Source organism: Beta vulgaris, chromosome 3, assembly GCF_026745355.1.
Source record: "Beta vulgaris subsp. vulgaris cultivar EL10 chromosome 3, EL10.2, whole genome shotgun sequence".
Lineage (NCBI taxonomy): Eukaryota > Viridiplantae > Streptophyta > Magnoliopsida > Caryophyllales > Amaranthaceae > Beta > Beta vulgaris.
Window position 1 is genome coordinate 2935060 of NC_079204.1, and position 136023 is coordinate 3071082.

General features: G+C 35.1%; 17 protein-coding genes and 1 long non-coding RNA gene across 25 annotated transcripts in view; 11 read left to right on the top strand and 7 right to left on the bottom strand.

Annotated features, from left to right (window-relative positions):
• Positions 1-7902: 7902 nt before the first annotated feature.
• On the top strand, positions 7903-19979 carry LOC104888136 (hypothetical protein). 2 transcript variants are annotated; one of them, XM_057393479.1, is made up of 6 exons: positions 7903-8215; positions 14227-15134; positions 16342-17900; positions 18097-18216; positions 18415-18586; positions 18667-19979. In XM_057393479.1, the coding sequence occupies exons 2-6, from the start codon at positions 14288-14290 to the stop codon at positions 19830-19832; spliced, it is 3864 nt and encodes a 1287-aa protein (XP_057249462.1). In that variant the 5' UTR covers positions 7903-8215; positions 14227-14287; the 3' UTR covers positions 19833-19979. The 2 variants fall into 2 exon arrangements, with proteins under 2 accessions (XP_057249462.1, XP_010671313.2); XM_010673011.4 differs by lacking the exon at positions 7903-8215 and adding an exon at positions 13555-13716.
• A 2439-nt stretch (positions 19980-22418) lies between these two features.
• Positions 22419-24128, top strand: LOC104888139 (peroxidase 5). The gene is made up of 4 exons (XM_010673013.3): positions 22419-22592; positions 22713-22904; positions 23444-23606; positions 23710-24128. Exons 1-4 carry the CDS (start codon positions 22419-22421, stop codon positions 24126-24128), a joined length of 948 nt encoding a protein of 315 aa, XP_010671315.2.
• A 1169-nt stretch (positions 24129-25297) lies between these two features.
• LOC104888137 (peroxidase 5) lies at positions 25298-27019 on the top strand. The gene is given in 5 exon segments (XM_010673012.3): positions 25298-25581; positions 25804-25932; positions 25934-25999; positions 26094-26256; positions 26515-27019. Coding segments are annotated over 5 exon segments (987 nt in total). The 5' UTR covers positions 25298-25371; the 3' UTR covers positions 26934-27019.
• A 5496-nt stretch (positions 27020-32515) lies between these two features.
• Positions 32516-33151, bottom strand: LOC125496070 (uncharacterized). Its single transcript, XM_057393225.1, has one exon. The coding sequence runs from the start codon at positions 33149-33151 to the stop codon at positions 32516-32518; it is 636 nt and encodes a 211-aa protein (XP_057249208.1).
• A 4139-nt stretch (positions 33152-37290) lies between these two features.
• LOC104888140 (peroxidase 5-like) lies at positions 37291-41919 on the top strand. The gene is made up of 4 exons (XM_010673014.4): positions 37291-37654; positions 39923-40114; positions 40219-40384; positions 41343-41919. Exons 1-4 carry the CDS (start codon positions 37418-37420, stop codon positions 41750-41752), a joined length of 1005 nt encoding a protein of 334 aa, XP_010671316.2. The 5' UTR covers positions 37291-37417; the 3' UTR covers positions 41753-41919.
• Positions 41920-47302: 5383 nt separating this feature from the next.
• On the top strand, positions 47303-55869 carry LOC104888141 (peroxidase 5-like). The gene is made up of 5 exons (XM_010673015.4): positions 47303-47574; positions 48308-48399; positions 54152-54251; positions 54352-54517; positions 55278-55869. Exons 1-5 carry the CDS (start codon positions 47347-47349, stop codon positions 55685-55687), a joined length of 996 nt encoding a protein of 331 aa, XP_010671317.2. The 5' UTR covers positions 47303-47346; the 3' UTR covers positions 55688-55869.
• A 3307-nt stretch (positions 55870-59176) lies between these two features.
• Positions 59177-61681, top strand: LOC104888143 (peroxidase 5). The gene is made up of 4 exons (XM_010673019.4): positions 59177-59535; positions 59831-60022; positions 60134-60299; positions 61041-61681. The coding sequence occupies exons 1-4, from the start codon at positions 59317-59319 to the stop codon at positions 61445-61447; spliced, it is 984 nt and encodes a 327-aa protein (XP_010671321.2). The 5' UTR covers positions 59177-59316; the 3' UTR covers positions 61448-61681.
• An 85-nt stretch (positions 61682-61766) lies between these two features.
• Positions 61767-65154, bottom strand: LOC104888142 (nascent polypeptide-associated complex subunit alpha-like protein 2). Its single transcript, XM_010673018.4, has 4 exons — positions 64958-65154; positions 64790-64880; positions 62383-62501; positions 61767-62287 (listed from the first exon to the last, which is right to left on the bottom strand). The coding sequence occupies exons 1-4, from the start codon at positions 65009-65011 to the stop codon at positions 61943-61945; spliced, it is 609 nt and encodes a 202-aa protein (XP_010671320.2). The 5' UTR covers positions 65012-65154; the 3' UTR covers positions 61767-61942.
• A 1827-nt stretch (positions 65155-66981) lies between these two features.
• On the top strand, positions 66982-77635 carry LOC104888144 (uncharacterized). Of its 3 annotated transcripts, XM_057393480.1 has the most exons (7): positions 66982-67175; positions 68303-70186; positions 70874-71358; positions 72137-72683; positions 74882-75345; positions 76228-76807; positions 77346-77635. In XM_057393480.1, the coding sequence occupies exons 2-7, from the start codon at positions 69628-69630 to the stop codon at positions 77378-77380; spliced, it is 2670 nt and encodes an 889-aa protein (XP_057249463.1). In that variant the 5' UTR covers positions 66982-67175; positions 68303-69627; the 3' UTR covers positions 77381-77635. The 3 variants fall into 3 exon arrangements, with proteins under 3 accessions (XP_057249463.1, XP_010671322.2, XP_010671323.2); XM_010673020.4 differs by lacking the exon at positions 66982-67175 and having other exon boundaries at positions 67232-70186; XM_010673021.4 differs by lacking the exon at positions 66982-67175 and having other exon boundaries at positions 67233-70186; positions 74888-75345.
• Positions 77636-80419: 2784 nt separating this feature from the next.
• LOC104888145 (RPM1 interacting protein 13) lies at positions 80420-82252 on the bottom strand. Its single transcript, XM_010673023.4, has 3 exons — positions 81452-82252; positions 80904-80990; positions 80420-80804 (listed from the first exon to the last, which is right to left on the bottom strand). The coding sequence occupies exons 1-3, from the start codon at positions 81725-81727 to the stop codon at positions 80676-80678; spliced, it is 492 nt and encodes a 163-aa protein (XP_010671325.2). The 5' UTR covers positions 81728-82252; the 3' UTR covers positions 80420-80675.
• A 4085-nt stretch (positions 82253-86337) lies between these two features.
• On the bottom strand, positions 86338-87812 carry LOC125496072 (uncharacterized). The gene is made up of 2 exons (XM_048641521.1): positions 87579-87812; positions 86338-86493 (listed from the first exon to the last, which is right to left on the bottom strand). The coding sequence occupies exons 1-2, from the start codon at positions 87810-87812 to the stop codon at positions 86338-86340; spliced, it is 390 nt and encodes a 129-aa protein (XP_048497478.1).
• A 1983-nt stretch (positions 87813-89795) lies between these two features.
• Positions 89796-91058, top strand: LOC130590679 (uncharacterized). Its single transcript, XM_057393226.1, has one exon. It carries the CDS (start codon positions 89796-89798, stop codon positions 91056-91058), a length of 1263 nt encoding a protein of 420 aa, XP_057249209.1.
• Positions 91059-91494: 436 nt separating this feature from the next.
• On the bottom strand, positions 91495-93338 carry LOC109134540 (RPM1 interacting protein 13-like). The gene is made up of 3 exons (XM_019248303.2): positions 93105-93338; positions 92144-92230; positions 91495-91701 (listed from the first exon to the last, which is right to left on the bottom strand). Exons 1-3 carry the CDS (start codon positions 93336-93338, stop codon positions 91495-91497), a joined length of 528 nt encoding a protein of 175 aa, XP_019103848.2.
• Positions 93339-95741: 2403 nt separating this feature from the next.
• Positions 95742-104776, bottom strand: LOC104888146 (uncharacterized). Of its 5 annotated transcripts, XM_048640846.2 has the most exons (9): positions 104447-104776; positions 103775-103861; positions 102353-103633; positions 101997-102236; positions 101181-101401; positions 99722-100764; positions 98913-98999; positions 98638-98809; positions 95742-96199 (listed from the first exon to the last, which is right to left on the bottom strand). In XM_048640846.2, exons 6-9 carry the CDS (start codon positions 100187-100189, stop codon positions 96192-96194), a joined length of 735 nt encoding a protein of 244 aa, XP_048496803.1. In that variant the 5' UTR covers positions 100190-100764; positions 101181-101401; positions 101997-102236; positions 102353-103633; positions 103775-103861; positions 104447-104776; the 3' UTR covers positions 95742-96191. The 5 variants fall into 5 exon arrangements, 2 of the variants coding, with proteins under 2 accessions (XP_048496803.1, XP_048496802.1); XR_007272385.2 differs by having other exon boundaries at positions 98616-98809; positions 98913-100764; XM_048640845.2 differs by lacking the exon at positions 95742-96199 and having other exon boundaries at positions 98348-98809.
• Positions 104777-108259: 3483 nt separating this feature from the next.
• Positions 108260-109441, bottom strand: LOC104888148 (hypothetical protein). Its single transcript, XM_010673029.3, has 3 exons — positions 109046-109441; positions 108743-108829; positions 108260-108623 (listed from the first exon to the last, which is right to left on the bottom strand). Exons 1-3 carry the CDS (start codon positions 109289-109291, stop codon positions 108495-108497), a joined length of 462 nt encoding a protein of 153 aa, XP_010671331.2. The 5' UTR covers positions 109292-109441; the 3' UTR covers positions 108260-108494.
• Positions 109442-112869: 3428 nt separating this feature from the next.
• Positions 112870-114681, top strand: LOC130590689 (uncharacterized). The gene is made up of 3 exons (XR_008968537.1): positions 112870-113067; positions 113169-113239; positions 114654-114681. It is a non-coding gene; the product is annotated as an uncharacterized LOC130590689 (long non-coding RNA).
• An 8756-nt stretch (positions 114682-123437) lies between these two features.
• LOC104888149 (caffeic acid 3-O-methyltransferase) lies at positions 123438-127626 on the top strand. Its single transcript, XM_010673030.4, has 4 exons — positions 123438-123999; positions 126191-126501; positions 126656-126720; positions 127197-127626. The coding sequence occupies exons 1-4, from the start codon at positions 123590-123592 to the stop codon at positions 127506-127508; spliced, it is 1098 nt and encodes a 365-aa protein (XP_010671332.2). The 5' UTR covers positions 123438-123589; the 3' UTR covers positions 127509-127626.
• A 5962-nt stretch (positions 127627-133588) lies between these two features.
• The window catches only part of LOC104888150 (caffeic acid 3-O-methyltransferase 2), a 3569-nt gene continuing 1134 nt past the window's right edge, over positions 133589-136023 (top strand). Inside the window, exons 1-2 of the mRNA XM_010673031.4 lie at positions 133589-134224; positions 134802-135112. Coding sequence (XP_010671333.2) covers positions 133782-134224; positions 134802-135112 — 754 coding nt within the window. The 5' untranslated portion in view covers positions 133589-133781. The remainder of the gene's footprint in view (positions 134225-134801; positions 135113-136023) is intronic.

A 136023-nucleotide genomic window follows, 5' to 3' on the forward strand; every position in this document is an offset into this window, starting at 1 on the left:
ATTTTAAATTGTTACATTGTTTAAACTTTGCTCTACTAAAAATAATAAATATTTTTATGATGTTTCACTTTTTCTTCCCAAAAATACTAGTTGTCCACTTTCCCTCTTATATTATTATATTAAATGGGTAAAGTACCCCTCAAAAAGCTTGAAATGATCTAAAATCTTGTGCAAAACACGATATAGCAATTAAAAAGATGAATGGAGTAGATTAATGAGATATTGAATTACTATACCTATTACCAATTGGTTTTAAGACACCAACCTTTTATGTGGTCAAGTAGCTCATATGTGAGTGGGAGTCATAAGAGTATAACACACACATGTGAGTTGAAAATAATTGTTCCATATTAAATCAAGATAAAATGACTAACATATAATTAAGTGTGAGTTATAATAAATACAATTTCAATTAAGAAAATGATAATTGCTTTAATTTTGTAGAGGGAAGAAAAATTTATTAAAAGGGAGGAAAGCCTGATGTGGTACTAGGCATGAGGTTATGAAATATGAACCCCATACCTCAATAGATCTGACAGCTGTATATTATAACTTAATAACCAACAAGCCAAGTTCTTCTTCTTATCTAAATCTGAAAATTTGGATTTTATGGGGTTAAATTATCAGTTTTTCCCCCCAAATATGCATCGCATAGATTGAGTACTTGTCATACATTTCTTAATCTAAATTCTCTAAATGCTATTGAATAAAGTTATTGATATTTAGGCTCCATTTGGTAGGGTGTAAAACGTTTTTCCGGAAAACTGTTTTCCTTTATTTTTAGTTTTACATTGTTTGGTTGGCAAAAGAGTGTAAATCCATTTTTCCTTGGGGTAAAATTACTCTCCCAATAATGGAAAACCATTTTCCTTTCAAAATGAAGGGAAAACTATTTTCCTTATCTCTCTTGTACACTTCTCTCACTACCTCCTTACTTTCCCTTTCATTTTCCTTTCATTTCATCATTTCTCTTACATCAAACCAAACAATGAAAAGATAATTTTGGAATTGTGTTTTCCATTGTAAATTGTTTTCCATGCAAATCATTTTACACTGAAAATGTTTTACGTCCTACCAAACAGAGCCTTAATCTGGTGGGCGACAAGCACTTGCTAAGGTAAGCTGAGTTCATCATCATTATTGATTCTCACTTCTCAGCACCATGAACAATAGCGTCATAACTCATAAGGCTTGCAAAGACTTTAGCGCGGATCAGAAGATGAGAAACGGAACAACAGTCAGCAACCAGCAGCCAGCAACCAATAGTTAATAGCTGAGTCCTAAGATATGAAAATAGATATCAAATAGAGGACAGTGGGGATCTACACGCGTCTTCTCCGAAACAAGCAGAAGCATGTGAACTGCTTAATGGACTATTCCTTCATCTTTTTTTAGTTTTTACATTTACTTTTATTCAGAGATAAATATCATTTCTATTTTATTTACTTGTTTTGCCTAGTCACCTATGTGAGCGGTCATGTAATAAGATATTTTTTTGAGTGCTTTTGTCACTTAGTGGCATCTATATCTAGGCTGTAATTCCTCTCTTCCATTGGGAGAAACCAGTATAAAGGACTGAGATCCTCCTGCTCCATTCTTCCTCTTTCTCAAATTCCTCTTATATTTTTGTGCGTTGCATCTGAAAGTTCTTGAAATAATTTAGTCATCATGGTATCAGAGCCACGCAACATCACCTGAAATCAGAGATTATCCTTTCTCTTCCACTCTTTTACACATGGGCTTCATTCAATCCAAATCTGACTACAGTTTGTTTCTTAAGCACTCTCCACCACCATAACTGTAGCCTTAATTTATGTTGATGACCTACTAATTTGTGGTAACAACATGCCTCACATTGATAAGCTTAAACACATGCTAGCTCAAGTCTTCCATATGAATGATCTAGGGGCCCTCATACTTACTTGAACTGGAGATAGATCGATCTGTTAATGGTATTTTTTTTATCTCAGAAAAAATACATTACTGATATCCTCACTAAATACAACATGCTCCATGTGAAGCCTTTGCAACTTCCTATGGATACCGACCTCAAGCTCACCCCTGACAAAGGTGACCTTCTCCCTGATCCTTCTGTCTATCAAAGACTCCTTGGGAGGTTGATCTATCTTACAATCACAAGACCAGACATATCGTTCACAATACGAATTCTCTTTCAGTACATGCATCAACCCACTACCAGTCACCTTCAAGATGCCAAACGACTCCTTAGATACCTCACTGGTACAATCTCTCAAGGCATCTTGCTAACTAGCACCTCAGCTGCCCAACTCACGTACTGCCTAATGTGACAGTGATTGGGCTACCTGCCTTGTCTCTAGAAGGTCTACCACCGGTTATTGTATATTTCTGAGTACCTCTCCCATCTCATGGAAGACAAAAAAAACAACATGTTATTGCAAGATCCTCTACTGAAGCAGAGTATAGAGTCATGACTCTCACTACATGTGAAGTCACTTGGATGGTCCTCTCTTCTCAAAGACCTTGATCTCACCAAGCTTCCTCCCGGCCCACACTCCTCAAATGTGACAACAAGGTTGCCCTGACTATTGCTGCAAATCCAGTTCTACATGAAAAAACCAAACATGTAGAAATTGATTGCCACTATGTAAAGGATCAGCTCAAGGTTGGCACAATCACGACTGAACATGTCTCTTCTCAAACTTAAGTGGTTGACATTCTTACCAAGGTTCTTCCATTCAAACTGCATCAAGCTCATGTTCAAAAGCTGGGAGCCTCTCCAAGCTCACTCTCTCCAGCTTGAGGGGGGGGGGTATTAAGAGATAAATAACATTTCTATTTTATTTACTTGTTTTGCCTAGTCACCTATGTGAGCTGTCATATAATAAGATATTTTGTTGAGTACTTTTGTCACTTAGTGGCATTTATATCTAGGCTGTAATTCCTCTTTCTTCCACTGAGAGAAATCAGTAAAAAGGATTTAGATCCTCCTGCTCCATTCTTCGTTCTCTCTCTGAAATTCCTCTTATATTTATGTGTGTTCCATCTGAAAGTTCTTGAAATAATTTAGTCATCAACTTTTGCACAATTGCCAAGGAAACATGTAGCCATGTGAGAATCATTGAAAAGTAGAGCAACAAAACATAAAGTAGTTGTCTTTTTGTGTAATGAAGACAAAAATAATGGTATAAAGGTAAATAATATGTGGGTATCACATACTAAAAAAAGAAATATTTAGCAAATGTATCAAGTAAATTGAGACATTTCGAAAATGAAAAAACGTAACAACTAAAAAAAGACGTAGGAAACAAAAGGGCATTGCTTATTTAATTTAATTTGAACTTAATGAAAATTCAAATCTAGTCCGATTTGAGCGCCCTAATTCAAATACACCTAGACCTTTCAATGAAGCCAAGCATCTAATTCGAGTGTTCTTATATATGGCATGAACCTCCTAAGAGATAAAGATAAGGGCGAAGTTAGGCTTGGTTGTGGAGCGGGCCAATTTAACAAAGAATCTTAAATATGGTATGGTTGTGGAGGGTGTCAGTTTACCAATAAAACAAGATAGAACCATTAATTTTCTTCCGGGAATTGAACTCTTATTTCATAGATTGGCGAATGTGAAAGCTATGTTGAGGCATGTAGCTAGGGGTCGTGGCTCTGTTCGGCCCGAACATAGCCTCACCACTAGATCAACACATTTGCCAACTTCATAGTAGATGGAATAAACAGTATACTCCATAGTTCACATAAGAAATGCACACCCTGTTATCTAATTAAAATATCATATTTCAATGCGGTAGTACTATACTCATTCCGTTCTTATCTAATTATTAGTTTTTCTATTTTGACTCTTCACTATTCACATAATTCATTTTGATCTTATTTTTCTATAATATGAAATAAATATTATCAAAATATAATCGAATATGTCTTAATGTACGTTTTTGTAATATTAACTTTTTATAATTTAAATTTATTAATTCTAAAATTATTTATAGCTGAAGTTGTTTATTGACAATGTGAAACAAGTGAACCACGAAATAAGAACCCGGAAAGTAATAATCTTTATTATATAAGGGAAGAGGAGGGGGACATCGAATATGGTAAATCCTTTTATACTCTTCAGTAATAAAATGCAAATTCACCATCTTTTACCATTACACCCTCAATTAACAAAATATTTACATCATCCTTGATTACTTATTTTCAAAAAACAGAAGAAATGTATATAATAAATTTTACAAAAAAAATTTCATATATTATTATGCAATTGATCTTTATTTTTTTCGCATGTATTGCGTACATAGAGGAATTTAACTAATTAAAGCGATAACCAGTGAGTCTAGTAGCATTCATGACTCACATAAAATCCAAAATCAAATGGTGCACAGATGTAAGAATTTGACGTTTTTACAAGTGTGAAGTGTGTAAAGATATTAGATAAGTACCAATGTATCATGGACGAAAGATAAGATCATCATAATAAGCTCAGACTTTTGTGAAAGGAAAACGTGAAAAATTTGACAATGACAAGTAACGCGTAAGTCGTAACTGCGTAAGTAACTCATAACTTTCGACCGACTCTTTACGAATTAATAGACATAGTCAATGATGTTTTTATCCTTTTAAATCCCTACATCTTATGACGTATCAACCGTGTCGACGGCAAAATTTTCCAAAGTCAATCACATTTGGCTTCATATTAATCCATCAACGACATGATTATGCATTTAAAAAAGGTGTCTATCTTGGAGTATGATAATCTACTTAATTATCATTTCATATTAATGAATATATAATCTAACTAAGTGTCGTCATCAAATATTGCACATACTCCATATTACTAGTAAAAGGTTCATAAAATGACCTATAAGTCCTTGTCAGATAAATGTTCTTATTAAATGTAGTAATTGAGAGTAAATTATTTAAATACTTGCAATGAGGGTGAGTAATCAATAAGAATAATTTTTGATAGATAAGAAGTGGCATAAAAAGTCAACTCTATTCATTTGAAAATGAATTTATTTTTCGGTTTTTTCACCATATATCCCTGACAAATTATTTTTTTGCACCGTATACCCTTTCAACTTTCCAAATTCATCATATACCCCTCACATTTCGAAAAAAACATCAACTTACCCTTTTGACTAACGGTGTTAGACTTCCGTTATTCATTAATCCCTAATCTCTCCTTAAATCCTAATTAATTATCCTAAACCTAACTAATCAAAAATCCTAACCCTAAAAGCCCATTAGCCCCTACCCACCCCCAGCCCACTATCCCATCCCCATCCCCAGCCCCAACCCAAAGCCCACCCACCCCCTAATCCACCCTAACCCTAATCAGCACCACCACCTTACCCACCACCACCTGACCGAATTTTCGCACCCACCACCTGACCCACTGACCACCTGACCAGATTTTCGCACAGCCTCAACCCACAGCTCACCCACCCCTCCCCTTTCCTCGCAACTCCCCCTCCCCCCTTCCGCCACCCGCAACACATCTCCCCCTCCCCCCTTCCGCCACCCGCAAAGCATCTCCCCCTCTCCTTATCCCAATTTCAGCCGGCACTCCCACGCACCCCAACCCAGCCGGATTGCGATGCTGCGGGTTTTGAGATGCTGCGGGTTTTGCGATAGGGGGGAAGGGGATGGGGGATGCGCGACGACTGGGGAAGGGGGAGGGGGGCTGCGACGACGGGGAAAGGGAGAGGGGGTGCGCGACGACAAGGGAAGGGGAGGGGGTGATGCGCGACGACGAGAGAAAAGGAAGGGGGCTGCGGGGACGGTGGAGGGGGGGTTGCAGGGGAATGGGGAAGGGGTTACTGGGGAGTGGTGAAGGGGTGGTGGTGAGGGGGTGATGTGGCAGTGGGGGTAAGGTGAGGGGGTGATGTGGCAGTGGGGGTAAGGTGATGGGGTGATGTGGCAGTGGGGGTAAGGGGTAGGGTGATGTGGCAGTGGGGGTTAGGGTTAGAGTTTAATTTAGGTTAATTAATTAGGATTTAAGGGGAGATTAGGGGTTAATGACTAACGGAAGTCTAACACCATTAGTCAAAAGGGTAAATTGATGTATTTTTCGAAATGTGAGGGGTATATGATGAATTTGGAAAGTTGAAAGGATATACGGCGCAAAAAAAATAATTGTCAGGGGTATATGGTGAAAAAACCGTTTATTTTTTTAATAAGAGAGTAAGAAATTTCATTGATTGAAGGTCAAACGTCATCTAATAAAGAAAAATAAGATATAATCAAACAATAAAAAATTCCATATTCTATGGGAGAAATGCGTTAAAAAGGGACAAATTTTTTCAAATCAAATTGGTCTTCGAAGAAACAACGTATACAATGAAACAAATCGAGCAGTGCAATGTAACCCCTTGTATTTGTTGAATCACGCAGCTATTAGTAGGAAAATCTATCATTCTGACATAGTTCAGGGAAGAAATTATTGATTTAGCTATGTTAACCACATCCAAATTTCCAATACTTCGATGTTGATGGTCTTGGACTTCAACCAATATGAATAATTTTTTATAACAATTTTTAAACTTCTATGTAGGAAGAGAATAAAACTAAATTCAAAACTCCCATAAAAGAGGAGAAATAACCCAGAAATTGGATAGAAAACTCTCAAAAAGAAAGAGAATAGAAAATTATTAATAATAAAAATAATGAAAACTAGAAGAATAAATAAATACTACTTTTAAAAATGTTAAATTATTAATAAGAAAATTTGATTGTACGATATATGATTTATAACACTCGCACGAACGAAGTCATATTAGAACCTAATAGGATCATGACCCCTACACACCCCAACACAACTTTAAAAAAACAATATAATAATGTTCTATAATTATATCTTATGTTATTGGTAACTAACCCTTCTTCACAATTATATTTAGAATTATTTGTTAAATCGAACCTTCTCCAGCATCAAGCTTGACTTCTCCCTGAACACTCAAGATATAATCTCAGATCACAAAGTTACATAAGCAAATTTTCCAATACTAACAATGAAAGAAATCGCAAATAATCAGGGGTGGATCTAGGAAGTGGCCTACCCGGGTCTCGGCCCATCTCATGATCCAAAATAATTATAAATAATCTATCTGAGATGGTAGTGGAAATAGGTATGGTGGAACACGTTTGATTTTCAAAGAAATTAATTACTCCCTCCGTCCCAATTTATTTGCTACATTTTGCCATTTAGGGGTGTCTCAATTTATTTGCTACATTTGCAAATATTTCCATATATAGTACATAGGTCCCACACTTTATTTACAAATTTGTCATCACTCCCTCCTTAATTTTGTAAATGTTTCCATATAATAATCATAGGTCCCACAATTTACCTATTTGCTTTTTTGTTAATTCCATTTATGTCAATGGTCCCCACTCCCTCCTTGGTCTTTGTGAAAAAGTGCTTGTAGCAAATAAATTGGGACGGAGGGAGTAATAAATTCGGCCCATCCTATATGAAAATTTTAGATTCGCCACTGCAAACAATAACTTTTACATGAGCTTAGAGGTGATCATGGGCCGGGCCGGGCCGCGGCCAAAAAAATTTGCCCATTGGCCGGGCCGGGCCAAAATTCGGGCCGAATTTTTGTGTCCAAAGCCCGCTATTTCGGGCCGGGCTTAGCGGGCTTTTGCGGGCCAAAACGGGCCGGGCCAAAAAATAGACTAAAAAGTCGTTTTTAGCTTGCCCAAACCAAAAAACAAAAAAAAAAGGGGCCCCGGCCCGCCAGAGCCGAAAAATTCTGCCCAAAAACGGGCCGGGCCGGGCCAAAATGATCACCTCTACATGAGCTTATTATGCGTGTCAACAATGTATACAAAATAAAAATTATTATATGTTTGACAATGAAAGGTCGTACATAGACTATAGTCTATATAAATCCATATACTTGGTGTATGAGTATGACATTGCGCCACAAAAAACTAAAGCCCCACAAACTGCTCCACAACCAAACACACATTGAATAGGCTAGAACTTAGCTATTGCTTATTGCTTAGAGGAGAGAGAAAATAGAACAGGAGATAAATTTCAAAGTAAAGATGATGAAGTTGGGTGTTGTAGTTGAGTTGTTGGAACAATACAAGGCTGTTCTTACAAGAATGAGGCTTGAGTTGGTTGCTACAAGGAGATTGTTACCTTCATCATCATCTTCATCTTCATCTTCATCTTCGTCTTCTACTAGTGTTTGGTCTCCTATTTCTGAAGGTTCTCCTTCTTTCATTGTTTATTTTTAAACAAGAAGATTAATAATTTCTTGAAGAATGGTTTGATCATTCAAGGTTTTGAATTTTTTGATTTTTGTTTCTTTTTTCATATAATATATATTCATTCATTGGTTTGTGATACAATAATTGTAGCACTTGATCCAATCCTTTTTTGGATGGAATGAAATATAAAATTTGTTGATGTGATGGTTTTCTGTTTTTCATGCTAGTTTTACTTACTGTTTTTTTTTTTTACTCCTTTTTGTATTCAGGTTTCTAGTATTTCACTTTGACAAGTTGGTTCATTGGGAGAATTGTGTGTGTAAATGACTGATTATAGAGTGATGTAAACTAGATTTAATTTCAAGTGTCGTCGTGTCGGGTATATTTTTATAAGAGTTTACCAATTAAGTTAGATGATATAAAAGAATTAGATAACTATACGAGTGTTAATGTGACAGCTAAAAATAATTAGATAAATTTTTTTATGCTTATAAGTTGAGCTCGTGCATCACATAAATATACAATAGCATAATCCACTTCGCCCTCTACCACTTTCAAGTAGACGGGATAATAATTTTATATATCTAATGGATAATCTACTTATTAGAGTAGAGATGGTCAATAGTGCTGGTCAATTCAACCCATCTAGTCCGGTTAATTTTTTTAGGTTGTGTGGATCGAGCCCACGAAAAGCCTGATCCAGCTCGCCTCAAACTGTGAAATTAGTGGGTGAGCTGTTGGCCAATTTTTTCGAGCTCAACCCGCAAAACCCCGCTACTAATATCGCTCAACTCGGTTTGTGAAACCGGTGCAACCCGATCCATGAACCGTATCAACCCAACCTAAGTAATTTCTCTACCAAATTGTGTATATTTTATTCAAATTATATATATTTTAATCAAATTGTATATATTATAATTCAATCAAATTCAAAAATAATGAAATTATTCATTAATATTAGTAACTGTATAATTTTCATTAGTTTTAAAGGTTTTATGTAACAATAATGAATGATTCCAATGATTAAATAATTTTGAAAAAATATTCTTATGCCGGCCCGCCAGCCAGGTCGAGCTTGCTAGGACAGGGCCACAATCACGAGCACCGATTATCGAATAGTGAAAATTGGTAACAGGCCGGTGTGGGCCAAGATTTTTCACCCTATGGACCAACCTGCCCAAATTATAAATTTGACGATCTGATCTTGTGTCGTAAAAATCTCAGTCCGGCTCGCCGGAGTCTGCGGACCAGCCGGTCCAATCCACACCAATGGTCATCTCTACATTAGAGATACACATTAATATTTAATAGAATGTAATACACTAAAATAGATTTTCAATTATCAATCTATCTCTAATTCATATGCAATATTTTTTTGGGACTCCTTTCGGGGTCGTGGTAAGATAAATTATCCACCAGGTAAATGAAGCTTTCTCCTTATACGTGAATTCATGTCCACCTATAGTACACTGTACACGAAACTTGTTAATGAGTTGGGATACATTGACACAATATAGCGGGTCAACCTAACAGGCGAGCGAGATAGAAGTCAACGTATTGAAAATAAATTAATTTAAATTTGTCATTTATCATCTTAAATTTCTTTTAAAATTTATATTTATATCATTTCGCCTTTACTTTTTTTTTAAGAGTCCTACTCCTTCCTCGAAAATCCATGTTAAGAAGAATTTCTTCTGGCTGCCATCAAGGCCAAACAAGCCCCAACCCTCTCTCTCCAACATTGAAATTTGCTTCCACCAAAATTTGAACCTTGGTATCACATATAACTAGGAGATAGAATCATGAGAAGCCATACTATTAGATTCAACGATTCTTGATATTTCGACTTTAAATGGAGTCTTGTACTCTTGTGTATTTAAATAATAAATACGTTATTTTCATTGGGCTTTTCAGTTTTGCTACAATGAGTGGTAAGAAAGCTTCCATGTGACATAATTAAGTTGTGGCAAGACATCAACTATAGCTCTACATTAATGTTGCATGACATCTAACGCTTATCGGGGACGACAATTGACAAGGCAGACCCAAGCGTTGTTTGCTATTGTCCCCATAATCGGCTTATCAGATCATTATCATCTGTGTGCTCATATGCATTTGCTCCGAAATCTTCAACAGATGCAGATGCACTAGTAGTAGACTAGCTAGTAGTAGTCAGTCAATCATCTCGTGCATATACTGCTGCTTGAAGTCTGAAGACCTACATAGATTCATCTCCTAAATCCTCATAATTGAATACTTTGATGACATTATTAGCGATTAGCATAATTGATATTTCTTTCATATTAATAATTTCACCAACCACAATGGAACTAATAAAATTGGCTAAAACACAACCCTACCTTTTCATTTATTTAGTTTTAAGATTTAACAATTACATATATATATTTTTAGAACAATATGATAAGATGAAGGGAAATTAACTCAATCTGGGTTTAGGTGACAAAACACTTTGAGAGTGGGGAGATGGTAAGGTTGACAAATCTTTCGATGGGCTTAGCACAAGCCCACACAAGAGAAGAGTATGATCACACACAAGCCCAATGGGGTTCCATCCTAAAACCATATGGTGATAGGTGGAGTAATCCATTAACTTATATATTAGTCATATACTTTCAATAATTATTCCAATGTGGGACACATGTGGATTACACTCTCAACACTCCCCCTCACTTAAACTTGCAATTGGATAGGTTGCATACACCTCGTTGGCCCTACTTGGGATTCCAACATGAGGTCAACAACAAGCCCCTACTTGGGGCGCCCCTACTTGGGGCGCCCCTACTTGGGACACAATTATGTTGGAACACGTGCTCCAAATAGATCAAACCTTCCATCTTGCATTCAATGGGCCACATACCCTGGGTCGGGATCGTCTGCTCTGATACCATGACAAATCTCGGTGGGCTCAGCACAAGCCCACACAAGAGAAGAGTATGACCACACACAAGCCCAATGGGGTTCCATCCTAAAACCATATGGTGATAGGTGGAGTAACCCATTAGCTTATATATTAGTCGTATACTTTCAATTCTTCCAATGTGGGACACATGTGGATTACACTCTCAACAAAGGTTTCATTGAAAGTGCCTCTAATGCGGATTGAACCCCCAACTTTGAAGTTGGAAGGTTTGTACCTTAGCACTAGACCAAGCTTAGCTTGGTAGATTTAACAATCATATGATATAAGAATTTAAATCATAATATACGAAATGAATCAGAGTTCACACCTTTTGAAGATCAATGTAGCTACAACTTTGAATAAAACGTCAAACTCTTGTTGTACTAAAGGACTAAAGGTAAAGCTCGAACATGGGATTCAGTCTGGATAGGCTTGCGACCAACTCTTGTTCCAACATTACGGTTCATTTTTTTCAACCACCTCTCTTTGGATTTGTACAATTAGTATTATAACCGTGACCTAAAGTTGCGAACCAATGTTAGTATTCATGAATTCACGTTATTAACTGAAAGTTACCTAGCTGATTCGACTTCAGTATTCATACATCCACACATGAGAATCTTCTGAATGGCTTGTCATACCCCTCTTAAAATTATATAATTTTTATTCATACATCCACGCAATTTCTTCAACTTATTTTCAGCACCAAGCTCGAAAATAATTCAACAATACTACTTAGAGTAATCAGGGCAATGTTTAACCATGCTCTTTAAACATGTAATATGTTTTGGAGCAGAAATGTACACAATTTTATAGGTGATTAATTAGACTACAAACTAGAGTTAAACAACATTGGCCTCACCTGAAATACACGAGATCATGCAGATTTTTTTTGCCCAAATTTCAAGTTTCACCCAATCTTTGGCAAAAAAGGGATTTTGGCCCGGTCCGGCCCGACCCGATTTTTTTGGCCCGAAAAACCCGGCAATGTTGGCACGAAATAGCGGACTTTGGACACACGATCACCTCAAGATTTTGGAAATCCCAAAACTGAAAGTGTAGCTAAAATTCGTCCTAACTAAAAATGACTCGAAAAAAAGGTCTTTTTTGACCTAAATTAGCGGGTTTCGGCACAAAACATTGCTCGATTACAAGCTTGGCCAAAGACTTTGGTCGAAAACGGCTTACTTTTTAGCTATACATTCATCCTGACCCATAATGACCTCTACTACCAACCTCTTGTGTAGTTATGTGTATTTTTTTCCCCATTGGGAACCCTATAGTAAGATGAAGGGTTATATCAGACTAAAACCTCTCGCAAGTTAACCCGACCTGGATTTGCGGGCATACACTTTGAAATTGGGGGATGGTAAGGGGAAACCCTCTCCCAAAGTTCCCCTAGTAGGGATCGAACTCCTAATCTTGAAGTTGGAAGGTTATTTCCTTACGACTAGACCAAACTTAAATTGGTAAATAAGAAATTGCATAGTACTCCCTCCGTCCCATAATATAGTGCCTATTTCATTTTTGGTGGTCAAATTTTTAAATCTTTGACCGAATATTCTCATTTGTATATATAAAAAAACATATTCATGTAGGATCTTGTTAGATTTGTCTCAATGTGTAGTTTCATAATATCAACTTTTTATATTTTTTATCAATAAGGAATTGAAGATATTAAAGGTCAAAGTTACGTTTTGGAGACCGTGAAAAAAGAAACAAGCACTATATTATGGGACGGAGGGAGTATATGTTGATCCCAAAACCTCAAGTTCATATACTAAAGTTTTAACCACTAAATCAAATTGTATTTACGGCCCGTTTGGTAGTCGTTAATAAATTGTGGTAATGGGAATAAATTTTAAGTGTAATTTTATTAGGAAAAGACCCTTAAAATCTCCATGGGGAGACATTTTTTCTCCATGGGCAAGCAATCTCACCCCTAAACTTGTGTTTTTGTCTCCAAGGGGAACCAATTTTCATTACCACTCATTACCACCCTACAAGGTGGTATTGGATGGGAATGAAAATTCAAGAAGGAAAGTGGACACTTTAGGATAAATTAACATTACCATGGGAATGGACAATGATATTTTTCACAAATTTACACACAAATTCATTCTCATTACCACCATTTATGACCAACTACCAAACGAGCCGTTAGTGTATTCATTTTTTTCCAGGCTGGATTAATCTACGAGATGTACCTCAGTACCGGTCCACCAGGAGCCTTTATTTTACCATCCCATTATATAGAGACACATATAGTCAATACTCAAATAGTGTGTGTATCTCATGTTTCCAAGTTAAAAAAAAATCAGAAAAAGTAGAACAAGCTAATAAATGAATTAGGGGATACCAAAATAGAAGCAAACAGTTAACACGTGGGTGAAATGACCAAAAGAGGTCCCTTAGACTCTGGCGTGACACAACAGAAAAAAAAAATTCATCTTCGATTAAATTAAACCCAAACAAACATAGCAATTGCCAAAACAGTGTGACTGGGTTGAGAGAGGGCGAAAAATAGGAGAGAGAGAGAGCATCAAATTTATGCTTTTGTGTTCGACGATCATCTTCAGGTAACCCCAATTTCTAATTTCGATATGAATTTATTAGATTATGTGAAAATTTGCAGTTTTTCCTGTGTTTTTTCATTAGAAAAGAGAGAATTTTTTACACTTCGACTATTTTATTATTAATAATAATATTCACTATGTAAATTTACTGTTTTGATATCTTCTAATACTCATATGTAATGCTTATGAAATCATATGGTTTTTTTTTTTCAATTTCAATTTTTAGGTAACATAATTAATTATCAGGTAAACCCTAATTAATAGAGGAAAGGGGGTTGATGATTAGATAAATTAGATGATGGATTTTCTGGGAATGTCCTCAAATTTATCAGTCTTATAGTAAATTATGTTCGTGCTTTTTTTTTTTAATGAAAAATTGCCCATGTTTAATAGTTTTTCTATAAAGATTTTGGGTGTAGTAATTTAGGACTAGATACTGTTTGTTCTTGTTTCCTGATTTTCAATTGCCTAATTCTGGGTTATTTTATTTTATTTTTCTGGGAATTTGATTAGCTGAAGGAATATATGCTGGAAGACTAAGAAAAAGTGTGGGATTTTGAAGGATTAATAAGAAATGATGACTTCTTCTGGGTCAGGATCATATAGGGTTGGAGGGTCATTATCATCATCCAATTTATCACCTTTAGCTCCACCCTTTAAGGTTGAAAAATCCCTTCCGAAGCCGAATTCGACGAACCCATCAATGAATTTTTCTGATGTGCCTGTGTATGGTGCTTGTTTTGACCCCACCCCTGGCCACTTTTGGAACTCTTCCTCTTCATCTACTTCTAAACCCAACTGCGCAGCAACTGAGTCAGTAGTTACTCTTACCAATTGCAAACCTTCCCCTAGTATGTATGGGTACGGGGATTCCCAATCAAACACTTCGCCTCCTAGCGTTTACTATGGTAGCACTAAGGTTGGGTCTGGATATGATCCTTTTTCGTATGATCCATTCCCAAGCAGGATGGCCTCGAATACTGATGAGGCAGGAAAAGCTTATTATCCTCCATATGTTTCCCCTCCACCCCAGAAAGATGGATACTCGGGATTGGGGGCTGGTAATGGGTCAGGTTATGACTTGCTGTCATACTCTGGGTCTGCCCATTTGAGTGGACCTGGATCTGCTCAAGTTGATCACCCGCAGCATATGTCTAGTGACAGTGGTTATAAATCGAAGTGGGGTTTTGTTTGGAGTGGGTTGAATGATAGAGAACATGGCAATTGGATGGACTACGGTCAGGGGTTTGTTTCCAAGGACTTGAACACCTCAAATTTATCTAACAACAGGAGTTCTCTTTTTGTTGATGGGAGCAGTCAGAGTCGACCTTTTGTTGACATCAATACTTATCCTTTTGTTGATGGGACCAACAAAAATCATCTTTTTGGTGATGTAAGCAACAAGAGTCATCTAAAACAAGGTATTTCACTCCCTTCAACTTTATATATTCTTGTTTGCTGAGTATTCCTTCATGCCGTGATATTCTGCTCTGGTATTCTCTTTAATGCCACATAGAGTGGGGTTCCACTTTCATTGGTTTGTATTGTGTGTCTTGTGTTTTATTGATTGTTGTTTGCACAGTTGATCGAATAAATAAAGAATTGAAAGTTCATAATTATGAACATCTACTGGGCACTCCGTGGGTATGTGGCCTTCAGTGTTTCAGCTGACATGATTGGATAGGATTCAATACCTCTTTGGTTGCTTAAGACTTATATGTCATCTAATATTATGTTAATGTTGCTCTATGCTCTGATGCTTTGGCGACTATGTAATGGGACTTCTTACCAAACTTGACGTTGAGTTGTACACTTTTCTCTTCTCCTCCTCTTGCTCTCCCTCTCCCTCTCCCTCTCTATAGTTGTTTCTAATTTGTCGGATATGTAGTGCTATTGGCGAGCAATTTTATGAGAGTATAGCACTTCATTTGACGCAGTGTAGGAATCTTGCTAACATCCTAGTATCCTGTGGCTGGCAGGGTTTCTGCATTATAGTTCTGAAAATCACATCATCCGAGCTATTGTTTTCTCCAAGACATTCTTTAGTGTTGACAGTATTTATTTTCTTTCTCTTTGTGGTTAATATTGTATGGGTCCTCCAATTGACATCTGTTTTAGTCTTTTTGAGCTTTGTTGTATGTGTTAAATTATTTTTGCTGGACTGATTCAAGATATCTTAATTCCATCTAATGGAGTTACGGGATTATGAATTTATGATGGACTAAATATTAATGCTTGCTGATGATGATGTTCCTGATTCAAGATATTTCCATAAATTATCGATCTTATGATCACTGAGGTGGACGAAGTTAGTCCTGTTTGACTATCAAGGGTTTTCGTTCCCTTGTTGGAGATCATTAGAACATGTTGTCCAATCCCTGCAAACATCGTTTCCTTGGTATCTATCAGATCATTGGGAATTATCTTTCTCAGATACATATGAATTTTTTTAGTCTTTATCCAATACGCAAAGACTTATTATTTCTGTATGTTTGGCCCTGAGATAAATGTAACCAGTCAGCCATGATTAATCCTTTGAAATTTTTTTCAGCAAAATATGTTCTTTGGATAGAATGCTGAGACCTTGACTGCTTGGTTATCAGTGATCTTGGTTGTTATTGTATTCAGGGGCTTGTGTAACTCAGGACTTAGATTTACATGGGCAATTTTCCAGTGCTAAAGACAGCTGCTTTGATATTTTTGGTGGAGCATATAGCCTGGGCAGCCTTGGCGTAGAACAGCAAGATTGCAAGCCGTCTTCTGAATGCTCAAGAACGCGAACTTCTGCATCTGTATTTGTCTCCAAAGAAATCCCTCATCTTCAGGAACCAGTCCTAGAATCAGTTACAAGTTTCTGTGGCTCTCAAAAGGCAAATGGTTCTTTACCTGAGGACCACTTCAGCCAAGCAGGTTTTTATAGGTTTAATTGTGCATCAACCACCAGTACATTCCCCGTGACAATTACCAAATTACCTTATGGTGGGAGCAGCTCTTTAGTGGAAAGTACACCATCAGCTGTTAAGCTGAACTCTGTGGGCATTGATGTAGCAAACCAATGTAACACTGCTGCAGGGTACACCTCTTCTAATGAAATGGAGCCTCAGATGCCTCTTGGTTTGAAACGTCCGTCCAGCATTAGAATCCGAAGACCTGCCCCATCCTCCACGGCAGCATCCTCTTGCCAAATCGGAGAAACTGCAAATTGTAGGTTTGATGAGAAGGATGCCTTTGAGAAAACGAACATTCCACCTGAACTACCATATCACTTAAGCTCACATGGTGTAAACATGGAAGCTAGTCACGCTGAAGCTGTATATACCGTTGATAAATATTCTGGGGGATCTGATGTCCATAACCCTGCTGAGGATTCACCATGCTGGAAAGGAGCATCATCTAACAACTTTTCTCCTTTCGAATGTTCAGAAAGTGTGGTGTCTGATGTTCTTGTAAAAGAGATAGATAGATGCAGAAGTTTGAGTTCTCAGGATCTTCAGAATAAGAGCCTTCTTTTCAAGGCTTCTGATTCTAAAAATTTGTCCTTTGGGAAAGTGAACGAGGCAACTTACTTGGAGAGGCTTGCAGTTTCTGATTACACATCAAATGATGACGAATATTGTGGTCCAGTGAATACATTCTGTCGCTTTGATCTTAATACTGCAGATGGCCTTCAGTTTGCTGATAATTCTCATGCATTGGGGGCGGAATGCAATATGATAAACAAACCAAAAGCTTGCCTGAACTCAAAAAATTCTCTTGCTGCAGATTTTATGTTTAAAGGAGAATCTTCATCTGCAGAAATTACACTTGAAGCACCACCTTCTGAAAATATTGGCAAGGCCAGTCCTGTTGCTGCAGAGAGTCTTTCTGGTTCACCATCAATTATTGGCAATAATCTCTCAAATCCGCTTGCCGGAAACAAAGCTAGTTTAGAGTCAGTCAATGAAGTCTCAGATTCAAGGATTAGTGCTAATGTGCTGCTGAGAACAATGATGAATCTATCGGAAATATTTCGATGCTACTGCTTCAGTAATAGAACTGAAGTTGCAGAGAAACAATCAGTAGCCATCAAGCAGATCATTAACAATCTTAATGCATCCATGGTAATGATGACGGAACAGACAATTCCGACTTCGGTGCTTTCAACACCAGACAATCTTCTGTGGAAAGATTTTCCTGCTGTTCAGATGGTATGATGTTTCACATTCTGTTTTAGTTATGCAGGCCTTGATCTCTGGAAATAGTTTGTGTCTCTTTCTCTCTGCTTGGCACCTAAGTTGCTCCGATTATGATTTCTCCCTTGGTTAGATATTAATACCCCGAGTTTCAACAATGGGGTTCATTATTCTATATTCGAGCTACTTATGCTGCTTAGTGTGGGTCCAGGTGAATGATGCTGAAGCGCTTGCTACTTCTGTGAAGCTTGGCAGGACAACAGAGGACTCTTTCGATTATGTTTCTTTTGAGGATGATAGAAACCCTTGTGGGGATGCTAATATGACGGAGGTATGTTTCTCTAGTTGGAGTGAAGTGAAAGTTCTTTTGTTATAATAGATATCGTGATTCCATGGATTATATCTATTTGCACAAATACTGGAGGATTTTTACTCCGCATGCCAGCTTACCCATAAAGAGCCAAAGAGTTCTTTTTAAAGTGAGGTATTTATAAATTTGTTAATCTTGAACAAACAACAATTGCTGTAGGCTGTAAAGAAGCTTCTTTCTGAGAATCTTCAAGAAGAGGAAATGGACCAGCAGAGACATTTGTACAAAAACCTATGGCTTGAAGCAGAAGCTTCACTATGTCTGATGACTGCTAAAGCTCGGTTTCTTCGTATGGAGTCTGAGATGAAGAGGACATATGATGGGACAAAAGGTAAGGTTTTATCTGAGTCAATTGTGCTTGGTATTCTAGTTCAAATTTGTTGCTTGTTAGTGATTGAAAGAATGTTGCAGGGGATAACCCAACCAGCTCCAATGTTTCTGTGCATTTACATGGAACTGTTGAATCAGCAACTGAGGATAAAGATTGTTCATCACTGGGCAAATATCTAAAGCCTACTACAACTGGCCAGCATAATCATATTGAACTATTTTGTGTTCCAAATTCACAGGTGGAAAGCTCATACATTTCGGATTCTGAAAAGGCAAGATTAACCAAAAAGGAAACCTGTTTCCCGTCTTTCTTTGCCTCTAGCCCAAGTGCCTTTGGCAATGACTTTAAATTAGCAACTGAGAATATAGGTTCACATAGAGTAGTTGAATTAGCAACTGAGGATAAAGAGTCATCATCTCTGGGTGAATGTCCAAATCCTGCTACAGCCAGTCAGCATGACAATATCGAGGTATCCCATCTTCCAAATTCGCATACAATGAGCTTCCCTTTGCCAGAAGCTGAAAGGTCTAAACCAACCAATGATGTTGAGACCTGTGTTATGGCCAGGTATCAAATCCTTAAGAATCGCGTAGGTTGCTCTGACACACTACAATTTGCTGGTGAACACAAATGTCCTGCGAGTTTGTATGATTCTGGTAATGAGTCCCATGCTTCAAGCACTATGACCAAATTAAATGATCTTGAGAGTGGGTCCGTTTTTGGTGGATACCAAATGCTGAAGTGTCGAGATGACAGCTTCAGACACCTGAATTCAGAAGACCAACAGTTACCAGGAGATGAAAATTATCTGCCAGATAATGGTTCCTCAATCCCAGGTAAAGCTTTCCAGGATTCACAGATGTCTAATTCTTTAGGTGTTACTGATGAACGGGAGGCTTCTGTCATGTCTAGGTTCCGAATCATACAAAGTCGTATGGATCAGTCAAACACACTGATCAATGATTCAGTACTAGGACAAGCAAGTGTCGTGGTGGTTGAGGACAATGATATAAAACTGGGCGGTTCCCAGCAGAAACCGTACATCAAGAAAACCACATTTGGGCCATATCCAGAATTGATCGAGGATGAAGATGTGCATATCTTTGATGTTGGGGTGAATAAGCAAGCATTTGCTCCAATTGTTAAGAGCAGTGTGATATTTGAAGGCTGGTACGACAATAATGACTGCTCTTCATCAGCAGACTGGGAACATATCTCTAGTCGCGATGTTTTAAATCAGAATTGATGCCTTCTGTATATGAGAAGATGTCATCCCTTGCGCATTCTAAACCCGCTTGTACATAATATATTACCTCCTAAACCTTTTTTTTTCAGTGCAAGTTTGTAATAAGCAATGACACCTTTTGAATTATGAAGCTTTCTATTGAGTGGATTACGCTTGTTTGGAATTGTTTACTCCTAGTCTGAAGAATATCATTAGGGTAAAATTTATGCTGTTGCAACTTTGTGAAGAGATTATTGTGGACATTGTATGGGGGAATTCTAAATACATTCAGGGGCAAATTGTGCATGTATAATTTATCACTTGGTCTAGAGGTTAGGTTTACAAGGTATTGCCCTAGTGGTGTTTTCAGTTATAACTTTTTGTTTCTCCTTCGATTTTTTGTTTGCCTCATTTTTTGTCCCATACACAGTTGTTTTGGTGTCCTACTTATTGTATTGATTTTTCCCTTCTTATCTGTAAGGATGTTTTAGGTTGGCATTCCCATTAGGGAGGGTAGCTTAAGGTTTTTCTTTCCGTATCAAAAAACAAACAAAAAAAAACACCCTTGCATACTAAGGTGTATATGCCATGTCAACAATAATTAGTCAAGTAGAAAAGGCTCCCAACAAGTTTTCAGATACAACCTAAAACCCGCATCTGAGCTGCATCTTCTATTACCGCCCTGCAATCGACATGATATATTTGCTCACATTCCGGGCGAAGGTCATAAAGCGCCAAGAGAAGTTCTGAAGCAGCTGACTACTTCAATCAGTTGAAAGTGCAAGAACGAATTTATATAATCCCATAGTTATTATGTATAAAATACTCCAATTACTGATAATGTGTTCATTCACTTTCATAGGTCAAGTAATTAATTTAACCTACCTCATCTGTGGTTTATTGACTTATTTCTCTTGGTCATTAATGCATTGCAAGATAGGTGCGTTGAGCTTCTGTCATAAATTAAAGGTCGATTATCAAACTGACTAAAATGATGGAATCTCCTTCCAACTAAACTTACCTTATGTGGGTTTGCCTCATAAGACAGGTAAATTCTTAAGTCGCAATCATATGTTGCAATTTGATGTATATATTTCTTAATTACTAGAGTTATTACTTTTAGGTGTAAACATGGTAGGGCTACAATTTAACTGTGGACCTAAAGTACTTGGAAGTCTAATGAATGAACAACTAACCATGTAAATTAAGGAACCAAGGATGTCTTGGTCACAGGTTCGAATCCCCCTTCTCCTTCTTTGTAATTTGTACTGCTTTCGTGATTCATATGGATAAAAAACACATGTAAACGGTTAAAAGTTTATCAAAAGGTAGATTCTAAGTATAGTTTTACCCAGATGTTTTTAGAACTGGTTTTGGTAAAGGCAACTACCATCGCCCCATAAGGATAGGAGTTAGCTCAAGTGGGTAGAACACTCTTCTTTGGTCCCTGCGGTTAGGGGTTCGATCCTTACCCCCAGCACTATGCTGGGGTATTTCCTTAGTATAGCATGCCTTACCAACCAATGTGTTGGTGTTTCCTACAGGCTAGTAGCCTTGTAGGGGTTAGCCATTGGGCTGACTTAATTTCCTAATCAAAAAAAAAAAAAAAAACTACTATTGCCTCATGTGGTATTTTTTCCAAACTTGATATATATATTTTTTCATTTGCATTAAAATATAATAAAGCAAGCTCAACGTTTAATAGGTATAAATATAATAATTGAACATCTAAAGCATGATTAAAAGTTAGTTGATATGTTAATTGTACTATAATAGCAAGATGTCACAAGTTTAAATCTTGTACATTGTCAAACACGTTTTTTAATATATTAGTATAGATATAAAGGTGATAAAACTATACATAAGGGAATTATTAAGTGGCCCATTATATTGAGATGGACCAAATTAGATGTGTTACTTGTTATTTTGAGAAAGAGGTGATATTGATTTAGAAATTGCTTTATAGTAATTGATGATTAATGCTATAACTAATCTAACAAAAATTATTAAAAGATGCTGTCTAATTTTAATATAAAAGTAGACCTAGTCACTAAATGGATTAAATTAGTCACGGAAAGAAATTAACCTAGTCGCTATTGGGCTAATTATGTAGTAGATATTGGGCTTACCATATCTAATTTTAATTTAAAAATAGACGGTTTCTTACAAGACAAACTCCTAATCTAAAAGGGGTGGTGGAAGGGGTTCAATAATTTAGAAAAAAAAAATACTAATCACTCACTCAATCCAGAAATAGTTGCCACATTACTACTTACTAATTCAAATGACTAATCCAAATAAGAAAAAGTCCTTAGCCATAATAATAGGTAATAAATAAATTGGCTTTAGCATGAGAATACTTTGTTTACTGTTAGAGACAACTAATTTACGTTAAAAATAGTTAGTCGAAAACAATTATGGGGGCTAGTCTAATTAGCCAATTTAATTAACCCATTTGTGCATATCTTTTTCTACTATAAATTCCTGTGAATTTGTTAAGCAACAAACACAAACTTGTTAACAATTCTAGAGATATTATTGCATCAAAACATTAGAAAACAGAGAGCTAACTTTCTCATAATGATGAAGCTAACTTTAGTAATTATAATGGTATGTTTCTTAAGCTATCACAATGAAGCAACACTACAAGTAGGATTCTATCGTGACAAGTGTCCGTTCGCCGAAGCTATAATCAAAGACGAGGTTACAAAATCCTTCCTTAAAGATCAAGGGATTGCTCCTGGCATCACTAGGCTGCAATTCCATGATTGTTTCGTCAGGGTAACATACATACATACATACGTACATACATATATAAGTTGTTTATTCATGCATATGAGAGTAACTTCTTGAATAAAATCATACGCATATATGTATTATGTTGTTGAACTTTTTTGGCAGGGTTGTGATGGATCAATCCTTATAGATTCAACCCCAACAAATCAAGCTGAGAAGGATGGTCCTCCCAACGGAATCACAGTACGAGGTTTTAACGTGCTCGACAATGCTAAGGCTAGAATTGAAGCAGTGTGTAACGGAGTTGTGTCGTGTGCTGATATTCTTGCATATGCTACAAGGGACTCTGTTGTACTTGTAAAGACATCCATGATCCACCTTAAGTTCTTTAAATTATATTTCCTCCGTTTCATAATACTCGCTACATTTTCCATTGTGGAAAGTTTCACATTACTTGGTACACTTTTTTTTGGGCAATAAACTCTCTCTATCTCTCTATATCTCTCTCCTCTCACATGGGTCCCTTTTCTTTTTACTCTTTATCTCTCTCTTCTCCAAAAATTACCTAGTAGTCCATGAATTGAGAAGTGTAGCGAGTAATATGGAACGCAGGAAGTATTTACTGTTAATTACGCACTTTGGCAGGTTTTAGCATCTTATGAAAAAAAAAAGACATTTATCATGTAGGACATTTTCAAATTTGTGTCAATGAATATTTAATAAGATCAACTTTTCATATTTTTTGCTAACACATTGTTAAGATATTAATGGTAAAAAATGTGCGATGAAAACTGTAAGAGTAAAAACGTTGCATATCTTAAAAAACAGAGGGGTGTACTATGTCTAAACTCTAGATCAGTATTCTTGTGCATAACTATTGCTTTGCGGATGTACAGACAAAAGGACTGTACTGGGATGTACCAGCAGGAAGAAGAGATGGAAGGATTTCAAGAGCATCAGAAACTTCAGATATCCCTACTGCTTTTTTCAACCTTGATCAAATCACTCAATCTTTTGCAAAGAAAGGTTTAACACAGTCTGACATGGTTGCTCTGTCTGGTTAGTCTATGATCCTTTTTTCGTATAAAATCGCGCCTAGTAAATATTCCCATTGTCCCAGTTCAGATTTAATCAGCTAACTTTCGTACATTCTATAATGCAGGAGCACATACAATTGGTCGGTCACACTGTTTTTCATTCACTGACAGACTTTACAGATTTGACACAAAGATGATGCAGGACCCTAATTTGAACCCATATTATGCACAGTTTCTGAAGCTAAAATGTCCTAGAGATGTGCACGGAGTACTGAACCAAACATTGGTTGTTTTCATGAACCAAAGTCCTCTTCTTATGGACCAGAGCTACTATGGAAATCTTCTCAAACATGCTGGTTTATTTATGTCAGATCAGGTGCTCCTAGACAGCCAGAAGACTGCACAACAGGCGGCAATTTACGCAGCAAATGGTTTGATTTGGCAGGCGGATTTTGTTAAAGCTATGATTAAGATGAGCCAGATTCAAGTTCTGACTGGAGAACAAGGCGAGATTCGAGCTAATTGTAGGGTGATCAACCCATAAAAGGGCGGCCTACTTTGGTTAATTAGCAAAATTTGCTGCATTTTCTATTGTCACTGTAATTTAATCCTGCTTTTACTACCGCGGATTCTGAATATAAGTAACCAGATATATTTCCTAACAATGAGTTCCTAAACTAGTCCAGCTAAACAATAAACGTTTTTATTATCTGAGAAGAATGAAAATGTGATTACATCATTACTGAAAATAAGCTAAGAGACAGTTTATAAAGTACTGTCATTATATGAGAGGAATCTAGAATATGTCTAGAGTTAGTTACAGCAGACAGGGAGTTAGTTACAACAAACTGCTGAGCTCGCGAAGTAAGAAATAATCAGCTGCTTCTCCCATCAGCAGGAGGGTCATGATCAGCATTGATCCATACATCAACAAGGAACAAATATAACTTTCTGATTATTAGGTAGAAGACCTCTTTTCTCGGCGAATCATGCGCAAATGTTAAACTAAAACCAAAAACAATGAATTTTACACATCTCAAAATAAACATGATCAATGACATACATAATATTGATGATATTGCTTTTATGTCAACTTATAATGCATGTGTCTTTCAAGTTTCAAAGATCTTGTTTAGCTACAATTCAATTATTTGTTCCATACTGCAAATCAGAAACTCTTGTAACTTGTAATTGGCTATCAACTGTCGTACTTGTAGAATGCATATTGGGACGAATCCATTAGCATCTTACTTAATATCATAGAAAGTTTATATACAGTCAAAGTTAATAGATGAATAATGCGAAAGTAAGCAGTTGCAAGTATTGCAAACCGCAAGAAGTATATAGCACGAAGTCGATCATGTAACAAATGGGAATCTATTGCCTTCATATAAAGAACAAATTACCCTGAAAACTAGTACTATTAACATATTCATGTCATTTTGTAATAAGCCGCGACTATAATGAAGTTGTGATCCTATATAATGATATAATAGGAGTACAAGTAATTCTTATACTAATGGATTTTTCCTTGGCCATTCATTTAAAGTATACTATTCATCCATCAGCATCAGCAGACGACACAAATTGGAACAGCATGGGAATGACTTACGGTTACAGTTGAAGACAAACACAATTATTTGCTGCATAGCAAGTTGAAAAAATAAGGGTGGCAAGTCCAATTGCCTAATACATACGTTTTTCTGCTATAAATTCTCAAGAATTCGTTGATCAAAAAACCCAAATCGATTGCTAACAATTTTAACTGTTGCACTCTTTCACTTCTTATGTACATAAAAATGATGCTAACTTTGTTTATTGCAGTGGCATTTTTCTTAAGCTCTCCCATTGAAGCAGCTCTACAAGTTGGATTTTATCGCGATAAATGTCCCTCTGCTGAAGCTATTATAAAAGAAGAGGTTTCAAAGTCTTTTGATCAAAACAAAGGAATTGCTCCTGGCCTTATTAGGCTGCATTTCCATGACTGCTTTGTCAGGGTACGTAAAGTAAAAATACACAACTACTAATGTAGTTCTCGCTTGTATCTAAATTCATGTTTTCTCTGTTTCAAAATACTTGCAACAACTATTTTATTCAGAAATATGGTTACAATTTGTGCGCCAAACTACTTGGTGACAAATCTGACAATAAAAAGAAACAGAAAGTATATGACAATATTCACGATCATAAATGTTTAAATTTTATGTTTGTTTTGATAGGGTTGTGATGGATCGATCCTCATAGATTCAACCCCGACAAATCAAGCTGAGATCGAGGGTCCACCCAATGGAATCACAATACGAGGTCATGAAGTGATTGACAATGCTAAGGCTAGAATTGAATTAAGCTACATGTAAAGGGGTTGTTTCGTGTGCTGATATTCTTTCATATGCTGCAAGGGATTCCGTAGTAATTGTAAGAACATCTTTCCTTACGTTTTTACTAAAATTTGGACAATCAACTATGTACATTAGTCTTCTTATGCAGAAATTATTGTTTGGGCATGCAGACTGGAGGACTATACTGGGATGTACCAGCAGGAAGAAGAGATGGCAGGATTTCAAGAGCGTCAGAAACTCTAGACATCCCTGCTCCATCTTTCAACCTCGATCAACTCACTCAATCTTTCGCGAACAAGGGCTTAACACAGGATGATATGGTTGCTCTTTCTGGTATGTCTCCGTCATTGCTTTAATTTTTGCTCTAGATTTGTTTATATTGTTTAGTTGCTGCCACACTTCCGCACAAGTCCTAACACATCCTGCTGCAGAGTTGTGTGCCTAGTTCCTCAGACCTTACTCATTGTTTAGATACATTTTCCCCTGATAAAACTACCACATCATGACTCATGTAGCCCAAAAATGACAGGAAGCAATAGCATACCAAATTATCTTGATCACAACTAATTTTCGTACATTATATGCATACAGGAGCACATACAATTGGGCGCTCACACTGTACCTCATTCACCAACAGACTCTATAACTTCAGCTCCACGACAATGCAGGACCCGAAACTAAGCCCAATCTATGCACAATTCTTGAAGCAACAATGCCCCAGAGATTCTCAAGGAAATGTCAACCAAGACTTGGTTGTTTTCATGAACCAAACCCCATATGTTTTCGAATCTAGCTACTATCGAAATCTTTTCCAACACACCGGTCTATTTACCTCTGATCAGGCGCTTCTAGACCGCCAGGAAACTACTCGAGAGGTTGCATTATATGCAGTAAATAATTTAGCTTGGCAGAGGGACTTTGTGCAAGCTATGATAAAAATGAGCCAGATTGAAGTTCTGACTGGAAATCAAGGAGAGATTCGAGCTAATTGTAGGGTCATTAACCCATAACAAAGAATAGACTACTTGGTTACATGGCAAAACTTGTCACATTTCCTGCTGCTATTGTATTTAATCCTGTATTACTAATATCAATCTTAATATGTGGATGTTTAAGCAGATATGTTTCCTTAACCAAGAAGTTCCTGAACTGTCAAACTGGAGAAGTAGGAAAGAGTTTAGGCCATATTCGCTTCAACTAATAATAGTACATATTCAATAAAAACAAGGTGTAATCAGCAAGTATCAGTGTTAATCAGCAGTGCAGTTTCGCTCAGCAAGAAATTAGTTTTAATTAGTAAAAATTGGTGAACTGTACTAGGCAACACACTAAAGAATCGGTACAAAAATAAATTTTTTCATTAGCAAAATCAGTTTAAGAAATTAAATTATTCATTAAGAATCAGGTGATGAGATAAATATGGTCTTGTACACAAGTTATTTTAACTAAATAAACCCAATAATAACTCGAACAATCCTGTCTATAATAAAAATTAAAAAAACCTTTTCTATTTCAACCTTGAACCTAATCGAATATGGTCCAAGACACAAAGACGAATCTAAGACACACCTTTGACAGTTCATATCTTTAATTATGTACTACTAAAAATTACAAAAAGTTGATACTTTTTTGTGCAAAAAAGTCTATACTTTTAAATGTACATATTAAGACGATTCTAACAAGATACACATATGTATAGCTATAGTATCAAATATTGATAATTTATGGTTAAAGTTTAAGAAGTTTGACTTTTAGAATTATACTTCATGTCATTAAGCCACACAATCGTTCTTTTAAAAGAGATGGAAAAAACTAGAAAATATGTTGTTAAGCGATCGAGAACCTACATAAAGCCTCTCTCGCCGCCAGTAAGGCAACTCGGCTTTTTTTTTGTATTATCGACTTTCATTCTCTAGTATATGACTAGATCCACCACTGATATGGCGTACAATGAGTTGTGGTGAAGTTGAAGTCTTCAAATTAAAGCCCACAAATTCAAGTATGATGAAATACCTATTCTCTATAGAACGAGGTAAATATCATGACTTTGTGTTAAAGTTGATACCTTGAAACTTCGTCAAAATCGGTTTCCGCAGGCCTGCCCGCCCCGATTGGGCGGGTACGCCAGATTGGGTGTCCGTCGCAAATTACGATCGGACGGACGTCGCCTGATTAGGCCCGCGATGTCAGTGGCTTGAGGAATTTGCTCGCTCGATCGGGCAACTTAGCTTTTACACAGTTTCGATTTTTTCCGTTTTGAGTTATCTTTTAGGGTATTGTACGGTGTTTCTTATGTTTTTTTTGAAGGGTTTCCTGGTGTTCATTATGAAACATACAACTTTTGAAACACTTTTAGTCTCTAGTAATTTTAGGACTCCTTGTATTATTTTCTCTAATTTTCTCCATTATGGGAGAAGCTCTAATCCCCCACCGGTAGACATAGGTCTATTTTGACTGAACCACGTAAATCTTTGTATTCTTTTTGTTTATCTTCTTTATTGTTTTTCTCATTCTTATTATTTCATTAACTTATTCCGCATTAGTCAAACTACAACACCCCATTTTCTAACACTTTGTTTAACAATTAGAAGATCACTAATCAAATAGCTCATAAGTCACAACAGATTGTTACAATTCATAAGCTGAATTGTATAAAACTCAGAAAAACTCAATGAAGAACACAGGAGATTTTCTTCCTTCACTGCTCTACATTGGGAGCTCAGGACTTAGAACTAATTTCATTGATGGAAGAGTTTCTTACAGTATATTTACAATCTATATTTCTGAATGAATAAAATGTAGTAAACTCTTAACTATTTATACAGAGAATAGAAGAAAGAAAGAAAAGAATAAAAGGGAAAAGAAACAAACTGAAAACATAACAGAATAGCTAACTACTTTGTAACAAACTAACTGAATGTAAGATGAGGTGGTTTGTGTAGTGCTGAGCTGGCTTGTACTAGCAGCTTCAGTAACATTATATTTACACCCCCCCTCAAACTTGGCAAGGTGACAACCATGCCTAGTTTGGAAAGCAGATGAGTGAACTGCTGAGAAGGGAGGATCTTGGTGAAAACATCAGCAAGTTGGGAGGTAGTAGGCAAGTAAGTCAATTGAAGAAGACCTCCAATACTTTGTCTCTGGTAAAATGCACATCAATCTCAATGTGCTTTGTCCTTTCATGATGAACAGGATTTTTAGCAATATGAATTGAGCTTTGATTGTCACAATGAAGAGTGACAGGTTTAAGGTTAGTAACTCCAAGTTCTTCAAGTAACCTGACCAACCAAGTAACCTCTGCAGCAGCAGCAGACATAGCTCTATACTCAGCTTCTGAAGAGCTTTTAGAAACAATGCCTTGTTTCTTAGACTTCCAACTCACTGGAGAGTTGCCAAGTAATAAGACATAACCAGATATGGACCTTCTGGAGTCAATGCAAGCCCCCAATCTGAATCAGAATAAGCTTGCAAGACTAGATGATCAGAAGCATGTAAAAGAATACCTTGACCCATAGTAGAAGCAACATACTTGAGGACATGAATTAAAGCATCATAATGAGGTATTCTTGGTTCTTGTAAAAACTGACTCAGATGTTGAACTGTGTATGCCAAGTCTGGTCTGGTGTGAGTAAGGAAATTCAGTTTTCCTACCAAACACCTGTAGTGACTAGGATCACATAGAGAACACCTTCAGTGGCAGAGAGTTTAAGATTGATAGGCAGTGGAGTGGCAACAGCTCTAGTAGGAGTGATGCCAGTAGTGGAGATTAACTCTTTGGTAAACTTCTTCTGGGTTAAGCAAATACCAGAAGGTAGATAGCCAATTTCAATACCTAAAAAATAACTCAGCTTGCCAAGATCTTTGATACTAAAAACATTGTGTAGATAGCTTTGATGTCTTCAATCACAGAGAGATCATTACCAGTGATGATAATATCATCCACATAAACAGCTAGGATAGTGATGTTGCCAAAGAGTGCTTAAGGAATAGAGTAGTCATTTTTAGACTGAGTAAAACCCTTCAAGAGAAGCTCTCCCACAAGTTTATCAAACCATTGTCTACTGGCTTTTTCAAGCCATATAGTGATTTAACAAGTTTACAGACCTTGTTATTAGGATTAGGAACACCTTCTGGCACCTTCATATAAACTTCTTCTTTGAGATCACCATGCAAGAATGCATTGTTAACATCCAATTGAAATAAATCCCAACTTCTACTAGCTGCCAAAGCAATCAAGCATCTCACAGTGGTCATTTTAATGACTGGAGAGAAAGTTTCTTCAAAATCAATTCCCCACTGTTGATTATAACCCTTAGCAACCAATCTGGCTTTGAAACGTTCAATGCTACCATCTGACTTATGTTTGATTTTGTTATACCCACTTGGAGCCTATGGTTTCTTGGAAGGAGTAAATCTACCAGAAGCCAAGTGTGATTTTCTCCAAGGCTAAGATTCTGCATCATAGCAGCTACCCATCTTGGTCAGTAATCTTCTTTATAGAAACTGTCAGTAAGAGTTTCAGTGAGAGAAATAGAGCAATGTGAGAAGGAGAAGATATGAGCAAAGAGCACACCAAGAAGGTGTAACAGTTGCTGTAGACATACATAGTCAGATAAATGGAGGAATATGAGTCTAGAGCTCTTTCTGAGAGGTAAAGATAAACTGAGATCAACTAAAGTATCATTAGAAGATTCAAAAATGTAGGAGATCAACAAAAAATCATTAGGAGATTCAGAAGCTGTAGAAGGAGAAGGTATAGGGAAGTAGAAAGAAGTGGAAAAATTGGAAGACATCAGTATACTTCAAAAGAGAATGAGTGTAATCAGTAGTGTGTAGAAGAACTGGAAAGATGAAAGGAATTAGGAAGTAGAATAGTGAAAAGGAAAGTGTTGCTCTTTAAAAACAACATCTCTAGATACTGTAATTTTAAAAGTATCTAGATTAAGACTTTGTAAGCCTTTTGGCCAGTAGGATAGCCAATGAAAACATGTGGAGAAGCTTTAGGTTGAAACTTAGAACGATTGTGTTTAGGAGTAGAAACAAAACATAGGCAACCAAAAGTTCTCAAATAGTCTATATGAGGACTATGACCCAAAAGTTTTTCATAAGGACTAGCATTTTGCAGAACTGGAAGAGCATCCTATTTATAGATGAACAGCACATAGATACATTCTCCCCAAAATTTGGAAGGTAGTTTAGCTTGAAAGAAGAGAGCTCTAGAAACTCAAGAAGATGTCTGTGTTTCCTCTCAACTACTCCATTTTGTTGAGGGTATCAGCACAGCTCTTATGATTAATGATGCCTTTATGAGATAGAATGGTTTGAGGGGTCCTTCACATAATTCAGGAGCATTATCATTCTTATGTATTAACAGATGCTTGAAAAATGATTCTCTATGTATTGAAAAAATTGAGGATATAGTAATAACATCTGATTATGTGCAAAAGAAATACCCAGGTCATCCTGGTTGATATCTACAATGGTAAGAAAGAACTTACACCCATTGTGAGTAGCAATTTTAAAAGAGCCCCACACATCTACATGTAACATATGGAAGCATGTGTAGATTTAATGCTACTAATAGGAAAGCTACACCTAGTTTGCTTGGCTGAAGACATATTTGACACAAGCATCTAGGTAGTTTTATTGTCAAAGAAAGGAAGAACATGATAGTTGGAGGCAGGTAGATGCCCCATCCTCAAATGCCACATTTCACCTTATTCACATTATCAGCAGTGTTAACCAAAGCAGTAGAACTTGTTTTGCAGCAACAAATATCCAAGTAGTACAAACCATGCTTGAGCTTACCAAGAAGCTGGGCCTCATTGAAGGGCCCTGTATATGACAAGTAGCATTGTAAAAGTGGCAAAACAACCCAAGTCAGTGCAGAGTTTAGGTATGGAAACAAGATTAAACCTAAACTCAGGAACAAATAACACATTTGTTAGATGTATGCCATTACTCAAATGAACCAAACCTACATGAGTAACTTGACTTGCTTCCCATTAGGAATTGTAATGAAATTATCAGAGGTGCTCTTTATATGAAGCAAAAAGAGATAAATCATGACACATAGGTCACTAGCTCCACTGTCTACTATCCATGTAGTATTGAAACAAGAAGTGAAACAAGAAGTACCTGCAACATTTGCTGAAAATGTTGTCTGAGCACTATTAGAACCAACATTTGTTGTTGTTGATTCATCATTTGAACAAAGATATCATACTGTTCAGCTGTGAGAGAAACATTCCTCTCAGTGGATCATTATTCTTCTCTTCAGATGAAGTGAGAACTGTAGCAGCATTCTTTCTGAAGTAACTAGTTGGTATCCAACTATCTTGTAACACTTCGTTTTATATGTCCTGACATATGACAGTGGTCACAGTAAAGATTGCTATTCCATCTCTGTCTGTCATTCTGATTATTGTAATTGTTGTTGAAGTTTCTGGATTGTCATTATAATCAGGATATTCCTCTTGGCAACAGCAAAAGCCATATTGTTATCCTCTCTGTGAATTGTTATACAATTGTCTATGCTTTTCTTTTGCATTAGAAGCTATAAGCATGAGTGATGTGAGGTAAAGGTGATATCTTAGGATACTTCCTCTGACAACTTCATATCCTTCATTAAGCTCATCATGAATTCTATCAGCCTTCTATCTTGCTGTGATTTCAGAAGTTTCCTTGTGATCAAACATGTGCAATTCGTGCATTCACATATTGGAATTGGATCAATAGAGTCAAGTTGATCCCAAAGCATTTTCAACTTTGTATAAAATGCAGAAATGCTATCTTGACCTTGTTTAAGATCATTCAATGATTGTTTTAAAGAAAACAATTGAGTTCCAGAAGATTGTCCATACCTTTCTTCAAGATTGTTCCATATTTCACTAGCTGTACCAAAATATAGCACACTTCTAGCTATATTCTGATCTAGTGCACCAAGTAACCATGAAATTAACATGTTATTACACCTTTCCCAAGCATTGAACAAAGAATCTGTAGAACTAGGTTTTGGAATTGTTCCATTAACAAAGCCTATCTTATTTTTCGCAGATAAACTGATCAACATTGATCTTTTCCAATCTCCATAACAACTTCCATTGAATTGAATAGAAATTAGTTTCATACCAGGATTATCTGAAGGATGAATATAATATGGAGAACTAGGATTATTTTGTGAGTTTTGTGTACTGTTTGCAGAATTTTCAGTGGATTGAGTTGACATTTTGAATAGAAAAGAATTTTAACAATCTGAATTTATGAATAATGAAGATGAATTCAGATGAAACAATGAAATCAGAACCACAAATCACCAAACTAACACTACAAAAAAAAGCTTATATAGCGACGGATTTTTGGAGACGGATATATATCCGTTTCTAATTTAGAGACGGAATATTGATAATCCGTCTCTAAATTTATTTAGAGACGGATTTTTTGAATCCGTCTCTAAATTAGAGACGGATTTAAAAATTCGTCTCTAAATTAGAGACGGATTTTTAAATCTGTCTCTAACTTTAGGGACGGATTTTAAAAATCCGTCCCTAAATTAGAGACGGATTTTAAAATCCGTCCTAAATTAGAGACGGATTTATCGAAATAAATTTAGAGACGGATTTTGAAAATCCGTCTCTAACTTAGGGACGGATATTGATGATCCGTCCCTAAAGTTAGAGACGGATTTAAAAATCCGTCTCTAAAGTTAGAGACGGATTTAAAAATCCGTCTCTAAAGTTAGAGACGGATTTAAAAAATCCGTCTCTAAAGTTAGAGACGGATTTAAAAAATCCGTCTCTAAATTTACATATGAATATTTTATTGCACGTATTTAATTTAGAGACAGATTTTCAAAATCCGTCTCTAATTTAGGGACGGATTTTTAGAATCCGTCTCTAATTTAGGGACGGATTTTTAAGAATCCGTCTCTAATTTAGAGACGGATTTTCAAAATCCGTCTCTAATTTAGGGACGGATTTTTAGAATCCGTCTCTAATTTAGGGACGGATTTTTAAGAATCCGTCTCTAATTTAGGGACGGATTTTTAAAATCCGTCTCTAAATTTAGAGACGGATTCTAAAAATCCGTCTCTAAATTCAAATATGAATATTTTATTGCGCTTCTTTAATTTAGGGACCGATTTTAAAAATCCGTCTCTAAGTTAGAGACGGATTTTAGAAAATCCGTCTCTAAACTAGAGACGGATTTTAGAAATCCGTCTCTAATTTAGGGACGGATTTGAAAATCCGTCTCTAAATTAGGGACGGATTTGAAAATCCGTCTCTAAATTAGGGACGGATTTTTGAATCCTTCTCTAATATTTCTTCTACATATTACCAATATTATGTAGAGAAGTATACAAGTTGTATTTGGTGTAGTTGGTTGGAGCTTCTTCTCGTTTCTTTGAGGTTACAAGTTCGATTCCTACGAACAGCAATTCTTGCGACTGTGGAGTCTTCTTATCCTTTCCCTTGTAGAGCTGAACCGGGTTTACTTAAGGGATATTCCTAAACGGTAATAATGAGATCAACTTGAACTAGGTAGGTAATAATAGGTGATTAAATATAATCATGATAATATTAGGAATTATCATGTTGTTAATTTCGTTTATATATTTTTTATATTTTCAGCGAATTTAGAGACGGATTTCGAAAATCCGTCTCTAAGCTTAGAGACGGATTTCCTAAATCCGTCTCTAAACTTAGAGACGGATTTCCAAAATCCGTCTCTAAACTTTAGAGACGGATTTTTAGAGAGGGACAAGGGTTTTAGAGAGGGACAATATCCGTCTCTAAATCCGTCTCTAAGTCCATATAGCGACGGATTTGACCTATTTAGGGACGGATTTTGTCCGTCTCTAAATGGACTTTTTTTTGTAGTGTAATTTCATTCAAGAATCTACAGATTATTATAGCAGAGAAGATTTTAATAGATGTATGAAAGAATATTTATGAAGAATACCTTCATAACATTCGATTGATTTTGAGGCTTAATCAATTTCCAGAATCATATTCTGGTGCTCTGATACCATGTTACAATTCATAAGCTGAATTGTATAAAACTCAGAAAAACTCAATGAAGAACACAGGAGATTTTCTTCCTTCACTGCTCTACATTGGGAGCTCAGGACTTAGAACTAATTTCATTGATGGAAGAGTTTCTTACAGTATATTTACAATCTATATTTCTGAATGAATAAAATGTAGTAAACTCTTAACTATTTATACAGAGAATAGAAGAAAGAAAGAAAAGAATAAAAGGGAAAAGAAACAAACTGAAAACATAACAGAATAGCTAACTACTTTGTAACAAACTAACTGAATGTAAGATGAGGTGGTTGCTGTGTAGTGCTGAGCTGGCTTGTACTAGCAGCTTCAGTAACATTATATTTAACACAGATTATATTAGTTGTTCCTACAAGTGTTATGTGTATCAGTATATATCACTACAGCAAATTGTTGATCAATAGTGTAAAATGATCGATAGAACATCAACACAATCTATTATTATATATTGAGAGAAATGGGAAAAGTAATTTAGACTACTATACTTTTGAGTTTTGACACCCTTAGCACACCCCATTACTACAATGGGAAGTTGGGAACATTATCATGCATTATGTTATGTTGCGTTCTCAAAATGGATTCTTCGAGTGTTGACCTTGAGTTATCTTATAAGTTATATCCCCTTCTATCTTTCCTAAATGGAACTCAAGTTGTTTAGCATCACATACCATGGTTCTTAAATCTTATTAGCTCAAACACAAAAATACTCATAGTAAAATCTTAGTGCTAAATATGAGGGTGGAAGTCTGGAAGATTAGATAAAAGACAAAGGCGGCTAAAGAAAGCATAGTAAAACTGATTAATCTTAAGTATTAATCTCCATATATGAAGCTAACATAGTAGTATATACTTCTGATCAGTTTTCCTCCACTTATTAAGTCAAAACACAGTGGACACTTTCGGATTAATCCGTAAGCACAGCCACTTTCTGCGGGTCAATAGCATTAATTAGCACTTACTAAGCTAGAGTGGCTGTAAATGAGCACAATCAAATAAATAATTGCAGCCCCAACAAATCCTCTTTGTCTTATCTTCCCTTCTTGTCTCTAAGCTTTTGAACACTAACTAGTAAGTCACCCGGATGATATCCCGGATGGTTGCGGGTCCAATATATGACATCTGATGAGCAATTATTGCGATTAATTTACGTGTATTATTAGTTTAAGGGTTATGCTACATGCAGCCCTTAGAGTTGCATATAGGATATAAATACACTACGTAAAATGGAAATAAGTTGTAAATTTATGAATTTTTTTTGCATCAACCGATGTAATAAATGATCAATTAATGCAACTTATTTCCATTTTTAGCTTCTTATATACAGTCCTAAGGGCTGTATATAGCTTTTCCCTTAATTTAAGGTATGTTCTTTTCACCTTATTTTAGTCGTCATAAAAAATATAAAAATAAAGTTGAGATAAAGTATAATATGAGTTAGATAAGCTCATTAACATTCACAAGCGGGTCGAAAATGATGATCGGACTTTGGTGGGGAGGGTGGCTTTAACGTAAATCGCCAATACCAAACATAAAACAAAAGTATGGAAAAGAACCACAACTCAGTTAAAACTTAGTAGAAAGTCTATTTTCATTAATTGTGATATAGCTATTTTACTCAATGCACACGCACTGCACACACTATTTGCGTAACTGGATAATAGTATTAGAAGATAAAACCTAAACAAAGAACTAAAAATATAAAGTAAAGTACAGAAAACATCAAAGTGGTTTAGTCTCTTCTCTTTCTTCAATGTGGAACACTCACATGTGGTGGTTAATGGGATTCAACACCCCCCTCACATGTATTTAGAGCTAACTGAAAAGGTAATCGAAAATAATCATCTTTAGGGTTGGACATCCTGTCAAGGTAAAACCTTATCGAGTTGCTTGATTAAAGGTCCGGTTTAGAAGAGACCAGGCCATAACCCGAGCTCTGATACCATGTTAATTTTCAGATTATATGAAATGGGTATGGGTAACCCAATAAGGAGGAGGAGAGTTTAGCACACTTACAAGCCCAAAAGATCCCATCCTAAAATCAATAATGATGATAAAATGAGTAACTCCTAAGCTTATAAAGTAATTTAGTCTCTCCTCTTTCTTTAACGTAGAACACTCACATGTGGTGGTGATCAATGGGATTATATTCTAATTTCTAACATACTGGCTGACATGAAAAGTATCACATGTTTGATAAACTATATTGCCCGCACTTTCAAAATAATATTATAGACAACAAGTATACTGCATCTACATACCGCACTAGGAATTAAGATGATGCAACATTAATTAATCAAAGATTACGATTATGCAAATATAAATTTTATATTGTTTCTCTTCTACTATAAAATCCATGCAAAGGTACACAAGATCTCCAAAGCAAGTAAACAGACATTGTCAGAAGTAAAAAAAAACACACACACACAAAAATGAGCCCAATTATTAGCAAATGTCACCAAATTTCCACAACTACTATAGCTTTTGTAAGCTTGGTCTTGTTAAGTCTAAGTGGTTTCTTAGAAGCTGACCTTCAACGAGGGTTTTATATGCAGTCATGCCCTATGGCTGAGTTTATTGTCAAAGATGAGGTTCGACAAGCATTTTTCAGTGACAGGGGATATGCTGCTGGCCTTGTGAGGCTGCACTTCCACGACTGTTTTGTTAGAGTAAGTTAATAATATTCTCACCGGCCACTTTGTTCTCTTCGCCTTATTTTTACTCATTTTAAGATAAACTAAGATAACTTCGAATTAGTTCAGATAAGTTCCGATAAGTTTTTATAAGTTTCGATGAGTACTGAAGTTTATGAACGTACCTTAGATTCATGAACATTGGATATTTTCTACCTTGCTAGTTCTGTTCAGAGATCAGCTGTTACTTGTTAGTACGCTAATCTCTTTCAAGAGCTGACTTGTATTTGAGCTGATTAAGGGATAATATTATATTCCTAAACTTGGATTTTTTTTGTTTGTAATTTCACTAACCACCTTGCATTGTACGTAAAATAAGAAGAAACCCACCTTAGCAAAATGCCACAAACTAATTAAGGGTCCAATAAGATAAAAAGGCGGGACATATTGTATACGTTGGGTGTACAATATTTGTAAAATACTCGGGATGACATAGAATTCAACTTTATAAAAGAGTGACTAGTTTTTTGCTCGGATAATGTCTCGGGTCAATTACAATAAACAAATATGTTATTGTTTTTAAATTTCATAATTTATTTTGCTACTTTTTGTATTTTTGTCCATTAAGAAACTGAAAAATTTACGTCACGACTTGATAATTAAAAAAAAATAAAAATTGAAAGGTTTGAGTTTGAAAACAATACCTTAAAAAGAATTGTGAAAGAGAATATGAAATCAATATTCTCTTGTAAGTAAAGTAATTAAGAGTGTTAGAGATGTATATACTTGTTTAAGACTTTTTAGTTAATTATAATTATTACAAGACTTCATTATATTTTATTTGAAACATTAGACAACAAAGTCATAGTATATTGATGGTTTAACTCTTATTTTTCATTTCAAAGGTCACGTGTTCGATACCTTGCACTTACACCTTTAAAAAAAATAAGGAGTAGACATAAACATAAAACATTTGCATTAGAAATTTGAATATAGTGCCACATGGCACATAGGCTTTCTTTCGCACACCTTTTAATATATTTGTATAGATTATATACTCCCTCCGTTTCATTTTAATCTACACACTTACACTTTTCACGCATGCCAATGTAAAATTTTAAGGACATATATCTTTAGTTTTGTATTTTTAAAAATTATAAAAAGTACATATTAATAAAATACATACTAAGACGAATCTAACAAGATCCCACATGACTATATTTTTATTCACGTATAAATCACAAACGAGGGTCAAAGTGCAACTTGTGAATAGTGTAAAATGTCAAAGTGTGTAGATTAATATGAAACGGAGGGAGTATATTTTAGAAATTAGGGGTAACTAAACCCCTTTGCATAGGATTAATTACATGTTGTATACAACTTTTTTGTGACAAAAAGAGCAAAATCATATTAGAAAATAGGGTTAAGATGATGCCTAAAATGAAAATAAGATGTGAATTTATAAAAAAATTACACATCAACCGACGTAATAAATGATCAATTAATGTATATATATATATATATATAATTATATAATTATTATATATATATATATATATATATATATATATATATTATCTTCTTATATGTGTGGCTAAGGGCAGCATATACCATTTCCTTTTTATTTAGTTAGTGAATTTTTTTTAGATATTGTTTTGAATTTTTTAATGATAAAAAAGGAGTTTGGAGTCGACAAGTTTAACCACCTTGTACCAAACATATATGCTATAGCAACTTGAAGCAAATGCGCCGTGTCGTGTAGTTTCAAGCAGAATTTTGTGGGGTTGTGTGGCATATGATTAAATGGAGGGCTAAAATAATGTCAGTAACTCTATATTTCTTCAAATATATTATTGATGTTAAGGAGGCATAAATAATACTACTATCTTGCTTCTGGGAAGGACAATAATTAAAGAAAATAAACAAGAAATTTATATACTATATGGTACAACTCCACACTCATTTAACTAGAAGATTAGTCAAATTATCCTACAACGGTTATTCATGAAAATCGGGATGAAAAAATGTGCAACAAAGTAACAAAGCACCTAAAAAATAAGTACTTGGATATAAATCGAAAACATCGCCATCATCGATCAGTAATATAGTGATAGAGTATTAAACTATTTCCGGGACTCCAACCATAAGCTTAAACTTTTGGTTGAGTTGGTTATTTGACATGGTATCGGAGTCAACGTGACATAAAAGTCACGGGGTTCAAATCTCATCCACCCCTCCTTAAGTGAAGTCCACACTTGTGTATACACAATCTAACATGGAGTATATTGGTTATCGTAATTGTAGGGATGTGATGGATCAGTTCTCCTCGATTCAACTCCAGGAAACACAGCCGAGAAAGATGCAGCAGCTAATAATCCTAGTCTACGAGGGTTTGATGTCATCGATAATGCAAAGGCTCGACTTGAAAATCTGTGTCCCGGAGTCGTGTCGTGTGCTGATATTTTAGCCTATGCTGCTAGAGACAGTGTAGAAATGGTAACTAATAAGCTAAAGAAAATGGAATAGTTCTTATATATGCCGTTATTTTGATGTTGTAGTAGTTGTTATGTATTAAATGGTGTGTTTTGTCATTTATGTAGACCGGAGGATTTGGCTATGATGTACCTGGAGGAAGAAGAGATGGTAGAGTCTCCTCATCTTCAGAAGCCACCAGGAACCTGCCTCCACCATTTGCCGATGTCGATTTACTCACTAAAATATTTGGGAGCAAAGGATTAACACAAGAAGAGATGGTTATTCTATCTGGTAAGATGGATCTAATGATAATGAAAAATAAGTTTCTTTGAACATAGTAATAATCTATAAGGGTAATTTTATCTTTTTAAAAGAGTAGTAATTAAGTAGTTAGTAGGAATTAAAACTATCCCGTTCCGTTACAGAATGGTTGTTCTGTAACAGATTTTGGATTTGTCGTTCCGTGAAATCCCGTTACGGAACGCTATAATAAAATTCACATACTTCTCGCCGCGTTGTCTGTTCCGTAACGCGAACTCGCTGCGTTAGAATGCTTTACCCCCGTTACATCCGTTCTTTTCAAACATTGGCCAATTTTTTTTTTATGATTTATTTATATAGTTGAGGAAACATGATATTCTATTAGATTTGATTATATTATGTTGTAATAATGCTTTGTAAACCAAAAAAAAGCAAATAAGGTTAAAACGTAATAATGTGAATTTTTTAGAAAAAACCCGCGTCGGCCGCGAAACGTTCTATTTCCCCGTTACAAGCCGTTTTCGGGACAACGCGACCGTTCCCGCAAATGCAACCGCGACTGTGTTTTTTTCCCCAGGACTTTGTACTAAGTATGAGTAGTTGAATGAAAAATTGCAACACAAGGGGTAGTTTTGTGCAAATTAGCTTAGTTTAAGCATAATAATAGACCAAATTGTCCAAAACTTAATAAGGTGCCTTCTCTTCCCCTTAAAACTTATCTAAACTGAACTTATTATACCTGATTGAACCTGATTAGTCTTGATTTTATTTCGTGTTTACCTGATTCATGATTGGACTGTATTGGCTTTAAAACTTACATTTCAGATGTTTTTTTTTTTTTGTCTGGATTATGTTATTTAGCTTGCTAATAACAAGCTACCTACTAGCCAAGAGATCTATGCAGACATATATTGTTCTAGGAAGTTGATGAGCTTCAGCTTAATGCTTGAATCTAATTAGTTATTCACGTTGAATTTTCTGTCTGCAGGAGCTCATACCATAGGTCGCTCTCACTGCACTTCCTTCAGCAACAGGTTATACAGTTTCAGCACCACAGCAGCACAAGATCCCAGCATAAACTCTGCTTATGCCGCTCAACTGCAGCGTCAGTGCCCAGCAGGGAATGCCGGTGCTAACATTGTGGTTCCGATGGATCCAATAAGTCCCACAATTTCTGACACTGCTTACTACCGGAACATCCTGAACAACCGCGGCTTGTTCACATCAGACCAGGCGCTCTTGTCAGATTCTACTACTGCAAGCCTAGTTACTCTGTATGCAAGAAATCCGGGCCTCTGGGGACGGAAGTTTGCTACTGCTATGGGGTCGATGGGTCAGATCGGCGTCCTCACAGGTGATGAAGGGGAAATCAGAAGCAACTGTAGGGTAATTAACTAAATGAAGCTTTGATATGAAGGTTGTGCTAAGCACTGAAAGCAATAAAATGACAGTAGTATATGGTTTTTCAGTTTACACTTTACAAGAATTACAACACAGTTTTTAATGGTTGTATATGTAATATGTCTCATCTAGTTCTCCAAAGCTATCTATACATATATTATGAATGGTACCCGTTGTTAAATCAATCTATCCCTTATTTATTAGTGTGTTTCACTGCATGTTAATCTCATACATATAACGAAACAAACATGGTCACAACTCACAACTCACAAGACTTGGACCCTTGGGCCGAGGGCCATGAGATCAAGAACTAATTAACATTATCAATGACTTATTCACTAACTTAAGGGTCCTAAACAGTGCCGTCTCGTTTATAATTGGGGCCCTGTACGATTAAGAATATATGAGGCCCTCAATTCAAAGTTTACAAGTAAGAATTTTACTATATAAAAGAGAAATAAAAAAAATCTTGAGCTTTAACTTACTATAAAGTTATGTCGATTTTAAAAAAATATATATTGTCATAACCAAATAAATTATTTCCTCTATTTCTAAATAAATACAACACTCTGACGTTGATGTTTATCAATGTACTATTTTGACCGTTTATATTTTTAATTATCACTTAGCCTATATAATACCATTGATATTTGGAGAATACATATTTTGATAAAATCTAACAACGTTGTACATACTAAACTTTGTTATCATATATATGTTTCATTTGTTTCTTTTTAAGTGCAACAGTTTGACTTTTGTAATATTTATACACCTTACCTTAAGCTTATTTCCCTAATATAGAAAATCATAAGTTATTATATAATTTTTATTGGATGTCTCAATAAATACTTTCATAATATCAACTTTTTAATATTTTTATTAATATATATTTAGAGATATTAACAGTCAAAGTTGTATATTGATAAGCATGAAAGTCAAATTGTTGCACTTATTTAAAACTATAGTAAGTATATTAGCAAAATATTTGATTCAAGTAACACTTAAGTAGTGAAAAAGTCAAAAGTATTGCATTAACATTAATTTAGAAATAAAGGAATTGTGCAGTTTGAAAATTTATTTTTGAGAACTAAATGATACTAGAACTAGGTCTTGAAGATTTACTTCCTTTCAAATAAAACAAACTAGAAGCTTTACTTCAAAAGAGCTTGAGGAATTGGTCAGGATTCTATGAAAATTATATCAACAAAATAAAATTAAAGAAAAAAGAAAAAGGAGAAGGAGAATTAGAATTCAGAAATAGTTTAACTATTGTCATTGATTGGGTGAGGAAAAGATGGCAAGATTGGAACCAATGAATTGCAAATTCTTCTCAAGTTGAGGTTGAGGCCCCATTCATGTTGAGGCCCTGTGCAACAGCACAGGTTGCACCGGCACATAACCGGGCTTGGTCCTAAACAAGGCTTTCTATTCATGAGAAACTCCAACTCAAACTTGATTAGGTTAAATTTCGATTCGAGTTGGCTCAACCTGAATTCGGATCGATTCAAGACCTTAATGAATCAATTTGAGCAAGTTCAATTAGTTCAACTCAATAAGCTTGTCAATAGAAGAAAAATATTTTTTGTTTCTTTTATACTTTGCAGCCATATTAAGAAATTTTAAAGGTTCAATTTACAAATACTTAAGTTCATTCTTTAATTTAAAACAAATAAAATAAGTTGGTACTTCTTCCGTCTCATATTAATTGATAGTAGTTGGTAGTCGAACATTTTTCATTGTTTTAGTGTGCTAGTGGGTTGTGGGGATTTAACATAAGAGGCGAATAAGTGAATTGTTTTGTAATTGATTATTTGGGTTCCTAATAAAGAGAGAAAAATAATATAAAATTATGGCACTGTACCATTTTAGGAATATATCAATAAATGTGGACGGGCAAATATAAAAGTGTATTGATTATTAATAGGACTGAGGGAATACTTGCATTGGTAACTTAGGCCGAAAATGAAATAGAAAACTGTGAGGCTAACAATACGAATATAATGTTCGAAAGGGTATAGTGGCACAAAAAAATCCTATATTTTTCATTTTTAACCCTCTTTGATTTCTCTCTACTCATTGTAACTTCGGCGAGGAGTGTCAAATTGAGACTTGAGAAAGTTTGCTCGATAACAACTTTTACTTAGCTGAAACTCAATCAAGACTTGACACTATTAAACTTGGACCAAGTTAAGTCGGCTTGATCGATCAAAGCTCAAATGATCAAACGAAAATTTCAAGTACATTTAGAGTCAAGTCGAGACAATTTAACAACTTACGCGAGACTTGCACGATTAGTACCTACGCTAATGTAACCTAATATAATCTTACATATATCTTCTCAAAATAAATATAATAGTAATAACATAAAGAAAAATTAAATTCAACGTAATCAATCATTCCAATATAAGTTAGTGATCGATCCATAAAATCATAATGACATCGCTAGAACGAAAGAAAAGTAGTAACAAAGAAATAGGTCCCAAATCAGCTTTGGACCGGGTAAGGTTGGGAACTAGGCAATCAATAAAATAGCCGCGTTTCCCCAAGCTGGTATAGGGTCATTTTGAACCAAGTTGATGTTTTTATATCTTCACCATAACTCTATTCTCTAGGTCAATTGAGTGGTGTCAGGTTGTGACCGGGTTGCGACGGGGCCTAACCTGAATCTCGAGCTTTTTTCGACTAGTGTCGACCGGCCCATTGGCTACCTCGAAATGAATATCTTATTTGTTGCTCATTCCAAAATGGCGTAATGTTAAACAAAGGCCACTAAGGAAGGCCTAAACAAGTGGATATCGACTGCCCAACTTAAACTAAGCCACTATTCAAAAAGTGCTTAAACACACGGCTGCCAATTATACTGAAAAACATGATGGAAGTTCATGAGCTCAATGCTTCCACTGAAAATTAGAATTAGAATACTACAATACGTATTAAGTCAGGTCACGTTGTCTAATATACTAAAGTATTAGGTCAATTTCATGCCCCACTCTTAAGTAAATGACAAAACCTACCACTAATTCCACATGTTTCATCATCCTATAGAATTATGTCAAGTCTCATTTGGGTTACTCAGAGTAGTCTGAGTAGATTATCACCTTGGAAATTCTTAAATGGGATCAACTTTTTGTCACTTAAAACTCTAAATTAAGATTAAGCTCCCATCAATCTGTACATGCATGTATCAAAGGTTCATTCTGTCGTAAGAAGAATTCTTAGTGGAGGTCTTCCACTTCATACATTTCATCACCATTATTGTATATAAATGTCATATATACATTTATAATGAAGTATTGCAGCATGTGAGCAATGATCACATGGTCCATACTCCACATAGTTATGCCATCGGTTGTCCCAACTAATACTATTTGTGTTGATACGGTGGAGATTCAGCTGGCGTTGAGGGGGATAAGTGATATTCATATTCTAATACACCAACATGTTGGATATAGATGATTATCTATCTATCAATGACTTGTACAATGTCCAGGATCATAGATGATAGAGTAGTCCTAAATAAACACTACTACATCAACTTCTTTTCAATAAACACAATTCGACGGGCATGTATTCTAAATCTATATGAAGTTGTGATTTTTCACCGTAAAAGAAAGTTTCAAGAAAATAAGATTTATACATATAACCTAGGTTGCGCAGGGACAGATACAGGAACGGGATTTGGGGACGGAAAATGACAAGATTTTGAAATTTTAGGAATGAGTATATGTGCCCATAGAGGATACGTATCGTATCGGGCACGGGTACGGGTACGGGTACGAGTACATGACTTAAAAGAAATACCCATGTTACATAACATATAACGGCCAATATGTCTCTTGCACTCTCCAATAATTATGCTCGGTAGCATGCAATAGCCTAGTAGGAAATTTAAGTTTTCACAATGCTCCAACATCAACTACTGCAATTATCACCATCCAAAAGAAATCATTTCTTCCTATAGGGTCCATAATTAACCCAAAAAATGTGAAGTCTGATACGTGCGTTTGTGCCCTAGTACCTCAAAAAAATGCTTTTTAGGTACTTAACCATCATTCCAGAATTTAAATATTTGCATATGTTGTATATCTACCATCACTAAATCAGTAAACAGTAGTAATCAAGATCAGTCGTCCTTGGAGACATAAGACATCATTCCTTTGTATTGACACTGGATGCAAACCAAATCTCTTATTCTCATATTGTTCCATGTTGGACCGCCAACGCACCCTCATACACACACTAGTATAATATTGTCCGCTTTGGGCCCAGTCCGTACAGATTTGCTTTAGGCACCTTTCCAAAAGGCCATCTCTTATCCTCATATTGTTCCATGTTGGGCCGCCGACGCACCCTCATACACACAAGTATAATATTGTCCGCTTTGGGACCAACCCACACGGATTTGATTTTGGGCACCTTCCCAAAAGGTCTTCCCTCAGTACCGTCAATACACCACGGGACCCGCCGCCTGATTACACCATCACCTACCACTATTCGTGCTCGACTACATGCCCACTCGATCCCCACGAGTTACAGGGCCAACCACCCGACCACGAACCATCTACTAGACCACGCCCTACTGGACAACATGCCCACTCGCTTTGAACACGAGTTACAGGGCAACCACCACTAATCTCAGGACAACCTCCGTTCAATACACACTCATACTCCATGGAGCCTCCCGCCCCGGACCGAACCGCCCGACTCTGATACCATTTGTTGGGCCACCGACACACGCTCATACACACACTATGACACTAGTACAACATTGTCCTTTTTGGGGCCCAGCCCGCACATATTTGTTTTTGGACACCTTTCTAAAAAGCCTTATACTAGTGTATTGAGCACTATTATATTAATAGCTCCTCCACTTCCTATTCTTTTCATATGAGACTTTGGAATGAATATTCCCAACATTCCATAAGATAATAGAGTACTAACAAGTAATATGCAGATTTGAATATTAAGTGACAACACAAGTGACAACTTACTAATTATACCAGATAAAATATAGAAGTATACACTATTAATCCCAAAATATACCCCTGCGTAACCACTACCATAGTAACATTGGCTTCTTGCGCCTTGTAAGTCAACAAAAGCAGGCATGAGTGCATGACTGCTTTGAGTAGCTAATCAGTGTTACTTTGACACCTTCATTTATCTCAAAAACGGGGTGTCGTATTGTGTCGTACTCGACACGACACGACACTTACTTGGATACTTCATCTTAAACTAAGAACTTGACTTTTTTCTACAAAATAGCCGAGCCACACTTGAACCCCCGTATCCGAGTAGACACTCAATTCATATCTGAGTAACATAGGAGCTCATACAATATTGCTTATCACATAATCCATAACCAATATGATTAAGTAAACAGATCAGTTGCAATCATAAAAATTCTGGTTTGAATTTTCTTCCATCTAAAAATGTCATGTTGTAGTATTAAAGAACTTAATTAGTATTGTTGTATCAGAACGCACTAATGTAGGATGATACTGCATTTTTATTCTGGTTTTTCGACTATAAAAGGCGCTATCTCCATGCTTAGGTTCTCTAAGAAGACAATTAAGTACTAGAAAGAAAGAATGATCTTGAAAATGAACATTCACTCTTCTAAAGTATTTTTTGCATTGTTTTTAGCTTTCTCTTGTCTATGTGTTCAGCTCGAAGCACAGCTTCGAGTCGGATTCTATTGTAATTCATGTCCATTAGCTGAACGCATTGTGAGGGAAGAAGTTATGAAAGGGTTCATGAATGATAAAGGGATTGCACCTGGTCTTGTCAGAATGCACTTTCATGATTGCTTTGTTAGGGTAAGTCGATAATTTTAACTTAGTGGTCGTTTAGTTAAATACAGTTTAAATGACATTATATAGTTTCTGATAAAATCTATGACGCACACGGAAGTTTTGATGGACCCGAATAATATCATAAAATTGCATTTTCATTGATAATTAATTGTACAAGTGTGTTTGTGAGCTGAGAGCTCATGTCTCTCATTCACCTTGGTAGAACTCTTTGTTTCTACCTTTTCTAATATCTTGTGTGGAGCACACTGGTTTGGCTCCCTCTTTAACTCATGCACATATTACATATTTATAGTTGTTGTGTCCTAGCTTCTAGATTTTTCTTTCAAGTACAAATATCTTAGATTTTTCACAAGATAATTCTAGATACACATTAGATATTTTTCTCACATTTTTCATCAAACATTTAGAATTTTCTAGATTAATCTCTAACAGTTTCCTCAAAATTAGAGTGCCATAAATTGTTTGGTTGAACATGAAATATATATAACCAAGCTTCCTACAATGTCCAACTTCATAAGCTTTTGTCAACTAAAAAGCATCATAAATTTTACTTTCTACGAAGTTGAACTTCTTGTGTAAATCGTAAGTGCTTATTTGGTTAACATAAACATAAAAATAAAACCTTGGTAGCTCCTAAAAAATCCGAAAATGTGCAGTTGTTTGGTTGACAATAACATTGAGAATAGTTTTTTCCACAAAATAGAGGAAATTGCTTACCTGTCCCTCGTCTTTTCAGGGTTGCGATGGATCAGTTCTCATCGACTCCACTTCCTCGAACACCGCCGAGAAGGATTCACCAGCAAACAGTCCCAGCCTTCGAGGGTTTGAAGTCATTGTTGAGGTAAATACACCTCCTTGCGGAATTACTCAAGTGACAAGAACAAATACAACTAGCAAGTTCCTACTTCTAGTATGTTCAAGGTCACACCAAAATCAACATAATCATGATCTATCTCCCAAAATCAGAATTCTCCAATAATATCAACCAACAACCACAACAAGATAAGCAATTCAACAATATTAACAATGAAACAAAGACACAAATTTTTACGTGGAAAACCCTTCAATGAGAAGAGTAAAAACCACGGGACGATTAGGAGTCCACCCAATTGCTCTTATTATGATAAAAGGAAGGTTACACAAACCCAATTCCAAGTCCTCAAATGGGTACACAAATTACCCAACAATAGACATCATAATTAGCAACTTACAAAAGAGGAAGATTGAGAAATATCACCAGAAAAACAGAGCTCAATACAGCAGCAATATCTCACAAACCAGAGCACCAAAAGACGATCACACCGTCCAGAATGTAGCCCAAGATGTCCCGGATATGCTGTCAAAATTTCAGCCAAATCGGACCACGAACGACCTTCGATCGGAGGTGTTTTGTAAAACTGTGCCCAGAAAACCGAGAAGGGGCTGCTCTCCTTTTCTTCTATTTTCTCACTTTCCTTCTCTCTGTGTTTTTCTCTTGCGTATTCAACACACTCTTCTGCCAGTCCAAGTTGAATACTACCCATATTTATGAAGCAAGCCAAAGTCCATTTTGGCTCCCTCACATCCACGTGAGTTTTGCCCCAAAAGTCAAACTTCTAAAAGTTTGATAACTTTGGCTAAATAACCCAAACACAATGAGTTTTTCCACATAGGAAGGGACTCATGGCCCAACAAATCTCCCCCTCCCGACTATGTGGAGGTGGTTGCCATTCCGGCAATCAAACGACAAGTCTCAAACTTGCCTCTTGGCAATGCTTTAGTCATCATGTCGGAACCATTGTCATCAGTATGGATCTTCTCAAGCTCAAGGAACTTAGCATCAAGAACATCACGTATCCAATGATACCTCACATCAATATGTTTCGACTTAGCATGAAAAGTGGAATTCTTAGCAAGATGAATTGCACTTTGACTGTCACAATACAACACATACCTCTTTTGTGTAAATCCAAGTTGACAGACAAATCTCTTCATCCAAAGCAATTCCTTACATGCCTCTGTCGCTGCAATAAACTCCGACTCCGTAGTGGACAACGCCACACATTTCTGCAACCTAGATTGCCAAGATACTGCTCCCCCTGCAAAAGTGATCATATAACCCGAGGTAGACTTCCTCGAGTCAATATCACCCGCCATGTCAGAATCTGAATAGCCGACAAGAATAGCCTTGTCACTTCCAAAACAAAGCTTCATATCTGCAGTGCCTCGTAGGTATCTCATAATCCATTTAACTGCATTCCAGTGCTCTTTTCCCGGACTAGAGAGAAATCTACTTACCAAACCAACTGCATGTGCTATATCAGGCCTCGTACAAACCATTGCATACATCAAACTGCCCACTGCTGAAGCATAAGGTATATGCTGCATACTTTCCTTCTCTTGAGTAGTAGAAGGACTTTGTTGGGCACTCAATTTAAAATGCAAAGCAAGAGGAGTACTCACTGGTTTTGCTTTCTCCATATTGAACCTTTGAAGCACCTTTCCAATATATGCTTCTTGAGACAACCATAGCCTTCGAGCCTTTCGATCACGGATGATCCGCATGCCTAAAATGTGTTTTGCAGGCCCGAGTTCTTTCATAGAGAAAGTCTTACTCAATGTTGCTTCAAGCTTACAATTCTAGCCACATTTTGCCCTACAATCAGCATGTCATCGACATAAAGAAGCAAAATGATAAAGTCATTGTCAGAAAACCTTTTCAAGAAAACACAATGATCGCAAGAAGTCTTCTTGTAGCCTTGCTCCCCCATAAAGGAGTCAAACTTGCGATACCATTGTCTCGGAGCTTGTTTTAGGCCATACAAGCTCTTCTTCAATTTGCACACATAATCTTCTTTTCCCTTGACTTTGAAGCCCTCTGGTTGTTCCATGTAGATGTCTTCTTCAAGGTCACCGTGAAGGAAGGCAGTCTTCACATCTAGCTGCTCAATCTCCAAATCAAGGCTAGCAGCAAGACCCAAAACAACTCTAATAGATGACATCTTGACAACCGGTGCAAAAATTTCTTCAAAGTCTACTCCTTTCCTCTGATTGCAACCCTTAACAACAAGTCTAGCTTTGTATCGTGGTTTCTTCCGCATTCTCATCTTGTTTTTGCTTGTATACCCACCGATTCCTCAAAGCTTTCTTTCCCTTTGGTAGCTTCACAAGATCAAAAGTGTGATTATCATGCAATGATTTCATTTCATCTTCCATTGCATCAATCCAACACTGCTTGTCATCACTATCCATAGCTTCCTCAAAAGACTCAGGTTCTCCCCCGTCAGTTAGGAGAACATAATCAGAAGAAGGGTACCTCATAGAAGGATTCCGGTCTCTGATAGACCGTCTTACAGGAACTGGTTGAACTTCAGGAGAGCCATGATGATCTATCTCAATAGCATCATCATCAACATCATCATCAACAGGATCATCACCTCAGGAATATTTCCATCATTGCCATTACCTTGCACTTCTTCAGCCGGTGCAGGTGCAAAAGTCAAAGGAGGTAGATCCAAATCAACCAGATCATAACCATTATAAGATGTAGTCTCTTGTGCCTTCTGAATGTCTTCAATAGTCTGATCTTCAACACATACATCCCTACTACGAATTAATTTCTTCTCTACAGGATCATAAAACCTGTAGCCAAACTGGTCTTGACCATAACCCACAAAAATGCATTGGCGAGTCTTAGAATCCAACTTTGATCTTTCATCATTCGGAACATGCACATATGCCTTACACCCAAAGACACGTAAGTGATTGTAAGAAACCTCCTTGCCGAACCAGACCTTATCTGGAACATCACCATTCAAAGAAACACAAGGAGACATATTAATCACATGAACAGCAGTGAATAAAGCTTCACCCCAAAAGTGTCTTGGTAACTTTGCCTCGGAAAGCATGCACCTCATTCTCTCTAACAAAGTTCTGTTCATTCTCTCGGCCACGCCATTCAACTGTGGAGTTTTCTTCGGAGTTCTCTGATGTCTAATACCCAATGACTTGCAGTAGTCATCCAAAGGTCCAATGTACTCACCACCATTATCAGAACGGAGACACTTTAGCTTCTTACCGGTTTGCCTTTCAACCAAAGCTTGAAATTGCTTGAACACATCAAGTACTTGATCTTTTGTTTTCAAAGCATACACCCACAGCTTTCTTGAACAATCATCAATGAAGGTTACAAAGTAAAGTGCACCACTAAAAGTTTTAACTTTCAAAGGACCACAAACATCAGAATGAACAAGGTCAAGCAAACCTGATTTCCTCGATGGAGGATGTCTCTTAAATGAGACTCTGTTTTGTTTTCCAGCGAAACAATGTGAACACTTGTCAAGTTTTGCACTCTTCAAATCAGGTAGTGCATTCTTCTTGATCAGACAACTTAGCCCTTTTTCACTCATATGTCCAAGTCTTCTATGCCATAGCCTTGCTGGATCATCATCTGCTACATTTACACGATCTGTGGAAATTGTGGCATGCAACAAATACAGGCTTGTGTGCTTCTTCCCGCGAGCTAGCACTAAATACCTTTAGTGAGTTTCCACTGACCACTATAAAAGGTACTACAAAAGCCTTCATCATCGAGCTTGCCAGTGGAGATCAAGTTCAATCGAATGTCTGGGACATGTCGAACATTCTTGAGCACTAACTTTGCTCCAATGTCAGTCACCAAGCAAACATCTCCAACACCTACAACTTGAGCCAAACCATCATTACCCATCTTCAATACCCCATAGTCACCTGGTGTATAAGATGTAAAGAATTCCTTCCTTGATGTCACATGAAGTGAGGCTCCACTATCAATCACCCAACTTGTCTCATAGTTAGCTAGGTTCACCAAACTCTCATCATGCACAATGATAAGATCTTCAACAGTTGCAGCTGCAGCTCGATCATCATTATCTTGGTCTTTCTGATCTTGCTTCTTATCTTGTTTGCCATTGCCACCCTTGTTATCTCTTTTCATCTTGTAGCATACTTCTGTATATGACCCGTTTTATCACAATAATGGCACTTCAAATTTTATATCTCCCACGAGACTTGCTCCTACTTTTATCTCTGCCACTAGGAGCCCTGCTCTTACCTCTACCTCTGTTCTCAGCAACATATGCTTCTTCGGGCGAAGATGACACACCATGAGATTTCTTTCGCATCTCCTCATTCAAGATACCAACCTTAGCAAAATCCAAGGTGACTTTGCCATTTGGTGCCGAGTTACAAAGTGTCATTCTAAAAGTATCCCATGAATCAGGAAGAGTACCAAGCAATAAAAACCATGAATCTCATCATCAAACTTTATATCCATGGCGGACAATTGTTGGATAATGCCATGAAAATCATTCAAATGATCAGACAAAGCCTTACTTTCTTTATACTTCAATCCCATCAATTGCTTAATCAAGTACAATTTATTATTGCCCGACTTGCTAGCATAAAGGGAATCAAGTTTTTGCCAAAGAGACCTTGCATGAACTTCATCATTAATGTGGTTAAGAACATTATCATCAACCCATTGACGAATAAACCCACAAACTTGTTCATGCTCAAATTGCCATTGCTCATCAGTTTTACCTTCAGGTTTCTCGGTACTAAACACAGGTAAATGCCAACTTTTGACATACAACAAATCTTTCATCTTTCGTTTCCAAAGGTGATAGTTAGTACCATTCAAACTGACCATTCTACTACTGTTGATATTACTAGAATCCATGGAGAAATCAACAAACAGTATACCGTGGCTCTGATACCAGAATGTTGAGGTAAATACACCTCCTTGCGGAATTACTCAAGTGACAAGAACAAATACAACTAGCAAGTTCCTACTTCTAGTATGTTCAAGGTCACACCAAAATCAACATAATCATGATCTATCTCCCAAAATCAGAATTCTCCAATAATATCAACCAACAACCACAACAAGATAAGCAATTCAACAATATTAACAATGAAACAAAGACACAAATTTTTACGTGGAAAACCCCTTCAATGAGAAGAGTAAAAACCACGGGACGATTAGGAGTCCACCCAATTGCTCTTATTATGATAAAAGGAAGGTTACACAAACCCAATTCCAAGTCCTCAAATGGGTACACAAATTACCCAACAATAGACATCATAATTAGCAACTTACAAAAGAGGAAGATTGAGAAATATCACCAGAAAAACAGAGCTCAATACAGCAGCAATATCTCACAAACCAGAGCACCAAAAGACGATCACACCGTCCAGAATGTAGCCCAAGATGTCCCGGATATGCTGTCAAAATTTCAGCCAAATCGGACCACGAACGACCTTCGATCGGAGGTGTTTTGTAAAACTGTGCCCAGAAAACCGAGAAGGGGCTGCTCTCCTTTTCTTCTATTTTCTCACTTTCCTTCTCTCTGTGTTTTTCTCTTGCGTATTCAACACACTCTTCTGCCAGTCCAAGTTGAATACTACCCCATATTTATGAAGCAAGCCAAAGTCCATTTTGGCTCCCTCACATCCACGTGAGTTTTGCCCCAAAAGTCAAACTTCTAAAAGTTTGATAACTTTGGCTAAATAACCCAAACACAATGAGTTTTTCCACATAGGAAGGGACTCATGGCCCAACAGTCATCGACAACGCAAAGACTAGACTTGAATCTCAATGTAAAGGGGTAGTATCATGTGCAGATATATTAGCCTTCGCAGCTAGAGACAGTGTAGCAATAGTAAGTAACATTTTTTTCCACCAGTAAAAGCTATAAATGATAACCTGTATCAAACAGTTTTAACTTTGGTATCTGCTGCATAACTTCCTTTGTTTCACAGACGAGAGGGCAATCATATAATGTTCCATCTGGAAGAAGGGATGGCAGGGTTTCTTCAGAGTCAGAAGTACTACAAAACCTCCCAGGATTCAGTTTCAATGTTGACCAACTTACACAGAACTTTGCAAATAAAAACTTAACGCAAGAAGAAATGGTCACCTTATCAGGTATAATAAGATTCTTAGATGTTAGAGCGAGGTTAACTAAACATATAAGATACATAAAGGGTCTATTTGACAATAATAGCTAAAAAAACTAAAACTGATAAGTTAACTGAAAATCATTGATTCATACTACTATATATCCAAGAAGCATGTTTGCCCTAATAGGATTAGAAGCTCTACACTATTAAGTTCTCTCCACTATTTAATTTGATTTGTGCATAATATCATGAAGAATAGAAAATAAAAAATTGACGGCTACTTAGGCTCCGTTTGGTAGGACGTAAATCATTTTCAATGTAAAATGATTTTTATGGAAACTAATTTACAATGAAAAACACACAATTTCAAAATTAGTTTTCCATTGTTTGGTTCCATGTAAAAAAAATGATGAAATGAAAGGAACATGAAAAGGAAAGTGAGGAGGCAATGAAAGGAGAGTACAAGAGAGATAAGGAAAACAGTTTCCCGGAAAATGGTTTTCCATCATGGGAGAGTAATTTTACTCCAAGGGAAAATGGTTTTAAAACACCCTTTTACCAACAAAAGAATGTAAAACTGAAAATATAGGAAAACAGTTTTTCAGGAAAATATTTTACGCCCTACCAAAGGGAGCCTAGACAATAGTTCTGAAAAAGTATCTAACATTAGAAAATTTATGTATTTGTACTCCGTCAAAATAAGGAACCACGACATATATGTTTGAAAATACACGTTCTCAACGTAAATCACCTCTCAATTCTCATACACATGTTCTTGTTAACAGGAGCTCATACGCTTGGTCGATCTCATTGCACATCTGTCGGCAGTAGGCTATACAACTTTAATGGAACGAACGGGCCAGATTCCACTCTAGAATCAAAATATGCAGGACAATTGCAACAACAGTGCCCAGAAGGAAGCACAGATTCAAGTCTAGTGGTTTCAATGGATCCTCAGACTCCATTCGTCACCGATGTAAACTACTACCAGGATCTCTTAGCCAACCGAGGCTTGTTCACTTCTGATCAGACCCTCTTGTCAAACTCTAACACAGCTAATGAGGTGAACCAAAATGCAAGGAATCAGTTCTTGTGGATGAGAAAGTTTGCAGCAGCTATGGTTAAAATGGGTCAGATTGAAGTTCTTACTGGCAATGCTGGAGAAATCCGCGCAAACTGTAGGGTGATCAACTAAGAAATTATGGTGTAATGAATTATGAGTGTAATCAATCTTAGAACATTTTATTAGCTACCTTAAATGATAAGGTGCTAACATATTTTAGGTGCTAAAATGATTCGTAGTGTTTGGGGAGCACCTAAAATTAAATTTCAGGTGGCTAAAATGACTTAAATGATAAGTTAAAAAATTTACCTTTTCAACATCAGGTGACTGAAATTTTGGAAAATCTTTCATTGACAACTAGTAATTTTGCTAAAATAATTTATCAACTAATTTTGCCAAATAGTTAAATTAATCAGTTACCTTATCAGTTCTAGCACCTTATCAGTTTCAGCTTTATCTTAACAGTTTCAGTTAACTTATCAGTTTCAGTTTATTTTCAGTTAAGCCTTAAGTTACACTTCAACTGATATCATACGATAAAATTGCCATAGCTTTTTTTAGGATTTTTTGTCAAAAACCACTCTATGGAACATGAAATTTACGAGAAATTACCTTATATAATTTTTTTTGCGAAATCAAACCTTAAACAAAAATTTTTGCGACACCAACATTATGCATAATTCCGATCATTGACCAAGGTTCCGACACTATGTCATGTGCACTTGTGCAGGACACGTGACTTTTTAAACCCTACAAAATCCATGACATGGTCAATGTCGGAACTTTGGGTCAACGATCGGAATCTGACATAAGGTTTGTTCTCAAAAAGAAAAATTTGTTTATGGTTTGTTTTTGCAAAAAAATACTATATATGTAAGATAGTTTCTCGCAAATTTCATGTTTTATAAGGTGGTTTTTGATTAAAAAAAAACTTTTTTAGGTTTGGCCAATATTAACCACGGTCCCAGCCTGGGATTGGGAACGAAAGTCCACTATTAATATCTGGAGGACAATAATCGGCTTGGGAACAGAAGTCCACTATTAATATTTGGAGTACAATAATAACCACCACAATTACAAATAATTTAGGGGTGTTCACTCGGTCCAAGACCGGACCGGACCGTGGACAGAAATTTGAAAAAAATTGGACCTGGATCAGACCAAAAATACCGGTTTGGTTTTGGATCTGTTGGATCAAAATCTATATTTTAGTGAAAAAATAAAATTTTATTTAAACATATTTATAAATTAGATACAATTAAAATTTAATAATTTTAATAACAATATTCCTAAAGGTAATAAAAAGTGGGTTTTTAACTTTATAACTTTCTATCTTCTAAAAAATTTTAATATATAAATTCTTTTTCCTAAAAATTCAAAAATTTATGTCCACCCGTCTAGACCGGAATTTTCGAGATCTGGACCTGACCAGAACGAAAATTCGGAATCAGAATTTTCTCTAAACCAAGGATCAGACCCGAACTTTCGATCCGATCCGACGCTGATCTTTGCACAGCCTAGTTACAGTCTGAGACATATTGTATTTTAGGATATATCATATTTTATGGTGTCACCGCCTTTTTAATAGTACTTAACACTAAATCTAAAAATTAAAAATCCCTTTTTTAATGTTTGGCCAATATTAACCACGGTCCCAACCTAGACTTTGGAGTACAATAATAACAACCACAATTACAATTTTAGACATAGTGTATTTAAGGATATATTACATTGTATAGTATCACGACCTTTTCAACAGAATTCAACACTAAATCTAAAAATACATCATCGATGCAGTCGAAATTAATGGTGGAAAAACAAGTAAAATGCCGATACAAACAAACAGATTTCCAAGCAATAAATCTGTAGAAACTTTAGAATCCACCAGAAAAAGAGTTAAACTCTCAAATGTTATTATTAGAATAAAAGTTGCCTTCTAACGAGGGCTAATTAAAAACATTTAACTAGTCTAAACAAAACCCTAATACGAAAATTAGGCAAAAATAAAATCCAAAAATTATTAACATATTGTTTTCAGGCTTTAAACGAACTCATATAGCTTAAAAAGCTTATAGGTCAGAGCATAGCAGTGAGTTGGATGTTGGCCCGTGTTCCTTTCCGAAAAGGTATTTTATTAAGCATTCTAACACCGAGAGTCGTACTAGCAGAAATCATTTCAGATGTTTTCCACGATTGGCTTCTTCGTCGAACCATGCAGCTAATCTCCCTACGTCAATCACAATATTAAGTTTCCTCGTCACTTACTCCCTATCACTCTTGTATTTTTGTGCGCTTCCACCTTTCATAAGATACACTGAAATTGAAAAACTTCGTTGGACCTAATACAATCCCATGCCGGTGGAGAGTTCCACCGCATACAAGATTTGTAGGGTTCCATCCTAAAACCAAATGGTGATAGGTGGGGTGATTCACCAATTTATATGTTAGTCATTCTCTCTCTAATTGTTCAATATAAGATAATTACTCCTAACTCACATGTGGATTATACTCTTCACTCCTAACACAAAATCAGCTCCTTTTGCAAGCAAACTCACACGGCAATGTCTAAGATATGAGCACACTTCATAATCTTCTCCTCTAAGCCATAATAATGATGTTATTATCACATTATTCAATCTAACACGTAAGTCCTCTAGCTCACAAAAGTCTCCCAACAAGCTTTGCCATTATCTTAGACTTTGTATGTCTGCCTAGAGGCCTTAAACAACATCAACTAGCAATCCAAAGTCAAACAAAAAAAACACTCCTCATGGAAGAAATCCACCGCCAATAATTTACCAACTCCTTGTTCCTTATGACCTTATTCTTTCAACAAGACAATAATAACACTTCCTTTTTTTCATTAGTTACAACACTTAGATTTTTAAGCTTCCTAACCTATAGATATAATTATTAATATCGTTAATTCTCTTTAAAAAAATGTCGAAAACTATTTATATAATTTCGCCAAAAATTCAAGTCGAAAACACGGTTAATGCCGGAGTAATAAGGTCAATGTCGGAGTGATGTCAACGAGTTTAATGTGACAAAAAAATTGCTTAATGTTTGTCTTGACAAATAAAATTAAAATGTTATTTTTGACAAAAAGTGGCTTATAAAAGGTTGTTTTGATAGTAGTAATAATTTGAAATAGGCAAAGGCTAACCAACGCTCCCAGAACATTAGATAAGATAACTAAAAGTTCAATTATTAAATGAATCTAAACATTAATTATACCGATTCACGTGTGATTTTTGAAATCTAGACATTAAATGTGGGAGAAAATCCAACGACCCAACCGGCCAACCCGTTAATTAGGGCCAAAGGCCGGGCTAGACCCTTATCCTCTGTACTGACACTAGTTGTCAGCTCTTGTTCTCGGACATTTCCATAAATCTAAAATAATTAGAATACTGACGATAACAGTCCAAATTTGAATAAGTAAACTGACAACTAAGCGATAGAAGAAAATCCAGCTATTGGACCCAAAGTTTTACCCAATTCAACCACTATATTGGCATCTTACGCCATTCAAGTCAATAGAATCAGGCCACAAATTTATACAATATAAGCATACCATCTAAAACTACCATGTGATTAAGACTTATAAAACTCGACAATGCGCTAATCTAGGACATATACAATTATACAAATACAACATTTCAAATTGTCAATACCTCGTTTTTTACCTATAAAAAGGACATAATTGAGTCTTTTAGTTACTCCAAAGTAGAAGCAAAGTACTCAGAGAAAAGAAAAAAATGAGCCTTAAGATGTCAATTCATTCTCTTATTCTGTTCTTTGCTCTTTCTTGTCTAAGTGTTCAAATAATAGAAGCACAACTTAGAGTTGGTTTTTATAGTAGATCATGTCCATCAGCTGAACGCATTGTTAGAGAAGAGGTTATGAAGGGATTTATCAAAAACCGTGGTGTTGCACCCGGTCTTGTTCGAATGCATTTTCATGACTGTTTCGTTAGAGTAAGTCGAATATGGTAGCTATTCATAATTGTATCATGACGTGTTGAACTCCATGCATGTTGTGTACATGTGAGTTGTCTTACAGTGGAGAAAGAGGAGAGAAAGTACCACAATATAAGCTAGAGGAGCTCCTCCTACTATTGCCAATTGATTTTAGTATGGAACCTCCTTTGGGCTTTTATGTGGACTGAACTCTCCTCCATACTGGGTTTTCCAGGCACATTTTCAGTCATATCAAATTTATCATGGCAATCTTAGAGTTTTTTTTTTACTAAGCAATCTTTTCGTATTTCAGGGTTGTGACGCGTCTATTCTCATCGACACCACCTCCTCGAACAATGCTGAGAAAGATTCACCAGCGAACTCTCCTAGTCTTCGAGGGTTCGAAGTGATCGACAATGCAAAGGCTAGACTTGAAGCTCAATGCAAAGGGGTGGTATCATGTGCAGACATATTAACCTTTGCAGCCAGAGACAGTGTTGCAATAGTAAGTAGAGTTTTGTTAGCAGCAAATTAAATGTTAGACTTACATAAGCTTGTTTAGCACTGTTTAAATTAGTTATTTCCTGCATAACTTTGTTTGTTTGACACTTAACAGACTTTAGGTCCAAGATATACTGTTCAAGCTGGAAGAAGGGATGGTAGGATCTCCTTAATGTCAGAAGTGCTACAACATGTTCCTGGATTTACATTCAATGTTGACCAGCTTACACAAAGTTTTCTGAAGAAAAAATTGACACAAGAAGAAATGGTCACTCTATCAGGTATCAGTATATATTAGCATGTACTTGATTCATAGGTAGAATTTTTATAGAATATGGTATTTTGCATTCGAGAAAAGGGTGTGTTTGGACACTAAAGCTCGGTTCTTTTGGACTGAATGGGGCTGAATTGAATTGAAGTGAACTGCGCTGAACTGAACTGAATGAAAACTGTGAGAGGAAACTACTGAACAGAACTGAGATTAACTGAACTGAACCTAGCTGAACTGAAGTGAAAATAAGTCCAAAAGAACAAGGCCTAATTGTAGGAGTAGCTAGAAGGGTTTTGACAATGTCAAATTTTATTAATTCATAGGTGCATTTCTATTACTTGCACTAAAAAAATTGAACCAATAAAAGGGAAAAAAAAAATTAACCACATTGGCCATTTAATTGAACTAAACTTAATGTCGCCAAACTTGTTGAGCTCATTATTGTTAAATTTAACTTATATTTACTGAATCGTATGATTAACTTGTACTTTCTATAAAACTTGTTTTAGATGAGTTGAGAAGAACAAAGTCTATGTCGCGGTATTAGTTTAACTTTAGCCATTAATAAACCAAAATTGGCAGATAATGTCAACTTTGAATTGATCAATCAACTACCACAAAGGTCTACGTTCAAATGTATTATGTTCATATCGAAGTTCATTAATTAGTCTCAACCTGTCTGATCGACTGAAATCTTAAAGTCCCTAATATTAAGGACCTACATCTGACCTAAACACACTCTTAATCACAGGAGCTCATACAATCGGGCGGTCTCATTGCACATCCATCACCAACAGGCTATACAACTTCAACGGAACAACTGGACCAGATCCCACCCTGGATACAAGATATGCAGGACGGTTGCAGCAACAGTGCCCGCAAGGAAGCGCATCTACCCTGGTGGTTCCAATGGACACTCGTACCCCATTTGTCACAGATGTTAATTACTACCGGGATGTCTTAGCCAACCGAGGCTTGTTCACATCTGATCAGACCCTGTTGACAAACACCAACACAGCTAAAGAGGTGAGCCAGAATGCAAGAAATCAGTTCTTGTGGATGAGAAAATTTGCAGCAGCAATGATAAAAATGGGTGAGATTGAAGTTCTTACTGGCTCTGCTGGAGAAATCCGGACAAACTGTAGGGTAATCAATTAAGAAACAATGGTGTAATGAGTAATGACTGTAATCAATCACAGAGACTTACTAGCTCTGTAATACCCAAAAATTACAGTCTGGAATCTAATACCACAATTGTAGATACATTTATCCCCATTCAATGTATCATCCTCGATTTTCATTATCAGCCTCAATTTTGTACTCTAGATAAAGAAAGGCAACTGTAATGACAAACAAGCTAGAAGGTATGAAAGGCAGTAAGTTTTCCGTTCTCGCCCGTTTCCTTGTTCAGTGAATGATGACAAATTTAACTATTGAACAGAAACTCAATCAAATAAATAAAAACTAGTACTACAAATTTCAGGCAATAAATCCAATTATATTATCAGAATGCAAATCCAAATTAAAATCAAATGAACAGCAGTTCAAAAATGCATAACCTCATCACTAGCCATTTCTTCTTGCAACCGACAACAGAGAAAAAGACTAATAGACCTAGAACAGACTATTAAACTCCTGTGCAATCGGAACGAACTAAGCAGTGAGCTCCATTATAGCACCAACAATGTCACCATCATGAGCCTTGAGTGCATTGACAGCCTTTCCCCTCGAAACCCCGGCTTGGGTCATAACCAAATCAATGTCCCGAGGCTCCACCCCAGTCTCATCGACTTCTTCTTCCTCCTCTTGGGCAGCAGCAGTAGCTGCAGAAGCTTCTGATTTGGCCATCATCGATGACATATCAGGGAGTCTGAATTGCTGGGCAGCTTGAGTCTGCAGCTGAGAGCTCAAGTCTTCGATCTTTGCCTCTCCAAATATGACATAGGTCTCAGAGTTCGGGCTCTTAAACACATCAGGCTTAGAAATGAAGAACAATATCTGTAATGATAAAAACACCCAAACAGCCTCTTACAGTGTGTTCACAATAAAATTAGGACAACTACATGGACATAATATTTTGGACAAACTCTTACGTTTTTGGCTCGCTTAATGGTGACCCGGGTAACACCAGTGATAGGTTTCAATCCCAATTTTAACATTGCTTTGCGACTCTTCTTCTCACTCCTGCTTTGTTTTGAGCCCTCAGCTGAGCCTAGATGGATAAATCCAGATCACAGGGTAGCAATTAATACTCAAGGTTCGATAGAAAAATAGTTCAAAAAAGCACATAAAAACTCGTCGATCCAACCCAAAAAATTATAACAGAGATAATAATTGATATCACACAACTCTAAACTTTCCTTCAACATCACCAACCTAACCAAATCGAACTCCCGCCAATCAAATAAGCTGAATTTTACTCAAGCTAATGCAATATGTACTCCAATAATGATCAAATAATACAACGGACCCAACTTTCTTACAGCTTATTACTTATACAACACGGATTTCCAATCTTCACAAACACATTTTATCTGAATTGGCCAATTGGGAATCCTTTTCTTAGAAATCCAGACTGCAAACAGCAATTACATCCCCCACAACTTATTTAAGACCAAAATAATATTCAGGAAAACGTCACGTAACAAGTAAAAAGTCTCCAAACCCTCAAACTAATGAAATGTCGCTTCGAATCCAATTATCTGAATACGGAAAAGTACTCCAATAATACTTAAACAAAACTAGGGCCTGTGTTTATTTTTCAATTGTTACCATTTGACTTTTGCACTATTTATATACTCCCTCCGTCTTTTATTAGTTTACCCCTTTTGACTTTTGACACTATTCACATACATGACTTTGACTATCTTTTGTAATTTGTATTTAAGGAAAAATATAGTCATGTGAGATCTTGTTGGATTCGTCTCAATGTGTATTATCCAAATATCAACTTTTTGTAATTTTTGTTTATCGAAAATTAGAGATATTAAGGTTCAAATTAGTATCTCGGCAAATGTGCCCCAAAGAAAGGGGTAAACTAATAAAAGACGGAGGGAGTAATATTCTTGACCAGCAATATAGACTAATATATAAAACCAAAAAATTTGCACATATAATAGTGTTGATTCATCTCATCGTAAATTTTCATGATATCAACTATTAACTAGTATTTAGGCCCGGGCGATGCCCCGGATTTTCTCTTTGCTACAATTTATTAGTAGTTAAATAAGTATTCTCATACTCATTTTAAAAAGTCATCTTATTCATTATATGTATTTCAAACGTTTTCCATTCATATGTCATCATTAATTTTGATTACAAAATCAATAATGGTATGGTGGAGTAATGGTTGGATTTCTTACTTTCATACTTGAGGTTATGGGTTCAAATCTTTACGTAAACAATTCTTCACGTGGCACATATACGTTCTTAGGAACGCTTTTTAATATATTAGTATAGATAATACTAGTATCTACTAATGAAAAGCTACGAAAGCAATGACTTAAGTTGTGCGTTGGCAAACGTAAAGTCATACTATAGTAATTAGAAAATTATAAGAAGTATGGCAAAACAAAATTCTTACAATTAGTAGGCGCTGTTTTTCTAAAGACATATTTAAAGACAACATAATTGAAGATTAATTTTCCTTCGATTGCTCGCAAGGAAAGTTAAAGAGGAGGGGATAGGGTTATAAATATGTGGCATTGCTGCATTAAAAAAGTGGATAGTAGGGGTGATGCATAGTAGAGGCAGGCCCTGCCTAATTGTAGGGATTATAATAAGCTAAGACAGTTAAGAAAGTGAAAATAAAAGTTGTTTTATTAATAAACTGGCTTCACCGACAATCATGTTTAAAATTCTTTGTTAAAGTGGCTCCGGCAACAACTAAGCCTGGATTCGCCCGGTGGATGGCAAAACCATTTTTCATCCTTTAATTTTTATTTTATTACTAAAGATAATTGGTCCGAAGACCAACCCCTGCTAAGGACAGCCCGAAATAAAATGTCTCAATATATTGTTGTAATGAGAATTCGAATCTGGACAATGTCCTAGAATTCGGGTGATACTATAGTACTCCACAAAGCTCCCTGCTAAGGACAGCCCGAAAGTAAATGTCTCAATATATTGTTATAATGAGAATTCGAATCTGGACAATATCCTAGAATTCAGGACGATACTACAGTACTCCACATTCCACAAAGGTACCATCTGTCCTCATATTTCATCCTTTACAAACCAAAGAAAGAAACATTAAAAAAAAAAACCACTATTCCACGAAAATACTACAACAATTTTTTATTTTCACGTTTAAAACTTAAAACCTTTTTTATAAAATCAAAAGCAACAATTAACCCCCATTACCACATAAATAACCTTAATTAAACCCAAATGATTCCGACAAGCAAAATAATAATAATATAATATACACAAATAAAAAATCATGGATATTAATTAAACAAATAAAATTACACATAAATAAGAAGGAATAAAAATAAAAACCTGGGGTAGCGTCATCCTCGTCATCATCATCGTCATCTTCATCATCATCTTCATGTTCATCCTCCTTAACATCCTCGACAACAATTTCCTCCTGAAAATTCCCAAAAAAAAATCCAATAAAATCCATGTAAAAGAGAGAATTTCATGAAAAAAAGAAAGAAATGAAACCTCTTCTTCAAGAGAAATTGGGTTCTGCAATTCTTCAATAGTAGGACCAGGCATGGTGATTCTCTCTTGAGAAAGATGATGATGAGAGGTGTAAGGAATAAGTGAAGGGAGTGAGCTTAAAATTTAAGCTCTAGAGAAATGGGTTTTTTTGTTTTGGTTGAAGATAAAGTTGTTAAAAAAGAGAGTGAGATAAATGGATTATGTGTGTGTATGTGGCTTTGTTTTAGTAATGGGCCTTTGTAGTTTGGTATAGTTTTCTTTGATTTGGGAATTGCTTTCTATGTTACTATAGGTTTCTTGTTGCCATGTTGGTGATATTGTTGTATTTGGGCTTAGAGGTTACATAGAAGGGGTTAGGGATGAGGCATATGCACTAGAAAAGGGACTAAACACAACTGGGAAAGGCTATGGTAGGATAGGATTTTTTCAAATTTATATACTTCCTTCGTTTCATAATACTCGCTACATTTTTTATCATGGGAAATTTTACATTATTTGCTACACTTTCTTTTTAGGCAACAAACTCTCCCTATTTCTCTAACCTCTCACATGGATCCCTTTTCTTTTTACTCTGTACCTCTTTCTTCTCCAAAAATTGCTTAGGAGTCCGTGAATTGAGAAGTGTAGCGAGTAATATGAAACGGATGAAGTATTCGCTTCATTTCTATTATGATTCGTGTATCTTGAATAAGATTTGACTTTAGATTTCTTATTAACGTGTTTGGAATGAAGGAGAAGAGGGTGTGATAAGGATAAAGAAATACTTCTGATGATGTAAAATGATATTAAGTATTTTGCTTTCTTTGATATGGGTTGGAAATAAAATTGTGATAAATGAAAAAATCAAATAAAAATATCCTTATTAATTCTTCTTTATATCCTCAATTCTCCCTTTCAATAAGGGACGCGAATTTGTATTTTCCTTTATTTTCTTGTCCCAATCCTATATCACGCTCGGATATAATTTTGATAGGTTAAGGGCTCTATATCCTTATTCCGATCTTTCTTTGATCCCCATCCACATAAAGAAACACTCTAGGGAGTTTTTGGTTGCTTTTCTTGGCTTCTATGACTAATTTGTAATGGCTATTCGTGTTGATTGTTTGACTATTGGTTGTTTTTTAATGTGGTTGGTAAAGCCAATTGTTGTGTTGGTTGTTTAGTGCAAAATAAATACAAAAGCCAAATCAAACACTTTTCTTTCGACTACGCAAAAAGCTAGAGGCTACACACAAAAGTCATTTACGAAGCACTTTATATCCCTAATCTCTTATTACTATAACTCTTATTAGCCGTCTTACCTCTTCATATTCACACTTTCTCGCCCTTCCTTCTATCAAAAAGTATCATGGTGGCACATAAACGTCAACACTAAATCGACAATGATCAGTTTTGAGAATAGTATGATTCAAACATAACCTGACCCGATAGGACCAAGTCCAAAATTCAATCAATATCTAAGATGATCCTACCCAAGATAATTGAATACAAATATGATCCAAATACTCGACCTAACCAGCTTTAACCGATTTACAATCTGGTTCTGATTGATTTTTGCTAAACTAAACATGTGTTTGTTGATTTTAATGTATTTTTTATTAGACTTCTTTATTAATTTATCTTACTTGTCTACTATATTTACTAAACTACTTACTTTTGCTACATCAAGTTTATTTTTTTCTTAAACTCTTTTTAAGATGAACAACACCGAACCTAAATCTTTAATCAAATATATAACGTGGGACAACTACCTAAACCAATATTCCGTCTTTAATTACTTGCTACATTTTCGAAAATTATTTGCTAATTTTCAAATAATAGCAATTATTGAAGGATAGGTGGTAGCTCAGTGGAATACCATCTTGAATTCCACGACATTGTCAATGAGTTAAATCCTCATCCCAAGAATATGTAGGGGAATTTACTTCTTGACTGTTTAGCCTTGTACTCGGCCTGTAAGCTGGTGTGCCCCATACACTAGTAGCGAATTTGACGAAGAATAATAGCAATCATTGTTGACGAAGAAAGCCAATTTGCCCAGAAACAGGGGATGGTTTCAATTTTCCCAAACCCTCCGTCACTCCCTCACTCGTCACTCGTCACTCGTCACTCGTCACTCGTCACTCGTCACTCGTCACTCGTCACTCGTCACTCGTCACCTTCGCTTCTGCAGTGCTATTCCTCTGGTCGAATTTCTTACCCCCGCAAATGCATTAAGGTGATGAATTTCCCTTTTACTCTTCATAATTCTTCGTACTATAAATTATCTCTACTTGATTTTAGGATTATTTCTTGTTTCGATTTCATTTTTGCAATTGACTAGTAAACGAGATATGTCACTGTTATGGCATATAATTAAAAACAACTAAATTTTGTTTGTTACTTAGGATATTCAGATATAATTCAGTATAATTTTGACCAAAAAAAGGAACTTTCTCATTTGCCACTAATCAACTAGGACATAGTTGTAAGGTTTTGCATACTTCTAAGATTGCCTGAATAGATAGAAAGTCCCTTCAATTGCAATTGGCTAATGGTAGAAACTATGTGCTTGTTTGGTCTGACGTATGGAACGGAAAGGAACCGGAACAAAAAAAAAAGAGGAGCCGAATTGTGCAAAGATTGTTACCTTTATCGGGTGTTCGGTTTAAGTCATAGAATGAAAAAGAGATTAATACCCTTTACCACCAAAAAATAGATTTTGTTATTTGAGGGGGAAAGGAAGGTAACAAATTACGGGAGTCCGTTATCGCCAAGTAATGGTAATGGATGGAGGAGGGGTTGGACGAAATACGGAGAAAGGGAAAATATGTAATTTGATTCCGTTTCTTGGAGCCCAATTATATTGAAACATACATGCTCTAAGGATGTAAGGTCTTTTAAGGATGAGGAATAGACTCAAGTGTAAGAGTTGAAACATGATTTTTCTTCACATTTGAGATTTTCATGGAGCGTGTCATCTCAAGGGCTGAGAAATCGGAGACAACTCGAGTTATTCGTTTGATGATGGACTAGAAATACTTCAGGAACTGTGCTTCCAGAGCTTCTAGCTTCAAGTGCTGATGAGTCATGCATGTTATATGTTATACTCTACTTTTTGTTGTGAAAACAGATTAATTTATATGGGTTATATGGTAAAGCTTATATATTCTGGTAATGGAATGTGGTGAATCTTTTTGAATTTGAAATGCTTGTCCATCATCATGAAGTAGCCGGAGATCAATTTTCTCCTACTTTAAGCAAGATTGATTTTGTCATGTGTCATGTCAAGATTTTCACCTGCCTAACTTTTTCCTTCCCTCTTCTGATAAATCTGGTTTCAACTACATTTTCATGCTTGCTTAGGGGGTATTAAGGACTAATTTGGTTGCAATTGGCTGACCAACTTTTATGGAAAGCCAACTGTTCAAGGAGCTGATCTTGGGTGTACCATCGAGCTTTTCCTTTCCCTGTGACGATGTAGCCACTTCATTAATCAGGCGCTGAGTAGATGACTTTCCCTTTGTTTTTTGATATTTTGGTGGGTATCCAATTAATTCCTATATGAGTTATACTGTAGACGTGGACATGGATATTAGTTCTCAGCATCTTGGTTTGTCTCAGTATTATTCAAGCTAAGGTTTCTGTGGATGTTTTTGGTTGACAAGTCATGCATTATGCCAAATTAGGATGTCGAATCTCATGAAGATGTTAAACATAGTCAATAATTGTTATCTATACTTTGTTTTCTTGCTTATGCTATTGACTGCTACCAAGTACCAACCATGCGATAGAAATGTAAAGTTTTAGCTCTAAAACTGTACATAAGAAAGTTCTTAGTATTGTTTTATTAGCCTCTATTAGGCATTAGCAGACATGTCTGCTATTCTGTATAAGAACGTTCAACCATTGACTAATTCCTGGACTAGCAAATTCTTTTGATGCTAATTAAACTAGTTTGGTAATTTTTAGTATAATAAGGGAATTTCACTCTATTTCTCAATGGAGTCACCCCATAATATGCAAGTAAATCATGAATATCACTTCAATATTGTGTAAAAAGTGACACCATGCATCCGTTTCACCCAAGGTTTAGTTAACTAATTTGCACATTCAGAATTAAGGTCCATGTATCCATCAGCAGATATTTTTTTTTTATTTTTATTTTGTCACTATTTTACTTTGAGAATTCGTAAACAACCTTCCTGCTTAGGAAAAGACTTGCAGCTTTCTTCGTCAAAGATTAACTGCACAGTTTATATACATATTCCAAATGGCTTATGAAGTAAAAGATATCAGGTCAGTGGTACCCTCAATAATTTGAGAGTATTAAAATTTATGATAGAATATGGAAAAGTTCTTTGAAAAATTGTAGACATATGCTTTATAAATTATAGGAAAATTTACTATAATTTCTATTGTCTCCAAAATATATGTGTAGGACTTACCGAAGAATATTTCCATATTCGAGCAATATATGTTACAAATTATAGATTTGCCTGAATTGAGAGTTGTCTTAGCATCTGTATGTAGAATTGTAGATAATTTATTGTACAAAAAGTGCAAGATTTCCCATTCAAAGGTTATAGCACGTGGCTATACAACTCTCTCCCCCTCCCGAGAGATTATAAGCACAAAAGGCTGATTGGCATGCTATCTGAAAGCAAAGCGAAGCAAAACACACGATAATAATGGAGGAACTAATAATGTCTTGGGATCTTTATACAGCAGCTCTGAAAGGGGATGTGGGCATCCTTTCCAAGGAACAAGGGACTGGGGAAGGAGCAGCTTCCACAAGAAACGTCGGATATAATGAATTTGACACGTATTTTCTCACTTATACCTTAGAAGAGAGGAACACCATCCTTCACGTAGCAGCACGGAATGGTGAAAACCTCGATTTTGTAGTTGAAGCTCTTAAAAGATTTCCCACTCTTATTGACCAGAAGAATTCAAAGGGTGAAACAGCTCTTCATATCTCGGCTAGACAAGGCAACAAGGACATTATTGAGCATCTGGTAACATTTTACTGTGATATTGAGGCAACTGCAGCAAAAAACAATGACACTGAGCCTGTATGGAGGGTGAAAAACTCGGAAGGGGATACACCTCTTCACATCGCAATGAAAAGAGGCAAAATTCAGGTTGTATTATTCCTAATCAGTCTTGATAATAGCCTGGCAGGCTCTGTCAACAATCGTGGAGAAACTCCACTGCATTTGGCAGCTGAAATCTGCACTGGTGCTGGTGGTAAGTTCATTACTTTACTTCTTATTGAGTTTATTTGATTCTTGAGCCCGACACTTTCATGAGACAGTTCACCTGGTAAATTTTCTAATATTGTATTGGGTTTGGATTCATTTGTATCTAGAACATTTTCTTTTGGGTGGAGGGGGGAGGGGAGATGTGGGACTGGTGGGAGGACGGTCAAAGAAGAACATATATTACTAGCAATTTCAGGGAAGGTTTAGGTATTCTTAAATTGAAAAATATAGTAAATCTGCAAATTCAGGTAATTACTTATTCCTCGTGGACCCTGGTAAAAGAGAATAATTCTCTTAAACTCTAGATTGAAAAGGTAAAGAAATGGTTTAGGAGACTCTCTTTCCCAGATTCTAATATTACAATGAATTTTTAACTGCATTCCACGCTTAGAGAATGATCATGATATTGATACAAGTTGCTATAACAGTGCATCATTTAATGATAGGTTGGTGATCTAGCTAGAAACTTTTGACTTTCTTGAGGTTTAAGTCTAGCCAGATACTTTAGAAGTAACATACGTGAACATCTATGAACAATGAGCACGCATTTATGTTTTCTGTCTCTTGGATTTTGCTGGTGGCTATAAAGCATCAAATAATACGTGAACATCTATGAACAATGAGCACGCATTTATGTTTTTCTGTCTCTTGGATTTTGCTGGTGGCTATAAAGCATCAAATAATGGATTGATCAAGCAATCAAGCTCAGGAGGCAAGCTACGAGAAGATATATTACGTGTAATATACTTGCTGTTGAGAAAACCAAGCTTTGCCGTGCTTATGCGTGACAAAGATGGTTTGACTCCGTTACTCAAGGCAGCATGTTGCAGGAATTGCATACCTTTCATTTCGGTTCTAATAGCTTACAATCCACAATTATCAGAGCAGCGAGATCTTATTGGTAGAACCATATTGCACCTCATGAACATAGAGGGTTATAAAGAAGGGAAAAGATTTTTGGCAACACCAGAAATTAACCCCCTCAAGGATGAGCAAGACTTTGGCGGCGACACTCCCATTCATATAGCCATTAAAAACTCTGATTTCATGAAAGTGAGAGTTCTAATGGAGTGCTCTGCAGATTTTACAATCAATAATAGCTGTGGCATCTCAGCTTGGGATTTAATTCATTCACAGGAGGACTTTGCTATCAGAATGGTATGCTCTATTTTCACTAATGAAATCATTCATCAATCTTTTTGCATTTCTGTTGTTAGGTAAAAGTGGAACTTGTAAAAAAAACCTCTTAATTCCACTATACTGACTCCCACTCCTCATTCCTCCCTCTGACTTTTTTGTTTCACAGAAAAGGATAAGCTTTACATAAATTACAAGTGAAAAATTTAACCATTCCCCAAAGGTATCATATGGGGATAGTTCATAATATGACAGAACAATTGTCCTCACACTTAAGTGGACTCATGTCAACTAATTCTGCAATTTTAACTTTTTGCTTTGACGGCCATTTGATTGGTACTGATAAATGGTGGTAAACTGGTAATGATAATTAATTTGTAAATTTGCAAGAAAAGTCTCATGCCAATGTATATGGTAATGCTGCTCAATACCCAACTATCCTCATGTATGTATTTTGTTTATAATTATCCATTGCCACTCACTACCCCATTTAGAGGTGGTATCGAGTGGTACTATGGTACATATGAAGAACTACACATAGTTAGAGGTGGATAATCCTTAAAAATTGACATTGTGATGGAATTCCCTGGAAAAGTTACATCTGAACTCGTTATCATTACCGCCTCCCAAAACAAGTTTTTAAAGTATAATCAAATCTAAGCATATTGCTGGCGAAGTTTACACTTTTTCCATTTATCCTCTTTTAAATCTGGATATACTTTTGCTGTTTCATCCATGGCTACTTTTTGGCTGTCCTATAATCCATGTAACTTAGTTGCTTGTAATATAATGAACACAGAAGGACGAGACTGACAAAGCCATGGATGGATTAATGGAAAGGCAAATGTATAGAGCAGCAATGGGAGGAGACGTGCAATTTCTTTCTCAACATGATGATATCTATTTTCTCTCTCGGACTAAGGAAGGGAACAATATCCTTCACATAGCATTGGGTTCGGAGTCGATGAAAGCAACGAATATTGTTATAGATGCTCTCAAAAGATGTCCAATACTTCTTTGTCAAACAAATTCTCATGGTGATACACCACTCCATCTTGCTGCTAGGTTGAGGAGTTTAGCTGCGCAAGAACTAACGATATTTTGCAAGGATACCTTCCAAAACAAGTTAGAATTAGTTGTGGGTGCCTCATTTCTTTATAGTGCCCCATGGAGGGTGAAAAATTTAGAAGGGAACACACCCCTCCATGAAGCGCTTCGTGCTGGAAATGCTATTTGTGCACGGATTTTGTTACTGCTTGATGATGAGGTGGCTTCATTTGTCAATAATAATAAGGAGACTCCTTTGCATTTTTATGCAAAATATCAACAAATACCAGGACCCCTATGTAAGTATATATCTTGTTTTTAATTTTTATGTTAGATCTGAATTCCTCCTTTTGGTGGAGACCAGCAGGATGTTATTTGCTATCTAAAAAATTTGCCCAATTATGTGATTTATGTCCTAGTTTTATTCTATTTGATTTAATTAATAACCCTTTATTCTATCTCACTGATTAATTGGAAGCCTCAACAATAAGTCTATAAAACCTTTCTCCCTCTTCCCTTTCTTTTTCTCTTTCAAGGGGAGGTGGATGGTGAGAGTTAGAATTATTCTTACTCTGCAGTCTCCATTTTGCAACCTCATCATCACTAACTTATTTGTTAATCATGGGGCAGAGTGCACCTTTGAAACCATAGTTATGGAATAGTTACTTCTCTCCTTAATCCTTACTTTCGGCAAAAGTAAGACGACGAGAGGCTACTTCAATTTACGAAGTTCTCTTGGGTCCCTTCCTATCACTTCTTTGCCAATTCTCACCTTTTCTTATTTCCTTTTTTTTAAAGGTTTGCTGCCTTCTTTTTTTTCCCTGTTTCACCTTTCTTATTGTCTCTTCTTTCACTCCAGTTTTCTCATGCATGGGCGAAGTAATGTTGGGGCAGAAGGGGGCCTTGCCCCCCCCCCCCCCTCACTCTCCGGTAGTTTTTAGTTTTATAGACGTCATAGTATAATCCTTGGCCTAATAGTTCTTGCTTGACTAACTATTGGCCGGTTTCCCCCCCCTGTAAATATTGTCTGGCTTCGCCTCTGCTAATGTCTCGAAATTTGTGATTAAGATTTGAACTTTGAATCATAAAGTATTAATTAAAATTGAAATTTGAGTTGTGCGAAGTCATTAATTAATGATGGTGAGTGTAAACTATAGCTAGCTTATCGGCAAAGCTTGTATTGTAATTGTTAATTTACAAAAATATTTATTCTAATTGTCATTGTATTCTAATGGCTATTTTATGAGAATTTATTCTAATGTGTAGGCTAGTTATGATATATTCTACTTATTGTTAATTTATTTGAACTTGGGAAATTTTAGAGTGTGAACGATGGAGTTCTAGACTTTTATTAGAAAAGATTGTGTGCAAAAAATCACAAAAACTATGTGATTGCTCTTCCCCAAGTTTAAGGAAACCTTTGATACAAGGAGATTTTTTGGATTCAAAGGAGGTCCTTAACAATTGAAAATTAAGCTAAACATTAACAATTTGGCAAAGCCACTCGTGTAATTTCTTTCTCTTAGAATCCCTCCAAACTCTTGATCTCTTATTTCGTGCCAACTAGTAGCTCTATTATATTATAATCCAAGAAAGTGATCAAGAATTACCTAGGTATGCATCACCTAAAAATACTCAAATAGAAAACTGGCTGTAAGCTGCAATTTGGAGTAAGAAATTGGATTTTATTATGTGTAACCAATTTAATTGGTCTTATAACTTTGAATCGACAAGGTAACATCACTCTTTCTAATCTTCATCTTTTTTCTTTGCTGGCTTTCAAATTGAAGCTTGTGAGATTGCTTTCCCTCTCTCTTGGCAAGCCTTTTTTCCTTGGCTTGGACAAGACTGATTGGAAGGAGTGAGAAGGGTTGTGCTTTAAACCTCCCTGAGAGTTGTTTCTTCTTTCTAACATTACTTGTCGTCTTATTAACCACTTGTCATGGGCTGTGAGGTGTTCTTTGTTATATCCCTCAAAGTTGAAATTGCAAAGTTCTGCTGGGTCATAGTATTTACGACCCGTTTGATAAAGCAATACTAAATGACAGTAATGACAATGAAATCATATACAATTTGTAAGGAAAAATCTACAACTCATCGTCATGGTAATGAAATCTCATTCCTAAACACTTATTATTCTTCACAAATCTCCATTTCCCACCCAATACCATATTTAAAGTGGTGCTGGGTGGTAATGCAAATTTACAAAGAAAAGCACATATATGGGGGATGGATCCTTATTACGATGGACATTGGCATGACCCTTTTGCTACAGTAGTAGTGTGAAATTTGTTACCATTACCGCCTACCAAATGGGATATTGATGTTTAAACCAAGTAGTAAAGCATATTGGAGATGGAACTATATGTGTTTGGATGCCAATGCAATTATAAAGCAATAAAGACCAAGAAGTCTTGATTTCTTTCATAGGTTGAAATTCTTTGTTATCCTACTATATTTGCTCGGTGTTTAAGACTTTAAAATAATGCTCTGGAAGCTGCAGGGAGAGATGGGAGCTTAGCTGAAATACAATTACCAGAAGGTGGCGAGCTAGATTTGCTGCTTAAAGCAAATATGTCAGCTCTCTTTTCCAGGGATATGGATGGTCTCAACCCTTTATTGAGAGCAGCTCAACGTAATAATTTTGAAACAATCAGAAGGATACTTGACTGCTGCCCCTCTTCGGCGGAAATTTGTGATCTCAGTGGTAGGATGTTTTTACACCTCATGCCTCTAGATGATAAAACTGAAGTGTTACTTGAAAGTTCTCAAATTAAAGCACAAATTGAAGCACGTGATCATGAAGGAAATACACCGTTACACATAGCTATAAGAAATCGTCAGTTTAAGAAGGTGAAGGTTCTACTGAAACATGGTTCTAAAGATCTTCTTGATATGGTCAACAGTCAGGGTGAAGCACCCATTGATTTAATTCGATTACAAATTCAAGTGCCTCATGAGGTATGCCTTAAAAACTTGTAATATTTAGCAGTTTTTAATCTATTTGCTATAAATTAAACTGCAAATACCTTTTGATACTATTAGCATTAAGCAGCATGTGATGCTTTCCTTTTTGGTCTTGCTCCTTTTGTGCATTCTCTGTCCAGACAAAAAGCTGCCTTGTTTTAGCTTGATAAGTTGAAGTTCATTATCTTTGAGTCAATGATTTGTTTGTAAATACTAATCATAGTCGTGTATGCTATTTCTAGATGTCAGTAAAAGTAGTTGCATTTCCTAAAATAGATATAGATTAGGTTTAGGTTTCCAAAGATATCCTCACTTAGGTGAAGAGAGGATGAATTTAAGAAAAACTATTTTAAAGGTATCTTAGGGAAATCACGGTGAATCGCTTGGTATGATATGTGACTTCACCAGGTTGAGGGACTAGATTCTTAATTTGCAAATAGTAGAATTGGATTCGTTTTTTAAAATGCTTCCGTACTTTGTCACTTTAAATCTTTTACAATATTGTCACAAAAGTGAAGATTGAAGTATATCCCAGTATTACCTCCGGAAGTCCCACATGATATTTGTAGAGGACAAGTGAGCTGCCACACAATATTCCTTGCTACTCTGAAGCGGAATAAAAGGCTATGCCACTATATAACTAGAGGAAAACTACATAGAGAACTTATTAGGTGCAGCAAGGAGTTGGGTGATGTTGCCAACAATCCTAAGCACTTTGACCTCTCGTGTTTTTATAAATTGTTGCTACATAACATAAGAGAAATGTTCTCAAGTGCACCCGATAATCCCCCCCCCCCCTTCCTTGGTTTTTTATTATAACCGTCTATACATTCAATACCTTGCTGATTATAGATTTCATGACTATTTCATGAACAGATCTTGGAGCTCTTTAGAGACATGTCTCAAATGCCTCAAGGCATATATGGAATGCCAGAAGTAGAAGTGAAAGAAAATGTACATATCCTTTTGGTGATTGCAGTATTGCTTGCTACAATTACATTTGCAGCAGGATTTACAGTTCCTGGTGGATTCAATGACAGCGGGGTTCCTATTCTCATAAATGAGGGAGCGTTTAAGGTGTTCTTAATCTCGAATGCATATGCAATGTGTTCCTCTATGCTGGCATTGTTCTCCCTTTTCTGGTTCATGACTGGCAAAGCTTCGGAAGCACTGAAGCTTATAGACCTGAGCATCTTTGTTCTCCAACAAGCGTTTTATGGAACCATCATAGCTTTTATGACAGGGGTATATGTGACAATATCCCCCAAGGCTTTATGGACTGCTATTCTTGTCTGCATATTATGCTCTGGCTTGATCTTGTGTTCTTTTAAACCATTAAATATGCTTCTTTCTAGAATCTTCTCTTTTGCCCATGGTATCCTTCATAAAGTTGCAGTTTCTGCAGAAAAGGCTGGGTTGCCTTGCATCTCATGTTTGTGCTACGTGTTGCTTTCAGGTTGGTGCTATACTAGCAGAGTTTCTCATTTACTTAGTAATGGGTTTCCCTTTTATTTCTTCTGGTTCAAAATTTCCCTTTCATGTTAACATGGTTAAAGCGATGATCTATTTCCTTCCTTTTTGTTGCACATGGCTTGTTTGGTAGGTGGTAATAGTTGTTGATGGTGGTTATGGCTTTGTAAGTATTATCGTAACACTCACATTCCAATAACCATGGTAAACAGTATGTTAATCCATCCGAAATATACCGTTTTCTTCATGAATTTGCATTACCATCCATTACAACTTTGTTGATGGTCAAACAGATGAAATTCCATTATCATGAGTATTGGCATGAAACTTTATTTCCAGAAATACATATGAATTGCTATCATCATCTATTACCGATTACTAGGCAATTCAAACAAGTGGTGTAAATTTTTCTCTTTGTTTTGAATACATGTAAAGAGAAATTGAAAGATGAACATATCATGTTTGCGACATTGGCTTAAGGCCGGTCAGGTTTATAGCCCATCTAATGCTGATTTTGAATGTAGGATCCCACCTCGAGTCCTCGACTGAAGCGAAATAAACGTCAGCCTTCCTCATCGGAGTATCGGACTTTTTTCGGCCATCCATGCAAAAATTTGCTTGTGGCTCTTATGTTGTCTATGCATGTCTTCTTTTTTGGTGAAAAAGGGGAAGAGAATAAGTTTTTTTGGTCTTCTTTTCTTCTTCTTGTGATGTTCCTTGTATTACATACACATTGTGTCATTGTCTTATAGAAGTATATAATAGAAGTACTGCAAAATTCAAATAAAAAACCCATTCTAGAGTTGAAACCTAATTTATCATTCTCAATATTACAATTGCACTTCTTTTCGAATACCAGTGATTGGTAGGTAGTACGTAGGACGAGGGATGCAACATACTTCCTCCGTTTCAAAATACTCGCTACACTTTTCATTATGGGAAGTTTCACATTACTTGTTATACTTCTTTTTTGGGCAATAAACTCTCTCTATCTTTCTCCTCCCACATGGGTCCTTTTTCTTTTTACTCTCTACCTCTCTCTTCTCCAAAATTTGCCTAGGAATTCGTAAATTGAAAAGTGTAGCGAATAAAGGGGCTGTTTGGCAATCGGATGTTGGCTGTTGGCTTTTGGCTGGTTTAGTTGGCTTGTTTGACTGGCTGGAAGCATTGGCGGTATGTATTGGCTTTTTAAGTTGGCTGTTTAAGCCAGCTGTTTGCAAAAGTGTTTGGCAAAATTAAGTGTGGCTGTTGGCTGTTTATTAGAGAGTTTGTGGGCCAACAAGCCAAAAGCCAATCCAAAAAGCTGCTCCAGGCAGCTTTTTCATTTTGGCTTAAAAGCCAGCTTTTCAGCCAACCAAAAAGCCAATAACCAAACACTTTTTTTGGCTGTTTGACCAAATTGAAAAGCCAAAAGCCAATGAAAAAGCCATTTACCAAACATGGCCAAAATGAAACGGAGGAAGTAAGTTCAATTGAAAATTTGAAATGACACATTCTTTCTTTGAAAAAATTTCATAAAATTATCTTTTATAATTAATTTTTTTCAAAAAACTACCTTTTAAAAATTTACATAATTTCAATTGAAAATTTGAAATGGCACATTCTTTCTTAGGAAAAATTTCATAAAATTATCTTCTATAATTATTTTTTTTTCAAAAAACTATCTTTTAAAAATTTACATAATTTCAATTGAAAATTTGAAATGGCACATTATTTCTTTGGAAAAATTTCATAAAATTATCTTTTATAATTAATTTTTTTCAAAAAAATACCTTTTAAAAATTTTCTTTCAGAAAACTAACTTATATAACAAATTTGTTTCAATATACTATCATTTTAATTACCAAATTGCTATTCTTTCTATCCTATCGTTTCTCTCTTCTTTTCTCGCTATTCCCTCGACAGCAACACCTAAGACGATTGTCATTTATTAATTAGTATTAGATATAAACATAACATGGTAGTATATTGAAAGATTTATGTTATATAAGATAGTTTTTTGGAAGAAAATTTTTTAAAGGTAGTTTTTGAAAAAAATTGATTATAAAAGGTAATTTTTTAAAATAGTTCCTATTTCTTTTGAAACTCTTTGAATGTCACTTGGACGAGAGGTATCATTCTTTTTTTTTTTGACGGGAGAGAGGTATCATTCTTTGTTTGCAAACGTTCAATTAATTTTTGAACACCACCATAATAATATTGTTCGGCCATCTAAAGTTTTTTTTTTCCGATCCATATGAGCTACGAATGCAGTATAAAGAAAGGGAAAGGAGATTCGAACATATGACTCATTATTCACAGTACCTCAATCTTAATCACTAGGCCACGAACTAAAGTTTTTTTTTTCCCGAAAGGTTTTATACTCTGAGGGTGCGTTCTATTCAACTTATTGGACCTGAACTTATTGGAACTTATCTGAACTGAACTTATTGAACCTGAACTGAACTTATTGGAACTTATTAAACCTGATTGGACCTGATTCAACTTATTGGACCTGATTGGAACTTATTAGACCTGATTGAACCTGATTGACCTTATTAGACCTTATTGAAACTTATTGACCCTGATTGAAACTTATTAGACCTTATTGGACCTGATTGAAACTTATTAGACCTTATTGGACCTGATTGAAATTTATTTGACCTTATTAGACAAAAACATTGACCATGAATAACATAAATATTACCACTAATGTAAATACTACCCCTCAAAATTTTTTATAGAATAATAATTATTATAATTCGTCCTTTAAAAATAATGATTATTAATTATCTCTTATGATAATTAATTTAACAAAAAAATTACTATTTATATATTTGCCTATACATAACTTTCATCACTAATATATCTAATAGTGTTGTTATAATTTTATAAAACACTAGTAGAAAATCAAAAAATTAATTATTATTATTATTATTATTATTATTAACCTTAATTATTTGACCATGATTATAATATTATTCAATAGCAATATGAATAATCAAATAATAGACAATAATACAAGTATAATACTATATATTGTGGTACTTTAATAAAAAATTCTAATAATAACATAATCAGCTAATAGTAATATGAATAATAAAATAATAGACATAATACAAATAAATAATAAAATAATAGACATAATACAAATAAATAATAAAATAATAGACATAATACAAATAAATAATAAAATAATAGACATAATACAAATAAATAATAAAATAATAGACACTAATACAAGTATAATACTATATGATCATTGTGGTACTTTAATTGAAATTCTAATAATAACATAATCCGCTAATAGTGATATGAAATTATGAATAACAAAATAGTGGACAATAATACAAATGTTTATTAAACATTGACTATTTGGACTTTATTGGACCTTATTAGACCTGATTGGAACTTATTGGACCTTATTAGACCTGATTGGAACTTATTGCACCTGATTGGAACTTATTGCACCTGATTGGAACGTATTGGACCTTATTGGAACTTATTGCACTTATTAGACCTTATTGCAACTTATCTGAACTTATCTGAACTTATCTGAACTTATTGGACCTGAAACTTAATTTTTTAAGTTGAACAGAACGCACCCTGAGTCATTGGTTAAGAAACAAAACTAGTCACCGTTGCCAACAGCTTTTTGCTACAACGGATAAATGCTACTTCCATATTGATTTCAGCATATAAGATGCTTTCTTAATCTAAACAACAAAATCTAATGCCATGAAGCACCTCATACTTTGGAGTAGTTAAAAATTTCAGCACTTCTTCAGCTTGTTGTTCAGTATTAACAATTCTTCAGCTCTGTAACGGCCTTCATACTTCCATCTGCGACTGCCTCTTGGTTTGTCTCTCCGAAATTATTGCCTTTGCCTACGAAGTTTAATGTCCTCATAAGTAATATCACAGTGCTTCAAGGGATAATACAGGGCGCTTATTTTAGTCCATCTTTCGCAAGGCGCAGGTTCATCACAAACACAGCAATAGCACTGGAATCAAATAAGTACATAAAACTAATCAGACACACTAGGCAAGTGCAAAATCAGAAAACATATGAGCTACTATTAGCAATGGTGAAAAATTATTACCCTTTTGCAGTGAATTTCATGGGATGTCTTGTTAAAAGGGTGGAGAGCACAGAGGGGCCTTGGATGTATGTAATCCCTACAAGCTACCTGCCCATTTTTAAGAAAAAATATTTCTAGCAGATTAAAGGCTTATTTTCTTCGGCATAAAACAGCTAAACTGTATTGAACTGAACTGAACTGAAATGAATAGTGATATGTGAGAGTAAAAAAGTATTATCCAGAGCTAAACTGAATTGAATTGAGCTAAACTGAACTGAACTAAACTAAATTGAACTGAAATGAAATGAGAATAAATTGGGAAGAACAGGCCTAAGAAAAGGATGGAATTATCATCGTCTAATGATCATCAACTCATCACGTCCAGGAGAACATCTTGGGAATAAAAAATGCCCATTAGAAATTTTGTTATAAGAGAATTGATACATGCCCATCTTGCTTGTGCACATGATAAATGTACACAAACATACAAATCTTCGTGAAATAAACAGAGATAAGTCCCATCAATTTATCACCATAATTTATATTCATAGTAGAGATAGCAAAAGTACCTGGCCTTTTTCGGCTACAACAGCAACATCAGGAGCATCTTCAACTTGATCTAAGCATTTGGAGAGTGAAGAAAGATCAAATGTTTCGTAAGGATCAAACTCTAATATGAAGCAATCTTCAACCTTTTCAATTTCCTGTATGCGATTTTTATCCTTCAGACAATATATTGATCCCTTATGACACTGCTCTTTAGCAGGAGCAGTTAGAGATGCTAATGGACCATGTTTGTTTCTTTTCTCACCAAATTGAGATCCATCCTTTGTGTTCTTTATCATGAGTGCCAGTCGAGATATTTCCTTCGATATTTCAGCAGAGGGTGAGGGAGGTACATAAATGATCCTCAACTTGAACTCTCCAACAGTCCTCCCAACCTTGTCAAACTAAAGTAAGAGAAAAGAATGGCATTTATCACCAAGAGTGAACAGAATGGTCACTCTTAACTCTCTATAAGTAAGAGAAAAGAATGGCATTTATCACCAACAGTGAACAGAATGGTCACTTTTAACTATCTAAGGCTATGTTTAGTTGATATCAATATATTGGTAAAAATAAACCCGGAGGCCATCGCGTTGCATTATGAAAAAAAAAATCCTTACTTACAGAACTACAAAAGTTGAAGTAAGAATGTGTAAATCAATAGATATTAAAAAATCTAAAAATTTATTTAGCATGGAAACTCTCATGAAGATCATGTTTCACATTTCCGAAACTCGAGAGAACAAAATTTCTTTGAAAGACCAACGAGTTTCCTGCCTCAACGATCTTCAGTCACAAAAGGATATTTTCCCAACTAAAAATCTCTTAGCTAAGTCTATAGTCTATGCCCTATTATATACATCTTTTGTCGGTAATAAACAAACCTACAACAGATTTCTATGCAACAATAGTTATTTAATCCTAAATTTTGGTTTCACGAGAAATAATCAAATTTTTCAGAGGCTTTTTCGAGGCAACACAAATGTGTCAAGCACCCGCACAATGTTACATGTCACATCGGCTTTCCTATGAATGTTTCGTGAGAAAATATGACCAGACCCGAAGAAGTCCAAAAATGTCCCAAAAACAGCCAAATTTGAAGGCTATAATACACGCTTTCGTATTTTCCCGTGGCCCAAGATCCGGACGGCACGGTGTGCCGTCTAGATACATGGGATGTCATCAAAAAGGAGTCAAGTGGCTTGGAACGAATATATGGATGCATTTACGTTCATTTTGAGAAAAAATTTGGGTTTCACTAGAAATGAACAAAAGCGGTGCTCAAAGGCTTTTCGAGAGAATGCAAATGGTGTGAAATACCCGCGCAACGTTACAAGTCACGTCGACTTTCCTAGGAACGTTTCGGGAGAAAATATTGTCATGCCCGGAGAAGTCCAAAACTATCCCCAAAACAGCCAATATTGAAGGTGAATACACGCTTTCGGACTTTCCTAGGGCCAGAGCTCCAAACGCCACGGGATGCCTCCTAGAGACCTACGAGGTCATTGGAAATGAGTCATGTGGCTTGGAACAAATATGTGAGCCTCTACGTTCATTTCGAGACAGTTTTAGGTTTCACGAGAAATGAACAAATGTCGCGTTTAAAGGATTTTCGAGGAACCACTAATGGTGCCAAGCACCCCGCGCAACATTACAAGTCACTTCGGCTTTCCTAGGAACGTTTCGAGAGAAAATATGGCCAGGTCCGAAAAGGTCCAAAATTTTCTAAAAAACAACCAAAATTGAAGGTTATAATACACGCGTTCGGACTTTCCCGGGGTACGAGATCCAAATGCCGCGGGATGTCTCCTAGCGACATGGGAGGTCATTGGAAATGAGTCATGTGACTTGGAACGAATTAATATGTGGATGCCTTTACGTTCATTTCGAGGCAATCTTGGGTTTCACGAGAAATGAACAAATGTGGTTTTCATAGGCTTTTCGAGGCAAATAATTAAAATGGTGCCAAGTACCCCGCAACGTTACAAGTAAGGCCGGCTTTCCTAGGAACATTTCGGGAGAAAATATAACCAGTCTTGGAGAACTCCTAAAATGTCTCAAAAACAACTAAAATTGAAGGTTATAATACAAGCTTTCAGACTTTGCCGGGATCCGAGTTCCGAACACCACATGATGCCTCCTAGGGACATGGGAGGTCATTGGAAAGGAGTCATGTGGCTTGGAGCGAATATGGGGATACCTTTACGTTCATTTCGAGACAATTTTGGGTTTCACGAGAATTGAACAAATGGGGTGTTCAGAGGTTTTTCGAGGCAATACAAATTGTGCCAAGCACCTACGCAACGTTACAAGTCACGTTGGCACTCCTAGGAATGTTTCGAGAGAAAATGTGACCATGCCCGTAGAAGTAAAAAAAATGTCCCAAAGACAGCCAAAATTGAAGGTTATAATGCACGCTTTCAGGCTTCCTCGGGGCCTGAGTTTCGAACGGCACGGGATGCCTCCTAGGGGCATGTGAGGTTATTGGAAAGGAGCCATGTGACTTGGATTGATTGGATGCATTTAAGTCATTTCGAGGCAATCTTGAATTTGACGAGAAATGAATAAATGGGGTGTTCATAGGCTTTTCGAGGCAATGCAAATGGTGTCAAGCACCCGTGCAACGTTACAAATCATGTTGGCACTCCTAGGAATGTTTCGGGAGAAAATATGACCATGCCCGCGGAAATAAACAGAATGTCCCAAAAACAACCAAAATTGAAGGTTATAATACACGCTTTCAGACTTTTTCGGGGACCGAGCTCCGAACGCCACATGATGCCTCCTAAGGACATGAAAGGTCATTGGAAAAGAGTCATGTGGCCTGGAACAAATATGTGGATGTCTTTATGTTCATTTCGAGACAATTTTGGGTTTCACGAGAAATAAACAAATAGGGTATTCATAGGCTTTTCGAGACAACACAAATGGTGCCAAGCTCCCGCGCAACGTTATAATTTACATCGGCTTTCTTAGGAACGTTTCGGGAGAAAATATTACCAGGCCCAGAGAAGTCCAAAAATGTCCCAAAAACAACCAAAATTGAAGGTTATAATACATGCTTTCGGAGTTTCCCAGGGCTCGAGTTACAGATGCCACTGGATGTCTTCTAAGGCCATGGGGGGCCATTAGAAAGGAGTTATGTGGCTTGGAACGAATATGTGAATGCATTTACGTTCAATTCAAGGCAATTTTGGTTTCACGAGAAATGAACAAATGGGGTGTTCAGAGGCTTGTCGAGACAATGTTAATGGTGTCAAGCACCCGCACAACGTTACAAGTCACATCGGCACTCATAGGAATGTTTCGGGTGAAAATATGACCATGCCTGGAGAAGTACAAAAATGGTCCAAAAACAACCAAAATTGAAGGTTATAATACACGCTTTCGGACTTTCCCGATGCCCGAGGTTTGAACGCCACGAGATGCCTCATAGGGACATATGAATTATTTGAAAGGAGTCATGTGGCTTGGAACCAATTGTACGTGGATGCCTTTATATTCATTTCGAGACAATTTTGGATTTCATAAGAAATAACCAAATGGGGTGTTAGAGACTTTTCGAGGCAACGCAAATGATGCCAACCACCCGAGCAATGTTACAAGTGATGTCGGCACTCTTAATTATAATTATAATGATAATAATGATAATAATAACAATAATAATAATAAAATAATAATAAATAAACTTAATTGAACTAAAATTAATCAAAAATAAGTCCAAAATAAAGAGCAGGGCCTTATTATTCAAACTCGATTTCATGACCTGTTCTTTTTAAACTTTCTTTTGTCAATTTAGAAGTTGATCAATCTATTATATCTAATCTTAAATTATGTCTCTGCAAGTAATCCTCATGCTCCCAAGTTAAAGCGTAGGCTACAAAATTTGCAATAACAAGAATTTCAGAATGGAAGAGTAGATTTGCATGGGGTTAAAGTTCTAGGTGATTCTCCAAAACGTCTTGAGTGCACCACGTTCACAATAATTTATTGTGTACCTAAACTAAATTCATCATACAAAAACTGATTATATTAGGAAAAAAAACAAAATATAATATACTATTAGAAAATTGACTATACCATACAAAATCTAACTATAAAAAAGGTGTTTATATCAAACGAAAACTAATTATATCAGATAGAAACTGACTATATTATATGGTTTTTCAGTGCACAATAAGTTATTGTGAATACGATCCATTAAAGTTTTATATGTGATTCTCTCTTCCTTTAATTGTATGATGTCGCAACTCGCAATAGTAGATGACTTGATCCAAGGATCTAATATTTTGGGGAGCATCAACTTATGATATTCCTTGTTATAATACAATATTTCTCCAATAGCTAACAGTGTTACATGCATTAAAAAATTAGTTGATGAGATAGTCCTGTTTTTTTATATTTCTCACTTGAAATCTTAACACTATTTACACTTGGAGATGAATTTTTTCAATTTTTCGCAATTTATAAGAAAAAATAGTTATGTGAAGTCTTTCTTAATTCGTCTCAATTAGTACCTTATTAATTACTCCCTCCGTCCCAAAATATAGTTCCCATTTCTATTTTGGGAGTCAAATTTTAAAAACTTTGACCAAATATTCTTACTAATATATACAAAAAAAAAACATATTCATGAAGGATCTTGTTAAATTCGTTTCATTGTGTAAATTCGTAATATCAACTTTTTATATTTTTTACTAATAAGAAATAAAAGATATCGTAGGTCAAAGGTACGTCTTGGAGACTGTGCAAAATAAAATGGGAATTATATTTTGGAACGGAGGGAGTAATATTCAATCGTTATAAATTTTAGTAATATATAACGAAAGATATTTAAATTTAACAATATGTACTAGGAGACGTACACAATAGAGTAATTTAAGAATGATAAAAAAACGAATTTTGGGGGTCAATAAAAATAATCCGAGCCCGAATCTGAGTCTGAATCTTGTCCCCTTCTTGTCCTCCGAAGAGACCTCCAATGACCAAAACGTGAATGATCTGCATGACAGTGGTCCGACCATTGAGCGCAAGGAGCAGCTACATCACAAACATAACAGTGACACTACAATACAGTATATAACCAATCATTAGTAAACTTGAATCATTAGTAAACTTAATTGGGCATATGCATAATACATTACATATGAAAATCTATATATCCTTTAGGTATTTTTAACAATTAGAAGAATGAACGCTTGCTGTATATAATTAACTAGGACACTAGCTTATTTAGGTAAGTTTCAAAACTGGTTCTTATTAGCTTAGGATTGAGTAAGACCGAATAATCAAGTATCTAGTCAATTTTGGGATGTGAAATCAGGCTGTAAAATCAACCCCAAAGTTATTGAAACTAGTTAATCCGATTTGTGAAAGATTGGTACCAACATGTGAACCACAACTCCACAAGGTACCAGTTTTAAGTGGAATGTACGAGCTCGTAACGCTCTTTTAGGTTTGTTTGTTTGATTTAGGGTGTATTGTATTAACATGAGGTTGTATTTCCTCTTTTAATTAATATTCAATTTGTCGTCGTCAAAAAAAAAGTACCAGTTTTGGTTCCAAGGACCATAAGGCCATATGATCGTAGTTGAAAAAAATACTATAGGATGTACCAGCTTGCAATGGCTGTCATGTTGTGTCTTTGAGAAGGGATATTGCAAGCATTGGTGCCTTGAATGTGGAAAATCTCTACAAGCCACCTGCCGAATGATCACCATATTCGCATGCATGCTCATGTTAGACCAACATCATCAATCATGTTTGAATGAATAATACTCAAAAAGAACAATAATAATACTCATGCATGTCATGTGGGATAAACTAACATATGTTATTCTTTTAATGGTATACGCTAATAAGTTTAATAATACAATCCTTTGTTTTGCAAGGTGCGTATTGGATCCAAGGGAAGTCCATCTTGTTTTACTGAGGACGTCTGTTATTCTTGTAGGAACTAGGAAGAAATGCTACACCCCATTTTCCCCTGTTTTAGTCGCTAATCTTGTTCATGATGATTTACTTATGTATGGACTATGGTTAGTATCCTCTAGCCTCTAGGATGTAATTCGAGTTTTATTAACGTAAGTTCTTCTGATGTCAAAAAAAAAAAAAAATACAATCAAGGTAATGACGATAATGTATATATACCTTGCCGTGTTCAGCAATGACTGTGATATCAGGTGCATCATTCTCTTGATCTGCAAACTGAGAAGGTGAAAAAGGTCGCTTCAAAGATTCACAAGGATTAAAATCTAAGATGAAACATTCTTCAATATTTTCAATTTCTCTTGTGCGTTTCTTGTTCTTCAAAGAAAACACTGATCTTATGGGTGGCTGTTCATCTGTATCTGGAGATTTACTCTTCACCTCTCCAGTTTCCATTTTTATCAGGATGAATATGTGCAAAAAGATTAAGAGCAACAACTAACACAAATATTGATGAGGAAACGGATATTAATATGTAGAATATGTAAATTCCCAAAAACTCTCAACCTTTTCGTTTCCTCTTGAGTCTTAATCTTTGTATGTTACTTCAGTCAAACATTTAAGTTATTCCGATTGCTTTAGACACTCCTTAATGCACATCTATTCACCAATAGTATACTTTATAACGCTTTAAAAAATAATATGAAAAGTTAATAATGTGGAAGTGCAATAAAAAAAAAAAGGTTATGCTATATGCAGCTCTTAGGGTTGCATATAAGACATAAATACACTACTTAACATGAAAATAAGTTGTGAATTTATGAAAATATTTGTATCAACCGATGTAATAAATGATCAATTAATGCAACTTATTTCCATTTTTAGCTTCTTATATACAGCTCTTAGGGCTGCATATAGCTTTTCCCAAAAAAAAATGCAAAAAAAGACTTTAAAGTTGATAGGCTTTGACCCTTAGAAAGAACTAAAACAACTTAAAAAGAGTAAAAGGCAAAGGGAAAAATCACATTACTGTTCAAATCACATAGAAAAATTGAAGTCATACTTTTCGTAGTAAACCTATAAGAATTGGATCATTCTCAATTCTTACATTTTCCCGACCTTCACTAGACCTCATTGTAACGGTATCATGGTAAAATTTAACACAAAAAATGCTCCTCATTTTCTCAATAATAGATCACTTTGACCATCTACATATATACTGCATATAATGCATGAAATACACACACTATCAATAGTTACATAAGTTTTTCCCTTCAAAAAAGAAATAGTTACATAAGTTCCAATCTTTCTCGCTTCGATGTTAACTCCATAAGAGGAAGTGGATTGGTTCTTGTATCTCCTCTGCCGCCGCGTCCGTTCTTCTTAATGGTACTCCGACGACCCCTTTCAAGCTCCAGAGGGGTCTCCGACAAGGAGACCCTCTCTCTCCTTTTCTCTTTGTGCTTGCAGCAGAAGTATTAAATCTCATGATCCGAAAAGCTACAAGATTGAATAAATGGACAGGTATTACGATATGCAAACATGGGCCTACACTAACTCATCTTCATTTGCAGATGACACGATAATATTCACATCCCCAGATATGGAGGCGCTCAAGAACATACAAAAAACCTTGATTTTGTTTCAACTAACTTCTGGATTGCAGGTAAATTTTCACAAAAGCGAGCTTCTTGGTGTGAATACGTCTCAGTCATGGCTATCGGAAGCGGCAAAGAAACTGTTTTGCAAGGTCGGGTCTTTTCCCATCAAGTATTTGGGCCTCCCGATTGGTGGTAACATTCTAGGATGGTAGTTTGGATCCTCTGATCGAGAGAATGAACAAGAAATTGGCTTCATGGAAAGGGAAACTACTCTCAATAGGTGGGAGACTCACATTATTAAAATCCTCACTCTCAAACTTGCCTATCTACTTCATGTCTCTTTACCCTATGCCACAAGGAGTGATTGAGAAAATAAGCAAGATTCAAAGGAAATTCTTATGGAGTGGAGATATGGATAAAAGGGCTTTAGCTCTCATAAGATGGGAACTTGTACAACTACCAAAAGAGCTTGGAGGCCTCAATGTAAGCAATATATTTTTCAGAAACTTGAGCTTACTATGTAAATGGGTGTGGAGATATTTTTCGGAGCCAAGTGCATTATGGAGACAACTTATCGAGACAAAATATAAGTACCCAGCCTCGTTAAATATGGCAGATTTATCCCCACTTTGGATCGGGGGTCCCTGGAAATCTCTCTGTAACCATCTCTTGAAGCATAAAATTCGAGAGAAATTCTGAAATTTGGCTCAAGGAAAGAATTGGAGATGGAAATAACACCTTGTTTTGGCATGATGTGTGGTTAAGTAACTCACCATTGAAAGTTATCTTCCCTCGGCTCTTTTTGATCTCCTCCTCTCCCATGGCCTCGGTAGCCGCGATGGGTTTCTGGGAAAACAATAAATGGCAGTGGGAACTGTCATGGGTCAGGACCTTCAGAATTAGAGATTCAATAGAATGGGAACAATTGCATCCCTTGTTGCTTCAAGCTCCGATCCAGCATAATGAAAAAGACTCCCTTGTATGGACTCTCAGCTCAAATGGCGAATTCACAGTAAAATCCTTCTATGATGAACTTTACAAAGATGTGACTCCTTGTTTGGGTAGCCTCTCGCGGAAAATTTGGTCTGGACTTGTCCCTCTCAGAATAGAAGTGTTTACATGGTTAGCAGTACAAGAAAGAATAAACACTAAGAAGAAGCTCACGTCTCTTGGCATCATTCCTCCTTCAGAGTCAGGTTGCATCTTATGTGATTCAGGGCCTGAGGATATCTCTCACTTATTCTTATTCTGCCCTTTTGCTATGGAAATATGGAGTTGGTGGTGGAACTTGTGGAATATTTCATGGGTATGGCCCAAGTCTCTTGCTCAAGCTTTATCGCAATGGATCTTCCCAGGGAAAGGTATTTTCTTCAAACAAATCTGGTTCTCCTCCTTCATTGTAATCATATGGTCTGTATGGAGAGAAAGAAACGAGCGAATTTTCAACAGCAAATCGTCGTCTACCAGGGATATAAAGACTTTAGTGCTGGTCCGTTTATGGTGGTGGGTAAAATCGTGGAAACTTCCATTCCTCTACTCAGTTGAGGAAGTAATTAGAAATCCAAAATGTCTACAATGGGGTTCTTCCAAAGCCCCGAAGCCCAAAATCTCTCACTCTCACCTCAAAAACATTGCGGAGGTTGGAAGCTGCAAATTAATTCTTCGCTGGGTAGTGGGCTTCACCCCTTTCTCGCCTTCAAATGGAGCAGATGGGGGAGGAATTTACAGTGGACACCTTCGTAATAATTGGGGAGACACTCTTTGCTCCTTCTCCTGTCCCTTTCCTCCGATGAACCCAGAAAATGTGGCGGTATTAGCTATTCATCGTGCAATTCAAATCTCTCTCAGTTATGGAACCGCAGGAGTTCAGGAAATTTCAATAAATTCCGACTCCATTTTGGCAATCAGATGGTGTCTCAGTCGCTCAGATGGACCAAGCAATCTTTCTTTCATCCTAAATTTTATCAGATCCACTCGCCAGAAGCTTCCTTTGTTCCAGATTAATCTTCAATCTGATAGTAATGCCCAGATTAGGAAAATCTCAGAGAAGAAAAGATTTGTTTTTTCAGATGAAGTTATTTGGGAGAAATATCCTAAGTAGAGCCTGAGATAGTAGTTTTATTTTGACTGAATGTAAGATGGTGGACTTCAATTTTTCTCCTCCCAGGAGTTGGAAATAATAAATCGATCAAAAAAAACTCCATAAGAACCCGTCTATAATAGGTGGGTAGCTAATCAAATTGAGAATTGAATCACGCTAACTCCATAAGACCATAAAATTAGACACCAGACTTCCAGAACCAATTACACACGCAAAATATTCTTAACCTAAGAGAGTAAGAGTATATAACATCATCCAACACAACTCCTCATTACTTTGATAATCCATTAGAGAACACCTGATCTTACTATTCGACTTCAAGCGATTCCAAAAAGAGCTCGCAAAACTTCACGCAACACTGATGCACAAGTCACATTACAGGATTACTAATTAGTTCAAATACCCGACTTTAGCTCTAGAGTCTGTGCTACTGATTCTAGTGACTAGTGTGGATATTGAAGTTAGGCACATACTCAAGTTGCGAATAAATTTCATCAAATTTGATGTGTATATTTCTCTTTCTCGCAGTCCTAAGATCTCTCCAAATCTGAATATCAGGAGTGGCTTCGCAATGCTTGAAGTAACTTGATTGTTCAGTCCATTGCTCGCAAGGTGCTGGCATATCACAAACGTAGCAATAACACTGCAATTGAACCACAAGCGTATAATTCACAACAAAACATTGGTACCCTAATTACATGTTGCAAAACTATTCAAGGGCAAGTTTTACTTTCTTTGAAACAAAGACCATGTTTGGTAAATATTTTTTGCTTTTGGCTTTGGTCAAACAGTTAAAAAAGGTATTTGGTTATTGGCTTTTTTATTGGCTAAAAAGTTGGCTCATAAGCCAAAATGAAAAAGCTGCATGGAGCAGCTTTTTGGATTGGCTTATTGGCCCACAAACTCTCTAATAAATAGCCAACAACCACAATTAAATTTTGCAAACAGCTGGCTTAAACAGCCAACTTAAAAAGCCAATATATACAGTCAATGCTTCCAGACAGTCAAACAAGCCAACCAAACTAGCCAAAATCGAACGACCAACAGCCAACCGCCGATTGCCAAACCGCACAAAAAATTATTACCATTTTGCAATGATTGTAGTGAGGAGTGTTGTAAAATGGGTGCATAGCACAGAGATGCCTCGAATGTGGATAGTCCCTACACGCGACCTACATATAGATAATCATATTTGTCATTATAATGATCATTGAATTAGAGCACAAAACAATCCTTTTTCTTAAAAGAGGCCTACCATTAAGGGATGATTACAATCGGCTATTAGGAATTTTCTAAAAAAATCAATATTAAGGGTGTGTTTAGAGTTTAAGGTTCATCAGATCCAATCGTAGTATTGTACGTGTTTCATGTGTGTATATCAAGTGAAATCTGCGTTGGTGGGGAAAAGCTAACAAGCAGATTTAGGGTTTGTTCTCCAGTTTAATTCAATTCAGTTGTAATCAGTTCAATTAAGTTGCAATCAGTTCAATTCAATTCAGTTCAATTCCAACTATCATTTATATTAGTTATAATTTAATTCATGTCAGTTCAATTCAGTTGCAATAAGTTCAATTCAATTGCAATAAGTTCAGTTCAATTGTTTATGTCAAAAAGAACAGGCCTTTAGGTGAAGAGAAACATCCCATAAAATTAGTATGTTTTTCGTTTAAATTATGTTATATACTTAATTCTCACAATGATGACTAACTGACTAATGTTAAATAACTTGGGTACAAAAACGAGTATAAGAACACACATCACTAACTAATTATTTGAATCGTCGTTTGTGAGGGTTTAGCAAATTCAGATAGACTAAATTGGACAATTAATTCAGCAAAAGAATACTCCCTCTGCTTTTATTTAGTTGTTATATTTGCTATTTTGAAAATTGAATAACTAACTTTGATCGATTATTTTGATTTTTTTATAAGTAAAAATATACATGTGTGGTCTTGTTAGCTTCGTCTTGATATGTAAACTCATAATATCAAATCTTTGTAATTTTTACTTAAACGAAATAAGATATATTAAGGGTTAATGAACTACCTCGCCTTGCTCGACTGTATCAAGATCATCATCGTCATCATATAGCAGCTTCGAAAGCGTTGGAAATGTAGTAAGGGAGTCATAAGGATTGGATTCAAGAATAAAGCAATCTTCAATCTCTTCAATCTCTCTTAAACGAGACATGTCCTTCAAAGAGATTATTGATGTCTTTGGAGAAAACTCTTCTTTTGGTGGTTTTAAATCAGCATCACTTTCCGCCACAATATAACCCATTTTATGATCAAATACCTAGAGAGTAGCAAACAATAAAATTAGTTTCATGAATTGATTACTGAACGTGAAGAAAACTGTTTCTAGCGATATTTGGAACACGAAAATAATTTTAGAAGAAACTACCTACATAAATTATTGTAATTTACACTAACAAAGAATACAAATTCTAACCTATTTTAACTTGAATAGACGAATATAATTTGCCCAAAATAAAACCATTAAAAGCTATCTTTCATTTGCCTAGAAGATTTTTATTCGTGTGTAAAAGGAAACTTCCGAATTTGAAAGTCCGGTCAAAATTCTTTGTTACAGTACTAAATAAGTATATAATTATACTCGGTATTACATTCTCTTTAATTGGTTGAGCAAAAAAAAACTTGAATAGATCCTTTAAAAAAAAAACTTGAATAAAAAAAAAGTTCACGATAACTTTTTATACATCAGAAAAATATGAAATAGTCAATTTTCATTTGATATAATCAATTTTCAATTGATATATAGTTAGTTTTTGTATGATACTCACCTTTTTGTATAGCGACTTTTTGTTAGATAGGATCAATTTTCTAATATACTGAGTTTCATATAATGTAGCCGAATTTTTTTTTTCTAATATAATCAATTTTTGTGTGATAAAATTAGTTTAAGTACACAATAAATTTTTATAAACCCTGTCCACCCAAGACGTTTTTGTTGGTTGACAAGGGTCTTCCTATCCTATGCACGTAGTGCAAACTGCAAAGGATAGGCCTTATATTACATTTCCTTTTAGCAAATCATGTATCATGCATCTTAACTAACATATAGAAGATTTTTTCTAAAACTAGATCAATTGACAAAGAAATTAAAAGCTTACTAGATAGATAGCATAATTTTAGGGAGAATTTTCTATGCTAGTTAAGATGCATGATATATGATTTGCTAAAAGAATACGTAATATAAGACTTATCTTTTGCACTAGGTGCATTGGATAGAAAAACAGCAAGATATTAATATTTTCATTAAATATTACACATATATTTGAAATGAAATGTCTAATTAAAGGAAAGAGTGAAACCTTGTTAAATTTGAAGCCATGATAATGATGAATATCAAACCTAGCCATGCAGTTGGCACAACTAACCTGCAATCCAGTTCGACGGAACCCGCGGGACCCACATATTGGTGGTGGGCCCCGATTGAGGTTTTGAGGAGGAACTATCTGGTGGTGCAACCGGTAGCAAGGGCAAATGAATTCCATCACAAGAGGTGGTATGATCAAGATCCGACGGCGGCCGTAGCAGTTGATTGAGGATGGTTTAAGTTGTGGTGCGGTTGAGACGATGTTATGGCCATTAGTTTGGGTGATAAAATGGAGAATTTTTAAGTGATTAATTAGGGTACTTAAGAATTTATTAGAGGCGGGAAAATTTTGCATTAAGTATATTTGGCGCCAAATAATCTTCCATTTAATTAATTATTTTTGTTTGGAGTGATTAAATAAGAATTCTACTAATCCAGATTTGCAAACAAATCAATCATGTATGTAAAGGTTTATCTGGATCCAATTGAGCATAGAGAAAGTATGAATTACGCAGATCTTAATGTCTATATATGTAAATTATGTGAGATTATGTACTCTTTCTATCATACACCACAAGTGTGAATATGTGAGATTATGTACTCGGTATTGAGTAAAGTACACATTGTTATGTTTTTCTTTTTTGGGGCCCCTTGCCAGAGAACCTCTTGAGTCTTGAGGGTAGGGAATCTAAGGTAATTCATACTCGCATGTACAAGTATCCAAGTAGGTAGTGATTTCGAGCTTGGGACCTCAAAGTCACAAAGTAAGCATGGTTATACACATAACACATTGTTATATGCAAGCATTACACGATTAATTGATAGTATAATACAATTAATAAAATAGTAGAAACAAAATTAACTAGTAATAGCTTATTATGAGTACTAGACCTGGTCATCGGGCAGTGTGAGTCATGTCATAAAAGGGTTGCCACGTAAAGGGTCGGTAGCCAAATGGGTATTGGGCCGCCGATAGCGGATCGATATGGGCGGGCCGGCAAACGAGCAATAAAAACAAAGAACAAAAAGAGCCAAAAGTGAGTTTAAATGAATGTGAATTCGAATATGTAGTTGATTTTACAAAACCTATATTATTTTTCAAAACTATTAGGTTTCTTTATTGGCCCTATAATGGTCCTGTCCAATAATGACTCTATATCCAATAAAAGCTCTATAAATTTGACTCCAACTCTTTAACCATTAAGCTAACCTGTCCAATAACCAAGTTTGGTGAGTACTCATACATACAACAACTAAGGTCTCCTCCAAAAAAAAACTACAAAGAAGGTTGTCATAATAAGATGTGAAAATGTGGCTGTCATCTTAGTTATTAAAGTCTTATATTGATGGTATCCATGCTTGTGATCGAATCTCGTCTACATTATTGCGCTCGGTGTTTTTTGTTACTCTTACTAATAAGTTAAAGCCAAGAACACACCTACCAAAATTTTGTTTGGTAATCCTCATGTATAGAGTAAACTAAAACATACCCAATCGTACAAAAAAAAAAAACTTTTTTTCCCAAAATGATCTAATTTGTCTTACTCAACTACAATGTGAATATCAAGATCAATTTCTATCATGTTGGAGCTTCGGACCAAAAGAGAGAACATATGGATCAAAACCAAGGATGAGTCTTCAATTTTCTGAAACTCTCCTATATGCGTTTCTTGTCCTTGAGCAAAAATATTGATCTTATAGAATCCTCCTCTTCAACAATAGAATCTGAGGCACAAACATTCTTCACCTCAATAATGAGCATCTCTTCAACGGTTGAACCACCCACAGTAGCAATCAACCACCTTGGTTTAAGCATGAGATAGCAACCATAAAATACACAAAACGGATTTCAGATTATTATTCCATATTTTTATGTCAATTTATATCATTCTACTAAATACTAATAATAATAATAATAATAATAATAATAATAATAATAATATCCGAGCAGGCTGAGTAGTGATACATAAATCTAAGAGATAGACAATTCGCCCTTTCATATTAGTCCGTCCAATTCGTTTTTACATAATCTCCAAGACAAACCTTTCAAAAATAATATTTGTAATTGTGATTTTAAAACTATACATTACAATTACAATTAACAATAAATCTGACAAGATCCAACATAGTAGTACTTAAGTACTAGTTTTAAAATAGGGTCAAATTTATGAACTTTAGCAAAAAAAAAAAAAAAAAAAAAAGGATCTAATATCATGACATAGAGGGAGTAAACTACGAAGACACGAAAACAAGTCATATATTGTGAGATTGACACTAACCCATTAATTCGTCAAATTTTCCCTATTCTTTTGGTTCAAGTGTCAGATAGGCAAAAAAAAACTACTTAACTTTGTTACGTTTTAAATGAACCGTTTACTTTTTCACGCAATCTAATTCTTTAATCGTTAATATTTTTAGTTGTACACACGCAAATTAAAAAATATATAAAAAAAAGTTATAATTTGATAGTATACATCGAGACAAATCTAACAAGATCTCACTTGACTATGTTTTTCTTTATATAATAACAATAAATTAGAGTCAAATTGATCAATGAATAGTATCATTTCACCCAATGTTTCAGTTAAAACAGAATGAAGTATAATCTTCATCATAACCAATTTGTTTTAAGTAACACTCCAAAATTTCCAACAACTAACACTATGAGTTACACAGCTGCACAATGCTTAAACTCCTTGCATAAAGGTTAAATGGTCATTTTTAGTATTCAAAGAATGCAGTTTTGATCATACTATTAAAATATAGAGGAGAGAAAGAGAGATAGAAACCTCGTCGGGTTGTTGAACGAGCGGGCAAAACATGGACAACGGATTGACCGGGAAGATATAACAAGGGAGGTGTAAGTGACAAACAGGACATTTGAAGAGAGTACTACTATAGCCAAGAGCAAAAGGAGGAATGTTAAGTACAGCCATGCAGTTAGCACAAACCACCTGCATCTTATATGGATCGATACCGTAAACCATCGCTGGTAGGATCGGATTTGGGTCCGAGCACGAAGACTGATCTAAGTGGCAGTTCGGACAAAGGAACTTATCTGAAGCGCCCTCTGGTGGCATGGTAAAGATCATACGGCAACCATAGCAGCGGAGATGGCATGGGTAAAGTGTTGGTGAAATGGAGGGTGGTGATGAGGTATGGACCATTGGTGGTCTGTGAAGTTCAAGGGTTGTGTGTTTTTCTTGGAAGAGGATTGATTAGCAGCCGTATTATGGAAGGAGATCAGGAGAGGTGGAAGAATGTGTATTGGTTTTCAACCTTGTTTTTTTTGGAGATTTTTACCAATTCTGGCGCCAAACCAATAAATGAACTTATTAGACTTTTCTCCAAACCAAAAAAAATTAATTGTGGGAACTGGGAAGCTATGTTGCTCGGACTCTTCATTTCACCTCAAGTACCCGTGTCGGATCCTCGACAGTCGAACATGGGGGCCAAAAAATGGTCGAGTTATACACTTGGACACGTACCCGTGTAGGACATAGGTACTCGAGTTCGAGCAACATAGCTGGGAAGTAATTACGTGTGCAGCGTAGGAGAATATGTAGAGCGTGCTTGTGGTATGTAATTATGTCATTTTAATAGGAAAAGAAACAATCTTTTAAAGACAAATTAACGAGAAAAGCAGAAGAAATTTTCGAGTAAAGAAATATCATACAACAGACTGTTTTTTAGTTGTTTTTCTTAGTGACTCTCACAATTGAAGCTTTGTGTAACTAACTCCCAACTTCTGTAAGCAGCCCCCAACTTGAACAACGTCATTAGATATAACGATTACGGAGACAACAATACAGACAACACAGGTAAGAGAACCTATTTAATTACAACACCCGCTACATATGCTTTTATAAGTTTCATCTATACAAATCTGTGCTATAGTATACAAATTTCAAATGAAAATTAGAAAAGAAATTTCTGATAAGTGAACAAAATTTTCGAGAGAAAATGTAGTGTCTGACAGTCTGAGTGATGTTTAAACAAGAGTTTCTACCTCAAGATGTTATGTGAACATGTGAAAAACCAGTTTTTCATAGTTTATAGTTTGGAATGAGTCAAAGTTACTTGAAGCAAATTGTATAAGCAAACTTCTTGGCACTTGTGTTCTACACTAACATTTCATATTTGGCTTCAGTCCAGCAAACAAATTGTGAGCTAAAAGAGAAAAACAACATCTAACAATGATGTGCTAGGATTAGCTACCTTGTCATTTATATTGTGTTACCTTCATGAAAGTATTTATCACTTCGTCGGTTCGTCCACTTCCTTTGGAAATCTCTGAAATGCCTCCAGAATGGACTGTCATCAGCATCACAGTGCTTGATCAAGTCAGGCATAAGATATCCTCTAGTCCATTCCTTACAAGGGGCAGGTAAATCACAAATGTAGCAATAGCACTGCAATTGAACCAATAAAATAGCGTTTTAAGGCCAATTAAACTGAACAAGTTAATTTAGCTATCAATAAAGGCAAACGTAGCATGAGAATCAAAATCAACACCTTTTGGCAGTGAGCTTCATGAGGAGTCCTCTTGAAAGGGTGTATTGCGCAGAGGTGCCTTGGATGTGGGTAATCTCTACATGCCACCTGCCCATTAAGAAAATCAACATAGTAGTAACTATTAAGTGACATGTTACGTTGTTACTTGGGCTTTCGGACTCTTCATTGCTGTGTTAGATCATTGATACTCGAACATGGTAAAAACAACTGAGTCGCGCACTTGGATGTGTACCGAGTACGAAATGAGTACCCAAGTCTAGGTTACAATTAACATAGCTGAGGAGATTATTGTTATATTACATGATTGAGTTTTTGGTTCAATTCGATCAATTTTGGGGTCCCATAATTATCCATTCAAATCTTGGTTTCAAGTTGTGCGTTTTTTCTAGTCAATTGTCAATTAGCTTATGATGATCCAAACTTTAAGTCGGTTCGTATCAAAATTTCAAGTATGATTGAGATGTATGGTTCAAGTCACAACTGGGTCAATTATTTGGGTACTGTCACAATCTTCAAAACACACTTCCGGCCATATTCATATACTACTAGTCTACTACTAAACTATTTACTTATGTATAAGTATAAAACTTTGATTTTGCAAATATTCAGATTAAAATGAATCTAAAACAAAATTTCACATGCTTATGCTTTTCTCTACGAAATAATAACAATTAAATGATCATAATCATAATATGTCAAGCATTGACGAAAAAACAATCAAACTATGTAAACTAATAATATTGGGGTGATGGAATACTAAGAAATTAATTTCTCACGGACATATATAAATTTTAGAGAAGAAAAAATACCTGGCCTTTCTCACCCAAAATTAACACATCACCATTATCAACAAGCGATAAATTCGAAAACTTGACTGGGTTAGTAGGATCAAAATCATAACGTTCTCCTTCATTCACACCGACAATGGACTTCATTACCTCAACATCAGGATTGAACCCCAGTATGAAGCAATCCTCAAGCTCCTCAACTTTCTTCACATCTTCCTTCTTCTCCACACAAACTATGGAACCCGCCGTTACCTTCCTACCATGGCCGCCATAGCGTTCTCTAGTTATGGCGGATTGACCACAATTATTAAATCTAGTAGTGTAAATCTCTTTAGGATAAGACCACCCACATCTCCTATAACAACCCTTAGAAGAATGCCCACTTCCCCCACATTGATGGCACTTCATAATCTTATTCTTAGGGTTATTGTTAGGGCATGTCCTTGCGTAATGACCAATTCTTCCGCAGTTGTAACACTCATACGCCATTGTTTATTGTACTAACTACTTGGGCACGTCCGCAAGTAGCTATGTATGATGGATCATGTATATGGTAAAGGTCAAACCTTGCAAGTGATGGAAAAGTAATATGAAACACCTTGGTTTTTAAAAGAGTTTTCCGTGAGAAGATAATTATGGACGGAACATCCTGAATATATAAATCTATCCAAAATTCCAAACCCAAACAACAGTATGCAACATTGTCAAGGGCTTAGAAGTCTGTGTTCGCCTGATATTATCCCCTTTGAGTTGCGAATTGCGATATGATGCTTCACTAACGTTTCAATACCTAACTTGACGTGCACAACTTCTAGTATACACTTGGCGGTTTTCACTATCCCTACCGCTGATCATATTGGGCCGGCCTGATTTTGGGGCGGGTTTTGGAAAGAATTTTCTGTCCCGCGGTCGTTTTTTTTTGCTTTGGGCGGGCTTTGCGCAAGTCAAAAATGACTTTTTAGTCTATTTTTTGGCTTGGCCCGGCCCAAGCAATGGACAAATTTTTTTAGGCGGCTTGGCCCGGCCCATGATCACCTCTAACGATCCCCAAACGGAACTAGGGCCTGTGCAAAAGTCAAAACCCAGACGTTTAGAACGAATGTCTATTTACAAACAAAGCCAAATTCTTGCACTTATAATGGAGCAAAACGACTAGTGGTCCGTCCGAAGCCCCAGTCTTGTTCCCCATTCAGAACTCAAGATGAAGAATAAGTTTATTCCAATTTTACTTGATCTAAACTTATTGAAAATTTATATGTTAACATACTGAAGCACTTTTATAACATATCTAAATCATCTCTAACTTATTTACTCGTATGAACTTAATTCTTTTGAAGTAAATAAAATTATGTTGCATATAACCCTACCTAAATCTGTTATATACTCCGTATGCCCCTAGTCATGGGAAACTCAACATCTTCTAAATGCTAAATGCAATATCTTCTACATGCTAAGCATACTTCAAAGCAGCCTGATATACCTCATGTTGATGTTACTATGTTTACATCCCAGGAATTGCAGGAAACAGGAGCCAAAACGTTGTGCATTATTTTCCATCATAAGCCTATCTGTAACCTTCAAACATCTCAATTGACGGCAACGTTGATCATCGAATGACGTTCGTTTATGCTGCAATCTCAATTGAGAAAGTCAGCAGCTAGTCTCCAAGGGAGGTTGATCATCGAATGACGTTCGTTTATGCTGCAATCTCAATAGAAGTATGAGGGTCAACCAGGAACAAGTTGATAACCACCATCTTATGGTACTACTACAGGTCGTCACGAAATAGTAAAAACAGGTTTACATGGTTCAAATTGTCCAAAAAAAAAAGAAAAGAATTGTCTCACCCTTGGTCTGAGTTACAGTGCAATTGTCTCATCTTTTCTGTTATGACAATTCTCATCTTTTCTGTTATGACAAATCTGTGGAAGTAGGTAACATCATAACAGAAAAGATGAGAATTAATCCTGAATACTCCTTGGTGAGTGAAAGAGTACAAATAGTCAAATACTATGAGATTGGTGAAAACTTCCACAGATTTGCAACCTTAACTCAGCATTGGCCACAATTGCACTAATGAAAATTTACAACATCATCAGACCTACATACTCATCATAATTTCCACATTGTGTTCCAGTTAATTGTCAAACACCATCAACAAAACCAACAAGCAGAAGAAAATTGAGTACACCTTTTTAAGTTCTATAAACTACGATCAAATCAAGCAAAAGAAATTCAGCACAAGAACATGTTACACACAAGCAAAGTCTTTGTTGCTATAGAGAAATTACTTTACCTCTCTGCTTCTGAACTTTTCTTCAGATTGGCAGTCAGCTCAGCAGCAGCATTACGGTGTTTCGTTGATCCTGCGGGGCAACTACTCCTCGTGCAGGCATACCAAAGTGTATCAACAGCGCAGCACCCAGACCATAACTAGCCAAAGAAGTCTTAATAATTCAGGTTCCATAACTGAAGCAACAAGAAATGCAATTTTCGCATTGATATGCCAAGGTTGTGGATTATCTGAATTAGCAACCTGCACATACCATGAAAAATTTATCCTCAAACATCATAATTGATACAGTAACCCAAACACATACAGCCAAAAAACTTGTTGCTGATAAGGGTTTAAACTTTAAAGAACAAAAGTACCTGTTCTTTTCACTGTGAAAATGGACATATCTGAGTCATCTTCTCTATGAAATAGAAATTGTTAGGAAATATGCTCCTAAATTTGACAGGTTCATACTGCATTAGGATATCAATCTGCTCAAACTGATTCATATTCATTTTTGAATTCACAAACATATGAATCCTAATAGCACGCCATGGCCACCAGCCGAACACTCACACCTACATAATGGGCACCACCTTCCTAATTCTTCCGAATACCACCACAACCACCACCACCACATCCGAAGTAAAACCTTCTCCCACCATGATGCCAACATGTACATGTCATTATCATTAGATCCCTAGGAACAAGCACGATCCCTAAACCCACAGTTCTCCAACCCCAATTACCCCACTTTGTTATTGGCAATATCTAGCTAAGTGCCCATTTCTTCACGCTTACTGCAATCAAGTACCCCGGTAATTGTAATAATCAATCACCATCACTTTGAAATTTAAAGTTGCCTCTTCCCCTCTCACAAAGCAATATATTATAGCCTTTACACTTTGTTTCGAATAGGAGGAAATGGAGAGAAAGGGAAAGAAGGGAAAGAGAGAGGGAACAAGTTCCCTTGTTTGGATACGGGATTGGGGGAAGGTAGAGGAGGGAGAGGGAAGGGAAAATGGAGCTCCATCTTCCCCCTCCCTTTCTTTCCCCTCGCCTTCCTACCCAATCCCTTCACTTCTTTTCCCTCCTATATTGCTATCCAAACAAAGTGTGATAGTTTACAGTGGAACCCAACAATAGGTACAACTTTCTTCAAAAGGAAAATAAACTGAGACAAAAATTCCTTTGCATTAAATGGGTTAGTTAATGCTAAATTTTGCAGAGCTGAGCAACACATGTGATGGATTTGAGAACTCAAATCAGCAACCTAGTTAGCTGAGTTCAGAAATAGCACATCTTTTCCAATTTACAAAACATCCTATAAATCACTTGACCCTCCCTCTCCAACCCCTTAACAATTTGTACGTATCTAGATATGATCCCTGAACTTCCTAGATTTAGTAAACACAATTGACCATTAGAAGAAATACACAAATATTACCACAGGATGAAACAAAACATGTATATACCACTCCTTTCAGGTTTAGTCTTCACCCTTTAACCTACATTTGAGTCTGCCTCTTCTCTACACTCTTAAGTAACCTCCAAAATTGAGATTCTTCAGTAGCATCGCAGTGGCTTAAACCAAGTTTACTCGAACCATCATTCCATTTCTGACAAGGCGCTGGTACATCACAGATGTAGCAATAACACTACAATTAAACCAGACAACTAATCAATAACTACTACACAGCAAATCCCAAACTGAACAAACAGATAGTCAGATACCAAAAGTATAACGTAGTACTGTATATGCCACAATGCACGCCTAAGCAAGATGATAGAAAGATTACCATTTTGCAATGAATTTCATGAGGAGTCTTGTTAAAAAGATGGGTGGCACAGACGTGCCTCGAATGTGGGTAATCCCTACAAGCCACCTGACAATCACAAATATATTCAAAATCACTATCATAAGCAGATCAATATCAATATCATCATAACCACCTTACAAAATAAATGTGTCCCATTTGATAATACTCCCTCAATTTACAGTGTCTAACATCATCATGATAATCATAATCTTAGGGTGTGTTCCATTCAACTGATTAGGACTTATTTTTAGAACTCATAAAACTCATCTTAACAAGTCAAAATAAGTAGAACAAGACACTACCTTAACAAACAAACAATACCCACTTTGCTAGGAAAATAACACATAATTACTATCTTTTTATGATAACAGAACATACCCATTGCGCCAGAAGAGGATACATTAAATTTCATCATCATCTATTCATCATTAAAAAAACAATACACACTAAGTTTGATAAAACATGCTTATAAGTTATTATCTCTACTAGCATCAGCTACCAAATCACAACCACTCGAAAAAAAAAAACAACAATATACTTCTCTATTTCAAAATACTTGTTACACTTTCCTAAAATAGAAATGTAACGATATTTGCTAGTCGCAACTACGTAGCATCTAAATTGAAACGGATAAAGTATATAAGTATATACCTGCCCTTTCTCAGCTAAAATTGAAACATCATCATCAACAGCAACACCTTCAGACTTCTCACAAATTGACAATTTAGAAAAATTCTCTAATTCACAAGGATCAAACTCCAAAATAAAACAATCCTCAACTTCCTCAACCTTCTTCACATCTTCTCCCTTCTTCACACAAACCATAGACCTCACCTCATCATCATCATCATCATCATCATCATCATCATCATCATCATTAGGATCAAACTCAAGAATAAAACAATCTTCAACCTCCTCAACCTTCTTCACATCTTCCCTCTTCTTCACACAAACCACTAAATCCAAACTGGGCCCCACCCCCACCCCACCCCCACCCCCACCCCCACCCCCACCCCCACCCCACTATTGTGGGCCCCAACACCATCACCAAAAAGTAAACCCCATCCTCTGAGACGACGTCGTTCTCCCTTACCAACATAAAAACCCCCTCTACTACTATTAGAAAACCAACCACGAAACTGTTGGTCACAATCTTTACCAAAATGCCCAATTAATCCACAACGATAACACTTCAATTTATTACTCGAATTTTCTGGACATTTCCAAGAATTATGACCAAATCTTTTGCAGTAACTACACTTAGACCCAAATGGAACGACATCAATGGCTTCGAAAGAATGTGGGGAATTTGAACCCCATAATTTGATGTTAAATTCGACGCAATCTCCTTCTTCGATGGTAATGGTGGTATCCGAGGACAGAGAACATGGGCTAATATATACTTCTGGGATAAAAGGGTTGTCGGAGAGTATGTAACCGATGCCCTGTAAATCAAGCCACTTTATTTTTCCTGTGAGTTTATGGGTTTCTGTTGTCTTGCTTGAATGTTTATCGTCCGCCATAGATGAAGGTATTTGAAGCTTTTGCAAAGGTTCCTTAAGAAGGAAGCGAGTTGGGAGGCTTTTGATGTGTGACAAAGTGTCCCATTGATAAAATGTCACCGTAGTCCGTAGCGTCTGTAGCAGTAATTGAGTTAATTAGTAAAGTTGGAATCTGCAACTTTTTAAAATTAGAAAAAATTAACATGAATAATCTTAATTTTTACCATTTTTTAAAAAAATAACTCGTTATTAGGTTTGGGATATGTCCCGAAGAAGAAAAAAAAATTATTTATTAATATTATATATTAAATGATAACACAAAATATAACTTGGTCGAGTGTTTTTTATTATTAAGAAATTAAGTCAGCTCAACCCGTAACTTCAAGGACCAAGGGGGGAGCGCTCTACCCACTTGAGCTAACTCTTATCCTTAACTTGGTCGAATGGTTAGAACTTTAATATACGAACTTGAGGTCATGGGATCAAAACCTATGCGATGCAATTTCTAATTTTGTACATGGATTAGATACTTACACGAACTAAAACTCTCTTAGGGAGAGCGCCACGTGGCACCGTTCCTTGTTTAGGAACGCCCTTTGATATATTTACTAGTATTTTGTCCCGGGTTGGTATTGTGTTTCCAACTTGATATACGTTTGTTTCCACTCCTACTAAAATATATTAAGGAAAACTCAACATTTAAAAGGTACAAATATAATAATGTAGATATTTAAAGCATGATTAAGGTTCCAATATTGTTGCAAGCTAATTTTACTTTGCTAATTGACATGACTTATGTACACATTGAACAATTCTAATGGAGTAACAGAGATGCCACGTGGCGTGTATACATTGTTACGCACGCCTTTTAATATATCTGTATATATACCAAGTTTAGATAATTTTAGAACAATCCTAATTTTAGGTGGTATCTTTTTAAAATAATCTGAACCATTAGTTTCTATACGTCCTCCGTTTTTTTTAGATCACCCGTTTTGACTTTTGATACTATTTACATATGTAACTTTGACTATCTTTTGTGATTTGTACTTTAGGGAAAAAAAATATAGTCATGTGAGATCTTGTTAGATTCGTCTCAATGTATATTTTCATGATATCAACTTTTTATAATTTTTGCTTGTGGATAATTAGAGATATGAAGATTTGAAATAGTGCATTGGCATGTTTGTACAAGGAAAACAGGTCAACTAAAAGAACAAAGATAGTATATTATAGCCTTAAAACGGATTGGTGTAGACAAGAAAAATGATAGTTTGGTTTTTTTTAGAAGACTTAGAATTATTCTTGAATAATTTGAAGTTTGGAGTATTTTGAGAAAAAAGGTGAAAGTTAGGATTTTTTATGTCAATTTTTCCTTAAAAGTATGCCCATAAAGAAAATTAAACCTATCTACTTATCTGTATTATACAATTATATACTCTTTTACTCTTTTTTTTTTTTCAGGAAACACTTTTGGAATTATATCTTCAATTAACTAAAAACAATCGCAATTGCTCCAATTTATGAGAAAAATTATAATATATGTGATATTTTATTAACTATTTAGTACCTTAAAGTAGATACATGTTTTAGTTTGAGTACCTTACTTAGAAATTCTGGTCAAAATGGTGAAGTATTCGGCATTGACCCTCCATTTCTCTCCAAATCTTATGTTTTTTGTCTTCAACTAGCGCATATGCGCATGTATTAATTATCTCTTTTTATCCTTTTAACTACTTACTAGGCTCGAACTATGGTTCGGGTAAGGAATACTTTCATTATTTAATATTGTACTTAAAGACAATAAAACTAAATATCACTTGGTGTAGTGGTTAAGTCTCCCTCAAAAAAAAAAAAAACTTGAAGTCGCATGATCAAATTCTATGCTATGCAATTACTAATTTTTTATTGAATGTGGATTACGTGTAGTAAAATGTCATTAGGAATAGCGCCACATGGCACCGCTTTTAATATATTAGTATAGATTCACTTCTCCAACTTCAATCATAGTAGTATATTTACACTCTCTGCCAATTCGAAGCCAAAACAAACTCAACACTAATTTTTTAGGAAGAAATAAATAAATTGAGGGAACAAAACTTCTGAATTTGAAGTTGACTTACCTTGAAGAAGATGGAGAAAAAACTCAAAAAATGGGGAAGACGGGGAAGTTAGGGTTTGAAACGGGAGATTTAAAAGGGGCGAGTGGCATTGTGTTCACTCTCATTGAAACTTGCATCAAGATTTGGAGGAAAATACAGTCAATGGCGAATAATTGACCATTTTGGCTACCAACTATAGTTCAAAAAAAAATAAAATAAAGGTATTGATTCACAAACTGTGTGTCATAAAAGGTATTACTCTAATTCACAGTTTTACAAATTATGAAGAGAATATCCAAAATCAAATAAAGGGCTTCAAGATAGTGGCCTACTCCTTTTGAGTTAGATTTGCTATTGTAATTACGACAATCAAGTGGTGGGCTAAAATGCCTAAAAGTTGAAATTTTGAGTTGAGTCACATACAAGGATGAAAAATAACGATCAAGAAAGAGTTGCCAAAGAGTAAGAGTTGAGGTAGGAGAATAGGGAAAAAGTTACTAGGGATAACAAAAAAAAAACACACCCCAAAAAGATAAAAAAATGAAGAAGATGAGCAATCTTATTAGGCGATTATCAACAAGATGAGCATTAGGCGATTATCAACATTGACCAGCAACATCCTCCTCCACAAGCGACTCTTTATCAATTTTGTTTAAGATAGAATGTAAGAGCTCATAAAACTTCTATAGTTTTGTTTCTTGGGTTTAGATCAAGTAAGAAGACTGTACTTACTCTTTTAATTAATGAAAGTTTTTTCGTTGTCAAATAACTCTTCTCTTTTCTTTTCTTAAGGGGGACAGAAAAGGAAGAGAAAAGGTTGAAAAAAAAAAAAACTCTTTTTAATGATGATTCGATCAAAATACTTCCAAGTTCCAAGTAGTATTAATTTGGTGACATTTAAGCAAAAATTCATATCTACACATCTTCCTTCACTATTCATTAAATCATTAGTCACACCATCTCTTAGCTAAATCATACTACTAAATAATTCTACCATTGCCAACTCAAAGCATGAATTTGACATTAAATCTTTCAATCTTACAAGATATAGCCAAAAAATTTAGCATCTTCCATTAAACTGTACTATAGATATAATCAATCTTTCACACTTTTAGCCCTTAGTAACTTCCAAATTTCAGCACCATCCCTAGTTGCATCACAATGCTTCAACCCTTTTGTCCAATTTTCGCAAGGTGCCGCCATATCACAAACGTAACAAAAGCACTGCACAAAAAGAAAACAAATACCCAAATTTTAAGACTAAAAATCACCCATTAAATCACTAAATTAATCAAATATTTGAATGAAAACTATAGATTGAAAAGAAAAAAGACAACTTTTACCAATTTGCAATGTGATTCATGAGGTGTGTTCTCAAATGGGAATTTCACACAAAGATGCCTTGGATGTGGGTAATCTCTACAAGCCACCTGCAATTGATAGGAAAAGTTAAGATCGCTCAGAAATAATCCTTAGTTGGAACTGAAAATTATAGAACGCGTATAGTTGGGACTGTTCGTATCAATTTTTCCTTAAATTTAAACCATAATTTTCCTAATTAAAATTACACCCATTTCACTATTTCTAGTAAATTTATGAAAATCAATTACCCATAATTTAGAAAGAGAAAATGGAGATGGGTATACCTTGCCTTTTTCAGCAAGAACAGAGACATCAATATCATCACAAAGATCTGAACTTTTGGAGAGAGAAATATTGGGAAAATCGATGGTTTCCGAAGGGTCGAAATCCAAAATGAAGCAATCTTCAACTTCTTCAATCTTTTTCATATCATTCGTCTTTCTTTTTAGACAAAATACTGCTCTGATTGGAGAATCTTCTTCTAAAGATGGTGATAATTTCTTTGAATTGTTCAATTCTTGAATTCCCATTTTGGAATTTGGTTTTTTGCGTGGTTGAAAAGGATTGAGACTTTGTTTTTCTTGGGAGAGGGTGCGATGAATGATGATGACGATTGAGTTGTTTAGTGATCAGAGGGGGCGGGGGAATTTGATGTTGGATTCATTGCATAGGGAATAATGAAATTCGACCGTTGGTGAGCTCCTTACCACTATTTGAATTTGTTTGAAGGTTAAAATATACTTTCTCCGTTTCTTAATACAGGCTCACTTCTCATTTTTTCACAAGAATTAAGGAAAATAGAAGGAGTTTTAGGATTTCACAAAAATATATATTTAAGTAAATGTTTATTGGATATTTTTGTCTTCGAACTAGTTTTTTTCTTCTTTTTCTTTTAAGATAAAATGAAAGAGCAATAAATATTCCTTGGAATGGTATAAAACAATAAATAGAGGCACATATTTTAAAAGAAAGTAGGGTTATTTTGGAAAGTTTTATATAGAAATGAAGGATAATTTACTCCAAATAAATTGATAAAACAAGAAATAGACACAACATTTTGGGACACCCAAAGAGGAATGCAAGCACTATATTATGGGACGGAGGGAGTAGTATTTCATTAATTCAAAGTCATATCGAGTATATATACAACTATATCACTTATGATATTAAAAAGAAGGGTTTTTCTATTATATCCATGTGTTTATTGAACTCTACGTTGCAGTCAGAATGTTTTTTTATTCTGAATTCGACTGGGGAAATTCGATCGTTTAGTTGATGCAACGTTTACTTTTAATTACTTATTATCCTTTTTAATGATTCATATTAATAGTCGTTGGAAGAAAATTTTCCCTCCATAACTAAATCCTTTCCTCCGTTCTTCTCTTTTAAATTCATGTTGCTGATTTTCCCTTTGTATCTCTCGAATTCTCGTTGGTGATCTTTTCCTCCATCAAGAAAATTGAACAACTCAATCAAACCCTAAACTTCACCAAAACAACGCAAGTGCATAAATTTTAAAATTTAACAACTTAATCAAGAAGATTACCTAGATTTTGGTTCTCCCTTTCAGATTACTCTTGATATTGCACTTTCGTTGCACTTCTCCACTTTCTTCTCCAATAATAAAACTCTAACTTTTAGGAAAGAACAAAATTTTAGGGTTCCACAATATCATAGGTATTTTAAATGACAGGGTTAGAAGATTGGACTAACTGAGAAGGTTTTATAGAAGAGCTTGGAAGTTAATTTTAGTTCAATTCAGTTAATTTAATTTCAGTTCGTTTCAGTTCAATCTTATCTAATTTTTTTTCAATATTATTATTAAAATTGTTCTTATTATTAATATTATAATTATTAACAATTTTTTTTATATATTTCTGTTGTCATTGTTTTTTTTTTTGTTATTATTATTAATGAATATATTATTATTGTTTTTATTGTTACTATTATAAATATTATTTCTCTTGTCATTATTTTTTATTTTTTTTTTATTATTATTATAAACATTATTATTATTAAGTATTGTTATTATTAAATAGTGCTCTCTCTGTTTTTTTTTATCTATCTCATTTGGAATCTTGACATTTTTCATACTTAATTAGAAATAATCTTCTCAAATATTCTCAATTAATAAGAGAAAACCTAGTCATGTGGGATCTTGTTTGATTTGTCTCAATTAGTACTTTATTAATATTCAGTTGTTATAATTTGTACTAATATATAATGAAAGATATTTAAGTTTAAAAACGTGCATAGGCAGATGAACACATGAAAATGAGAAAAGATAAAGAACGGAGGGAGAATTATTAATAATAATATTATCTAATAATAATAATACTAAATAATAATAATAATATTAATATTTATTATTATTAATAATAAATATTAAAAATAACAACATCAATAATAATAATAATAAGTATTGATAATATTATTGATTATTACTGATGATTATTATTTTAGAAAATTTAATATACAATTCAGTTCGATTTCTCTCAATTCAGTTAATTGCATCCTACAGTTCAGTTAAATTTAATTTCAGTTCAATTAAGTTAATTTTAGGTCAGTTAAGTTAATTTAATTTCAGTTTAGCCAAAATAAGTTCAAAAGAACAGTGCCTTAAAAATTTATACCACTGTAAGTGATTGTTCAATTTTGCATTATTTTAAGTTATCACACGGGGGTTTGAGTTTGCATCGATTGTATTGCCTTTATTCAAAATGGTAAATTGCAATTCATATTTTCTATATTTTATGGTAGAGACCGTAGTTACTTTTCCTTCTTTTTTTGTAACAGAAATATATGAATTTGGTTCACACTAAATTAGTGTGGAGCTAATACTAATTCATGTGATTTATGAAAAAAAGATCACTATATAAAATTTAATAAATATAAAAGCTGAGTAGATATAGATTGTGAAGTTTGACTATGTAAAAAAAAAAGTTATTATGTCAGAAAGTGAAAAATTCATCATGATAAACTAATGTGAGAAGGAGTGATTATATTAAAAAAAAACATTCACTATGATAGATATTAACTGTATAATACTCCATCCGTTTCCTAAAGATCTTCCCTCTTTCCGTTTAAGGGTGTTTCCAAAAGATCTTCCCACTTTTGCTTTATTCCTTATTTGGCAAAACAAATTTCCCTATTTACCCTCTCATGTCACTATCATATATATGGTCCACCATTACATTATTAATTCAATTTTACTCCCTTTCTCTCTCCTACTTTAACCCCTTTTTATTTATCTTAACCCCTTTCTCTCTCCTACTTTACTCACACCATGCCCCACACAACTTGATTTTCCTTGGTATCTGTAGGAACAGTAAGTGGGAAGATCTTTAGGAAACGGAGGGAGTACAAATTAATATTTTAAAAGGTTACTATATGCAGAAAAAAGATCACCATGTTAAATAAATAACTTTGGCCCACAATAATATTATTGTGGACTAGGTCCACGTAAGACTAAGTCTTTTTTTTTCTATTGAAAAAAGATGCATGTTGTGCCTTATAAGATTATACTGCATTTTTACTTTTTAATTGTAATAGCCTGAATTACTAAGCTAATATTAGAATCAATAATCCATAATTAACTAAGTTAATGACGATTAAGTAATTGTAATCGATACGCTCTGAATTTTAAAAGTGTAAATAAATGTTATATGAATTTGTTGCTATGTGGATATTTTGTGTTATTAGTTAACTAATAACATGAGCTATGTGATAATTAAGAAATTTATGGATTATGATAGGTACATTGAATATTGCCTCTGAATTTAGGATTTGTGTTAGTAGTTGATATCGAGGTATTGGCCGAGGAAATAAGATTAAGGAGTTGATTAGGTTAAGATACCTTCATTAAGATATGTGGTATACTTTGGAGGAATTTAGCTAAGAATAATTAAGGATTAGGTAGGAATTAAGAAGGAAAATCCAAGTTGAAGCTTGAGAAAAATCTGATTAGTGCATAAGTAAGTGAAAGGACGATTTTACCCCTATTACTAAACCGAAAATGACAAAATTACCCTTACCCATTCTGTATATAGGAGAGGGGAAGACCCTCATTCAGTATCATCAACATCATTCCACAAACAAACACAAAAACACATCTTTTTTCTTACTCTCTCTCCTCACGCCATTTCTGGCGTCCAACAGAGGGCTCTTTGGCAGCTTGTTCTCTTGGCTTCCTTGCTCTGATTTCTCACATGCAATCACTTCCCTAGGTTCTTCAAGGTGTTGTTCATACTGGGTAGACGTTAGTTTTGAGGTTTCAACATTGTAAGCCAAAGAAAAACTAAGGAAGGTGAGATAGGCTGATTTTCAGCATGCATGAGGTATATTGGTTTTAAATTTGATTTCTTTGGGTTTATTATTAACTTTAAGGTGATGAATGTGTTTATTAAGGTCTTAAAGAGTTGCTGGAGGAGTAGTACGAGTTGCTAAGCAAGGGCTAAATTCCTAAACACCAAATTAAGGTACACAAGAACCACCGTTAAAGCTGATTTTCTCAATTTTTGTCTTAAAGCTTGTTTATAGAAATTTTTGAGCTACGAATGTGTGTTTTTATGTGGAGAACTTACTGTATTGGTAATGAGTTATAAGTAAGTGATTTCAATATGTTAATTATACTTTAGGATTGATGATTTCGAATCAAAAACCATTGCATGTCAAGTTCCTCTTAAAAACTGATTTAACCGTGTTTCTCTTTCGATTGTATTTTGGTATTAGTTGTTTCCATTGTTATTACCATTACATGAGAACCTACTGTAAATACCCTTATGTTGCTGCTTGATGACATTGTAACACATCTTTTCCATAGATTAAATATAACCTCTTTTGCGAAGGAAACTACACCTAAAAACATAGATTAAATATAACCTCTTTTGCGAAGGAAACTACACCTAAAAACTCAACTATTCGCGTAACAACTTTTGGACTTATAAACCTTTGTGCTTTCAATCTTTTCGATGTGTTTCTTTTGATGAATCCCTACTGTATGTACCTATATATGAAGTGAAAATCCTAAACCTTGGTTGAACTCAAGAAGTCCTATTAATTCATCACCTAGAACCTTTGTTAATAACACCAAACCGAGAACCATTTAATGGACCTATGTTCTATTTGTGTGAAGTAATCTTTCTTATGATAAGAGTACTTATAAACCTTTCACCTACTGTCCTATCTTGCTAAACCATCCTTTAATCACTTTATTTAACTAGCACATCCTTTCGATTCATGATTGTTAAGTCATCATTCCAAACATAGCGGAACTTGACATAGCAATTGCGTTTTCGAAACTTGTTTTGATAACTAAGCTAAGTTGATTATTAAGTTGGTTGATCAAGTATTGGCAAATAAGTTTTGAATATAATTAAGTTATAAGTTAAAAGCTATTTTTAAGGGAAGTAACTGCATTGGCAGTGATGAACAATAATTGTAGAGCGGGTTTGCTCTTTAAGTTATTAGAGCGGGTATTGCTCCGGAGCGGGATTGCTCTGTTATATAGGGTCATGACCTAGAAAGTCTTGCAAGCAGAAGTAAATAAAAGTAGGGAGACGTCCCTCAAAAGTTCCATTTGTGTTCCTTCCCTAATTGAAAGTATTTTGAGTTTTGTATCGATATACTTTAGTGAGTTTTGGAAAAGCATACTTATTGTTTTTGGAAAGTTAATTGTTATGATGTATTACTACTATTATGCTACCTAATTACGAAGGAGGAGTATTATAATATTTATAGCAAAAGAAATATCGAGATTCATGGATTATGATGCTATTTAAACATTAAAGTCTAATTTCCGCCACCTTAATATTTGAAAACTAGTGGGACTTGTGTACCAGCGTAGCTGACTGTTTTGTTCCTTTGAACCTGTCCTGGTGGGGGCAGATTCAGTTGTTTTGCAGGAATAAGCTGAAGGTCAAAGATAAATTTTATTTGAAAAGTTCGTGATATATGTTTTGCTGCTGCGTGACGTTATTGTATAAATCAAATATGGGATGTAACTTATATTTATGAATTCAACTTTTAATTACTTAGACTACGATGTAATAATTAAGTATTTTAAGTGGATTTTCATAAACTATGCTCAGATTTATGCAGGTTCTTAACCTTCCAAGGGCGGGGGGGTTAGGAATCTGTATTAACAGCATCTCTAATTAGTAGCTTATTCGTTTAATTAATTAGAGTTAGTCATAAGTAAGCTGCTAACTAGGGAGGGCTGTTACATTAATAGTTACACATTTACTTTGGACACTATTCACAAATTTCACTTTGATTTTTATCCATGGTTAAGAGAAAATATAGTCATGTGTGATCTTGTTTGATTCGTCTCGATATGTAATTTTATAATATCGACTTTTTTATAAACACAAAATTAGAAATATAAAGGGTCTAAATAATACGACATATGTGAAAAATATAAGTTTAACTATTAAAAAAAAACAATGGTAGTATATTAGAAGTTGGACATGTTATTTCCCTAGGAACACTACAAGAGGGGGGGTGAATTGTAGGTGTAGAAATAAACGTAACTTTTTGCGGAAATTAAAACTTAAACGAATAAACAAGCTAAAGGAACACAAGGGATTTTTACGAGGAAAAACTTCTTGGGCCCAACAAGAAGAAACAACCTCGACCACTAGGGATTTTAAACTCAACACTTTCACTAATTAGGCCAAACAACTCTGTTACAACCTAATTCTAACTCGAGCCCTACCTTGAGTTCCTAAACTCAAGTTCCTGAACCATGTTCCCTTAACAGCAGTTCCTCTCAACTTCACTCGAAGTTTTCTCACACATACAAGCTTCACTCAAAGCCTTTCTCTTACAGAACTTCACTCAAAGTTCCCTTACCCCAAAAACCAAAATACAATTGATCGAAATAAGCTTAGTGGAATTAGAGTAAGAAGGCAAAGAACAAATGGCTATTATGAGAGAATGAAGGCACTGACACTTAATAAGTTAAACTCACTTAATTACTTAGTCAGACACATTTGGAACTTATCTAGACTTCTATATTTATAGTGTAATCATGAAGAACGTGGGATAATGTTAGAGTACACGTTTTAATCCATTTACCCATGATGTTCCTTCCCCTAAGGAACACGTTTACATCATGTCCCATGATCCCATGAACTATAAATGAACGTGGATAAAATGCAGCCATTACTCCTAAATAATAGGAGTTCCTTCAACATTATCCGAAAATCAGTTTTTATAAACTCTTTTTATCTTTAAATCTGAATTTCTAATCTTTAAGAAAATAATATCTTTGAAATAAAACTTTCTAACAACCGGATATTTATTTTCTTATTTTCCGAAAAATAATATCTTTTCCAAAACAGATTTTCTTTTTAAAAATGATTTTATCATTTGAAATTAGAAATAACTAATTTCCTATAATCTAGGCATGACTTACTCCATTATCTTTTAACCGTTACACTAAGTACACGCCTAAGTCTAGTTCCTTATATTAGTTCAGTTCCTTTAACATATTTACTAAGTGCCACTGAGTTTGTTCCTTACAAAGGAACAAACGCTTCATTCTCAAATATTCAGCCACAGTTCCTTACCATTCTTTCTTTGTTCCTTTACATTGGAACTAGAAAATAAAACGCCTAGCTTCTATTATTCTTGATCCAATGCTTGCTCCAGTATCAACATAGAAACTTCTTTACTTAGCCTTTGAAATCCTCTCTTGACTTCTTCATTGACTTTGTATTCTCTCAGTTCCTTGCATTGATACCTTAGACACCATACACTTAAATAATTCATTAGTTCACTACTTAGTTTGTTCCTTTGTTTCTTTGTCATTATCAAAACTAGGGTTCAACAGGACATGGGAGTGGGACTGTGGGACACTGAAAACATGCCTGATGGGTTAACCATCATAGGCCTTTGTTAGAATGGGTGGAGTCCGAGTGCACTTACTCTAAATGGATCCTGAATTCGGTATCTTGTACCAAAATTCAAAGATGACTAGTCCAAAGCTCCAAACATAAAAACAACTAAAATTAGATAGAGAGGTGAGGAGCAATGATATTCCCATACCGGATATGTGCTAATACCATGACATTTATGTAATTTTTATGATAAAAGTAATATTAAAAAATTATAAAACTTTTTTTTCATATTTTTTTTTGGAGGGCTTGTTAGTTGAAATCTTAAATCATATCTGGGCTACATCAAATCATATCAGTTTGCTATTAAATCATATATGAGCTACATCTAATCATATCAAGTAACTGATATGGGAAAAGTTGTCCCATACCGGATATGGGACTATACTTTCTCGAGATGTGAGTAATCATTCATTCATTTTTAGTACATAAATGTGTGATGAGAAAACATTGTAGTTAGTTAGGTGTCCTCCTCCTCTTCACAAATGACATGATGTCATATTAATACATACACACATAACGGCATAAGTATACATTATTTTAATCGTATAAATTTACTTAAAATAGATAGAGCAATGAGTAATATACTAAACTTATAAAACATGATTATAAAAGTAGACCTAGTCACCGAAAGAAAATAAATTAGTCGCTGTTGGGCTATTCCTTTTTTTAATATTGAGCTTACTATTGCCTAATTATAATTTAAAAGTAGACGGTCTCTTATAAGACAAACTCTTTAATTTATTGGTTAAGGTTTTGCCAATACTAATAGTACTAAGTGTTGAGTATTTAAACTGATTAAGGGTGCGTTCTGTTCAACTTAAAAAATTAAGTTTCAGGTCCAATAAGTTCAGATAAGTTCAGATAAGTTCAGATAAGTTGCAATAAGGTCTAATAAGTGCAATAAGTTCCAATAAGGTCTAATAAGGTCCAATAAGTTCCAATCAGGTGCAATAAGTTCCAATCAGGTGCAATAAGTTCCAATCAGGTCTAATAAGGTCCAATAAGGTCCAAATAGTCAATGTTTAATAAACATATGTATTATTGTCCACTATTTTGTTATTCATAATTTCATATCACTATTAGCGGATTATGTTATTATTAGAATTTTAATTAAAGTACCACAATGATTATATAGTATTATACTTGTATTAGTGTCTATTATTTTATTATTTTTTGTATTATGTCTATTATTTTATTATTTATTTGTATTATGTCTATTATTTTATTATTCATATTACTATTAGCTGATTATGTTATTTTTAGAATTTTTTATTAAAGTACCACAATGTATAGTATTATACTTGTATTATTGTCTATTATTTGATTATTCATATTGCTATTGAATAATATTATAATCATGGTCAAATAATTAAGGTTAAACAATAATAATAATAAATAATAATAATAATAATAATAATAATAATAATAATAATATAATAATATAATTACAATATTTTGCAATTCGTCTTTAAATAACTAGAGATAACATGTTTTCGTTACTAATAACTATGAAAGATATAAATGTTATCAATTGATTGCTTCATTATCATCACTGGAGTATCTTTCTTTATCGGAGTATATTTCTTCATCTTCTACATCATCCTCTTCAACCAATACGTTTTCTTTATCAAATAAATGAAAGGTGAAGAAAGCTGAAGAAATGAATGAAGGAGTTGTTGTTAGCAATAAATGTTCAGCTTATTTTCATTGATTAGGAAAAGGAGAATCAGGCCCATAATCAAGCCCTTTACAATGAAAGTTCACTGCCTTTTGCTCAGCTTAAATTAGTAACTACTAGTATTTTATAAAATTAATTTTTTGATTTTCTACTAGTGTTTTATAAAATTAAAACAACACTATTAGATATATTAGTGATGAAAGTTATGTATAGGCAAATATATAAATAGTAATTTTTTTGTTAAATTAATTATCATAAGAGATAATTAATAATCATTATTTTTTAAAGGACGAATTATAATAATTATTATTCCATAAAAAATTTTGAGGGGTAGTATTTACGTTAGTGGTAATATTTATGTTATTCATGGTCAATGTTTTTGTCTAATAAGGTCAAATAAATTTCAATCAGGTCCAATAAGGTCTAATAAGTTTCAATCAGGTCCAATAAGGTCTAATAAGTTTCAATCAATAAGTTCCAATAAGGTCTAATAAGGTCAATCAGGTTCAATCAGGTCCAATAAGTTCCAATCAGGTTCAATCAGGTCCAATAAGTTGAATCAGGTCCAATCAGGTTTAATAAGTTCCAATAAGTTCAGTTCAGGTTCAATAAGTTCAGTTCAGGTTCAATAAGTTCAGTTCAGATAAGTTCCAATAAGTTCAGGTCCAATAAGTTGAATAGAACGCACCCTAAGGATGCGTTCTGTTCAACTTAAAAAATTAAGTTTCAGGTCCAATAAGTTCAGATAAGTTCAGATAAGTTGCAATAAGGTCTAATAAGTGCAATAAGTTCCAATAAGGTCTAATAAGGTCCAATAAGTTCTAATAAGGTGCAATAAGTTTCAATCAGGTGCAATAAGTTCCAATCAGGTCTAATAAGGTCCAATAAGTTCCAATCAGGTCTAATAAGGTCCAATAAGGTCCAAATAGTCATTGTTTAATAAACATTTGTATTATTGTCTATTATTTTGTTATTCATAATTTCATATCACTATTAGCGGATTATGTTATTATTAGAATTTTAATTAAAGTACCACAATGATTATATATTATTATACTTGTATTAGTGTATTATTTTATTATTTATTTGTATTTTGTCTATTATTTTATTATTTATTTGTATTATGTCTATTATTTTATTATTCATATTACTATTAGCTGATTATGTTATTATTAGAATTTTTTTATTAAAGTACCACAATGTATAGTATTATACTTGTATTATTGTCTATTATTTGATTATTCATATTGATATTAAATAATATTATAATCATGGTCAAATAATTAATGTTAATAATAATAATAATAATAATAATAATAATAATAATAATAATAATAATTATATACTTACAATATTTTGCAATTCGTCTTTAAATAACTAGAGATAACATGTTTTCTTCTAGTACTTTCACATAAATGAAAGGAGAAGAAAGGAGAAGAAATGAAGGAAGGAGTTGTTAGCAATAAATGTTAATGCTATCTACTTACCTTCACATTAATGAAAGTGAAGTGAGAATAGGCAAATATTAGATTAATTATCATAAGAGATAATTAGTAATCATTATTTTTTAAAGGACGAATTATAATAATTATTACTCTATAAAAAATTTTGAGGGGTGTAAGTGGTAATATTTATGTTATTCATGGTCAATGTTTTTGTCTAATAAGGTCAAATAAGTTTCAATCAGGTCCAATAAGGTCTAATAAGTTTCAATCAGGTCCAATAAGGTCTAATAAGTTTCAATCAAGGTCAATAGGTCTAATAAGTTTCAATAAGGTCAATAAGTTCCAATAAGATCCAATAAGTTCCAATCAGGTTCAATCAGGTTCAATAAGTTGAATCAGGTCCAATCAGGTTTAATAAGTTCAGTTCAGGTTCAATAAGTTCAGTTCAGATAAGGTCCAATAAGTTGAATAGAACGCACCCTAATTTAGACCAATATTGTTGATCATCATGCCAATCCAACTATCAAAGTCCCAAATCTATTACCATTTGGCCATTTCCTTAATGTTTTTTCATGGATAATTAAAAAAAATATTCATTGTATAAGATTTGATCCTGCGATCATCCGATCACAAGCATATATACGAAAGTCTTAACCACAACAAATAATACTAGATGTATTATTATTTTAATGTAAAATATTAATAAATGAATAATGAATTATCCGCACTTAAAAACTTGTTCACAACAAAAGGCAATCTGCTTTTATGTTTTATCTTCTGATTTTTGCAACATCTCCAACATTCAATGGCTTCTAAAACTGATTTATATTTACTTGATATATCAAAATAAGAAGGGAAAAAAAAGACATGTAAACTTTTTTTTTAGCAAAAAAAGACATGTGAACTCAATCCATATAGAACGATATTGTTGAATATGATGATATATCTCTAATGAAAGTGTCTTGAATATGATTGGTACATACACACCTAATTTAGTTTGAAGCTTCACGTTTGATTTGTTAGGTGTAAAGTCAAGTTAATTGTACAATTAGCGAGAGGAAAAATTGGTTAACAACAAAGCTGGAACTAAGGCAATCAAGATTAAAAATGCAAAACCAAGATTAATGAAAGCAAGGGTGAAAGAGAAAGAGAAAGAGAAAGAGCACCCTCGGGCCTCAACTAGGCCAAACTAACCTCGCCAACTCTTGCCATCTATGATTGAGATTCTTGTGAAGTTTCTAAGCAAAACGAACCATGCCATATTGCTACGGTTTCATGAAAATACTACCTCTATTTCCAAGTTGATGTTACATTCAGTTCTTCATACAACTTAATATGTTTTTTTAATCATTAATATATTTAATTGCGGATAAGTAAAAATTATAAAAAGTTGATATTTTGAAAGTATATATTGAGACAAATCTAACAACATCACACTCGACAATGTTTTTCTTTATGCCTATATAATAACAACACCATAGAGTTACAGTTAGTTGATAAATAGTGTTAATTTATTCAACGTAACATTTAATTAAGAATGGAAGTAGTATATCTATAAAAAATAGTTGTGGGAGTTGTGATTAATTGATAGGATATATTACTAATTAGTAATTTCACAAAGTGTCTATGCTTATCTTATCTTCTTGTCCCAATAACAATTCTTATATTTAGTGTCTCTTTAAGTTCGTTAACCAATTCTCTATTCTTAACTCGCCCTTTTATCCCTATAATATTTCTATACTTCATCCGTTTCGTTTTAAATGCAACAAAGGAGTATTATTTGTTAGATATAAAATATTCATTTGTTGCATATAAAACGAAACAAAAGAAGTATTAAACATCACTTTAAGTATAGAAATTGAACAATGTGAAAACTAATTTAAAAAAGCGAAATACTTAGGACCCGTTCGGGCCGTTCGGCATTACTGTAGTATTCTGTTTTTTATTTCAAAGTCATTTGATATATGTTCTATAATAAATAAAAAATTAATCAAATTTATTGGGAATATGATGATTTCGAAAACTGACAACTAAAAAGTGAAAATCACTTATTCTGGTTTCTTGTTTTTGGTTTTTAATTAAAAAACAAAAACTGAAACTAAAAATAAAAAATGATAATGGACAAGCCCTTAGATGTTCGAATAATTAGAAGTATTGACTACCGTCCTTTTAAGTTTTAACTTAGAGTTGAAGTTCTACATTGCTTGGCACGAGCCTACGACATCAAGAATTTGATTATACCTTAGATGAATAGAAGTTCCTGTTAGATAGCAACCATAACATCCATAATCTCATAGTACAAAAGCTTTTTCTTTTGCTTTTCAAGTCCCACAAGAGTTGGTGGATGGTTGGTGAGAGAGTTGACGAGTCACACTTCAGTTTCAAATACCTGCCGAACTTATTATTCAGTGATAACTGACTGAAATACCAATTCCCAATCTCAGGACCCAGGGGTGCTAACTTCTCAAGTGTAACAAACAACAATTACTCCATCTCGAAATTGACCTAAGTATCATTTAAGAATGTTGATAGGTAGGATCTGGACTAGATCCTTTAGGATTTGGATTCGTTTTTCAAGCATAGATCTAGATAAGACTTAGAACCGTCGGGTAATAAAATTAAGAATGCAGTTCTAATGGATCATACGAAGTTGGATTCAAAACGGATCATAACCTATTTCCTTTAAACAATCCTAGTTTTCACAATAATTAAAGATTTTAAAGAACAAAACAACTACATCTAACATTTCATTTATCGATGTTGAAGTAAACAAGCATTCTACCTTAATACAACAAATCCAAGCATAAGTAACATTAAGCTTTATCTTTTAATTATATATTTTATAATAACTTTTTTAAAAGGGTAAATGGATCCAAATATGGGTAAATAAGTTATAGCTTTTCATAATTAGGATCCAGATTCTATCGGAATATGCCGGGTCCAACATTTGAAAAATCCAGAATTGGGTCAACGGATCCGAGTATGTTATATTACTCACTGACATTTCTTGTCTCATTATACCTTCATGCATGATCGTCTACATGATCGAATTTACATAGTCATGTACTTATTTCCTAGGAAAATTAAGAATTCTGGCGTAGAGGTTCCAAGAGACCAAGTATGATTATATACAAAATTATTATTATAACTATTATAATCATATTTTTTATATATTATATTCCCCCTTATTCAAATGCTCATCAATTTTTCAATTTTACTAATTTTAGAATCATTTAATCAATTTTTTCTTTTGTGTTTTTTCACTGTATTAACTCATTACACATCAACATCTAAAAAAACACAAAAATTAAACATTTTTGGACCCTTGAATTATTACTTATTGCGTAACAACAAAACCCTTCAAAATTATAAGTATTAAAAAAGATGAATTCCTTTAATTTTGGGTAAAGTATAAAATAAATGAATTAGTAAATCAAGGTAATTGAAATTGGAAGTAATCATCATTATCATGATAATTTTCTTAAATAAGTTAGACAATCACTTGCAATACTCTTATGTTTGTTGCAAATGATAAATTACTCCAAAAAAGTGGCCCCCTCACAATTGAAAAAGAACCAATGGTGCTTTATGCATAATCACTAGTGGTAGTGGTTGTTGGTGGGTAAGAAATTCAGAATACAATAGCCAATATAAACACACCTTGCCACTCCAAACTTTCCACTATCCTTCCAATTCTCCCCTGTTTTCCTCTGTTCTCAATTCTCCCCTGTTTTCCTCTGTTCTCAATTCTCCCCTGTTTTTCCTGTTTTAACTCCCTGTTGTTTTCCAATTCAATTACAAAAAATGGGATCAACCTCAGCTGACAAAGCCCAAATGGGAGAAGACGAGGCATGCTCCTTCGCCATGACGCTCACAAGCGGTTCGGTCCCTCCTATGGTGCTAAAGGCAGTGATTGAGCTTGATGTGCTTGAGATCATTAAACGAGCCGGGCCGAATGCACAACTCTCCCCTGCCGAGATAGTAGCTCAATTGCCCTCTAAGAACCCGGACGCTGCCACCATGTTAGACCGAATGCTCCGGCTTTTGGCCAGCTATTCTATCCTCTCTTACTCCCTTAGGACTTTGCCTGATGGAAAGGTTGAAAGGCTTTATGGACTTGCACCAGTTTGCCAGTTCTTGACCAAGAATCAAGATGGTGTTACCTTGGGTGCTCTGTCTCTTATGAATCAGGATAAGATTCTCATGGAAAGCTGGTAATAATTTGATTTTTTCCCTCTTTTATTAGTATTTCATGCTTAATTATCAACTATAACCCCTTTTTACTCTTTATTGTAATTGAGTTGTGATAAGAAACTATATGAGTCTCATGGATTAGAGATGAATGTAAATCTGCACCACACAAAATAACTTTGAAACAATTTAAGATAATACTACTCATCTGCTTGTTTTTTTTAATTATACTACATTTATAATATCGAAAATTAAACTAACAATTTTAATCGATAATTTTGACTTTTTTTATACGCTAAAATGTACTCCTGTACAGTCTTGTTAGATTCGTCTTTAACTCTTTATATGCAAATTCATAATTTTAATTTTTAAAATTATTTTTAATTAAAAGGAGTAACAGATATAAGAGATTAAAAACATCTTGAAAATCGGAGAAAAAACAAATGTAGCAATTAAAAAAATAAAGGGGGTATATTGATAGTCAAAAGTTTATATTTGTACCTCATGCTTTATCTCCAAACAAACAAAAAAGATAATTTTAGAATTAGAGTCTATATTAGTGGTTGTAAAGTTGAATATGGGAAGTAAAATTAAATAAAAAGTTCTAGTGTCAAGGAAAATTCTATTGCATGGGAATTGCAAGAAATTATTTGATTAAATATAAAACGTGAAAATTCACATGAGAATTTTACATAATCTTGCGAAAAAAATATTCTTAGGAAATAGAAGTTGATATATCTTTATACAACAAACAACACTAGATAATTCTATTTCTTATATATTTCCACTTTTCATTTTCTTCATATCAAGTAAACTCTAGGAAATTGGGGTGGTTGGTATATTTTGGCAAATGTTGTTTTAGGAGGCATGTACAATGTTTGACTTGAAAAAATGGCAATATAAGTGTAAAATATGAAGCGAACTTGGAAAAGTAGAGACAAGGAATACATGACAATTGAAGAATGTGAGTCATAAATCAAGAGTGTAATGCAAGATCCTTCTGGCTTCTAGAATTATGTATAAAATTAGTAAACTAGGGCGGCATGTTAAATGGGACCAAACGATTGATGGTTGACGATGTATGCAACACAAATCGTCTTGTTCACACACACCACCACCTCATTCTAGAACTCTATGGAGATGAAAAAATGAGGATTATTAAAGGTCGTTTGAAAATTATTTAAATTGTTTCGGATTTATTTTTAATGGATAATCTTATCCTTTTTTTTTTGTACCACCTGCTACCATCTGCCATCACCTACCTCCTCGTCATCACCTGCCACCATCCACCTTGTAAAAAATTGATTTTTTTGGGGGGACCATGGGTGAATGTCTGGGCTGGACGTTCCACCCATGGCCGAGACATCAGTTCATCAACTCAATGAATAACTTTGATCAACCCTCTAACTTGAGTAATGAAAGAAAAAAATCTGAATATCAATTTTCTCTTATATAAGTAATAATCCAAGCATGCATTGTGAAAGTATCTTATGTTATTAAAAAAAAAAAATTATCGTTAATTGTTAGGTATATTAACTTCAGAAAAAAGAAAAGGTAACGTTTGGTGGGTAGGCCCATGCATGCCAAAAGGCCCAAACCAATCATTCATTGACACTTTAGCACAACGTCATGCTCTCGTCATACACATTGTCGACTGGGTCAAGTACGTTGAGGCGGGCCCAGAGTATTCGGGTCTCCTGGGAGTATTAGGTTGTCACTTGTCCCAAAAAGGCCTGTTATATGAGAATATATTTTGGGCCGTTACATGAGAAAATAGTTTGGGCCTGTGTCAGAAATAAATTACTTGAAATGAGCCCACTCAGTTTAGATCTGACATCATTAGGACCATTATCTGATGAGGTAAGCTATAAACTAAGTGGCTATTAATGGGTAAAAGAACAAATCAGACATACCACAAAGCCCAACAGTTAGGACCAAAAAAGGGCATAATTCATGTGCAATTTAGGTAAATGTAATAAAAATGTGTCTTGAGTGTAAAATATTACACCATATTTATTGTGCAACAAACGTAATGACATGCACTTGAACAAAATGACATGTCATTTTGTCAATGATATCATGTCATTTGATGGTTTGTAAGTTGTTACACCATAACTTATGGTGTAACAGTTATACCCGAGAATCTGTGATATAAAATACATTGTAATTGCATTACAAAATAATCTCATTCTTTTGAGCTCCGAATGTTTGTAGGTACCATTTAAAGGATGCGGTTCTAGATGGTGGAATTCCATTTAACAAAGCCTATGGTATGACTGCATTTGAGTACCATGGGACAGATCCTAGATTCAACAAAGTTTTCAACAATGGAATGTCAAACCATTCAACCATCACCATGAAAAGGATCCTAGATACTTACAAAGGATTTGAGGGTCTCTCAACCTTAGTCGACGTCGGAGGTGGAACCGGTGCAACTCTTAACATGATCATCTCAAAACACCCTACAATAAAGGGCATTAACTTCGATTTGCCTCATGTTATCGAAGATGCTCCGGCATATAATGGTACTACAACACTCTTTCTAACAATTGTTTCTCAAAATGTTCAAAAATTGGCATGTTGGAGGACAAAACACCCTACAATAGTGTCAAGATTCTAAATAGAAAGAACAAAAAAGAACGAAGGAAGTATAACAAATATATTTTTATGCAATTTTAGGAGTGGAGCACGTTGGAGGAGATATGTTCGAGAGCGTACCAAAAGGAGATGCTATTTTCATGAAGGTATATTTCCGTTTTATATTAACAATCGTTTGTTACTTTAGAAGTCACGCCACATCAAAACAATATTCTAAACTAGGAGTCACGAGTAAGACTATTGTACAAGTGTGGAGAATAATTGTGTTAACCTGAGTAGGTTAACTCTGGCATTCAATATATATAATGTTTACAATACAGACCTATGACTAGTAAACGACCATTCTACCCTCTACAATATAATATTATCCAATAATTATATATACATTTGTAAAGTTGTTCACTTTCTACCCATTTGAGGCTTTCGACGTAATTTTACACCATCTCACATTCTCCGCCATCATGTGCTTATACACTTAAGTCCGAGATGAAAATCGTACACAGTATGTAACTCACCAAACTCGCCAATGATAAGATCTACATCTACACCTACACTAGCTTGCTGCTGTAAATATTCTATGTTAATGGTACTAAATTGGCACATGGAATTCTTTAACTTGCAGTGGATTTGCCACGATTGGAGTGATGAGCATTGCCTAAAGTTCTTGAAGAATTGCTATGCTTCTTTACCAGACCATGGCAAAGTGATTGTTTGCGAGTACATCCTTCCGGTGGCGCCGGAAACAAACCACGCAGCAAGGACTGTCTTTCACGTCGATGCGATTATGTTGGCTCACAACCCTGGTGGGAAAGAAAGGACAGAGCAAGAGTTTGAGGGTTTGGCAAAAGGAGCTGGATTTGAAGGTTTTAGAGTGGCATGTTCAGCTTATGATACTAAGGTCATTGAATTTTACAAAAAAAATGTCACTAATTAAGCCTTTGTGTGACTCTACTCAGCTTATGTATGTGCCATTGTGATATTGTATACTTGATTGTATAATCTGCTCAAAGATGTTTCTATCTTACTAAATAAGGATGCTTCATTTTTTGTTCTCTGTTGTGTATGTTGATTAGATGAACTTTATAAGAGGGGATTTAAATTGTGGAAGAGTAATATGAAATTTGACATTATTTTTAGAACATGGTAATGAGACCCTTCTTGCAAGGGGTATAAGCTGAAACCTCCCACAGCTCACAAATTAAAGGTGGAAGAACAGTCTTATAACCACTTGGTCAACCTTCATTTTTATAATGTTTGGATAATTCGAGAAGAAGGCCCACTTTACTACCTCTTATACATCAAAGCCGCATCATATACAGGTATATAAATTACAAGAATAGGCTTGAGCTCGACGATCCCAAAGTCTTGATGTAACATATGGACAAATTAGGAAACGAACCCAAGAAAAAAAATCATATGTAGACTCAATTCGTACGGCGTTTTGGACCTTTGGTCCAGCATTTGTGGGTCACTAGATACTTGAGAGTAGGTGGAAAGGTAAGGGAAATCCATACTCCCAAGTACTGTAGTTGGGAGGAGTCGACCTTTTGACCTTAATCAACTACACCAAACAAGCTTGGTATATTCAATGTTATCCTATATAGTATTTATATCAAACAAAATTTAATTTTATGAAATCATAAGCATAAATCAATTAAAAGCATTACAAGAGAAATTTCTATGGGGCAAATATCGACCACAACTCCACAAGGACTTTTGACTCAAAATTCTTCTATAACTTATTTTTTGGAAGTACAATTTCCTCTAACTAATAAGCCATCAGTCTTGTTATTACAACATTTGTGGGAGATGTTCTGATTTTTACTAATTTATTCAGACCCTTACATGTCGTTAAGTTTAGGCTTATAGCCGCATGTGAAATTAGAGTGGTACGGTGTTGTGACTTAAATCCTTACAAGCATTAAGCATGAAGTTCCTTTAAATTCCCCCATTAAAAAGAAGTTCCTTCAAACCCCATCCCCCCAAGGAATAGCAAATTTATTGCCTTCCATTTTATAAACCTTTTTAAATTAGTATTTCATCTTATAAAGCACTATAAGATAGAGTTCACTCTAAGGTACACCCAAGTGTACCATGAGCATGGTACATCCAGGAGTATCTTTGTAATAAATTAGAACTTTAGGTGCTCATTTGACACCAAATTTGCTCATATGACATTTTGTTCTTTTACTCATTTGCTCATTTTGTGATAAAAGTATTTGCTCATTTTCTTAAATGAGTATAAATGTTTGCTTATTTGTTCATTTTGCTCATTTGCTCATTTTGCTCATTTGGAGAAAATAGTCTTGGCCTCTTGGGTGTACCATGAGCATGGTACACCCAGGTATACTATAAATATTCTCCTATAAGATAAGAAACATTACATATCGAAAATCTATCAGAAAAAAACAGGATATCTAAGGACTTTTTGGTTCGCCATAGAAAGTAAAAAAAATCCCACGAAATTTGGATATATATACACACGAAGTAAGATCATTAGATTCATGGAAATTGGAAAATGTTATTTGATCATTTATAAGGAAATAAAATTTCCCTTATATTTCTACTTACATAAGGAGGAACTAGGTAAGCTATTTCCTTTGTTTGGTAGGGGTAGAAAAGTTTATGGATAAGTTTCTACTTCTCCCATTTTATCGAACTTTTGTCAGCCAAAACAACAAGTCTATCTTACACTTACTAGACAATAATTTTTTGGCCAACCAGACAGGCGGTAAATATAGTACTTCTGCAAATAGCAACTTTTTATATAAAAAAAGGTAAGAAGAAATCCTTTGGGTTGTCCTTGCAAAAGGCTCCCACCCAGAGCTCCATTACAAGCTAGACACCCTCCAATCTCCCTCCCCCCTTAAATCCCAAGCAAATGCTTGGGGTAAAAATTGAACCCTAAACCTTGATAGAGAAGATGGGAAAACTCACCACTGGAGCCAACCCCACCCAAGTGCATGTAGAGGATGGTGTACCCTCTACTAAACGACTTAGTTTTAATATTTTAAAAGTCCATGATTTTGAGATTTTTTTTTTGTTTTCTTCAATCTTGCAACTTGTTTCACCTTTTCAAATATATATGATTGTTAGCAAGATTCCTTTTTTAAAAATTTGAATTGTAAAAGATATGATTTTTTTAAAATTTAGACTAGATGTTTATTTATTATATGTTCTTTTTATTATGACATATGTTCTTCTGTAATTGGAGATTTTACATATTCTATAATTTTAAATTATACTCCTTCCGTCCCAAAATATAGTTCCCATTTCTCTTTTTTCACGGTAATTTATGCAAGTAGAATCTAAGAAGGATAGTAAAGATTTTTTGTTTATTTAAATAAATATTGTATAAGAAAAGATGATTTTAGGAGAGATGAAAATGGAAAATAATTGGTGAAAGAACATTAATTGTAACTTTTTGGTTGAATAAACAAAGGAAAAAAAATATTCAAGAAGCAAATAAATGATGGGACACGGTTTTTCTAGACAAATTACCGAAAAATGTAAAACTAATTATAGAAATGGGAACTATATTTTGGGACACTCAAAAAAGAAATGCGAACTATATTTTGGGACGGAGGGAGTATGTTTTTTATAAGAATAATATGTTTTTCGGGGTACACAATAAACACTGCACCATAGTGCATAATCCATGTTTTGTAGTACTTCTGTGAAAGAGTGGTGGGGTAGCACAATATTCATTTGAGAAATCAGAAGAGATAAGCTCACCACACTTTCATTAACTTATTAGTCATAAATCACAAGTCACAACCAACAACATCTAAAGCACCAGGGTAGGAATATTGATAAAAATCTGCACAACCTTAATTTGATAAAAAATAAGAAGAGATAAGGTTACCACACTTTCATCCAGTAGCTTATCTATCAAGCTTATATGGTGTACTTGATTAGAGATTCATTTTGTAATTTTAAGTTCATAAGCTCAAGTCTTCTAAATCGAGTGCTTGGGGTAGGGATCCTGTTATATGTGACTTGAAATTTTGGAAAAATGACATAAGATTGACTTTGAATATACATACTTCTCAATCTATAAATGGTTTTGATGTGATTCAAATTAGAGGTGATAGCTTGTTCCAAAAGCTTTCCAACGACAGGTCATATGCCCAATTCTGCTGATAAACGAGAAAATTATGGCTGTTTTACGAACAAATATCGAACTGGAATTTCGCCCGATATGATCGGATCGGACGGCATCCGCCTGGTCGGGTGCCCTTAGCTAATTACGATCGGGCGGATGTCTCCCGATCGGGCTTGAGACGTTAGCCATCTTGAATTTAATGACCGACCGATCGAACAGATGTCGCCAGGGATTTTGACGCGGGGTGCGCGATTTCTTCTAGGATTTTGTACGGAGTATATTATAGGAACTTGTTAGAGTTCCTTATGTTATAAAAGGACCCATTTGGTAGTCAGTATAATAAACACCACTTTTAGCCTCTAGTATTTTATGACTCCCTTGTATTATTTTCTCTGTTTTTCTCCATCATAGTGAAGAAGTTCGAATCCCTCACCTGTGGACTTATGTCTATTATGAGCGAATCATGTAAATCATTATGTTCTCTTGTTTATCCTCTTCATTGCTCTTGTCGTTCTTATTATTTCATTGATTTGTTCCGCATAAATTAAACACTACAACACACTTTATTAATAGATCCCTTTACTTTTTTTCCCTATTCCAAATTGTCTACCCCGTAAATGTAGACCAAGAAACCATAAAGCTGAATAGCTGATTGAGGTCTACACAAGGTTCTTACGACTTACCAAATACGTAGTATAAAAAAATTAAGGGGTTGAGCCACACCCATAAGAAGGACAAAGAGTGTCAATTTTACAAGGTAAAAAAAAAAAAATCATCTTAAAACCAATTGAAATGAGAAGGAATAGCGCTCTCTCAAGCCTTATAAGATGAACCCCTTAATTTTGCGGCTTTAATTTAAGACGCACGTTGGTATTACCACCCCAAGTTAGCAAGCACTAAAAATGAGTGGGGAGTATGCTAGAATCGATGCGATAAGGAGGTAGTTCAGGTAAGAAGATAAGCTAAAAAAAGGGGGATGGTCATCATATATGCAAGGCTACAAAGATCAATCATTGAAATCATTAAAGCGGTTATCTAACAAACATATTAAAAGGTGTTCCTATTAACAACGGAACAATGTCACGTGACAATACTCTTCTCTCAAGATCTCAATACACATATTTATAAACTAATTAAAAAATATTAACAATATGTAGTTACTAATTCTTGACCTGATGTGGACATGATCTTAAATTTTGATGTAATTGCTGCGGATTTGTTGACTTACCCTTTCGAGTCATGCAATTGATGATTTAATAAAGCTAAACTTATAAAAAAAAAAATATAGCTACTAAAAATTGAACCCATGACCTTTGAAATGAACCATTCCACTATAATTTTCAATGCTTAATGTTTCAAAGTAAAATAGGAAAATTTGTCAAAAAAAAAACCTTTTAAATGTTCAATTTTGCGAGAAAAAAACCTTTTAAATCATTCTTTGCGAAAAAAAAAATCACAAACTTAATTTTTCTTGCAAGATGAAACTTATTTTCATTTTTCGGTGTGGTTTTTTAGATGCATAAGCGTGGTGCTGCAGTTAATGGAAATAGGGGATTAGAAAAAGATAGAAGGATCATCATCATAATTGAGAAAAAACACACAAAGAAATAGAAATAGGCTTCTTCTTGCAAGAAAAATTAAGTTTGTGGTTTCTTTTTGCAAAGAATGCTTTATAAGGTTTTTTTCCGCAAAATTGCACCTTTAAAAGGTTTTTTTGGCAAATTTTCCAACAAAATATAATAAAATCCTATAATTATATGTAACTATAAGATCATAGACAAACTTTTTGATCTGTAACACTTTTATTAAGGTAAGACCATTCTCTTACCTCAATTCCATTGAAATTGTTATTTTAATCCCCAATTATTTGGAATTGTTCTTTTAAAACAACTTATCATGGCATAACGTCCATTTTTTTATTTTGCATTAGAAAGAAAACTACGAAAAGCTAATGAAACTAGCCAGGAATCGTTTGGGCCAAAATACTAGTTTTTATAGTAAAATTATGGATTTCATTTACGTGTCCAACCAATTCACCAGACCCTTTGGTGATGAACGTTTAAAAATCTTATGTGCCCTAAATGAATTACTCCCTCCATCCCATAATATAGTGCTTGTTTCACTATATTTGAGGTCAAACTTGAAATCTTTGACAAAATATTTTCATTAATATATATACAAAAAAACATACTCATGTAGGATTTTGTTAGATTTGCCTCAATGTGTAGTTTCATAATACAACTTTTTATAAATATTTTTTTGATAATTAACTTTTTATATTTTTTTAATACGGAATTGAAGATATTGAAGTTCAAATATATACTTGAGAGACCCTGCAAAAATCAAACAAGCACTATATTATGGTATTTACATATTACTACCTTTCTTTTGGTAATGGTGTATTTGTTTTCAGTTGGTGTGTTTATTTGGTAATGATGTATTTGTTTTCAGTTGATTTTGTTTTTCTTTGATTTTTTGATGTTTTCAGTTGATTATTGACTTTATTGTATCCTTTCAGTTGATTATTGTATTGTTTCAGTTGGTGTGTAAATTCTTTCAGTTGTTTTGTGTGTGTGACGTCCGACGAGAATGGTTTGTCAGACGAGTCTAACACAATACCATTTCAAACCTAAAATGATGCAATTATTTCTAGAGGGAGAATATAATTTACCATCCGCACAAAATTGCGGAATTAAAATTTCGAAGATAAATGGAGCTCAGTAGTTTTTCCTCTCTGCCTTTTGTCCCCTCTGATGGAGTTAGCAACTAGAACACGTGAAATTGCAAAATTTCGTTAGCAGACGATAAGACGAAAAATACAATAAATGAGTTGGTCGCATCATGAATTCATGATTCATGCTACTTAATTATTACTCCCATTGCTGATTGCCTCTGAATTCTGATGCGGGAGCAAAGGCCAAAGGGGTCTCCTCCTTTAATGTCAACTAACTTATGTCTCTATTTTCGTCCATAAATAGTGTTAAGTAAATGTAGTAAATATTACTCGATATAGCCCAGCACTCGCATCATATATACACGAATATAGTATATAACCCATGTAAGCTGCAGATTTAAGTGATTCAAAACACAAAAAAATCTGTAATGGCCCTAAACAGCAGCAACAAGGTTGCGCAAACCAGCCCATATTGGGACTTAGGAGAAGCAGAGGAAGTGGAAGCATTTTGCTTAGCTTCGACCCTTGTTATTGAGGGTGTCAAGTTTGGTGTACTACACAGTGTAAGAGAACTCAAAGTCTTGGAAATCATCCACAAACGTGGGCCAAATAATCCTCTATCCGCGGCTGAGATTGCCGCCGAGTTGCCTACTAACAACCCGGAGGCTGCAGCCGTGGCTCTCGGCCGAATGCTGGACTTGTTAGCCAGCTACTCTGTGCTCATTGTCACTCCTATCACCCTTCCTGGTGGAATTGTCCAAAGACGTTATGGACTTGCGCCTGTATGCAAATTCTTGATTCCTGACGAACATGGTGGTTATTTGGCTCCTACCTCTAATGTGTGTATGTACAAGCCAATGATTGAGAGCTCGTAAGTAAAACTTCTACTACTACCATTTGTTATAATTATGACAATTGCTTAACTTTATAGGTAACCTTAACACACTATTTATATCAAAACTAGTTATTAGGCACGGGCTATGCCCCGGGTAAGAAAAAATTTCATTTATTATTATATTGTACTTTGATATGATAACACTAAATACAACCTGGTCTAGTGGTTAAAACTTTAGTACATGAACTTGAGGTTACGGGATCAAAATCTATACTATGCAATTTGTAAATTTTTTTTATTGTATATGTATTACATGAACTAAAACTCCTTAGGGAGAGCGCCACGTGACACCGTTCCTGGTTTATGCACGCCTTTTAATATATTAGTATAGATATAACTTATATAGTGTACAATAATGCTCTTAGGTATCACTATTACACCCCCTCAATTTGTGCAAGGGGAACCACAAGCAGATTGGAACATAAAAACTCAAAACGTCGACGACTATGACTTAATAAAAATATAAATCATACTATATACATTAATACCTTTAACCTTTAGGTATCGACTATAAAAAGAAGACTAATATTGTGGTGCAATTTTGTTAATGTAGCCTATTATTAAAAGATGCGGTACTTGAAGGCGTAGAACCATTTAAAAAGGCTCATGGAATGGGTTTCTATGAATATTTTGCCAAACAACCCAAACGTCAAGAGGACTTTAATGATGGAATGTCAAGTAGCTCTATTCTTCTCTTGCGCGAACTACTGAAAAAATATACGGGATTCAAGGGTATTGCTACACTGGTTGATGTTGGTGGAGGCAACGGAGCTACCCTCCGCGCCATCCTTGCTGAATATCCGAGTATCAAAGGCATCAACTTTGATCAACCTCAAGTTATAGCTAATGCTCCATCATGTCCGGGTAAATTCTTACTCGAAATTATTCTTTATTGTCAAATAAAATTTCATTATTGTATTTTAATTCTGAACTTGTATTCTTTTCAAACTGTTCTTAATCTATCTATACAAATATATTGAAAGGCGTGTGAAAACAAGAAACTGTGCCACGTGGTGCTCTCCCTAGAAAATTTTTAGTTAATGTAATTCATGTACAATAAAAAAACTAAGAAATTGCATAGTATAGGGGTTTGATCCCGAGACTTCAAATACATATACTTAAGTTCTAACTAGGGGTGAGCAGAAATTCCTGGTATCCAGACCCATACCTGGTATGGACACGTCGGGTCCAGAACCGGGTCCGGGTAAAAAAAAAGACCCAGATGCATCCGGTTCCAAATCTGGGTAGAATTTTGTCGGATCCGATACCTAGTGGGTACCCAACTTGATCGGTTCCGGCTCTGGGTACCCGGTTGGAACGGGTCTAGGTTCTGGTACCCGATACTTAGAATTGGTTTTTTTCATATTCTCATATAGAATTGGCAATATGATAATAGTTGTTAAGTAAAAAGCTAGTACTCAGTAGGCCTTTAGGCCCATTTAATTTTTTAAAAAAATTTTATAGCTCAATTGGCCCATATTAGTATATATTGTTAAATTTAAAACTGGGTACCCAAGTTTTGGACCTGATACCCACCGGTTCCGGGTCTGGGTCCAAAAATTTAGGACTCGGTTGGACCAATTTCAATTCCAGATTTTTAATACCTACTGGGTCCGAGTCTGGGTCAGGGTCTATGAAATTTTACCGGGTATTCGGTTGTGCTCACCCCTAGTTATAACCACTAGGCTAAATTGTATTTAGTGTTTAATCATAAAGTACTATATTAATAAATGAAATTTTTTCTTGCCCAGAGCATAGTACGGGCCTAATAACTA

What these genes read in the sequence shown, in the direction of transcription:
- LOC104888136 (XM_057393479.1), top strand. Translation starts at nt 14,288, where the DNA reads ATGATGACTTCTTCTGGGTCAGGATCATATAGGGTTGGAGGGTCATTA. An exon ending in CAAGAGTCATCTAAAACAAG is followed by an intron (nt 15,135 to 16,341) that starts GTATTTCACTCC and finishes TATTGTATTCAG; the next exon opens with GGGCTTGTGTAACTCAGGAC. An exon ending in ATTTTCCTGCTGTTCAGATG is followed by an intron (nt 17,901 to 18,096) that starts GTATGATGTTTC and finishes GTGTGGGTCCAG; the next exon opens with GTGAATGATGCTGAAGCGCT.
- LOC104888139 (XM_010673013.3), top strand. Translation starts at nt 22,419, where the DNA reads ATGGTATGTTTCTTAAGCTATCACAATGAAGCAACACTACAAGTAGGA. An exon ending in TCCATGATTGTTTCGTCAGG is followed by an intron (nt 22,593 to 22,712) that starts GTAACATACATA and finishes CTTTTTTGGCAG; the next exon opens with GGTTGTGATGGATCAATCCT. An exon ending in TGACATGGTTGCTCTGTCTG is followed by an intron (nt 23,607 to 23,709) that starts GTTAGTCTATGA and finishes TCTATAATGCAG; the next exon opens with GAGCACATACAATTGGTCGG.
- LOC125496070 (XM_057393225.1), bottom strand. Translation starts at nt 33,151, where the DNA reads ATGTCAACTCAATCCACTGAAAATTCTGCAAACAGTACACAAAACTCA.
- LOC104888140 (XM_010673014.4), top strand. Translation starts at nt 37,418, where the DNA reads ATGAGCCCAATTATTAGCAAATGTCACCAAATTTCCACAACTACTATA. An exon ending in TCCACGACTGTTTTGTTAGA is followed by an intron (nt 37,655 to 39,922) that starts GTAAGTTAATAA and finishes TCGTAATTGTAG; the next exon opens with GGATGTGATGGATCAGTTCT. An exon ending in AGAGATGGTTATTCTATCTG is followed by an intron (nt 40,385 to 41,342) that starts GTAAGATGGATC and finishes TTCTGTCTGCAG; the next exon opens with GAGCTCATACCATAGGTCGC.
- LOC104888141 (XM_010673015.4), top strand. Translation starts at nt 47,347, where the DNA reads ATGATCTTGAAAATGAACATTCACTCTTCTAAAGTATTTTTTGCATTG. An exon ending in CCCAGCCTTCGAGGGTTTGA is followed by an intron (nt 48,400 to 54,151) that starts AGTCATTGTTGA and finishes TCATGGCCCAAC; the next exon opens with AGTCATCGACAACGCAAAGA. An exon ending in CTAGAGACAGTGTAGCAATA is followed by an intron (nt 54,252 to 54,351) that starts GTAAGTAACATT and finishes TTTGTTTCACAG; the next exon opens with ACGAGAGGGCAATCATATAA.
- LOC104888143 (XM_010673019.4), top strand. Translation starts at nt 59,317, where the DNA reads ATGAGCCTTAAGATGTCAATTCATTCTCTTATTCTGTTCTTTGCTCTT. An exon ending in CCAGAGACAGTGTTGCAATA is followed by an intron (nt 60,023 to 60,133) that starts GTAAGTAGAGTT and finishes GACACTTAACAG; the next exon opens with ACTTTAGGTCCAAGATATAC. An exon ending in AGAAATGGTCACTCTATCAG is followed by an intron (nt 60,300 to 61,040) that starts GTATCAGTATAT and finishes TCTTAATCACAG; the next exon opens with GAGCTCATACAATCGGGCGG.
- LOC104888142 (XM_010673018.4), bottom strand. Translation starts at nt 65,011, where the DNA reads ATGCCTGGTCCTACTATTGAAGAATTGCAGAACCCAATTTCTCTTGAA. An exon ending in CGAGGATGACGCTACCCCAG is followed by an intron (nt 62,502 to 64,789) that starts GTTTTTATTTTT and finishes TTATCCATCTAG; the next exon opens with GCTCAGCTGAGGGCTCAAAA. An exon ending in CCATTAAGCGAGCCAAAAAC is followed by an intron (nt 62,288 to 62,382) that starts GTAAGAGTTTGT and finishes TTATCATTACAG; the next exon opens with ATATTGTTCTTCATTTCTAA.
- LOC104888144 (XM_057393480.1), top strand. Translation starts at nt 69,628, where the DNA reads ATGGAGGAACTAATAATGTCTTGGGATCTTTATACAGCAGCTCTGAAA. An exon ending in AGGACTTTGCTATCAGAATG is followed by an intron (nt 71,359 to 72,136) that starts GTATGCTCTATT and finishes TAATGAACACAG; the next exon opens with AAGGACGAGACTGACAAAGC. An exon ending in AAATTCAAGTGCCTCATGAG is followed by an intron (nt 75,346 to 76,227) that starts GTATGCCTTAAA and finishes TTTCATGAACAG; the next exon opens with ATCTTGGAGCTCTTTAGAGA.
- LOC104888145 (XM_010673023.4), bottom strand. Translation starts at nt 81,727, where the DNA reads ATGATAAAGAACACAAAGGATGGATCTCAATTTGGTGAGAAAAGAAAC. An exon ending in TTGTAGCCGAAAAAGGCCAG is followed by an intron (nt 80,991 to 81,451) that starts GTACTTTTGCTA and finishes AAAAATGGGCAG; the next exon opens with GTAGCTTGTAGGGATTACAT. An exon ending in ATGAAATTCACTGCAAAAGG is followed by an intron (nt 80,805 to 80,903) that starts GTAATAATTTTT and finishes ATTTGATTCCAG; the next exon opens with TGCTATTGCTGTGTTTGTGA.
- LOC125496072 (XM_048641521.1), bottom strand. Translation starts at nt 87,812, where the DNA reads ATGGAAACTGGAGAGGTGAAGAGTAAATCTCCAGATACAGATGAACAG. An exon ending in TCATTGCTGAACACGGCAAG is followed by an intron (nt 86,494 to 87,578) that starts GTATATATACAT and finishes ACTGTATTGTAG; the next exon opens with TGTCACTGTTATGTTTGTGA.
- LOC130590679 (XM_057393226.1), top strand. Translation starts at nt 89,796, where the DNA reads ATGGGTTTCTGGGAAAACAATAAATGGCAGTGGGAACTGTCATGGGTC.
- LOC109134540 (XM_019248303.2), bottom strand. Translation starts at nt 93,338, where the DNA reads ATGGGTTATATTGTGGCGGAAAGTGATGCTGATTTAAAACCACCAAAA. An exon ending in ATACAGTCGAGCAAGGCGAG is followed by an intron (nt 92,231 to 93,104) that starts GTAGTTCATTAA and finishes ATCTATATGTAG; the next exon opens with GTCGCGTGTAGGGACTATCC. An exon ending in ACTACAATCATTGCAAAATG is followed by an intron (nt 91,702 to 92,143) that starts GTAATAATTTTT and finishes GTTCAATTGCAG; the next exon opens with TGTTATTGCTACGTTTGTGA.
- LOC104888146 (XM_048640845.2), bottom strand. Translation starts at nt 100,189, where the DNA reads ATGGCGTATGAGTGTTACAACTGCGGAAGAATTGGTCATTACGCAAGG. An exon ending in TTTTGGGTGAGAAAGGCCAG is followed by an intron (nt 99,000 to 99,721) that starts GTATTTTTTCTT and finishes CTTAATGGGCAG; the next exon opens with GTGGCATGTAGAGATTACCC. An exon ending in ATGAAGCTCACTGCCAAAAG is followed by an intron (nt 98,810 to 98,912) that starts GTGTTGATTTTG and finishes GTTCAATTGCAG; the next exon opens with TGCTATTGCTACATTTGTGA.
- LOC104888148 (XM_010673029.3), bottom strand. Translation starts at nt 109,291, where the DNA reads ATGGGAATTCAAGAATTGAACAATTCAAAGAAATTATCACCATCTTTA. An exon ending in TTCTTGCTGAAAAAGGCAAG is followed by an intron (nt 108,830 to 109,045) that starts GTATACCCATCT and finishes TATCAATTGCAG; the next exon opens with GTGGCTTGTAGAGATTACCC. An exon ending in ATGAATCACATTGCAAATTG is followed by an intron (nt 108,624 to 108,742) that starts GTAAAAGTTGTC and finishes CTTTTTGTGCAG; the next exon opens with TGCTTTTGTTACGTTTGTGA.
- LOC104888149 (XM_010673030.4), top strand. Translation starts at nt 123,590, where the DNA reads ATGGGATCAACCTCAGCTGACAAAGCCCAAATGGGAGAAGACGAGGCA. An exon ending in AAGATTCTCATGGAAAGCTG is followed by an intron (nt 124,000 to 126,190) that starts GTAATAATTTGA and finishes GAATGTTTGTAG; the next exon opens with GTACCATTTAAAGGATGCGG. An exon ending in GAGATGCTATTTTCATGAAG is followed by an intron (nt 126,721 to 127,196) that starts GTATATTTCCGT and finishes TTTAACTTGCAG; the next exon opens with TGGATTTGCCACGATTGGAG.